Source organism: Chenopodium quinoa, unplaced genomic scaffold (genome assembly GCF_001683475.1).
Source record: "Chenopodium quinoa cultivar QQ74 unplaced genomic scaffold, ASM168347v1, whole genome shotgun sequence".
Lineage (NCBI taxonomy): Eukaryota > Viridiplantae > Streptophyta > Magnoliopsida > Caryophyllales > Amaranthaceae > Chenopodium > Chenopodium quinoa.
The window spans coordinates 280,448-393,066 of NW_018742577.1; the positions used below are offsets into that span (position 1 = coordinate 280,448).

The 112,619-nt window shown below is 37.6% G+C and overlaps 12 protein-coding genes and 1 long non-coding RNA gene across 24 annotated transcripts; 8 read left to right on the forward strand and 5 right to left on the reverse strand.

The window, feature by feature from the left end:
* The first annotated feature begins 17,623 nt into the window (after positions 1-17,623).
* On the forward strand, positions 17,624-23,683 carry LOC110720823 (guanine nucleotide-binding protein alpha-1 subunit-like). 4 transcript variants are annotated; one of them, XM_021899866.1, is made up of 14 exons: positions 17,624-17,992; positions 18,080-18,164; positions 18,250-18,322; positions 18,400-18,437; positions 18,529-18,618; positions 18,759-18,836; positions 18,917-19,024; positions 19,133-19,234; positions 19,626-19,681; positions 19,959-20,093; positions 22,409-22,502; positions 22,603-22,662; positions 22,739-22,818; positions 23,182-23,683. In XM_021899866.1, the coding sequence occupies exons 2-14, from the start codon at positions 18,105-18,107 to the stop codon at positions 23,357-23,359; spliced, it is 1,152 nt and encodes a 383-aa protein (XP_021755558.1). In that variant the 5' UTR covers positions 17,624-17,992; positions 18,080-18,104; the 3' UTR covers positions 23,360-23,683. The 4 variants fall into 4 exon arrangements, with proteins under 4 accessions (XP_021755558.1, XP_021755559.1, XP_021755560.1 ...); XM_021899867.1 differs by having other exon boundaries at positions 18,083-18,164; XM_021899868.1 differs by having other exon boundaries at positions 17,624-17,979.
* Positions 23,684-25,188: 1,505 nt separating this feature from the next.
* On the reverse strand, positions 25,189-27,479 carry LOC110720824 (BTB/POZ domain-containing protein At2g24240-like). Its single transcript, XM_021899872.1, has one exon. The coding sequence runs from the start codon at positions 26,906-26,908 to the stop codon at positions 25,529-25,531; it is 1,380 nt and encodes a 459-aa protein (XP_021755564.1). The 5' UTR covers positions 26,909-27,479; the 3' UTR covers positions 25,189-25,528.
* Positions 27,480-31,041: 3,562 nt separating this feature from the next.
* On the forward strand, positions 31,042-40,473 carry LOC110720826 (fatty-acid-binding protein 2-like). Of its 2 annotated transcripts, none has more exons than XM_021899875.1 (11): positions 31,042-31,505; positions 31,696-32,257; positions 32,340-32,565; positions 33,677-33,752; positions 33,871-33,973; positions 34,827-34,895; positions 38,844-38,880; positions 38,982-39,056; positions 39,134-39,185; positions 39,258-39,302; positions 39,696-40,473. In XM_021899875.1, the coding sequence occupies exons 2-11, from the start codon at positions 31,785-31,787 to the stop codon at positions 39,791-39,793; spliced, it is 1,254 nt and encodes a 417-aa protein (XP_021755567.1). In that variant the 5' UTR covers positions 31,042-31,505; positions 31,696-31,784; the 3' UTR covers positions 39,794-40,473. The 2 variants fall into 2 exon arrangements, with proteins under 2 accessions (XP_021755567.1, XP_021755566.1); XM_021899874.1 differs by having other exon boundaries at positions 31,042-31,422.
* Positions 40,474-40,740: 267 nt separating this feature from the next.
* LOC110720827 (craniofacial development protein 1-like) lies at positions 40,741-43,321 on the forward strand. 5 transcript variants are annotated; one of them, XM_021899876.1, is made up of 6 exons: positions 40,741-40,963; positions 41,502-41,534; positions 41,740-41,845; positions 41,926-42,056; positions 42,139-42,327; positions 42,675-43,321. In XM_021899876.1, exons 3-6 carry the CDS (start codon positions 41,758-41,760, stop codon positions 43,044-43,046), a joined length of 780 nt encoding a protein of 259 aa, XP_021755568.1. In that variant the 5' UTR covers positions 40,741-40,963; positions 41,502-41,534; positions 41,740-41,757; the 3' UTR covers positions 43,047-43,321. The 5 variants fall into 5 exon arrangements, with proteins under 5 accessions (XP_021755568.1, XP_021755569.1, XP_021755570.1 ...); XM_021899877.1 differs by having other exon boundaries at positions 40,742-40,963; positions 41,758-41,845; XM_021899879.1 differs by having other exon boundaries at positions 40,744-40,963; positions 41,767-41,845.
* A 364-nt stretch (positions 43,322-43,685) lies between these two features.
* LOC110720825 (probable galacturonosyltransferase 7) lies at positions 43,686-51,012 on the forward strand. The gene is made up of 10 exons (XM_021899873.1): positions 43,686-44,080; positions 44,153-44,199; positions 44,263-44,322; positions 45,318-45,377; positions 47,675-47,777; positions 47,857-47,903; positions 48,039-48,334; positions 48,511-48,868; positions 48,960-49,481; positions 50,096-51,012. Exons 1-10 carry the CDS (start codon positions 43,912-43,914, stop codon positions 50,372-50,374), a joined length of 1,941 nt encoding a protein of 646 aa, XP_021755565.1. The 5' UTR covers positions 43,686-43,911; the 3' UTR covers positions 50,375-51,012.
* A 2,628-nt stretch (positions 51,013-53,640) lies between these two features.
* Positions 53,641-56,378, forward strand: LOC110720661 (endoglucanase 16-like). The gene is made up of 7 exons (XM_021899714.1): positions 53,641-53,817; positions 54,142-54,555; positions 54,738-54,815; positions 54,902-55,051; positions 55,219-55,327; positions 55,488-55,651; positions 55,752-56,378. The coding sequence occupies exons 1-7, from the start codon at positions 53,641-53,643 to the stop codon at positions 56,073-56,075; spliced, it is 1,416 nt and encodes a 471-aa protein (XP_021755406.1). The 3' UTR covers positions 56,076-56,378.
* A 104-nt stretch (positions 56,379-56,482) lies between these two features.
* Positions 56,483-57,585, reverse strand: LOC110720829 (putative peptidyl-tRNA hydrolase PTRHD1). The gene is made up of 2 exons (XM_021899881.1): positions 57,084-57,585; positions 56,483-56,805 (listed from the first exon to the last, which is right to left on the reverse strand). Exons 1-2 carry the CDS (start codon positions 57,540-57,542, stop codon positions 56,623-56,625), a joined length of 642 nt encoding a protein of 213 aa, XP_021755573.1. The 5' UTR covers positions 57,543-57,585; the 3' UTR covers positions 56,483-56,622.
* A 1,807-nt stretch (positions 57,586-59,392) lies between these two features.
* LOC110720830 (WRKY transcription factor WRKY51-like) lies at positions 59,393-61,084 on the reverse strand. Its single transcript, XM_021899882.1, has 2 exons — positions 59,988-61,084; positions 59,393-59,901 (listed from the first exon to the last, which is right to left on the reverse strand). Exons 1-2 carry the CDS (start codon positions 60,896-60,898, stop codon positions 59,682-59,684), a joined length of 1,131 nt encoding a protein of 376 aa, XP_021755574.1. The 5' UTR covers positions 60,899-61,084; the 3' UTR covers positions 59,393-59,681.
* Positions 61,085-71,694: 10,610 nt separating this feature from the next.
* Positions 71,695-83,758, forward strand: LOC110720831 (golgin subfamily A member 4-like). Of its 3 annotated transcripts, none has more exons than XM_021899883.1 (10): positions 71,695-71,950; positions 72,174-72,276; positions 73,300-73,837; positions 74,037-79,810; positions 80,355-81,234; positions 81,338-82,014; positions 82,124-82,256; positions 82,364-82,445; positions 82,536-82,642; positions 83,172-83,758. In XM_021899883.1, the coding sequence occupies exons 2-9, from the start codon at positions 72,226-72,228 to the stop codon at positions 82,636-82,638; spliced, it is 8,238 nt and encodes a 2,745-aa protein (XP_021755575.1). In that variant the 5' UTR covers positions 71,695-71,950; positions 72,174-72,225; the 3' UTR covers positions 82,639-82,642; positions 83,172-83,758. The 3 variants fall into 3 exon arrangements, with proteins under 3 accessions (XP_021755575.1, XP_021755577.1, XP_021755578.1); XM_021899885.1 differs by having other exon boundaries at positions 73,300-73,824; positions 74,048-79,810; XM_021899886.1 differs by lacking the exons at positions 71,695-71,950; positions 72,174-72,276 and having other exon boundaries at positions 73,713-73,824.
* A 139-nt stretch (positions 83,759-83,897) lies between these two features.
* LOC110720833 (probable sarcosine oxidase) lies at positions 83,898-86,178 on the reverse strand. 2 transcript variants are annotated; one of them, XM_021899888.1, is made up of 2 exons: positions 85,951-86,178; positions 83,898-85,338 (listed from the first exon to the last, which is right to left on the reverse strand). In XM_021899888.1, exon 2 carries the CDS (start codon positions 85,330-85,332, stop codon positions 84,088-84,090), a length of 1,245 nt encoding a protein of 414 aa, XP_021755580.1. In that variant the 5' UTR covers positions 85,333-85,338; positions 85,951-86,178; the 3' UTR covers positions 83,898-84,087. The 2 variants fall into 2 exon arrangements, with proteins under 2 accessions (XP_021755580.1, XP_021755581.1); XM_021899889.1 differs by lacking the exon at positions 85,951-86,178 and adding an exon at positions 85,638-85,944.
* A 608-nt stretch (positions 86,179-86,786) lies between these two features.
* On the forward strand, positions 86,787-90,255 carry LOC110720834 (serine/arginine-rich splicing factor RSZ22A-like). The gene is made up of 6 exons (XM_021899890.1): positions 86,787-86,944; positions 87,176-87,281; positions 87,394-87,482; positions 88,045-88,270; positions 88,429-88,548; positions 88,904-90,255. Exons 2-6 carry the CDS (start codon positions 87,193-87,195, stop codon positions 88,938-88,940), a joined length of 561 nt encoding a protein of 186 aa, XP_021755582.1. The 5' UTR covers positions 86,787-86,944; positions 87,176-87,192; the 3' UTR covers positions 88,941-90,255.
* A 1,425-nt stretch (positions 90,256-91,680) lies between these two features.
* LOC110720832 (probable cyclic nucleotide-gated ion channel 14) lies at positions 91,681-96,430 on the forward strand. The gene is made up of 7 exons (XM_021899887.1): positions 91,681-92,882; positions 92,976-93,609; positions 93,776-93,988; positions 94,090-94,394; positions 94,492-94,603; positions 94,957-95,193; positions 95,410-96,430. The coding sequence occupies exons 1-7, from the start codon at positions 92,854-92,856 to the stop codon at positions 96,157-96,159; spliced, it is 2,280 nt and encodes a 759-aa protein (XP_021755579.1). The 5' UTR covers positions 91,681-92,853; the 3' UTR covers positions 96,160-96,430.
* A 6,329-nt stretch (positions 96,431-102,759) lies between these two features.
* On the reverse strand, positions 102,760-103,758 carry LOC110720736. Its single transcript, XR_002511351.1, has 2 exons — positions 103,199-103,758; positions 102,760-103,010 (listed from the first exon to the last, which is right to left on the reverse strand). It is a non-coding gene; the product is annotated as an uncharacterized LOC110720736 (long non-coding RNA).
* Positions 103,759-112,619: the final 8,861 nt, after the last annotated feature.

The following is a 112,619-nucleotide window of genomic DNA, read 5'->3' on the forward strand; positions in this document are numbered from 1 at the left end:
CAACAACGATTGACCCGTGAAGGTTACACCCTATTCATAATCCATGAGATTACTAACTCCATATGGTTCAGAACCACGAAAGGAGGATCGGGGATGATGGTACGAAGTGAGTCATGGAGTCACATTCGCCCGTATTGGCCTCTACTCGATTCTTATAGTGAAAAGTGATTCCTGCGATCTCAAAGGCATACAAACAAAAATTCAATTTGTTCCAAACTATTATTATGCTAAATTGGTTGAATATTAACGCAACACATAATTCTAAAATATTGTGATCACTTGATTTAATAACAAGATTAAAAAGGAACCTAAGCCGGTTGTCCAAATTATCTTATTAGGCATGATTTTCAATTACATATTCCCTTTAACATGCAATATGGTGATCATAAAAAATATAATAGAATAAACATTAATATTGGAAGCAATTTAACAATAAATTGTTAGTCAAATCAAATAATAATAATAACCCTAATCATGATATTAGAAATAAGAATAAAAATAATAGTAATTAAGTGATTAATTTAATTACTCCAATTCCGCGTTTCCTTGAATTGCTACGTCATGAATAAACTATTAGTAACTTCAATAAAAATATAAATCAAATAGAAATTAAATTAAATTAAAAGTAGAGTTGATTTGGTCCAAACCCTCAGCTATTTATACCTTTCACTCCTTGGTTACAGTATAGAACTTTGGGTATTGTATGAACTCCTTGGAGTGCTTAAGGAAGAAATGATAGAATTAGAAATATAGGTTTAAGGCTTAGAATATGGGAGAGAGAGAAGAGAATGATTTTTGGTGTAAAAGAGAGAAATAGAGAAGGATTTGATGATCAAGCTTGTTTATGAATAAAAAAGGGGAGATATGACCTCTATTTATAAGGGGAAAACAGGGGTCGAATCAAGAAAAGATAAGAATTCGAATCGGATAAAACTCTTGCGATAGACAGCAGTTTTTGCGGTTTTTGTTTTTATCATATCTTTTGAATCAGAAATCGGAATAAGATGAATAATATATGGTTAAAAAGCTCTTGAAGTCTACTTTTTAACCCAATTAGAATCAGATTAAAATATTTTGTAGAACAAAATATATAGCCAAAATAGTGAGACGGTGTCAGTTTTGGATAGAGTTTGACATTTTATTCATATCTTTTCCGTTATAGATCGGAATTGATATTATAATATATAATTGGAAATGTAATTTCAAGGGATATCCAACCATATAAAATTTGGATAAAAACTATGAGGAAAGAAAATAATATCTGTCTATCTTTGAACGTCTTTCAATTCGGATATAAATAGGATTTTCAAAAAGAATAGTTTTATCCAATTTCAAACTCTTTAATCTTATCTTTTCAAAAAGGATAATTAAGATCTTTTAGAAACTTATAGATGCTTCTAATTAATCCTAATTATTTTAGGAATTGGATTAAATAATTTAGACCCTCTACATGATCATTGGGTCGTAGGTAAGGTGGGCTTAGGTTAGGTTTGGGCTCAGTTTAATATTTTGGCCATAACTTATTCGTTATAACTCGGATTTGGGCTTGTAATATATCGTTGGAAATCTCTTTTAAATCCCCATCCAAATATTTAATCATTAGACCCAGATTATGGACCAAAATAAACTGGAATAACCGTTTTTATAAAAAGGACACGAAATGATTGATTTTAAAGGACACGAAATGAATTATTTTGGGTTTTAAGGCACGAAAAGAGGAAAATAAGTTATGGTTTGGGGAAATGGGATAGGAATTGGGTTGGTTTATGAAATGGAAATATGGATTTAAGCACTCCAAAAATTAAATACTCAACCCGACCAATAATGGTGGTGAAAGGTTGTTCATCATCGGGTTTGGTTTTGAGGAGACATTTTTAGGTGTCTACAGAAGCCCCCACTTTGACTGAGTTTGCAGAAATGTTAGTTTCGAAAACGATAGTCAAAGTAGTCGATAGGGACGGAGAATGATTTAAGACGTTCTGCTATCCTAAATCATTCTGTATACGCCGATACCTGCAGAAAAATGTTAGTTAAATAAAAGAGTAAAGGGATACAATGCGTATCTGACACCAGTGTATCGGTGACAAATGAGTTTGGTAGCTTCCTATGCTTGAAGGAATCCACCGGATGACGTATGTTGAAATGCTTTCCATGCTTGAGGAAAGCCGACAGATGAGTTTGGTAGCTTTCTAAGCTTGAAGAAACCTACCGGATGACACTTTCCATGCTTGAGGAAATTCGACGTATGAATTTGGTGTCATTCTATGCTTGAAGAATTCCACCGATAATGCCTTCCATGCTTGAGGAAAGCCGACTACTTGGCGGTTTTCTATACTTGAAGAAAAATCCACCGATAACGCTTTCCATGCTTGAGGAAAGCCGACTTGGCGGTTTTCTATACTTGAAGAAAAATCCACCGATAACGTTTTCCATGCTTGAGGAAAGCCGACTTGGCGGTTTTCTATGCTTGAAGAAATCCACCGAATAATACTTTCCATGCTTGAGGAAAGTCGACAGATAATGAGATTGCAAGTCTCTGTGTATCGAGAACCTTGCGCCGTGAAATGATGGTGGTTCGATTGTCCCCGAACGTGGGCTATAGATGGTCCTCTTGTCCCCGGACGTGGGCTGTAGATGGTCCGCTTGTCCCCGGACGTAGGCTGTAGTTGGTTCGCTTATCCCCGAACGTGGGTTGTAAATGGTTCGCTTGTCCCCGAACGTGGGCTATAGATGGTCCGCTTGTCCCCGGACGTGGGCTGTAGATGGTCCGCTTGTCCCCGGACGTGGGCTGTAGATGGTCCGCTTGTCCCCGGACGTGGGCTGTAGATGGTTCGCTTATCCCCGGACGTGGGCTGTACATGGTCCGCTTGTCCCCGGACGTGGGGTGTAGTTGGTTCGTTTGTCCCTGAACGTGGGTTGTAGTTGGTTCGCTTGTCCCTGAACGTTGGCTGTAGATGAGACCTGCAAAAATAAATTTGCCAATGGACTCGTATATATTGTGATTGACTTGACCGCTGACTTGACCAAGTTTGACTTGATGTGACGTGACATGTGTATGACTTGTGAGTGTGTGTGTGTGTATATGTGTGTGTGCAGACACAAGCAAATTAAACGAAGATGCAAAAGCAAAAATTTTCCGTCAATTTTTGTCATGAGACGAGTGGAGGGTACTGATTTTCTCGTGAAAAAGAAAGACGTGAAAAATGAAATTTTATATTCAAAATTCCCTCGATAAAAATTTTGAAATTTTTCTTAAACTTCCCCAAAAGAAAACAATGAAAAAAGGAAGAAGTTTTGAACTTCCTCCTTGAGCAAGACGAAATGAATCGTATGGATTGAATTGATTGTCTTGGAAATAATGTATGCATGATGCATGTTCTTAGGCCAGGAGGCTAAGGACAATTACATCATGTGACACGATAGATGAATGAACTTAGGTCATGGAGCTAAGCATCATATATGACGTAAAGAAATGATCTTGAACGTCACTTAGGACAAGGAGCCGGTCTACACAATAGCAGGCGGGTTCTCCTGTGGTGGCCCTACCATCCGGGGCACCAAAAGCCATCTTCCAAAGATGGACAAGGATGAGGATGAGCAGGCGTCTGCAAGCACCTCCTTCCCAAACGTCTTGATTACTGAGAAGGATAGGGGAAGCGTCCGCCGTCCGCATGATGACCCGGTTGTCATTGAATGTAACGTTGCCAACCAGCTGGTTGGACGGATCCTTATTGACACCGACAGCTCATCTGACATCATCAGCCTCCGGTGCCTACAAAAGCTGAAATAAAATATCAGCAGCATGCATCCGGTCACCCACCCCTTGGTTGGTTTTGGGGTGGGATGGTCTACCCAGCCGGAAGAATTAACTTGCCCATCCGGCTGGGAGAGAAAGGCCAGGGACGACATATTGTCGTCAGATTCTTGGTCGTTGAGGAGTTGACCGCCTACAACATTATCCTTGGCCGGCCAACCCTCAACGTAGCCAAGGCAGTAATCATCCCGTCTCTGATGCTCATCAAATATGAGAGGGATGACGGCTCTGTTGGTTCCTTGAATGGGGATCAGAAGACGGCCCGGGAGTGCTATCTCTCAGCCGTCAGGGACACTGTGGCCCTGACAGGGTAAAGTCGTATCCCCTAATAAAAAATAATTCCTAAATCACTAACTAAGGTAGATAGGGAAGTAGGGTCGATCTCCACAGGAAAACAAGTCTTTTTACTCCTAATTAAATATTATAATCTAAATTATTTAAGTAACCAATATTTATGAATGAATAAGAAACTAAACTACAAAGAATAGGAATAGGGAGAAAACAATATATAAAAGGATCTAGGTTATAGGTTCACCAATAAATAATACTCCAGGGTAAAACATAGTAATCAATCATTGACATTGCATAAATAACATGATTAACAGACTCTCGCAATTTATTAATCAACATAGATCTAACAGGCTCTCGCAATTTACTAGATCTAAGTTCTTATTGAAAATAGCCTTTAATATCAAATTAACATCTGCTCGATTCATCAATTTAATATTGCTATACTTTTACAAGCCGCAATTGTAAAACATTAAAACAATCCAATAAGAAATTATCATGCAATACCAACAATCAATAATAGTCAATCATCAATGCATCAATTAACCAAATTGTAAAGGGCTCTCGCTACTTATTACAATCACACAATTAATTTATCGGTATTAAACCTCATCTCTCGAATCTTGACTTAACCATTTATAAATTAACTTGCCTATTGAAACTAGACCTAAACATTAATTCTCATCTCTCGATTCTTGAATCAATATTGTCAAACTCATGCATAAAAGATAGGCCTAATCTAGTCACAGAGCATTAAATCAGTCAATAGGAAATTAATCTAGCATTGATAATCAACAACAATAATTTACCCCTTCATATTATTTATTACATCCCCATAAACCCTAGAAATTAAACTATTCACACATAATTAAATATAAACTAAGCAAAGCAATAAAATAAATCATGATCAAAGGAATAAAATAAATAACACAGATTAAGGGAAAAGAAATCGTTACCAAAATAAATCTGAAATTAATCAAAGAAATAATAACAAAGGTTTTGAGAGAGAGTTTAGAGAAAGAAGTCTAAGTAGAGAGAGAAAACTAAGAGAAAGGATTAAGAGAAGAAGAAGAGGTAGTAAAATCGTATTACGGAGGAGTAATTATACTCCGTACAAAAATCCTAAACTAAAACAAATTAAAACGACGCTAATCGTCTCCTAAATATACACGCGCCCGATCGGGCGAGGCACCGCCCGATCGGGCGCGCCTTTTTTCACCTCTAACACTAATCTCGCGCCCGGCCGGGCGCGTCACCGGGCGCTCCTCCCGCCCGGCCGGGCGCGCCTCCGGGCGCCAGCCTTTTTGGCCGGGCGGCTCATTTGGGCCAATATTTGGACTTCGATTGGTCTTCAATCCTTCGGGCCAATCTGGGTTTCCTCTTTGGGTCTTGAATACTCGGTCCAAACGCCCCGATATCACCTATACCGAGCCCTTAATCACCGGTTCGATGACTCTAACCGGCCCTGGGCTATAAAATCTGGTCGTGCTTTTCCAATGCTCGTGATTGCTCCTAAATATCTCGGGAAAATACTCCAAAAGCATAAATCCCTGCAAAAGTCAACCAAACCTACGAAAACACTAGAAAACACCAATTAGTAATAAAAGTGGCTCTAAAGAGCCAAAAACACTACTAATTACGACCAAGGGACGGGGGTAAAATACAATATAAAATAGACACATCAGGCCCCAGGCGATTAGGAACCAATTGACCTTGACAATGTCAAGGATGCTGATCCAGAACCTGCCCCACCAGCAGCCGGAAAGAAAAAAAAGGCACCTCTGCTGGTGGAGGTGAAGAAGGAGAAAAAATAGCAATCACTGACCGGTGAACAGTCAGATGAGCTCCGTTCCCAACCGGCTGGTGAAAGCATTGATCTCGTTCTGGATGACAGCCTTCCAGAACGTATTGTAAAGGTTAGGACGGTCGCTCATGCTACTTTGGGTGCAGACTTGCACCTTCTGCTGAAGGAATTCAAAGACATTTTTGCCTTTGAAGTGGAAGAGATGTCAAGCGTCAGCCCGGATCTTGCTGTCCACAAGCTCGCCGTGGATCCTAAAAAGAAGCCCATCCGGAAAAAGAAAAGAAACCACGGTGAGGAGAGAAGTCAGGCGGCAGCTGCCGAAGTCAAAAAGCTGCTAGACGCCAGGTTCATCCGGCATTGTAATTTTCCCGACTGGGTGGCCAATGTGGTCCTTGTTAAGAAACCGAATGGGACCTGGCGCATGTGTGTTGATTACACAGACCTCAACAAGGCGTGTCCAAAGGACAGTTACCCGCTTCCAAAGATCGACAGTCTGGTCGATTCTACAACCGGTCACGCCTTGATGAGCTTCATGGATGCCTACTCCGGCTTCCATCAGATACCCCTGTGGAAGAAAGATCAAGAGAAGACGGCCTTCGTCACTGATTAGGGGTTATTCTGTTATACTGTGATGCCGTTTGGCTTGAAAAATGCGCCTGCCACTTTCCAACGGATGATTAATACGGTCTTCATTTATAAGATTAGGAGAAATGTGGAGGCGTACATTGATGATATGATAGTCAAATCCAAGCTCTAGACGGATCACCTTGTTGATATCCGAGAAACATTCACCACCATCAAGCGGCATAAGGCTATGTTAAATCCTAAGAAATGCGTCTTTGGTGTTGAGTCTGGGAAGTTTCTCGGATTCCTGATTTATCAAAGGGGGATAGAGGCTAACCCTGAAAAGATACAGGCGGTGATAGACATGAAGTCACCCCGTTCTGTCAAGGAAGTGCAGAGACTCACCGGCTGTCTGGCCGCCCTGGGGAGGTTCCTCAGCCGGTCAGGCGACAAGTGCCTCTACTTCTTCCAAGCAATCAGGAAGAAGACCAGATTTGAATGGGGGGATGATGCTTAGACGGCATTCCAGAGGTTGAAAGAGCATTTACATTCTCTACCTAGGTTGGTCAGTCCTTTACCTAGGGAGACGTTGTACATGTACTTAGTCGTCTCAGATCATGCCCTCAGTGCCGTTCTCCTTGCTGAGCAAGACGGCGTGCAGCTCCCGGTTTACTTCATTAGCCATGTTCTTAAAAATGCTGAACTCCGGTATCCCATGGTTGAAAAATTTGTCCTTGCTCTGTATATGGCTTTCAAAAAATTGAAGCCCTACTTGCTGGCACATCCGGTAGTGATTTACACCGACCAGCCACTCAAGCGGCCAATGTCTACCTTGGACTCATCCGGGAGAATGTTGAAATAGGCTATTGAAATACAAAGTCTTGAAATCACTTACGAACCAAGAAAGGCAGTGAAAGGTCAGGCGTTTTCCGACTTCATTGTTGAAATGACCCGTCCGGTGGCTCCGGATAATCTTGATCAGGTTTGGAAAGTGTATGTAGACGGGAGCTCTACAAAGAACGGCTGTGGTGCAGGCGTAATCTACGAGTCTCCTGAAGGGGACAGATTTGAATATGAACTACGCTTCAAATTTCAGGCCTCTAACAATGAGGCGGAATATGAAGCCCTGCTAGCCGGCATCCGCATGTGTAAGGCGGCAGGGGCCATGAAAATTGACGCCTACTCTGATTCTCAATTGGTTGTTAGCCAGTATGAGGGAAGCTACGAGGCTACTCATCCGGCTATGATTAAATATCTTCGGGCAGTCAAAGAAGAGACCAAGGCACTTGAGGAATTCCGGCTGAATCAGGTGCCTAGGTCGGAAAACAACCAGGCGGATGCATTGTCAAAGCTGACATCTTCCGCCTGCCATGATACGCCTCGGTCAGTCTTCTGGGAAGTTCTTGAAAAGAGAAGCATCTATGAGGATCCCGTTGGAATTCTGGACCGAAGCTCTACCTGGATGGATGCCATCCGGGCCTATCTCTCAGACGGCACACTTCCTAACTCTCCATAGGAAGCAGCCATCCTGAAAAAGCGAGCTGCAAGATTCGAGTTGAAAAATGGAGAACTCTTCAAGGCGGGATTTTTGAAGCCTTTGTTGAAGTGTGTCACCCCAGAAAAGGGGAAAGAAGTTCTCGAAGACTTGCACTCGAGATTCTGCGCCTCTCACATAGGCGGCAAGTCCCTAGCCGTCAAAGCCAGACGGCACTATTTTTGGCCCACACTTGAGGCAGACGCCAAGGAGTTGGTGAAGAAATGTGACAAGTGCCAAAAATTTGGCAAACTCATTCACCGTCCGGCTATTGATCTGACGGCCATCCACAGCCCAATCCCTTTTGCAAAATGGGGCATGGACATTCTAGGTCCTTACACGCCTGCTCCAGGCGGAAAGCGCTACATCTTAGTGGTTGTGGATTATTTAACCAAGTGGGTAGAAGCTGAGGCGGTTAAAAACATCAAAACCTCAGACGTGATTTCCTTCATCTGGAAAAACATTATCACCCGGTATGGGGTACCTATGTCTATGGTGTTTGATAATGGTCCTTAGTTCGAGACGCCTCAGCTAAAAACTTGGTTGGGAGATCAGGGGATCTCAAGCTATTTTACATCCGTTGGCCGACCCCAAGCAAACGGCCAAGTTGAAGCCTTCAATAAACTCATCTCAAACGGCATTAAGAAGAAAATAGAAAGAGCTGGTGGCTTATGGGCAGAAGAGTTAATCCATGTCCTATGGGCCATCCGGACAACAGCAAAAGGGGCAACCGGTGAAACCCCATTTCTCATGGTTTACGGTGCTAAAGCCGTCTTGCCCATCGAACATTACGAGCCGACTCTTAGAGTCATGCTATATGATGAAGAGGCAAACTGGGAAGCAATGTGCCTGGCATTGGATTCACTCCCAGAACGCAGGGGCAATGCCGCCTTGCGTCATGAGATTTACCGTCTGAGAATGACGAGATCCTACAACAAAAAAGTTCACAAGCGTCCTTTGAAAGTTGACGACTTAGTGTTACGAAAAATGGAGGCAACCGGTAGGGCCAATGAGCTGGGAAAGCTAACCCCAAATTGGGAAGGCCCCTACCGGATCTATGAAGAAGTAAGGGACGGCACCTACCGCCTGGAAACTCCAGACGGCAGACACCTGCCTAGAACTTGGAATGTAGACAATCTAAAAAAGTACTACTTATGAGAATGTAAACTTTTTGTAAACAGTGAGTCAGTTAATGAAGATTCAGACTTTGTTTGCAAAATTGAGTTATCGTTTGATTTTCCATCCGGGTAATATCCAGGCGGATTCCCCATTTACCTAACTAAGTTCGATACTAAGTGAAGGATACATTTGTTTGACCGCCTGGGTAATACTCGGATCTCTTGTTTATTTAGATTTGATACTTTGTTTATTCAACTGCTTGATTATCCGCCTGGGTAATACTCAGATGGATTCTCCATTTATCTAACTAAGTTTGATACTTAGTATGATCGAATATTTGCCTGTCCGTCTGGGTGATACCCAGACAGACTCGTTTGTTTAAAAAACTGAGTTCGATACTTAGTGTAAATTCAATACTTTGACTAAAAACTAAGCACAAAAACGTTTAGTGGCTATACAACCGGTCTCAAACAAGACTAGAGGCTAAAATGGCCGGATGGTTGCTCATTTTATAAAATCGCCTATCCCAACATGGACAAAGGCGTCTGGCGACACCCCTCCGGGTGCAATCGTCGCAGAGAACATACTATTTGTCGGTTCTACGTACCCATGGAGACGACAAAGATTGAACGACCTAATTGGTCAACTCATAGCCGTCTGACAAAAATGACCTGTGAAGAATGATCAAGTTGCCGAATACCGGATGCCATGGGGCATCAGTCGGTCACCGGATGAAGGTTTCACTTAGGTTATCTATTCCAAAATTGCACTTCCCACCCCAATTGGGGCAAAAGAGTTGTTCAATGGCTATGAAATCTCTACCTAGACGGACAAACGCCGTCTGTGTAGTGACTTGAACGCCTGCCGGTGTACGACTGTGCACTTGGTTTGGGGCAATCACTATTGTGATTGATCGACTTGCAAACATATCAAGCTCTTTACAACATCAGACGTTTTCAAGTCAATCAACCAACTCCACTTGAAACCAACCACACAGCCGTCCAGGGGCAAGGACAGCCGGACTATTGATTAGTTAGGCAAAAATGAAAAATCGCCGGACGCCTTTGATAAGTTAGGCAAAAATGAAAAATTAAAATTTGCACAAAATAAAAATTCAGATGCAAAATGATCAAAACCGACTCAGTCGGTGCATTTAATAAAGTCCACCCAACCAAACGGTTGTAGTGGATTAAAATGTAACCGGACCCCGTCCGGAAGAAAGAAATTGTTAATTAACACGGCTCCACATCCGGTAAATACAAGGATACTCGGCACGCAGGCCAAAAAAAGCAAGTTTTGGCATACAGCCGCTGAATAAAAGAAAAAATAAAAAAGCAGAGATTGGCATACTACCGCTGAATGGTCACTTCTGGCCTGCAGACGGTGCCTCCTGGCCCTCCTTCTCCTCATCATCTGAGGGTATCTCCTGTGCTTCACCAGGACCAAGAAGCTCAGGCGTGGGCGGCTCGTTGTTGGAGTTGACCCAGGCTTCGAAAGAGTCAGGCTCTGGCTCACCTTGTTCTCTCAAGCACACCACGTCCTCGGCGTACCTGTAAGCCAGTGCCCAGACGCCATAATCCACGTCCGGGTACAGGGCAGCCCAGACGATCTTCATCCGGGCGTCATTGTCAGCGTCACTCTCAGCAACAAGGCGGTTTTGCTCCACCTCCAGGGTTGCTGCAAAGTTTATCTGAGCCTGAGCAGCCTCCTTCTCCAGCCTCTGAACCTTGGTCTTCAGTTTGGTGTTCTCTTCAGAAATACCTTTAAGTGTGCCAAGGTCCGTCTGGGCCTTCTTGAGCGCCTCACCAGCCTTTTTGGCGCTCTCGTCCGCCTTCTTTTGGGCCTCCTCCGCCTCCTTCTTAGCCGTCTCAGCATCCGTCGCCCGCTGATTGGCCGTCTTCAGATCTGACTCCAGCTGCTGGATTCTAGACGCCTGTGTCATAATTATTGCTTTAGTTTCAAGTTCATTTACGATAGTCGAGTGTAAAGCAATATTATCAGCGTCTAGGGCGGACTTCTTGACCCTTTTTACCTCTTCCCGTTTGCAGCAATAAGGACGTTTGAGCCCGTCCACCCGCAGCATGGCCTGCAAAAAGTCAGGCGGTATAAGTATTACAGGCGTGATAAAATACTTGGAAAAAACAAAATTGAATTGACAAGTTTCTAACCTCAGCCAGAAGGGATAGAATGCGTTCAAGATTGAACGTCTCTATCTCAGGGATATTGTCCTTATCCCTATTCCGGACGGCTTTCAGCATGGCCTTGGCATGCTTCTGGACGTTTGGCCAGCGGGGAGATTGATCTGCACCACAATCAATACGTGATGAGTGCGAAACTAAGGCGACACCTATTTGTTGACGGCTGTCTGAAGATGACGTCTGTTGAGAGTGAGATTTCACCCGTAAAGGCCACCCCAGCTCAAGCGGGGATTCAAAAGGGTTCTTACCTTCAGAGCCGGCCAAGCGGGAACTGCTTGCAGGCGTGGTGAACCCCGCGACTGCTGATTAGGGGTTGACAAGATCAAGGCACATGCTGCCGCCTACCTTCTCGAGTCGCCCCGCTATCCGCATCTGCTGATACCCGGATGAGGCACCAGGAGTTGATGTAGAGGTGGATTTTTTTATTTTGTTGAGAACGGCAGGGTTCTCCTCCCTAGCCCGTTTGAGTTGTTTCTCAAACGACTTTCCAACCTCTCCTCCCGGCAAAAATAACCAAAGTTAAGGTTAGCATCCGGAAAAAATGATTTTAAAGGATCAATTTATGAAAGGGTCAGGCGTTTGATACCTTGGCCTTGACCTCAGCCGCAGCTTTCTCCGCAAGATCTTTGCGGATGGTTGCAGAAGACCGCTTGGGAGTTTTCTCTGACTGCAACATGTTTAATGCTTCTTCTGCAAAAAGAAAGAAATTGGTCAATATCATAAATCAATTTCGATAGAAAAATACTACAGACGGATATAAACTCAGGCGCATACGTTTTGTAAACATGTGCCCTAGCCCGCAGGCGGATAAGAAACACTCATCCCTGAACCAGGCGCTCTTAGGGATCCAGTTCTTGGAAACTTTTATTATTTCCCCGGTTGACAGAGTTGCGTCTGTGAGGCCGAAAAAGTCTGCCTCAATTATCTTGTTAAAATCTTCCTCTGGGATCCGGGGAAGAGCGCACTTCCTGCCCAACAAGTCGGGCTTCTTATTGTACAGACGGAATTCATAATTTTCCCGTCTGGTTGGGGCTGACATCAGGTAGATACTGTGCTTCCAGCCATCGAACTTTGAGACCTTGTCCAAGGTCATCATATATTGAGGCTGCGTGGTTAGAGTGTACCACGCCCTCCAGCCGCCTGGGCTTCTGCTAAGATAGTTCATACTAGCAAAAGCCTCCCAGCCGGGGTTAAGCCCCTGAAACTCGCAGGCGGCAACGTACCCCAGAATGTTTGTCCAAGAGTTGGGGGTAAGTTGTCAGATTCCGAGGCCGTAGCCTCTCAAAATTGCCTTCACCGCCTAGTGAAGGGGAAAGCGGAGACCAGTCTTGAACGCCGCCTCATAACAGCCAAAATAACTGTTGGCGTTCTGTTCATCGTTCTCCCAGGCGATGGTGCCATTCTCAGGCGGCACCCGGATTCTATACCCGTCTCCTAGCGGGTGTATTTGGGTGAAATTCTTTAAGTTCTCCTCCATTTGGATCCAATCTTTGGAGGAGACGTGGATGTTGAAGGGATCATCCTTCTCGTTCCACTTTTTCCTTTCTTCCTCCTCGCTATCCGGAAGCGGGGGCAAGTCGTCAATGCTCTCAGAGGTAGGGGCGAAGCTGTCGCTCTCCGTCTCCTCCTCACTTTGATTCAAGGGGAAGAGGCGACCTCGTCGCCGCCTTGGTCGCATTCCTCCAAGAAGGAATCAGCAGGAGTTGAAGGGGCGCGCGGAGGGGATCTCTCTAGAGCCGTCTGGCCTCCCTGACCAGACGTTTCTCCCTCAGGCGTTTGGCCGCCTGAGCCTTCGCTCTTGTAATTTGGATAAGTTGCCGTCTGCTTTATCCGAGCCATTGTGTCCTGCACAGACACGTAACTAGTCGGAATCTGAGGCAAAGGGTGGTCCCAACACCCCGAGACGGCACTCCCAGTCCTAGACTCATCCGTCCCTGGTGACCGGCTGGACTCTAACCTAGGTTGTGCCGTGTGTGTTGGTGATGCAACCATTTATTGCAAGAAATATGTACAAGCGGTGAAAAAAGAAAAAGAGTTGAAAGAGGCAGAGACGGTACCTTTTGAAGAGATATCTGAAACTAGGCGGGTCCAGCTGGGTCTCTAGAAGACGAGCTTTCTTGCTTGCGCCCGACTCAAACGGGTGACATCTACTCTCTCAAAGTTCTCTCTTGAAATTTTTTTGTAAACGTACCAAAATTTATGAGGGTAAACGGTTATATATAGAGGGTAAAAACGAGGGCATTTCCGTAATTTACCCGGAAGGTGAACGGTTACTCTTTAATGGTAAAATTACCGCCAATCGGAGCGTGACACATGTCACAGATGCCATGTGGCGTGCCACGTCACATCTGTGAGGGGCAAATGTTTAGGGTAATTTTACCTCGCCACGTGGTCCAATCAGAGAACGACACGTGTCAGCCTCAGGATGGCCCAAAGTGGACCAATCTCTGCTTGACACGTGTCACTCCAGAAAATAAGGGAAAAAGGGCGGCCTTCAGGCCCAAATCTCGAGAAAGCCGCAAAGCGGCGGAGCCCACCACTGATTAGGGTACAGTGACCTAATCAGGGGCACAAATCCCAAAGACCCTATAAATAGGGAGATGAACCTCTTTTTGGGGACACGTTTTGATCATTTATTACACATTTACTCTTTGATAGAGACATCCTGAGCTAGGAATCCGAGCAGATCAAAACACGGCTCAATTTGGCTCTACTCGAGATGTTAACGAGCACGAGTTGAGCAAGCCCTAACTCGATTCAATAAGCTTGTGAGCAACTTAGTCCAGTTTAGTTTATTTTAGTCCAGTTTAGTTTAAGAAACACCATTTAAAGAAACACCAATTAAACTGGACAGTTGGTGACTTAATGTTGTATTTAAGAAACAACATTCAGTCCAGTCTAGTTAAGTTTAGTCCAATATTCAGTTTAATGATAAAATTCATTCTTTCCAACGATCAGATCGTGAGCTACTTGACTCGAAAGTCAAAACTTTATCGATCGAGCACGAGTTGAGCAGAGGTTTATTGGCTTGAAACTTTAATGAGCATGAGGTGAGCACATGAAAAAAGTTTTTGAGCCGAGTCGAGCACCCCTTAGCTCGTGATCGACTCACTTAATTAACATCCCTAGATCGCACAATCTCTTATCTATTACTTGTTGCCTTGTTGGTGACTTAATGTTTTATTTTAAGAAACACCAATTTATTACTCTAAGAAAATTATTTTTCTCCAGTTGGAAAGAATGAAATTTTATCATATTCCAAAACAAGACTATAATTTTTTTTATTTTTTATTTTGTTTACCACTAACCACATTTTGTGCTCAGATTTGAAACAAAGAAGTCTCATTCATACCTTCTCTTCAAGAGATTCCACTTCCTTCATTTTGCTAACTAGCCTCTTCTCCAGACTCTTAGAAGCCACCTCCTTCAAAATTTCTTAAAACACAATTTCGAAGAGTCAGTCTATCATAACTAAAAAAATGACATGAGTTATCATCAAAGACAATATTAATTTACTCATCAAGTCTACTGATATGCCCATTTTATATAGTGTTTTACCCCCGTCTCTTGGTCGTTATTAGTAGTGTTTTTGGCTCTTTCGTGCCACTTTTATTACTAATTTGTGTGTTCTAGTGTTTTCGTAGTTTTAGTTGTATTTTACAGGAAATTGCACTCTTGGAGAATTTTCCCGGGCTTTATGGATCAACTTCGGAAGCTAGAAGGACGTGACCACTTTTAGAGCCCAGGATCGGTGAGAGCCGGTGATTAAGGGCTCGGTAATTGGGATCCCGAGGCATTTGGACCAAGTATTCGAGACCCGAGAGGAAATCCGGATTGGGCCGAGAAGTCTAGCCCAATCGAAGTCCAAGCCTCAAGGAGAAGCAACCGCCCGATCGGGCTACCTCTAGCACGATCGGGCGCGGCAGGACTATTAGGCTGAGCGTGCTGAGGCGCGCCCGATTGTGCGAGCTTCTAGCATGATCGGGCGAGGTTGCTTGAGAAGAACGCGAAGAAAAAGGCGCGCTCGATCGGGCGGCCCTTCGCCCGATCGGGCGCGCGTTTCTGGTAGACCTGATTAAGTTTAGTTTTAATTCTCATTTTAGAAAACGTTTAAATACGTTTTTGTACGGAATTGTTAGACAATCTTCTTTCTTAGACTTCTCTCTCTACTTAGGATCTTTTCTCTCTCTTAACTCTTCTCTCAACTCTTGTTCTTGATTATTTCCATTAATACAGATTAGTTTGGTAACGATTTCTCTTCTCTTAATCTTATTTCCCTTTATCATGACTTATTTTATTGCTTTGATTAGTTTAATTTCTACTACGTGTGAGTAGTCTATTTCTAGGGTTCATGGGGATCCATAAATAATATGAAGGGGTAATTTATTGTTGTTAATTATCAATGCTAGATTAATTTCCTATTGATTGATTTAATGCTCTGTGACTAGATTTGCGCAGATCTTTTATGCATGAGTTTAACAATATTGATTCGAGATTCGACAGATGAGAATTTATGTTTAGGTCTAGTTTCAATAGGCGAGTTAATTTATAAATGGTTAAGTCGAGATTCGAGAGATGAGATTTAATATCGGTAAATTAATTATGTGATTGTAATACGTAACGAAATCCCTTTACAATCCGGTTGATTGATGCATTGATGATTGACTATTATTGATTATTGGTATTACATGATAATTTCTTATTGAATTGTTTTAACGTTTTACAATTGCGGCTTGTAAAAGTATAGCAATATTAAATTGATGAATCGAGCAGATGTTAATTTGATATTAAATGCTATTTTCAATAAGAACTTAGATCTAGTAAATGTTAGATCTATGTTGATTAATAAAATTGCGAGAGCCTGTTAATCGTGTTCTTTATGCAATGTCAATGATTGATTACTATGTTTTACCCTGGAGTATTATTTATTGGTGAACCTATGCCCTAGATCCTTTTATTCATTGTTTTCTCCCTACTCTTAATCTTCGTAGTTTAGTTTCCTTTAATTACAATATATTGGTTACTTTATAATTTAGATTATAATAATTAATTAGGAGTAAAAAGACTTGTTTCCCTGTGGAGATCGACCCTACTTCCCTATCTACTGTAGTTAGAGGATTTAGATATTTACTTTTGATTAGGGGATACGACTTTACCCTGTCATCTACCACCTTCAACCTTGTTATTATTAGAGTCTTCATTGCAAAAGCCAAGGCTCTCCACTGAGGCATTCTCACAATTCTTTAACAAGGTACATATTCGCAATATTTAAATTGAGGATAACCACCTTTTACTTTTAGCTATCAACTTTGTCCAAATAATTTGGTCCATTCTACGAGAAATTGAGCACATCATCTTCAATATTAGAACTTTTCTTTCTCAGTTTCATTGTTGGAGCATTCACCACATGTATGAAGGGGCGAACAAAGCAAATATACAATATAGCAAATATAGATAATTTTGTTGGCGATAATATGGATATAATTTCTTGTAATAACTATAATTTATTTACCATTTTTTTCCAGATACATTAGGAATTTCCACTGTAAGAAGGGGTTTCCTAATGTTTTTTTCTTATTCTTACCTTTGAAAAACCCACACATGTAAGTATAATATATTTTGCAAGGGTGACAAAATAGTTAACCGTCAAACACTTTAGTTTATAGACAAATAAATCGAAATAAGGTGTTTTTTTTAGTTTAATTTAATTTTGTTATTTAAAAATCATTGTTCCAGCTGACAATGAAAACATAAGATTTTAGCTCACAAAATCGGAGCAAATAATATTTTCAAGAGCGATGTAGTTAAATTTTTCTTCATATCTTTTATTTTATTATTATTAAATAATTAATCGCATACATGAAAATAAGTTCAAAATTTAATTAAAGTAGTAGTTAAGTAGAGCAAAATTTGTACAAAAAAGAGATTATTTCAATCTTAAAAAAAAAGATTATATTATTCACACAAATTTTTACAGGCTAAGGGCCTGTTCTCATATGTTGAAATTCAATTCAGTTCAGTTCAGCTCAGCTCATTTCAGTTCAGTTCAGCTTTTAATTTCTTTCTCTTATAAAATATTCATTCCAATTCAGCTCCTAATTTCCTTCTCTTATAAAATATTCATTTCAGTTTAATTTAGTTCAGTTCAGTCAATAAGAACATTCCCTAACTAGTTGGCCACAGATCATGAAATTAGTTACTTCGTATAAGAGTTATTTGATCAGTGTTACGGAGTAAAATAGTTACTTCATCCGTGACTAGCTTTACATGGCACGGAGTATTTTATGCGAAGTGAACAAAATAAAGTCGGTAGTAATCTACAAGAATTAAGAAATGGGGGGGGATTGGACTTTTGAAGTGTGAAGACGGTAGTAGGCGGTGGTATTGGGTTTGGTGAGAGGGGGGGTTGGATGTGTTGGAAGGAAGTAAACACCAGACTTGAATTTTCAAAAGTATGTAATTAAAAAAAAAAAAAAAAAAAAGGAAAGAAAGAAGCACAAACGAAGGCCTTACGATCTTATAAACAGGAAGAGGAGGGAAAAAGTGGGCAAATTTGCAACTAAGGGTAACTTGTCTTCTTCATTCCAGTCACCCAACACCAGCAGCGCCACTATCCAAGTTCACCGGCAGCGACTGAACCCTAATTTAACATCAAGAGGTTGAATAATTGGGTATTTTACTCATCACTCTCTTTTCAATTCTTACTACCACTTGACTAGATTTGTCATCATTATCTTTTTGGATGTGCAAACCACCAGCAGCAGCAGCACCTGCACCTGCACCATGGGTTTACTTTGCAGCAGGCATCAACATTCCACTAAACCTGATCCTGAAAATGCCCAGGTTCTTATTTTTATTTTTTTTTATCATTATTAAATTAAATTCACTATTGCAATTTCACAATTACAATTTCATCTTACAATTCCAGGCTACTGAGATCGAAAGAAGAATTGAGAGAGAAACTATTGCTGAGAAGCATATACAGAAGCTCCTTCTTCTTGGTATGCTTCTCTTTCTTTTTAATTACTTCATTTATTATTATTAATTACATTCATTTGCTGTTAATTTCCTTTTCAAGGTGCTGGAGAATCTGGTAAATCAACTATTTTCAAGCAGGTATCATTATTCATTACATTTCACTTTGCTAATTCATTACTAATTACCACTTTCCAGTAGTAGTAATGTCTTACACTTGTTTCGCTCGCAGATTAAACTTCTTTTTCAGATGGGATTTGATCATGCTGAGTTGAACAGCTATACACCCGTTATCCATGCCAATGTCTATCAGACTATCAAAGTATGCAATACTTGAACAAGGGTGTGTCGGTTGTTTCCCTTTTTGACATGCCTTTTTACCTTCTCACTATTTTCGTCTTCATTTTCGTTTCACTACGATTGCTGCATTTCTAATCATCTCATGCCTGTTTCTTTTCTTAGTTATTGATTGATGGCTCCAAGGAATTGGCTCTAAATCAAACCGACTCTTCAAAGTATACCTTGTCCCCCGATAACAAGGTTAGACTTTACTCTTCCATAATTTCTGTGGGATGGAACATTATCTTTGTCAACATTTTAAAATATGTTTCTTCTGTTAGGAAATCGGAGACAAGCTTTCAGAAATTGGTGGCAGGTTGGACTATCCACAACTCACTAAAGAGCTCTCTGAGGAAATTGAAAAATTATGGAAAGATCCGGCTATTCAGGTTGTTATTGCATTTGGTTGTTTCAACATTCTGGATTTGTTTACCATATTATCAGTAGATATGATTGTATTCTTCAACAAGTTCTACTAACTTACATATTCTCTGTAGGAAACTCTTGCCCGCAGCAGTGAACTCCAACTTCCAGACTGTACCGATTATTTTATGGAACACCTAAAAAGACTTTCTGATGTAGATTATATCCCTACGAAGGTGCATGATGCTTTTATATTTTCTCCCTTCCATTTCATCACCTTTAATCTTTCTTTTGGTGTTTGATTTAAGCAGAAAACATAATTAAACTTTTATCTTCGAATTTAGAGCACTTTTATGATTTACCCCCAAATGTGTAATCTAGCAACCACTAAAATTAGCTGACAATAGAACAACTGAGAGAAGCATATGAGGGATATCTCTAGTTCTGCATTTTTGCTCTTTACCCCTTATACTTGTAATGTTCCCTAATAACTATTTATTTCACGTCATTTATCTGGTTTTATACTTTTTACTACACCTTTTGATTGATGTATAATTCGTGCATAGCATTTTTAGTACATCATTATGACTGCATTCTATGTGCTTGCCAATGGCATTGTATATCCAGGAAGACGTTCTTTATGCCCGTGTCCGCACAACAGGGGTTGTTGAGATCCAGTTCAGGTAAGCATTGTGCTGAAATAAATTATCTCTAGGTGTTTCTGCATTTTCAGTTCAGTTAATACTGCTTCTTTCTCCTTGTGACACGTCTCTGTTATCTTTCTTCGAGTTTTCTAAAGAAATTGCTTTTAGGTAGTTTTGAACTTTAGTGATATGGAGGTTATCTTTGGTGTCTGCACGAGCTTGTGTCTAACTATTAATTTTTTTTATATGTCCAGAAATTCACAATCTATAACACTTTTTTCTTCTCTCCATTTAATTAAATATTTCAAATTTTCAGCCCAGTTGGAGAGAATAAGAAAAGTGGTGAGGTATACAGACTTTTTGATGTTGGAGGCCAAAGAAATGAGCGAAGGAAGTGGATCCATCTTTTTGAAGGTGTCACGGCTGTAATCTTTTGTGCAGCTATAAGCGAGTAAGATGTTCTTTTCTTGGTTTGTTGGTATTTAATTGTATGTTGTTGATGTTATTTTACTTAAGATGTGTGTCCCATATTTTGGATGTTAGCATCACCTATCGTGATGACATTGTAATTCAAATTTTTAGGAGTTGAAGGTTTCAGAGATCCAACAATTTAACCAAATTTCCTTTCAGTTGAACTCTGTGTTTCTTTAGTGATTCTTGATTGTTGAAAAGACTAATTAACCAGTGAAATGAAAGTGAAACTAATATGAACTTATGTTGGGTAGGATTGAAGGATTCAGAAGATCACCCTGTCCAAAAAAAAAAAAAAAAAGGATACAGAAAACCACAGCCTTAAGTTACTGAAAAACTAGAATTAGTTTTCTTTGGATACATGAATTCCACCAAGGATAATTAACCCTGCTGGAATCCTAATGCTTGCACTGAAGTACAAAATCACCAATGTGAGAAAAACCCTCACATTCACGTGCACCATATTCACCTCAGATTTTCAACTTGGCCCAAATCTGTGCTCTGCTGCTTGTTTTAGATTTTAATGAATTATAAATAATTACCTGTGGTTTCCAAGCAATAAACAATTAGGCCAATTCTTTTTCTATTGGTGCTCATTATAACAGCATATAATTCATCCATTATGCCACTCAACATGTATCTCTTCTGTAATTTTCTATTCTTCAAACTGAAAATGCATGCAGCAATATAAATAAACTTCAAATCCTGAAGTCAGAATTAATCTCCATGATTCAGTCCAGCTTGTTATGTGCGGAATTTTTATCCGAGGTCATGTTTAATACAAAATGATATATATTATTTGTGGTCATGTAATTGCTCAAATTTTTTACAATAAACTCTGAGGTAGAATACAGGCTTCTTCCTGGCAACCATGATGCTGTAGTTATTTGTTGTTTATTTTGGCTTGTCATGCAATTATCTAAGTCATCCATTTTCTCAAGGAAGGTGAAAACCTTAAGATCTGTCTATCTGTTGGGTAAATTCCAGTTCTTCATAGTCCCTATGATATCTCCTTTTAACCCTATTCATCATAAATCTAGACCTTGAGTAAAATCCTGCCCCACCTTTTTTTTACTCTAGGAATTAGCAAATTATGAATTCTCTAGTTCACTTTGTTACACCGTGTTTTTGCTAGGAGGTCACTGCCTGCCTTTAGCAACATGACCCTTCCTTGCATCACTATCTGATGCACAACTTCATAGCCGAAGCACCATCACTACCACCTCATCTACAAGCACCTGCTGCCTCCTCTCCCTGCTGCTGTAACTGCAGTCATTCATCTCCCTGGTGCCTCCGTCTCTCACTCCACCACCATTCCAATGAGTCCACAACTACCCACTACCAAAATTGCTGAACCCCCCCACCCCCCCCCCTCTTCTCCCAATAAAAAATAAAAAATGTGGAAAGTGAAGTACAGAGAATGAACAGAAGATAATACATAGCATTCTCCTTCTCATCGAAAGTTTCTACAAAACCAAATCATCCTAAAACTAGGCAACTAATGCTAAAAGCATGGACTTGTGGAACAAGTGGCTAAGTTAGTGTCCCGCTACTTCTATCCACTTCTAATTTATTGAACACATGCTAAATGACTTAATAAAAACAAATTTGACTAATGACTAAAAATAAGGAAACCAATAACCCACTAACTAAGTTGAAGCATAAGTTCATCACAACCTCCTCTCCCCCCCCCCCCCCCCCGATAACCAGAAAAGTAAATTAAAATTGAAGTACAGAAAATGAACAGAAAAAATAACTTACCTTATTTTCTTTGATCTAGATCATCAATGGAAAGAGTGGTTGTTTTTGGCCAATATTGATCTGGAACTTTAGTGGTCAAATTTGACCCCCAACAACCCCCCCCCTCCGTGTGGCCGGAGAAGAGGGGGATAGGCGGTGCCGCGGTGGATGGAGGTGAAAAGAGAGGAATGGTGGTGTGGAGATAGATCAATGTTGGAGAGGAAAGAACTATGAATTGGATTGACGGATCAACGATGGTGGAGTTTGACCTTTAGAGATTGATTTACCTATGAGCTATGACACTATACTATGAATTGGAGAGATAGATCAGTGATGGTGGAGTTTGACTGTTGATTGATTTATCTATGATACTCTAATCATCATTTCATGCTCTTGAGTGGTTTAAACTTCATATGCTATTTCATTTTCTTGATAGATGTTATATGCTAAGACATGACCTTTACGTTTTTAAATTTTAACATTTTTAACTGATATCTGAGAATTTGTTTTGGGTGGCAAATTATGTACTGAGTTTGTGCTTACTCTATGAATCAGTTACGATCAAATGCTCTATGAGGATGAGAATAAAAATAGGATGGTTGAAACTAAGGAGCTCTTTGAATGGGTCTTGAAGCAGCAATGCTTTGAGGTGTTCCTTGTTCCTCTACTATTCTGGAATTATGGGGTACATAGTGTTTTCCTGGTAAGATTTAACTGTTTGAATCTTTGCCCCCTTTTTTTTTTTGCAGAGAACGTCCATCATGTTGTTCCTGAACAAGTTCGATATATTTGAGAAGAAAGTTCAGAAAGTAAGGTCAATAAGCTCTTTGGCCTTGAGAATTTGTTGAATTAACTCCATATTGAATGTCGTTCTTTGATTAACAGGTTCCACTGAGTACATGTGAATGGTTCAAGGATTATCAATCAGTTACATCTGGAAAACAAGAGATTGAGCATGCCTATGAGTAAGCACTTCATGGCTAGTTGCTACTTTCTGCTTTAGCTGTTTTGGTTGGTGGAATTCATGAAGTTGCTCATCCTTTTTTTTTTTTTTTTTTTTTTTGGTTCCAACTCATATTAGTTTTTCAGTGATTGGCAGAATATATGTTTGTAAAAGCTGTTGTTTGATGTTTGGTGCTTTAAGTAAGCTATTAACAATGAGTTAGCTTTGTAGATCTGTGAATTATTTGATATGTATTATAGGCAGTAGTCTCAACCTTGGATCTATGGTACCTGCTTTTGTAAAATTTGTTGGCTTACATCCACGATGCAAAACAGGCAACTTCATGATTAGATTCATTATTTTGATCACTGTATTATACTGTCAGGTTTGTTAAGAAGAAATTTGAGGAGCTCTATTACCAATGCACTGCCCCTGATCGTGTTGATCGAGTTTTCAAGATTTACAGAACAACCGCTCTAGACCAGAAGCTTGTGAAGAAGACTTTCAAACTGCTAGACGAGACTCTGAGAAGGAGAAACCTTGTTGAGGCAGGTTTGTTGTGATACAAAATGGCATTTCGGTGTGAGTTTGTTAATATACGTAGTATGTGGTTTTGGGGGCAGGGATCATATTTTAAGTGTCAAATTCAATTAATTAAAAGAGGGAGCAGAAAATTTTGACACCAAATTTGACTACTGTGTATTGTCTGTACACCACATTTCTTCTTTAGATTACACTGCCACAAATTGAATTATCTGTTCCATATTAATATTGGCTTTCCTCCACTCTGTCGGAGCGCCAGAATACCTTGTAGCTAAATATTTCAATCAGAAGATTATTTACTGACAGCTAGGAATCTTACTGAAGTAAAATCATATGTTCCTGTATTCCTTTATTGCCAAAAGTTACTATTTTGAAGTAAAGGACCATAGATTACTTCTGCATGCATTCGTTCTGAGTTAAAAACGTAGTCAAGTTTAAATTTCCAATTTTGCTAGCATCATGTGAGGTACAGACCGCTGCATTTGCTCAATGAGGTTAGTAGATTGGAAGGAAGAGGCTGGTTTGTCCTATTCTGTAGCTTCATGTATTCATGTGGTTATGTATAGGTAAAGTGCTTATCGAAAGCAAGGAACACAAGATTCCTAGTTAACAAATTGAACCAAGCAAATATAGTGCTTGAGCAGACATCAGTATCCTCTATCCACAAGCTTGCATTCATCTCTGCAGAAAGAGATGCGTGGGTGTATTTAAAGGCCCTTAAGCTGACTGGGATAGAATGACCTGACCCAAGAACAATCCAACCAAACCCAAAGTGACCTGAACTTGAATTCGAACTGGCACTGAAAAGCTGACCTAGAATGCCAGAGTGACCCGATCTGATATGACCTGACAGCCTATACACCTGATTTCGCAACTCTATATCTGATGTCTTATTTAAGGCTAATGCTGTCTTGTTATACATAAGGAACAATCCTTAAGGTTTAAGGCACCACTACGAAGTTTTACTGGAAAAACCCTTTATATTATATATACCCACATTTTAATGCGCCGTTGCGAAAATTCAATAAAAATAGACCTCAATACCCCCATTTGGCTGGGAAACTACCCAAAATAAAAATACCTTGAATACTAGTGGATGACTATACGGAATAATTACTTTTGATTCATTTAGCCGACTCCACTTATGGGATTAAGGCTTTGATTGATTGATTGACTTTATTTATTTATTTTTTATAAGAGAGCTAAAAAAACAACCTGAGGAGTCTAAAGCCCACTCATCTTAGTGATCTGTGTTTTGTTTCAACTCATTCATGTCTTCAACTTGAATAAAACTAGTTTATTAAGCTTCACCTTGTCTAAATACCATAGCATTATAGCATTAGGCATAAAAATAACAAGCAGATGGATATAGCTACAAATAGAAATGAGTTATCTAAATTGTGGAATCAGGAATCAGGACTCAGGAGGGGTCCATCTTTTGTCGCTTTAACTAACCACCAGGTCCATTTTCTCACTCTACATTAGTCGTAATAGTTAACGTAAAATTGGCTAATGCTAACTACCCCCTTAATATCCGCAATGATTAGATGAGAAAACTAAGGTGTTCGCTTTGAATATAAGCAAAAACTAGAACATCATTAGGAATTGTAATCTAAGGTCCCTTGCCGGATTAGCCAGAAGTTTGCCATTGTTTGCTTATCTTAAAGGCAATTATCAGTTGTAATTACTGTCTATTTGCTACTGGCTTACTGCAGATAATGACAGCTCGGCAACGAACTTGATTTGAAGCACCTAATATGCCGCTTTCAGTCTTTTTTCCCCATTAGGTTGAAACTTAAAAGTAGCATAATCAATAAACATACACTGTTCATGAATGATTGAACAAATGTTAAAAAAAATAGGCTCGTATTTCATTAACAAACTATGTTCAATAGTAGCACATAAGTAGTGTGTGTTTGCTAACAGAACTCTGAAATTGTAGTATGAATTGCTATTGAAATCTTTCTATAAAAAGTCATAATTTGTAGAAACAGGCCTTGTCATATCTTCTAGTTTAGTTTTACCTTAAACTAAACGCAGCGGCTGTATAGACTCAGCAACGGGCTGCTCAATGAAGTTACAGATGTTTGGGAGGACAAACAGAAAGGCACTATAGATCCATACTTTTATATACAGACACAAATCACTTACAATTGTATGTTAGTATAATAATCATGGAGTACTCTGTATTAGAAAGTGGGAGGGGAAGGAGGGGCCTCCCAGACATCGAAGACATTTTCTTCACTGTGAAGAGCAAAGAGTCGGTCCCCTGCGATTGAGAAGTCGCAAATAGGACCCCCATGTCCACGCCTAAGCCTGGAGGTTAACACCCAATCAGGGCCTGAGAATACAGAAATGGAATCATTCATGGAAGAAAATAGCTGGGAGTTGTGAAAGGCGAGCTTAGGGTAGCAAGGCTCATCCTCAGCAAGTTGCATCCTCTTATTAGCTTTCATAACATTAACCAAGCGACTCCTAGAGCTCCACCTGACACTGGAAGCAGAGCTTCTGAGGTCTATAAAGCCCAAATCCTCAAACTCGTTGACAACACATATGGAGCTTGCATCCTCCATGGCTATGGCATCTCTGACACGCTTGTCATCGACCAAAATTGGATTTGGGCCAGAAGCTCCAATGTCGGACCAGGACCAGACCATGGACTTGGCTCTGAAATCCAACAAGCTGATATAACAGTTGTCCTTCCTAGGAAAAAGGGTGGCCACCAGGAGGCAGTTGGAGGCCGGGAGCCACTGCAGCCTGTCTGCATCCCCAAGAGACCATCCTAAAGGCTCGTAGAAGAAATCGACCTGCTGGCCCGTCTCCTGGTCCCACACCCCAACGCCGTACTCATTGCTTCTGCCCTTGCAGCTGGAGTAAATCATTTTGGAGTTAGAGTCAGAAGTGCTGAAAGCCAAGGCACCTGCAGTAAAGCTCTTGACTTGATTATCATGTTGGACTTGGAATTTATGACGTAGCTCTCCGTTAGAGGCGTTGAATAGGCCCATACCACCGTCCCCACGACCGAGCCTCTCACAAGCGCTGACGACGACATGGTTAGCATCCAACCAGCCAACGTCGTTGACAATCTGGTAGTCCAAATGCAGGGGAGGGTGCTCCTGAAGCATCCAATCATAGACATGGACCATGCAGCCATGAGCGACACAGCAGCCACCATCAGGGCCAGCACGAATGGCAGTGCCATCACCGGGAGCACGGCCGGTGACAGAGGTGGTGGGACGGAGGCAGTTACCATCAAAAGGGCCCCACTTAGCGGCGCGGACATGGTCAGAGAGGCCGTAGAATTGGGCTTCCCTGAAAAGAAGGTTCTGAGGGAGATTAGGAGGGATGTGGAGGTCACCGGTGCGGAGAAGGTCGAGGAGGACACGGAAGCATTGGGGGTTCCGATCAATGAAGATGTCGGGTTTGGATTGAGAATTGAGATTGAGATTCCAATGATCATCAAAGAGTGCGCCGAAAAAGGAATTGCGGCCGGCATTAGCAAGCGTAGTAGAGGTTGTTTGGAAGATTTTACCGCCAACGTTGAAGGTAACTGTGTCTTTTGGGACCATTTCTTCTTTCTCTTTCCAATTAATTGCCGATCTGGGCAGGAATGGATGACCACCCTTTTATTTATTTTTTTTTATAAAATGAAGAAATGGATGATAGATGGTGATATGAAGCCAGAAATCTGTTTTGTGAATTTGAAAGAAAAGGCGTTTGGTACTCGTACTTGGTAGGGAAGAGTTGAGGAAAGAATTTTAGACAAGTTGGAAATTTTCAAAATCATGAAATATACTTGTAGAGTAGTTGGGTCAGTACTCAGTAGTCCGTAGCTTAATTAGTTTAGTGTTTGTTTGCTGCGCCTGCGATGCTGCGACCTCTTACCTTTTTCCACGTTCTAGCCGCCTTTCCTTTCCTTTCCTTTCCCCTCTCATAGGACCTTAACTCTCTTTCTCTTTCTTTTTCTTTTTAATCAAATTATATTACTTGGTGATTAGTTAATTCTGTTTGGAGTTTTGCCTTCTAAGCAAGGCTATAATCTGTTTTTTGCTTTCATTTTCTTGTCTTTATTACACTTGTTCTTACATCTTTGGGGAGATTATTTACAAACTACTTCATTTCTTTGTTAAAGATAAGCTTTGTTTACTTTAATAATAAGACTTGTTTGTGATTTTGTCTTTTCGTATATAGGGTTGAATTTAAAGTAGAAAATGATCATGGAATAATATTTATGAAAATGACTCAATGAGGTAATGTTTAATGGATAAACATAAAGAAAATGAGATTTTGAGATATACCTATTCATTTTTTTTTAAAGAGGTTTCATAATATAACAAAATCTTTGAGTACAATAGTGGTCAAAATCAACATGGAGTTATACGACTAAATAATAACACATATAGACCTATGAACAATTGCCAAAACAAGACATAGAAGATGGGAAAAGGGTAACATAATAATGTCAATCTCAATAATTGTAATTATAATTAAGGGATGGATAGTGCTTAAATAGTGGTTGCTCCTAATCCAAGATTATGGTGTGAATAAATAATACTCCATGTAGATTAGTATTGAAGTTGGACCCCTCGAAGGAGGAAGAGCGTGTCTTGTGGGGCGTCTTCATAAAAGAATAGATTTTACATATTCTCCAAGACCAGAAAACGACACCAGCCCACAGACCAAATAATACTTAATTGGTCAAATATTCAAATAAATAAGAGTTTAGAATTTAGTCGACGACTTTCTTCATCTATTTCCACTCATGACTCATTCATCCCTCTTAAGCTACGAATGCTTTGGTCAACTCTTTTACACTAAACAATACAATTACCATTCCAATTTTTCTTCCGTGATAAATGCAACCAATCTTCATCTTTCTACTTCAATTCTTTTACCAATTTGTCAGTTCATACAACTAAGTTTGCAGCAATATAATATAAATGAATACGAACTTCCTTATTACAATAATTTTGACAATAACTACAGCTTCTATATACTTGTATTTTGTGAAGGAATGTGGACCATACCCATAGTAACGTTACTGTAGGCACGTAAATTTTATATAAGTGCCACATTGGATATGATACGATCAAAAGTCAAGTATTGACTTATGTTTATTTGACTTTTAATTGGAATTAATTATTTTGGGTGAAATAACTTAAATTAGCCCATTTTAATTATTGTTATATTATTGTCAAGCCCAACATCCAATGTACATTAAACCCTAACCCTAGGGTGTCCTCAAATATTTTTTTTTCTCTCATAAACAGTTCGGTTCAGTTCAGTAAATCAAAACGGGTTCTTAGTGTAAGTTGCAATGTGTGCTTTGTTGCAAACGATAATTTATACGTGTATTGAGGGTGATGTTATGTTACTCTATCAACTTTTATCTAGTTTCTTAATATGAATTGAATTACAAGTAACTAGTAATTCTGGCTAATAAGATACAAGTATATTATCATCTTCTAATTAAAATTGATTGTTTTGAAGAATTGAGTATTGCCAATTGCCATAATGAATATATTGGCCGGTTCTCCTCTAGAAATAGTTATTAGGAACAAAACTATGTCAATTTAAAAGATAAATATCCAGTGAATATGGGATACAACTTGTTAATAAACACTGATGGTGTCAACATCACGAATAGGAAAACAAACTAAACAAAACTATAATTTGATTATCATTGGTGATACTTATCCTTAGAATGATACTACCTATCTAGAGCAACAAGACAACATGAACAGCAACTAAGATAACTGACTTTTAAGCATGAGTTGAATTTAAAATCCTCGTGGGTAAGTTTAGACTTTAGAGGCCTCCAGAATATTCAAACTGGTCTGTTTGGTTAGAAGTAACTAGTAAGCCTCTAACTACTGGGGATAATTCCTCGTTAAAGGGGAGGGGTTATATCTTATATGCTTGATCACATGAGTAATATCTTTAGAAATTTTGACTATCAAATAAATCTTTGTATGTACGTACTACTACTAAGTACTCCGTATAATACAACATCAAACAATTACGAAATAGCACAACGAGACTGGAGTACAGTTAAGGTTTTTACACACAGGACACAACATACATTGTTTGTTGAAAAACATAAGTTGATGGATGGATAAGTTGAACCATCACACTAACCACCTTTGCAGTTTCATCCGTGCAAGTGAAGCATAGAATGTAAACCAAGTAAACTAGACTAGTCCATTCAAAATTATCAGTGCAGTTCAAACTCAACTGACATAAAATAAACAACAGCAATAGCCGAAATCGAGACTAACTCTACGTAATATAACCATCTCTATTCCTCTCCACTCTGTTCCATTCTTCCAATTAACTCTTTTGGGCTTGGGCTTGGGCTTGAGAATCTAACATGCAGGGCCCACCAAAAAAAAGTCCTTTTGGCCTTGTGGGCTGTCATCGTATGTTAAACAAGAATGAACCACTCTTGGATAAACACAACAAATGCACAAATTGTATGTATACTAGGTCCTTAGACGAAAACACCCAACAATTAAACTAAAAGTCATTTGAATGAGAATATACTCAAAGCAAAGAACTTTAGCTTGAATGTAATGCTACAAACAAATGAAATGCTGTAAGCCTTCAATTGTTTGTTATGATATACCAAGGTAGCTAGCAGCCTAGCACCGCCTGACCAATTAATAATTAAGATAAGCAACATTGTGAATTTGTGTTACGTAACTAGCTTAATTAGCAAAGTGTCATTGATTAAATTGGATACTAGCTCTTTGTCGTTGTTGGTGTTGGGTGTACTGCTGCTGATGTTTTGTTAAAGTTGGAATATGAAAGAGATCGAGAGGGAGAATATGATGAAAAACAACTACGTACTACTTTTTTAATCACTCTATGGAGAAATCTCAAATGATAGTGACTAATGTTGTTGGAAGTTAATTATGCCTTGATAGAAGTCCACATACGTTGCATCTTGAAAAAAATGTCCACGTACGAAACTACTTGATAAACGTCTAAATACATTACGATTCAATTCTTGTCCCAAGTTACAGATATTAAAAATCAATTACCATTTGCTTAAATGATTATCGATGGTGGTGGAAGTCTACACCCATCCTCTAGCAAAATCACCTATTAGCTAGGTTAGCACGTTACAACAAAATATATTTTTTTCCTTTTTTCAAGTAAGACCAATTCTTTTTATTTTACATTTGTGTGTGTCTCCTTGCGTGTTAAATTTCCAACAAGTGCAAGAAAAAAAGAAGTATGAAGTTGTTATTAACTCGGCAAGTGGTGGCAAGCATAGTAGGAACTTGGGGGGTGTCAATTGTCAAACACGCACTCAACCTAGTTGCACGAGTTGGATTTGACTGTTGAGTTAGGTTTAAATGGAATAATATGACTATGTGAACAAGTTAGGTTGGGCGTTTTACAAGCTCCACTTTAAGTTAAAATAATTTAAATTAATAAAACAAGTTTTTTTAAACAAGTTAATATAAGAGAAGCTTAAATTAGTCAAAATAAATACATTGCCCTTCTACTAAAAGTCTAAAAGTGTAGAATTAAGGTCAGAAAACACTTTGTATATACGTTTAATAGTATGCTTGTATAGACTAATAATAATAATTGAAAAAAAAAACTTAAAATTTGAAATAGTGATGATAGTTGGTTATTTCTTAGGTATTAATTGGATCACGAGGAAAATCATTTAGGTCATGGTTGGTTATTTCTTAGGTTGAATTTTGTTCAATTCATATTTACTACATTTTATTGTCTTAGAGTTAGATGTGATTGGGTATGTATTGAGTCTAATATATTAAGATTGATTGTAAGTTAGGCCGATTCAAATAATTGTCTAATACTGGATGAATATTGATTGATCAAAGGTGGTGGCAGGGGTGAGAAAAAAAAAACTTACGTTATTTGTGGGCATTGCAAAAAGAGCCAAATCGGGAAAAGAAAACAAAAGTTCCGTCGAGAAAGAGACGAATAACATAAGAAAGTTGTTGAATTGATATTCTAAATGGTCTCATTGCCTGGCCTCCGGGAGAAGCGACAGCGATTGATATTACTCTTAGGCATATTCTCATTTCGCATCTTCTTCCTCAAGGTTTCTTCTTTCTAATCTCACTCCTTTTTCAGGGTTTTCTTTTCATTTTCCTTTATGTCTCATTCCCCATTACTTTACTTGCGGTACTTAGTTTACGATCATTCTCTTGTTTGTTTTATACTATTCCTTACAAAGAAATACACTTTCTGGGTTTCTTTTATTCTCCCATTTTCAACATTTTATTATATAATTAGCACTTTGTTTATAGTTTCATACTTTGAATTCATTCTGTTTCATTGATGTTATGTGTTTGATTATGCATTTGCTTCCCAGGTTGGAGATTGAACATAAATAAATCAATTAATTATATGTTGGCATTGCTTGGAATTTAATCTAAACACCCTTATTAATTTGATTGGTAAATGGTAATGGTGATGGATCTTGATGGAGGTGGCGACCCTTATAAGATGCTACTGAATGATCCCATTCTTTCAATTGTCGACAACTCTCTTCATCACTCAAAATACCTTTTGGCTCCTGCTTCTGTTGCACTCACTGAAGCCTTCACCTGCTTCTCTAAGTTTGCCGGTTCTATTGTCCTTTTCTTTTCCGGCTCTTCACAAATTCAAACCAAATTTAATTCTGATTCTAATCTTCCCAAACCTTCAAATTCTTTTGGACAATCCAAACACAATGCCCCCTCTACTAAGCCTTATCGCCGTCTGCCTGTTACTGTATCCTGCTTCAGATTCCCACATGAATCTTTTGCCGCGCTATTTGGTCATAAGTTTTCAGCCTTTTCTCTCAGACATTTTCTTAGAGCAGCAGCTGATGATGTTAAACCATTTCCTGTGCTCTCGCTAGCTGCTGCACTCATACCCCCACTTGATCACTTGTAAGTAATTCATTCATTATCTGCCTGTATATTTCAAATTATTGCATTTCTTTTTCACTTGTTACTTGCGTCCTATTTTCAGCACTCCTAGCATGTTAACTATACCACCTGAGGATGCTGATACACAAGTGTTGGCTTCCATGGACAAAAGCCCCTGCAATGTTCAGAGTCATCGAGATTGTGTTGGTCATGCATTTCCTGAATTTAAGTGGTTGAGAGATACAGTTGAACCCAAAACTGGCATTCAGTTTCCTGGTGTTTTAAATAGCATAATAGCCAAGGATACTCAGTCCAATTTGTCATCAGAGGTACTTCTACTTTTAGTCTCAGGATTTTTAGTCTCTACTTTGAAATAGACTGTAGATTTAACATGAAGTTCTATTTTTTACCATAGTATGGGAAAACTTGACTACACGGAATAATAAAATTTGGTTCATGTAGCCAATCCCACTTTATGGGATTAAGGTTTTGATTGATTGATTATGGGAAAACTACTTGCCATGAACACAAGGTTTTTATCTTTTTACTATATATTTGTGTAAATAGCAGGATTGAAACACCTTTGTTAATAATAAACAAAGCTGATGATGTCTTTCCCTTGAGTGCTTTGGAAATTTTGCTCCCTTTTAGCTCCTGCACTAGATTAATTTAGGAAAGAAATCACATTATTTCAGTATATTTTAGGCCTCAGGAATTTCTGATGCATCCTTTTCACCCCTTTAAGGCTTATCTAGTATATCCTTTATAAACCTGCGCTTTAGAATCCTTCGTGTGTGTGTGTTTATTGTCTTTTTCGCTGAGGTGAGATATGGAATTTCTGATGCATCCTTTTCAGTATTTTTTCATGGTTTGGTAATCTTGGACTTGTGGTAATCATGGTTTGGTTATCTTGGATTATAACACATTGCTTTGGTTGTTTATTTTTTAAGAGCAAAAGAAGAATCTTGGTGTTTGTCATTGAACTTATTTAGTTATTTTTTCAAATATACCTGTACTCATGAGCTACACTATTCCAATCGTGTGTCTTGCCCAAACAGACAATGGAATAGGCTGTTACACTTGCTATCCTGTGCAAATTATGTGTCTTCCACAAGCAAAACATATTTGATTCTCCCTTTGACATGATCATGTCAAGTTATGCAAGAAGTATGGCTTTCTTTGTCTCCACTTTTGTGTGCAATAATAACTATGATGATTCAATAGGGTCTGGGGAGGATTCAAGTGTTATCAACTGTATACAGGATCATCTAGAAGGGTCTGCTTTGCCGATCTCTTATTTGTTTCTTTTCTTCTGCTCTTTTGCCTAGTTGGCTCATTCTGTGATTGTATCCAGAAATAAGACTTGATATAGGAACCATATGACAGTTATGTAAATAACTTTGGAGCCCTTGGAACTCACTATCCTGCTATGCCTGATAGGTGCTTGTTGGAATGGGATCTAGGATCATGACTCTCATCAGAATTAAATCGCTGAAGGTCTATGCTTTTGGTTTTTGTAAGTACTCTCGCATCTATGCTGCTTTGTTTATAGTACTGTTGTTTTATTTTTTATTTTTAAAAATGATTGTCTGCTATGATCAAGCTCCATAATTTCCTTTTCTCTTTCATTTTAGATGTCCATCCTTCTTCTCTCTGTCAGAAATTGGGTTCGAAATATGGTTCTGTTCCTGAAGTAGAACTCAAAGAACGCAATGATTTCTATGCAGACCTTCTTAGGTATAAGTATTGTTTTGTTAATGCATATGTGCATGCAAGCTTTTGTTCTTATTTTATAATCCTGAGTTGTTTGTTTATTTTTCTAAAAATTGGGATTACCGCCTCTATGTTGAGGTTTGTGTGCTGACATGTTGGTGTACTTCTTACCCTTATTTGTGTAATCAATACTTCACCCTTTTTTTGTCCACACTTTAGTGCATGAGGCTAGAGTCATAGTAGCACTGTATATATATACATATACATACATATATATATATATATATATATATATATATATATATATATATATATATATATATATATGTATATATATATATATAATGGAAATTTAATGGGTTAATGCTTTTCTTGTAGAAAAACCCAGTTGTGGGTGGGAACTTCATGAGAGGTATTTTATTGAACGGTGTGAATTATGCCAGGAAGTATATTGTTAAATCTTCATATTATTTACCATTAACATTTTTCCTTTTATGAGAAGACATTTTCTTGATTAGGCTCTAGCCGCTCTACTGATTTAAGTTTTCCAATCTAGTAGTAAGAGGGGCTCTATGAGCACTGTAAATGTATATGACTGATAAGATGAAGCAAAGACATAATACATGTATTTAATGTACACTGATAATTTAGAGCAGTTACTATAGAGTACTATATATGGAAGCAAAGGCTCCATTACAGTTGGGGAACACATTCTTTTCTCACCATTTTATTTGTTCTGTTGATTGGCTTGTACATTATTTACTCACTCCCATTCTTAGTTGATGATCATAACTTTATTGTTATTATAATTTGTCCCTTTCTCTTTAATGGCACTCAAATAATCAATTTATGCTAACATAATATGTGTATGATGCAGGGAAGATATTGGAATGACTGTTCGATTTGTAGTTAACTACAGTGGCATGAAAGTTTATACAGTCAAAGAGTAAGATTATTTAATGTCTTATCTTCTAGAACTTATCTTCTCATATTATTTATGTATAAAATTCAAATGTGTTTGAGGTTTGGTCTGTTTCTTTGTTTTTGATGTTGAATTGGGGTTTGGCATCATTGATGCACCAGGGATGTTGAGGCTTTGTTGGGTATGTAGAGATTTGTTTCACGTTGTTGTCTTTTGGGGACCATAAGTAGAATAACATACTAGCGGTCATGTAGATAGTTCTTTGTAAGGTAGCCATAAATGCCTGCATTTAGATTTTATCGCAGGTGTCACGCCAGGAAATGCTATCATTGTTAAGGAGCCAGACTACATCATGATATGAATGTGGCCTATTGAACTTTCTAGGTCTTAATACCTGGGTCAATTTAGTGCTAAGTTGATTTGTCTTAAATGTATTTATCTAGTGACTTACTACTTAAGAATATGTAGCTTGCCTAAAACATGTATTCGATCAAAAAGTCAAAAGAGCTTGATCATGCTTGGTGAGCTGAGTGTTGGTTGACAGGTGTTACCTATATGAGCTAGTTGAAGTTAACACTGGATCCTAGCTAGATGATCAACACTCTTTAGCCAATTGAGTTGGTCTTGAATAGCTCTGAGCAAACTCTCATGGGTTTAGTTGTGGCAGATGGGAGCTTCTTATGATTGTTCAGGTCAGGATTTGTTATTTGCAGTTGTATAATTTGTAAATTAATTAAACAAACTATAATGGGTTGATCTATCATGTGATGGTTGTTCAATACATCATCGTGAATTGAGCCACTTTAGTGGGTCTCTCACAGTGCAAACTCTCCCAGTATTATTGGGCCCAGGTGGATGGGAGACTGTGGGTAATTGGGTATCTCTTTTGTTCTTCCCCTTATTTGTTTAGGTAGACTGAAACTTAGTTTTCTTTCCAAACATGTTTTGAGTTTCTACTCATAAGATTATTGGTTTTTGTAAAGGGTCATAGGTGTTAGACCTATTAGTAGGATGTCATATTGCTTGAGGATTTCATGCAGCTTTCATTATTTAGTGTATTTGGTTGGCGAAGAATAAATGAAGTTCTGAAGAGAAAGCTAGAGTTATGTCTGAAACAAAAGTTGTGAACTTCTTATCGTATAGGTTTTTGATATGGACTGAGCTAGTATGATTGTGAACAACTTGAACTTGGGAATAAATGCTGTGGTGGAATAATGTTGAAATCGTTGGACAAGTCAGCAAAATCTAAGATTGAGGTGCTCATTTATTAATGTTCACGAGTCTCACTTTTTAGTGTTTTACACTTACTAATCATGACCTTTGACATTTCTTTATTTGCACTATTTATAAAGCCCAAGTGTCTATAAGAAATGAAAAGATAGATGGGGCCTCCTTACTTAGTGATTGAAGCTGTCCATGGGTTACTCTAGTACATCAGTTGGAGGATAGGGTATGTTTTATAGAAGCTATCAGTGACCTTTTGACATTTACCTCCTTTCCATGCAGACAATTCAGTTTAATTTGGATGTCTAACCCTAGGATGAGGGTTGGGACCATGTAAGTATGTGTCTTTTGTCTGGTTCACGTTAATCATGGGCTTTGCATTCTGAGGATAGGACTGGCACTAAGAATGAGGTCTAAATTACCTAGCAAAAAGAGAACTTGTTGGAAGCTAGGGTCTTTCACTTTATCATATTTTAGTTTGAACAGGTCTTTTACGTGACTTACTGCTCAAGAAATGAGCTTGAACTTGAATTGGATGGTGCTGCACTGCTGCACTCAGCTAACCTGCTGAAGAATTGGATGTCTAACGAGCTCTTTCCCAAAATAATGTCAAGAAAAACCTCTATTCCCAAATTACAGCCACTTCTTTACATTTTCCCAATTTACCGTCCACGTAAGCATTGGGTAAAAAAACCGGGTTTTTTTTTTTCCGGTCCAGGGAAAACCGCTACTTCAAGTAGCGGTTTCTAAAAACAAAACCGCTACTTCAAGTAGCGGTTTTTGTTGTGAATTGTTTTCACTTAATAAACCGCCACTTGAAGTAGCGGTTTTTATTGAGTATACCGCTACTTCAAGTAGCGGTTTTCTTCAATACATCGCTACTTGAAGTAGCGGTTTTGTAAAAAAACTGGTCAAAAAAAATTCCAACTGAACCGGTGACGTGGACGGTAAAGTGGGAATATATAAAAGAGTGGCTGCATTTAGGGAATTACGCGAATTCCTAACCTTGTTTAGGGAAAGCGCTCATGTCTAACCCTAGGATGAGGGTTTGGGACCATGTAAGTATGTGTCTTTTGCCTGGTTCACATTAATCATGGGATTTGCATTCTGAGGATAGGTCAGACTGGCACTAAGAATGGGGCCTAAATTACCTAGCAAAAAGAGAACTTGTTGGAAGCTAGGGTCAAGCTAGGGTCTTTCACTTTATGATCTTTTAGTTTGAACAGGTCTTTTTTGTGACTTACTGCTCAAAAAATGAGTTTGAACTTGAATTGGATGGTGCTACACTCAGCTAACCTGCTGAAGAATTGAGAACTGGATAATATTTTTGATTTCTTCCATCTTATCCCCTTTGCTATGTGACATCTTTTAACAAGAAGAGCAAAAAAAAAAGGAAACACGATAGTTTGGCTAACAAAAGTATTGAAGTTAAGATTTCCTTCTTGCAATCACTGTCTTGTTAGTGAGAAGACATGGAATTATATGTGTTTGTGTAATAGACTGGCTTTAGGAGGGGTAATTTGGGAAGTCTAGTATTATTATTAGGTTTTGGTCATTAGCTTTGGTATAAATAGAGGGTAGAAAGAAGTTTGGCAGAATTTTGGAGTAATTCCTTAGGAGAGTTGTGACCTCAAGTCACTCATTAGAGAGTTGTGAGCTAAATATAGAGCTTGATAGGCTAAACCTATCGATTGTGTTTACCGTTATTTATGTTAATTAAAGCCTCTATCTTTCTTCTCATTTCTACCATTCTATAGCTTTCTTCTCTGTTATTGGTTGTGTCTGGTCAGTCCATTACAGTTTGGATTGGATTGGATGAGGTAATATGGTTTCATGGGGATACACTGGATTGCCCCTTTTACTCTTAGGGCTTCCCTGGTCAGTAGCAAATAAGAATTCTTTGGCAATAATGAACTTTGGTAGGGAAAAGGGCGTAAGATTTTGTGGCAGGTTCCTTTTTTTTCTCTCTTTTTTTGGTGGATAGGTAAGATCTAATTTTTTCGTGTTCAGGATTCTTCTTTGGTTATCTTATGACAGAGTGATTTATATGGCTTTCTCTTTAGACTCATCATCATGGATTTTTACATACTGTTTATTCTTGATGCATTGAGTCATTATTTTTCCCTTAAATTTATGATGGAATATCTGCCATTTACTTTACATCATTTTTCATTTGTTGATTGAAATATATATATTTTTATTAACAAAGTCTGACTGATAGAAATGGTTGCATACATCTAGATTTCCTTGAACCTTGCATTAGCAAAATAAAATAATGGGTGGGGGGTTAATTTGCACATCTAGTTGCTATACATTCTTCTTCCCATATAACCACTGTCTGCAATGAAAAACAAGTATACTCAAGATATGCTTTTTAAAGATCATAATGCCTGGCCATTGTCCCAGATTTTTATTTGTCATCATGGTCTACTTACCAGATGAGAAAATGGCCTTTTCTCTATCCCTGAGTGGCCCATTTATCTCATTGGTAGCTTGTTGCTAATTCAATCCGCCCATGGTCAAATTTGCTTGACCTAAAATCAGGCTATGCTTGGCTGCTCAAGTCCATCACTTTATTTCTTTATCTTGAAGCAATCATCTTAACCTGTCCTAACTCTCACCCAGCCCATTCTGTTTGACGATTTAATCCAACTTGCTTAGTCTGGCATATGCTTGCCGATGAGGTGAATTAGCTGTTTGTTTAATCTTACCTGGTCTCATTTTACTTCTATATCCTCTGCCTTGCAGTGCTATTGAGAAAGCTCTTCGGGCTCGTTTAGCTAAGGTAATGAATTCATCATTCCTTATGCGTATTCCTTTATACTACCCTTGATACTTAACTGCCTGTGTTGATTTCTGCTTTTTTTTTCTGTCCATGCTTAACAGACAAATCCGGAGACTGATTTCAAATGCCTCTCAACATTTGGTTCTTGTTTCACAAAAGATATTCCATTGCCAGCAGTAAGTAGCCATAAAAGATTGAGATTTTGTATGTTTAGATTTCTTCACATGTCTTATTTTTCCAGTTTATTCCTCAGGGTACTATAATTGACTTCAGAAGAACTGCTGACGGGCATCTGATTACCGAAAGTGAGTAATTGTGTTGGATCCAGCTATGTTGTAAAATATTTTATGACTAATACTGGCAATCTTGTTATGCAGTTGGAGGCAACCAAATTGGTGCAGTGCAAAGTAGGGAGTTGTGTAGTAAGTAGTTTCTTCTGTATCCCTAGCCTTTCCTTTTTGTTAAGTGCAAATAAAATTATATACATATTACATGTGAGTTGAAGTGTTGGGGGGTGCTTACCTCTGTCAATCATGCAAGTCTTCTGTGAAGATTTCATCCTGGTCACATTTGTTTAAAAGACTGGGAACGGAGCTAAAAAAAAAACTAGGTTTATGTCTCTTAAGCCCAGTATGTGGGGTTTGGGTCAGACCATGAAAGATGATTACCAGTACTTGGTGGCTTGGTGCTTGCTTTGACTGAACTAGAACTGGTGCAATATTCCATCTATTAGGCATCACCCCTCGTATTGTTCCCCCAAATCAGAAAGTGTGGCAATCATGTTTGAGGTTCTTACGTGGAGATTTTCTGTGCAGGGGCATTTTTTGACATGTACATTGGAGAAGTTCCTGTCTCAGAGCAAACAAAAGAAGAGATTGGAAGAAATGTTGCTACTCTTATGAGAAGGTGCTAAGCTGATTACTCTTCTGGATTATTAGGAGCCTAAGCCAAGGGTTTCCTGTGCTGCTTGACCCTGCCTATTACAAAGGGTTCTGAAGTGGCTCGTCTTTATATTGATATTATGTTATCAGTCTACCAGAGTTAATCCTCCTGTTCATGAGGCTTCTGGCTTCCATGTTTGGCGTGCGGTCAATTAGTCAGCTGTGCCAAGTGTCAAACATGTGTTATATAGTGGATTTTCCCCCCTAAATTTCAGTTATATACGTAGAGGGGAAACATGATGAAGCTAATATTAGGAAAACTTTTTATTTCTAGTTATAAAATGACAAATTGCATATCTGCTCTTAAGTTATTTAATAGGGAGAAGATTGTGTGTATTTTGTTTCCTCTTCCGGCGTTGCCTGAGCTGGTGGAAGTAATTGGACAGCGGCTGTTATTATTCTTCCAAAAGTTCAACGAAATGAAGATATTCGCCTGTCTACTTACACTTACACACTAGGTGAAGGGGAAAGAGCTCCACGCCTCTCTCTCTCTCGCTCTCTCTCTTCCCCTTGCCCTCTCTTTTTCTCTGTCTTAAAATCCAAACAAATTGTTAATTTTATGCTTAATAATGCATGATAAACATTGGCAGCATGTACTCTTTTACGACTAGTAGTAATGATTAGTAGTAATGTCAAAATTATACTTGGTATATTGATCAACTATTAGCCATAATAGCCCACTAACATGGATAAACACAATTTCAAATGAGAATAAGTCTCAAACTCAAAATATTCAAAGCATGTTTAGTAACTTGAATTTTGCAATGTGAAAGAGTAGGATTCTAATCAAATCTTAACCCTTACGGTATTTTTTTTATCTAGTATTTGTGTTAATACTCTGTAGTATTTATTTTTTGTTACGGTAGTTAGTTGATATTCATGGATAATTAGAATTTTCAAGATATCAAGTAATTAGAATAGCCCTTCAAAAAAAGAAAAGAAAAAAAACATGATACGATTGCTTAAAAAATAAACGGAGTATTAGTTGACGAGTTGACGTTAGAAACGGAGTATTGACAATTAAAAAAAAAAAGTAAAAGAGCAGTACTCCGTATATCGGAGCTTTTGAAGTGGTTCCCTCGGGGCTTCCCTGTGTCTCTCCTCCATTGAAGTGGTTTCTTTCTTTGATTGAATTGAAGCAGGTATTACAATTTTGTTAATCATCGTATTTCACTTTCGCAATCTAGTGTTTATCTTTAAGTTTTCTCAATTTAGGGTTCTTTTATATACAACTATGTACTTGTATTTCTTATAATTTGATTAAGAATTCAGTTTGATAATCCTTGAATGTTACGGGCCTGGGATCAAAATTAAATCTGAGATTTTGAGAGGAAAAAAAGGGGAATATGAGTTGAAATACGGTCTTCCTTTTCTATTATTCACTGAATAACAAGTACTTCGTATTTGTTTTGGTCTGGATTCAGATTCTGCTATTAATCAGTAGTAATCAACAGCTTCTTCATCTTTCTTACTTTGAGTTTTGCATCAATGTTGCTGCTTTTTCTCCATTTCTATTTTTTTATTTTATTTTTATTATTTGGTGTTTTCAAGAGACGCATACTGCATTCCTCATCCTTTTCTTGATTTCCATATTTACTGGATTTTGATTTTTTTATTGCTTTTGTTTTTTTTGTTGTGATGCATAATGTTTATTTGTTGTAATTCTTGTATTTCGAGTAGGGTGCGCAAGGAGCTAAGGATTTGGGTTACATTGTGAGTTACTATTTTATTACAACTATGCATATGTGCATTACATGTATTTTGGAAATAATGTGGCTTCTTCTTAGTCACAGATACCAAAGATGATTAACATTTGGTTAATTCTTGAAATGTATTGTATTGGGCTATCAAACCATTGTTGTGTGCTAATTTGTTGCTTGCATTGGGACATGATGTGAACAACTATGCCGCTGTTCAGATTGATGATGTCCTTTAGATGATGCAGGAAATGGAAGCAATTCCCGTTGAATCAAAAGACCAAACGGCTTCAGTTTCTGCTCCACAAGCTGAGCCTGAAGATCATGGTAACATTATATGCCTGCACCCCTTAGGTTTGTTTTTTTAATTTACTACAGATCTTGATAAACCTATATCATTTTGCTAGAGATCAAAGCTCGAGTGGATGCTGTGTGGCAGAAGATGAATAAAGGAGTATCTACAAATACACTAAACTCCATTGTAAACAAACATACTCCAAATGGAAATAAAGCTCCACAGACAGATAAAGCTTCCAATGTAAGGTGTTTTTGAAAGTGCTTATCTTAAATCTTCAGGGAATAAAGTGATCAATTTCTTATTATTTTGGTCTTCTTTGTAGAATTGGATGTCATTATTGGGTTTGGGACCAAAAAAACCACAAGAGGCTAATGGGGCATCCTCAGAAAGGAAGCACTCCACTACTGCACACAATGGAACCAGTGATGAGGCCAAGAAGCTTGCAGCTACTGCTCTTGCAGCTGCCAGAGATGCTGCTGCTGCCTCTGCATCAAACAGGGGAAAAGTCGAGGTAATTACTAATTACATGATTACTGGTTACCTTTTCTCTTTCTCATGTTTGATTCAGTATTTTGTGTCAATCATTTCTATTGTACTGTATTAGCTCTCCTAGGCCCTTTTCTTTTTCTTATTTTTAAGAGGGGGGGGGGGGAGAGAGCAGGAAAGAGGGACTCTTTCTGGCTATTGTGTTTTCTTTTCATAAAATGCAGACTATTTGTCCTTTATGTTAGAGCACGTTTTTTTTTCTCAGTTGGTCATTGATGGGAAATTAACATTACAGTTAAATGTTTGGAGCATATTTTATTGGTCAATAAGGGTTGTTGAATCTTGAGCTGTGAACTTTTTGTTCTATTTCAGGTCACTGAGTTTCGAGACTTTGCTGGTGAAGAGATTGAGGTGAAGAAGATGGTTGACCCCAGCTCAAAAGAAGCAGCTGAAAGGGCTAAGGCACAAGCAGGGCCATCTTCTGTTGTGGATTCTGTACTGGAACAAATAAAGAAGAAACCAAAGCTTAGTCTTCTTGATAAGACCAAAAAGGACTGGGGAGAATTCAAAGGAGAAAATAAGGATTATGAGGAAGAATTAGATGCCTACAAGAAAAGTTCAAATCAATATTTAGACAAGGTCTCCTTCCTAAGTAGGGCAGATTACCGGGAATTTGAAAGGGAGAGAGATGTTCGACTTGCACAACAGGCAAAGAGGAAGCCAGATATGCGAGAGGGTCCTTAGTTGTTTATATACATGCAATCTATACAATTTTATGCTATTGCAGTTTGTAGATGTCCTCGCTTACTATTGTGGGTGTCATCATGTTTTATTGGAAAGGTTCCTGATCATTAATTAGGCTTTGTACCATTTTCTAATTTTAGGATAGTGCCAATGCAATGAGGCTGAAATTAAACTAGAATGAGCTTTGTGGGATATGTGTGTGATTTGTGATTCTTTGATTGAACAGATGTACCCCAAACTTTCATTCTGATAGGCAATTAGAAAAAGGTTAATTATGTGCACTTGTTATTTGAAGTGTGCACATATCTCTAAAAACTCAATAATTAAAATGAATATGCAATAGGAACTACCTGGATATGTACTTGGTTATTTTATTTTACGACTATGATTAGTTATGTTCATGTGCCTCAGTGCCTGTAAAGAAAGAAGTCACCTATTAATGAGGAAGCTAGTAAGCAACACATGATACATTTGCTCGGGAATTTAATACTAATAGATGTATAGGTAGATACTAAATACTCCACATTGTTTAATGATTAATAGATGTATAAATACCAAATTATGGAATATCTATTTCTTTAATGATTAATAATATCTTGTCAAAGTTAAAATATTATGATGGGGTGGCCTGTTATTCAAATAAAACAACAAAACATAAGTAGTTTGTAGTGTAGAAATGTTAGTAAGTGAGAGAGTGAGTTAGTTAATACTCTCCGTAAAAAGGAAAAAGGGAAAGGAAAACAAGAAAAAGGCAATTGGGGGAAAGTAGAAGCGTGAGGGAGGGTGATATTCCTGCAGTCGGTAATAAATTAAAGAGGAGGGCGAGTGCGGCGGAGGGAATGGGCGTGTTCTGATAACAATTAAGATGAAAGGCGGTGGCGCAAATGGAGTAGCGGCGACAAAGCGAAGATGGAAAGGGTTCGTAATAGCAGTGATGGGGCTTGTGATTCTATCAATGCTCGTTCCACTCGTCTTTCTCCTCGGTTTTCACAATGCTTTCCACTCTCCAGTTACTCTTTCTCTTTCTGGATCCGGTTCGTTTTCCAAACTTAGATCTGTCTTCAATCACTTTAGATCATACCTTTCAATCTTGTTTTTCTTTGCAGATTTTCCGTCTCAACAACAACATGATTCTTCTTCTTCTTCTTCTCAGGTAACTAACTAGTTTTAATTTTATTAATTTGGGGGCTCAGACTGATACTATTGTTGATTGCAGCATGATAGTGATAGTGTTGCTCTTGGAGCTTATCAATCCCACAACCACACCATGGATCAGGTATGCCTGTTTACTTACATATTCCATTCATTTTAATCACGCATTCTTTCAAACACAGATCAATGTCAATCTTTAGACATTACTTATTAACTAGTTTATATTTTAATCACGGTATCATACTATTTCACAATGCTCCAAATGTATGTCATGTCAAATTGAAATATAAAACTTTTCGGCTCTTGTCCTAGAAGTGCAACTTGTGTTTTCTTATAAAATTTACTTGTACCTTGTTTATACTCACTACTCTCAACAACCTCTAGGCCCTAAGGACTTTTCAACACTATAAAAATCCATTCTTGTACTTCTATGTGCACTTCAGATTGTTTGGCAAATGACAAGCTTTATAGCTCACTTGGGGCCTAGTTGTTTCATCAATCTAAGTAACTCTTTTCAGGTATTAGTAAACATTTTTTTATTAGAAGAGCTTTTTGGGTTCAATAACTTCACTTTGGAACAAATCAGATGGCATATGCTCTCAAATTTTACACTTTCTAACATCACTAGCTAGTATCTACAACTCAACTATACCATACACTTCTATTGAATCAAGCTCAGTACAATTGAACTCTAACACCTACTTTGGTTAATCACTCCAGGGACCTAGTTGTATCATGCGTTATTTTTTAACATCCATTTAAGCTACAACATACCATCTCCAATTTTATTTTACCTCTAATTTTGATAGGTTGCTTGCTCAAGTATGATAACCGTTACAATTCGCAATTATCAAGGAGAGCCTTTTTTTAAGTTTCTTTAATTCTAATTTGTAATTTTATTAAGAATGACATATATAGATCTTAGTCTATGGCTTGTCCTCTGGGATCTTCTGATTGAAGTTTACTGCCCTACTGTATGACCTTATAATTATTTTGCCTGTAGCTCTTTTGGCATACTAAGTTTCTCATCATTTGTAATATTATGCTCCTCAATACATTTATGAACACCTGATTTATAATTTTAATAATTTATGCAGTATTTTGTATTACTTTTTGCAGCATGATGAGACAAGGCATATCGAAGATCTTATAGAGAGATTGGCACCTGCACTTCCTAAGGTTCATCACTTCATTACATAATGTTTTAATGGTTAAGACTCATCTTGAATTTTTAAATAGAGATAGCACTTATACCTTTTGGTTTCCATTACAATCTGTGGACTGGATTATTAGGGTCAGTCATCTGCTATGTTTCTTTTGTCTATGTGCTGATTTTGAATTTCAAGCAAGTAGACTGCTTAAAGTTGGGGTGTATCATTTGATAGGTAAAGTTTGTAAGACTTGCCATGTGAAATTGATTGAAGAAATCAAATGTGTTTAGTTATTTTGAAGTCAAGTGAAAACGCCTCTAATGTTCTAAATATGTAGACAAAGTCCAGTTCACGTCTATGTATTTGGACTGGTGTAATGTTTTAATCAATTATTTTGATATAAAATTATACTACTCTGATACTTATTGAACCTCAAAGAAAATCCTTTGACTCTGCATTTATGAAAATCTTTTTTTTGGGGAGTGAGAGTGGAGGAGGGTATTCGGAGTAGGTAAATAAAGCTTTAGAAAAGCATTTTTTGAGAGCTCTTCATGATGGTTTTTTGTAAGTTAACGATGTTTCCTTGTGGACAAGCTTTGTTTCTTTTTTTTTTTTTTTCTTTGGTTTGAAGCCCGGGGTGGGAGTCTGGAGGGGGGATATCAATTACTAAGCAGTGTGTTTTGGCTTAAAAGGATACCTCAATTGTGTGTTTTAGCAATCATATGAGGGAATGTTAACATCTGTATACAAAACGAGTTGGATCCTAAAATTCTACTTACCAGCTCATGATTTTAGCTTGGATTTAATTGCATAAGGGTGGATTCCTAAGAAGTGTTAAATTAGTTGCACCTCTCTCTATCTCTCTCCTGTCACATGGGTCCATTTTTTTTATTCTCTCTATCTTTCTCATCTCCAAATATCGCCTAGTAATTCGCATTTGCAAAGTGATGCAACTAAAAAAACAGAAGGAAAAAAAAAAAAAAATTATGGCCAAAAAAGTAATTTTTTACTTAATTTGAAAGTCATAATCTATTTCTATTGAAATAAGAAAGAAGCTTGTGGTGGGATTCAAACTACTACCTCATTCATGGAATGCAAATATGAGTACCTACTGCACTTGGTTATTAATGATGTATGATAATCAAGCATAATTTGAAACATTTCGTTTTAAAATTTGTCTCTTTCCTATTTTTGGGCCCTCGTTATTTCGGGGCATGTGCAATAGGGCTCTTTGCCAGCCCTATTCAATGCCCAGAGATAAACGTACTACTTTCAAGTTTTATTTGCCTTTTTGGTCCGTGGTTCTCCCAATGGGGGTGGAGGGGTTAGGAAATTCAGTAACTTTGGTGGCTTTGATTCCAGAATATATGGTTATGTTGAGGAGATATATGGTGGGATGTACAGCAACTTTAACTAGTGGCCTTTTTGGCTAGAGAAGTATTTGTCGGGATTTAGGTTGTTTTTGTGGGGATTGGAGTAACTTATCCATCGTAAATGTGTATCAGTGTATAGCCATCTCATAAGAGGAATTACGTTTGCTCAAAAGCTCTGGATGAAGCCAGAGGGTGGTAGTTAAATCTTAGGAATTTACTTTATCCAAATGTTAATTTCAAGTTAAGTCTCGTTTTTAAGTCAAGTAGTTTGCCTGGTGCTGGGAATGCGCCACAGTTGCTCAAGGATATGTCACTTTCTTGCATTTTCAAAAATTGCCAAATTGCTGATCTTTGATTATTTTGGAGGACTCTTATCTACTTCATTTGTAATCTTTTATGAAGTATCAGCATCTTTCTTCAAGAATGTGCTCTGTGGACATCGTTTGTTTGTACTTGAACTCGTTATAGTTTTTGCCTAGGGCGTTGTTTATCATTTGTCAAGCTGAACTTTTCATTACCTCTGCTGAGTCCTTGGTGTGAGTGATGCAAGTCTCTGGGCGAAATTTAAATGAAATTTGTCTGAGAATGCTAATGTAGGTTGTCTGAAACTACAAATTCCACTTATTAGTTGAAGTACTGCATCCTGCATTCAATCAATCAACTTGATCTAGGTGCATTTTTTAGTGGGCTGTGGGCTAATATCAATGAAGCTTAACTAAGAGAATCTAACTGCTAATGCCACTTGCTAGTCAAAGTGAATCAGTCTTGTATGAATAGCTGACTTGAGTTTGGTGCTTTTAATTGCCAATATGTGAATTCTTGATCTGGATATGGGTTTTGGTGTGTATCTTAATGTGAAGCAATCTACTAGTCTAAGACAGTATAAATATCCTGTTGTGTTTGTGGTTAGTGTTTAATCTATGTCACTTACAATATACTTTTCGAGTATCAGGAGCGTGTTGGAAAACAAGATCATGAAATATTTGCCCAAGATGGATTAAATCGATCCATGACCAAAGCTCCTATGCATGTTTATCAGCCTAAAGGAAGCCCTGGTATATAAATATTTTAGTATGATTTCAAAGTCCTTAATTCTTTTGAAAAAAGATTATGTACCCTTTTGTTTATCTACAGGGCATCGTGTGGAGACTAATGTCCGTGAAGCCTCTCCAGAAAGAAAAGTATGCCAATATCTGTATATACTTTCCATAATTTGTATTAATTTAGTTAGTTTTTTTTTTCCTTGTAGAATTTTTTTCAATGGTTAGTAGTAGTCCCGTAGCCGCCATCAATATTAATTAAAAAAATCCTAGCAGAATGTCAACATCAGCAAACCCATTGAAGTGCGCCAGCTAGCAAAAGGTGATGAAAGTGAAATTCCATGTGAATTGAGGTTTGGGAGCTATTGCATTTGGCGTCGTGAACATAAGGAAGATATGATGGACTCTATGGTGAAAAAGTTAAAGGATCGGCTATTTGTTGCTCGCGCATACTTCCCGAGCATTGCCAAGCTTCCTGTGCATGAGAACTTGTCAAGGGAGTTGAAGCAAAATATACAAGATTTTGAGCGTATTTTTAGTGAAGCTTCAACGGATGCTGATCTTCCCCCACAGTGAGTATTTGACCATCTTAAATTACCTTTACTTCCCTTCACACAACCCCCCTTCAGCTGTTGCCTGCAATGATTGTTCAAAATATTTTTTCTGCTCTTTTGTATGCTTATGATAGCATTTTTATAAAAGATTAAATGTACGAAATACATTTAATTTTGCTGTATGTGTCAATCAGTGTTGAGGATAAGCTGCGAAAAATGGAAACTGCAATAGCTAGAGCCAAATCAGTTCCTGTGGATTGCAACAATGTGGACAAGAAATTTAGGCAACTTGTTGATCTGACTGAAGATGAAGCTAATTTCCACACGAAGCAAAGTGCCTTTCTTTATCAACTTGCTGTCCAGACAATGCCAAAATCTCTACATTGCCTGTCCATGAGATTAACTGTTGAGTATTTCCACACTTCCTCTGAGGTTCTGGAAGATTCAGTGACAGAGAAATATGTAGATCCAAAATTGTATCATTATGTTATCTTCTCCAACAACATTTTAGCATCTTCTGTTGCAATTAATTCCACAGTTGTACATGCTAAAGTAATTTCTCTTCTCTTATGTTTATTTTATTCATTTCAAATCGTACTATCTTTTTTATTTGTTTTGATGTTTACAACTGACTTCTTTTCAGGAGAGTTCGAAGCTGGTTTTTCATGTCCTGACAGACAGACAGAATTTTTATGCTATGAAGCTATGGTTTGTCAGAAATATGTTCAAGAAAGCCTCAATTCAAGTATTGAATATTGAAGAGTACAATATAATACCCGGTTCCTCATTGCCTGAGGAATCTCGTATTACCTTTCAATCTCACAAGTTTCCAAAGATGCATTATGAGACACAATATGTTTCCCTATTTTCTCATGCACACTATTTCCTTCCGGAAATATTCAAAATTTTGGACAAAATTGTTGTTCTGGATGATGATGTTGTTGTTCAGCAAGACTTGTCAGCATTATGGAGAATCAACATGGGAGGGATGGTCAATGGTGCTGCTGAGAATTGTGCAGTAAGGTTGGGTCAGCTGGAGAATTATCTAGGTAGAACCAATTTCAATAGAAATTCTTGTGCCTGGATGTCTGGATTGAACGTGATTGACTTGGCTAGGTGGAGGGACCTTAATCTTACTGGAATATTCAGAAGAATGGTAGAAGAGGTGAGTTTATTTTCTTTTACCTGAACACTTTCTTTTGTTATGGTTGAGCATTGTCGGATATAGGGGTCTTCTGATCTGAAATTGATATTTGTATGTATTAGAGCATGAACGAAGCATGTGTGCTGGTGTGCTTGCCCCTCTTCCTTTTTTGTGTGGGTCCGAAATGAAGGGGGTGTGCTTGCCCCTCTTCCTTTTTTGTGTGGGTCTGAAATGAAGGGGATTTTAGGTTTTCATTTTGAGTTTCCCTGAAGTGATTTATCTAATCATCTTTCTTGTCTGATCATCCTTGTTTAACTGAAAAAAATTCTACTCTTTCTTTTTTTTTTCTTTATGTATGTATGTATGATTTTTCTACTTGCCATTCCATATTTCCGTGGGGTAGGCAGTAGGCTCCTTTGTAGTGCACTGGAATCTGGATTGGGTTGAATTCTTTTTCCAGTTTTCCTCTCTATGCCTGGAAATATTTCCTCGCTTCCATTGTTTTTGTTCAACCTTTTTGGCTTCCATGTTCCATAGTAGGAAAGCTTTATTAAAAAAGAGGTAGCATCATATCTGCAGCTATATACTTCTGTTTGTGTGCCGGTAATTACTTATTGACCCTTTCCAATTTACAGCTTACAATGAAAAGTAGACAGCATGAAGCTACTGCATCCAAGGCTAGCTTGCTTACATTTCAGGACCAGGTTTATGCGCTTGATGATACGTGGGTTTTGTCAGGTTTGGGTCATGATTATGGCCTCAATCTACAATTTATCAAAAATTTTGCAGTGTTGCATTACAATGGGAACATGAAACCTTGGCTTGAGCTAGGCATTCCTAAATACAGAAGTTTATGGTTTAAGTTTTTGAACCGAGAAGATCAATTTTTAAGTGATTGCAATGTCATTCCTTGAAAGGTTACAGTATTCTTTTGCCTCAGTTGAGGATTTAGAAGAATCCTTCGCTGCTATGACTTCCAATTTCCAACATGCAGCTGCTACTCTAGTGATGGGCTTGTTGGCATGCTATATTCTTTCATAGTTGAAAAGACATGAAATATCAATGATTCTTTCAAGCAACAGAAGAGCTCCTTGTTGATCAAAGAGAGACAGAAAAGCTTTGTATCAACAAAAATTGCCAGGATTAATGACTTGGGACATGCATAGCCTATGATTTCAGGGATCCTGGGTACATCAAGGGAATAGGTATATATCTTGTTTTTAGGCAGGTTTCGATTTATAGAAGGTAAATCACATCCAATCCAATGGATTGCTATCCTGAGCAGATGTGTCCTGTGTGTATGTCTTAGTGTTATTTAAGTGATGGGTGGACTGAGATAACCCCTTTGTTCACTGTCGTTTTTATCTGTTTGGATTTTGAATGTTGCTCGCCTGATTCATTCTCCATTGTTTGACTTGTTATCAATTAATTTTTCAGTTGGCATTCTTTAGAAACCAGAGTTGGATTGTTATTAATAGTTTGTAAAATTTGTAAATTACTACCTTGAAAGGGGTCTTTGTGCTACTCCTAAAAAAAAGGTTGTTAATTATTACCCCTAAAGCTCATTAATTCTAGTAACCTCTACCTTTTTTCCTAGTCAGCCTACTAAAGCTCTTAATGACATCATTATTCATGTAAACTGTAATTAGTAACTTTTAAATCTTACTTGAATATATAAACTTTTGCACCACCAGCCAACCACCATTGCACAACCTCCGGCACCCCCTTACCACCTCCAACAACTCCCCATTGTGAAACCCACTCCCCACGGTCGATCCCCCACCATGAAACCCACCCCCCTCCCATTACCCCACCCACGATTCCCACCTCCCTCCCACTTCCCCGACGCAATTCCCACCCCTCCCCTTCTCCCACCACGAAACTTATCCCCACCCTTCCTTCCACCCCCACCCTACCCCCCCCCCAAAAAACACCCCCCTTTCCCCTTCCCCCCACCGAAATCCGCCCCTCAGCCCCGTTCCCTCACCGAAATTGACCCCCCTCCCCTTCCCCCTACCCTTTTCGGCCTTCCCTAACATTAAACCACCATAAGCGAAACTCTAAATTCGTTTAGGGTGGTGGTTTAGTGCTAGGGAAGGCCGAAAAGGGTAGGGAAGGGGAGGGGGGTCGATTTAGGTGGGGGAACGAGGCTGGAGGCAGATTCCGGTGGGGGAAGGGGAAAGGTGGGTGGTTTTGGTTCGAGGTGGGGGTCGGGGCTGCATTGGGGGTAGGGGAGCAGCGTAGGGTGGAAAGGGAGGGGGGTGGGTTCGTGCCGGTAGGGGAGGGATGGCAGTGAGGGTGGGGGAGGGTGGCAGTTGAAGGGAGGGGTGGCAGTGAGGTTGAGGGGTGGCTAAACCCAACTAACGAAAATAGTAACGGTGTAAGTCAGTTGGTAGTGAAATAAATATTTTAGAGATTTGGGTGGTAGCAAAATAATTAAACGGGTAGCAAATGTAACACAAGTTACTTTCGCCGGTAGCAAATGTCAATTTTTCCTTTTTCTAATTTAAACTACGTATTTCAATAGGATTACTCTTAATAAGTTAAAGAATATCATTATTAATCAGATACTTCTAATAGAGTTTACTTGTTATCTCTCAGGTAGGGATGGCAACGGTCGGACTCGGAGCGGATTATGTTAAATCCGACTCCGACCCGACAGGAAGTCGAAGGTTAAATCCGACTCCGACATCTGACATCCGACTCCGATCTGACCCGACTCTGAGTTTTTTTTTCATTATTCAATATACTTTGAGATGTTGGGCTATTTGGGCCTTTACAACCCACGCCCAATGACCCAATGCCACCATGACCCACACAAAAAACCACTATATATTGGAGTCGGAGTCGGATAATCCGTTAAAGTCGGACATTTGTCGGAGTCGGATTTTTTTCTCGGATTTTTTGTAGGATCTGACTCCGACCCTCCTCGGGTCGGAGTCGGATTATTTTAACGAAGTCGAACTCGGATTACTTTTTTCTCGGACTCAGAGCGGATATTTTAACTCGGATCGGGGCGGAGTAGGGTCGGATCCGGGCTAGATTATTGTGCCTTGTGCCCCAAGTGGTTCAGATTATGTATTTATCCTTTACGGCTTCTAAAGTATTAATTTATACATTATACTTTTCTGTTGTAATTAAAAAAAAATTAAAAAAAAAAAAAAAAAAAAAAAAAAAAAAAAAAAAAACCCTCTTAACCCATAGCTCGGAATTGTTAGATCTTATTTCCGTGATGTCGTTATTTCAAGCAAAACTAGGTTTTTGTATCGATATTTGAAGCAAACCCATATATACCGCAAACATCAAACATTTCAGATTAAGTCTTACTTTATTTGATTCAAAAACTATAGTGAGTTCAACTTATGATGACATCATCGTCGTCTCCTGAAAACATGAATTAAGCATTGAGTCTTACAGTGCATTAATGAATAAATTAATTACTACGGATGTAATATTTAATGACAAATCTAACATTTTTTTTAATAAGTGGATTCATATATATATATATATAATAAATAAATAAAAAATCATAAATTAACAAATTACGTGAAATTACAAACATATATATACATATATTATTATACATTATTGACACATATGAAATTATGTGTATTGATACACATATGACATATATTATTGCATATCGTTGATTTTGTTGGCATGAGTATATGAGTGTTGTAACGCATGTAAGTGAGTGGTATTTGACTTTTTTTTATTTATATGGCCCAAAATGGAAAAAGATAGTTGTGTACTAGATTATAGACATGGTTGTAATTGTAGGATTGCCCTTTATGTAGATACCTCAAAAATAAAGGAAACAAATAGATAAATCTCTATTTATAACATAATCATTAAGAAAATTTAGGATTCCGTTATTAGTGGGTTGGCTCTCCTTGTAACTTTCCCTCCATATCTTTCCAATGTTTTTCCATTCCTTCCAAAAAAATCTCATTTTTATTCTTTATTATTATATTCTTCAAATTAATTCTTCATTAATAATAGTCATTCCCTTCATAAAGAAAATTTGAATAAAAAAAATAAAACAATTATCAACATATGCTTACACTTAATATGCTTATTGATTGAGGAGACATCGGAATTTGATTTACAAGCCCAAATAAGCAGCTAGGGGGATTAAATGAAGATTATGTCTAAAGTTATAGCGCCATGGATGGCAACAATGGTGTTGTTGTTGTGTGTGTTAAACAAGAAGGCGGTAGGACAAGGATTCAACTACAAAGAAGCATTAAGCAAGTCCATCATTTTCTTAGAATGTCAAAGATCAGGAAAGCTGCCTCCTACTAACAGGGTCCCCTGGCGCGGTGATTCTGGCCTCGAAGATGGCAAGCTTGCCAATGTATGTATATCATTATCGCCATATGTTCTCTTTCTAACCGTCCTCCCCTAGCCCTTAAACAATTACATTCACACACTTAAAATATCAACTCTTGAATCATGAAACTCTCATAAACAATGAAACATATATGCAAATGCAACAATGAAAAATATAAGCAACAATGAAATTCAATAGCTATGTATATTTCCCTAAAAATTAAAAGGATGAAATTATCAAGAAGAAGATGGTTTTCATTGGACCATAATTTATTCACAAGTTATTCTTTTTTCATAATAAATTCAATGATTCGTCTTTAACATTAGTACATTACATTAATAAATGTAGGTGGACCTGGTAGGGGGATACTACGATGCAGGAGACAATGTAAAGTATGGGTTACCAATGGCATTCACAGTAACAACACTGGCATGGGGAGCCATCTTTTATGAACCTCAGCTGCAGGCTGCAGGGGAGCTCCAACATGTCCGAGATGCCATCAGATGGGGAACTGATTATTTCCTGAAATGTAGCTCCAGACGCAACCGCTTGTACGTGCAAGTTGGAGATCCCCTGGTGGATCATCAGTGTTGGATTCGCCCTGAGAACATGCAATCTGAACGTCCAGTCTTGCAGATTGACGAACATAAACCTGGCACTGAGATTGCTGCTGAAACTGCTGCCGCCATGGCTGCTGCTTCCATGGTCTTTCGCAAAACTGATCAGCCATATTCTCACCGACTCCTCAACAAGGCCAAATCAGTAATTTTCCTGCTTCTCTGATGCATAGCAATATGGCATGAAAATGTCACATATTCCCTAAGTCACCAAAATCATCAATTCATACCCCATGATAATATAGCGAGTAATGCATGCATGATATAAAATATTAATAATCAACCTAGTGCATCAATGTCTCATACACCACTTGTCCCTTTGTGCAGCTCTTTAGATTTGCTGGAAGCTATAAAGGAACCTTCGATGGAGAATGCCCCTTCTATTGCTCGTTCTCCGGCTCTAATGTAAACTCCTATCTCTCTGTCTAGACTACGCATTTCTCTATTCCAGATAATTAGGCTTTGTAAAGCAGCCAACTTTGTACATGCAGGACGAGATGCAATGGGCAGCAACATGGCTGTACAAGGCCACCAAGAACCAAACCTACTACCATTATATTGAGGATCAGTCAATTGATGCTACCATAAGCGAATTTAATTGGGACCTCAAATATGCCGGAAGCCAGATTCTTCTCACAGAAGTAAGTTCTCACTGCAGATAAAAGGCTGTCTTGCAATTTTCCTCCCTTTATAGGTTGCAAAGCAACATACATCTATATATAATCAGTAATTGCATTATAATTAAAATGAAAGCTTGACTGCTTTTCAAAAAAAAAAAATCATCACCATGTTGATCCTCTGTTGTCAGCTGTATTTTCAAGGGCAGCAGACCTTGGATGAGTACAAGAAGATGGCTGATAGTTACATATGTTCAGTACTCCCCGGAAGCCCTTATGCCCAAGCTCCCTTCACTCCTGGTACCCATAATTACTACTATATTCACTAAGACATAGCTCATATCCTGTTAATCCTTGCATAACAGCATATGTTTCATGTAATATACCCAACATTATATCAGCATTCTGATGTTAGTCCTTGCTGCTGTTTTTCATAATTGGTGGTGATGGTGACCATCAGGAGGACTGCTTTACATGAGAGATGGAGCCAACTTGCAATATGCTACAGCTGCCGCTTTTGCATTCAGTGTTTATGGTGATTTGCTTGCAAGATACAAACAACAGGTTATTTGTGGTGGCAAGCAATTTGGTTCTGCTGACCTCCTAGCTTTTGCTAAGAAACAGGTACTCATATCAATTATCTTGTATCTAAAATTGACTACCTTCATTATAGCCCAAGAGTTACTGTCATACTAACATATCAAGTGATGGGTGGGGCATGCAGATGGATTATATACTGGGAGCAAATCCACAGCAGAGGTCATACATGGTAGGATTTGGAAAGAATTTTCCACAACAGCCACATCACAGGGGAGCATCAAATCCTATTTTATCAAAGTCTGATGTGGTGACTTGTGCTAAAACTTTTATGGACTATTTCACCAAAAATGCTCCAAACCCAAACGAGCTCACTGGTGCCATTGTCGGTGGTCCAGACAAGAGTGACAATTTTGAAGACCGGCGTCACATTGGGAACATGGAAGAACCCTGTACCTATATTAACTCTCTTGCTATTGGCGCCTTGGCTAGATTAACATCCTCATCCTAAGATAACAAGTACATTACCTAGCTCACATTTCTCAGTACATAATGCATTTCTATCAGTCTGTTAATATCTAACTAAGTCGCCACGTGTGATCTGTGCAGCACTTACATGGTTGAATAGAACTTAGTGGCATGCAACACATTCTCCACATCATATGAAGACCAGGGATAAGATGATTCCGTGATGTCATCTCTTAGGTGGATGTTAAGTAATTATGGTTATAACTAATAAGCACAGAGTTTTATTTTGCATGTAAACAAACTCTGCAAAAGACTACAGCCAGATTAAATATCTATATACACAGAGTAATATATTTATGTATATGCGGACATGCCAAACAATTGTGTGCAATTAATTTCAAAAAACACATTCAATTTTTGTCACTTGACCATACTCCTTCATTCAGTGGATTTGTAAAACCTCAAGAAATGTTATTTATGAATGTAATAAGCCAAACAATTGTTTGCAGTAACGTAGCTAGAAATTGTATGACTCAAAGTTGAGCTGAGAAGTTAGAACAGGTAACCATATCCTATAAGATTAACAACAATCACTTACAAAGTTTCAACTTTCTAAAAAAAGGCGATACCACGGATTTAGGATATGGCTTAGTGGCTAGGCATGTTGGATAATTCTCAGGCTGCTCGATCCATAGTTTGTGTAAAATCCCAGCAGACTTGAGCTTTTCTGAAAGATTCACAATTTGAGTTTCCCCTTTAACTTCCAGTGTAACCTGCCCATCATCCAAGTATACCACTCATTAACATTCCCTCCTCATAAATCTTATTACACCAACACTAAGCTAATGTAAACATTTTATTAACAAATTTATAATCACAAATTTCCATGTCATAAAAACCCTACACGATAGATCATAGATTCAAATCTCCTTACCTCTTTTGTAATTTGTAATGCCCTTGCGACTCATTCGGACCAAAACATTTCAATTGAACATACATTATAATATATGATGAAGCAATTCGTAATAAAGTAATGACAATTGAGAAATACCTTGTGCATAGAATCGAGAGCAGGAGGGGAGCAATAGAGGAGAGTAGAAGGGTCATCTTTGTGCTCCCAAATAGCAGCAACAGAAGCATGGCATCCTTGTGTCACCACACTCCCAAGAGGCCACGTGTCAATCAGGTCTCTCCTTAACACCACGTATTGGACCACAACATCTTCCGCCGCCGCCGTCTCCGACGAATCTACAGTTGCATCTGCGCTCATCCTCCGCCGTGTTGCGGTGGCGGTCAGTTGAGTGTTTTGTAAACCAGATTTGCAGAAGCACTGAGCTTTTTCTCTGTCAGACAACAAATTCAATCTTGCTGGTAATGGTATTGATGCCTTTAACCTTACCAATGAAGGCAGTGTCAATATTCCCATCTTTTTTTTTTTTTTTTTTTTTTTTTTTAATTTGACAATTTTATCCTCAAGTCTTGGGTTTTGATGAGTTGGGTTCAATTTCATTTATTGGGCCTTTGATTTGTTCCACCCAAATGCTAAATGTTTTGCCATTGGACAAATAGCATATCTAAAACAAGTATAGTATCAATTACATAATACTACAAGCGAATCTAACATCACACTTGTCATGTTCTGATTAAAAAATTTCCCGCCACTTTTTTCTTTCCATTTTTTTTCTTTTTTGGGACAAAATCTTCATTAATATTATTTTATATATCATATAATATTTAACTTTCAATTTGGCAACTATATACGAAATATATTCTATATGCATATCTTTCATGTTTTTATAATAGGTATTTTTCTATAATAAACAAACACATAATAAGGTAATATATTAGAATGATAAAATGTACTACTCCCGTACTTCGTATCATTCTACAACATATTTTTTCTTTGAAAGTTTTTTTGCTCTAACTAGGATTTGATACTTTAGCTATTATTATATATTTATTGATTTTTTTTTATAATACGGAGTAATAACATTACAATTCAATAACTATAAACATAAATATAAAACAAAATTAAAAAAATCATGATTATTAATTTTCATTAAAAATAGTCAATTAAATTTGTAAAACATTGTGCAAGTTATAGTATGCTATAAAATATTGTGCCGGTCAAAACATGCCAACAAAATAGGGACATATGGGTATATAATTTACATTGCACGGGTTATAATTATAAATTGCATTCTCATATAAAACACTATAATCATTAAATTTTTGTGTTTTTTTTTAATGTTTAATAATCAATAACTTATGATAACAATATAATATTAATTCAAGTGTTTTTTTTTTTTTTTGGAAAAGAAATTCAAGTATTTTTTTCAATTAAAAATAATTGTTGTATTAAATTATAATTCACTAATTCATAATTTGATTAAGTAAAAACCGTGCGTTGCACAGGGTTTAAACTAGTTTATACAAAAATCAATTAAAAACTTTTAAAAATTGTGCTAACAATCAAAAAACAATTGTAGAATTGATAATAGTGTATAAAAATAGGACAATTTGAGGAATATGTCATTAGAGTTTATAAGTTACTAAAGTATTAGAATTTGAATACTACTAACTAATTGATTTCCGTATTTAAAAAAGTGAAATGTTTTAACTGTTCATTTTAGTTGTCGTATTTAAATTGTGGTACTTGTTGGAATTATCTCAATAGTAATTTATTTAATATTTAATTACAGTTATTTTACTTATTGATATTAAAGATATAATCCGTCAAAATTTTATATTGACATAACACTTATTTAATTGTGAAGGGAGTACAACATTGCAGATTTGCACTAATGGTTGTAAGGTACAAGTATATAGTTTTGGTCTACCCTTTGAATTCATCAACCACCAAATGTGATATTGACTTTGCAAAAGGCCAATAAATATCAATATCATATTCCGTATCATAGTTGGAAGAAGAATGGAATGGAGAGAAGAGCATTTAATTGTATTTATTAGAGTTGAGTCAATGGAATGATGTCCATTCATTTCGTGAATTGGCGTATTCCACGGGTTACGAATCTTGTCTTTGTATCAAAGAAAAATCCACCCCCTTATAAATAATTATCCACCATCTCAAAAAAATTACCCATTTAATTTTAAGATACAAACTACTGTAATTTACATACATAATTATAAAAATTATATTACATCCATTTTATAGTCTATATTATTTACAACAATTAAATACTTTTACTCACATTTTATGTTTAATTGATTCAAAGAAATCAATTGTTTAAGACTCAAATGAAAGAACGTGAAAAGTCAAATAGAGTAATTGATTCCGGAAGGTTATAAAATTAAAAAACAATGACAATTCAACGCATATGAATATGACACATGGAAAAATGAAGATGAGAACAAAAAAGTCAAACTTAGCATTTAATAACATCCCCCACCATTACAATTACAATTACTGAGAATCAATTGACCAATTTCCACCTACTAACCTAACCCCACCACATAGACTCCTCATTTCACGTCTCTCTTTTTTGTCTTTTACCAAATTTACATCGATACCCTCACATTGCCCTTTTCCCATTTTACCCCTACACTACTAAGCCTATCTCAGAACCTAACCTGATTGAGTCATTGGTCATAGCAGTAATTTACACACCCACTACTACAACAGTTTTAATCAATCAGACAAAGTCAAAATAGGGTGATGATGAGGCTGAAACCATGCCGGTGCAGCGGTGGTGGGGACCACTTGCAAGTTGTGATCCTGTGTTGCGGGTGCAGGAGAATGACGGTGTTCTCCTTCGTAAGTTACAATCAACATCGTCGGATCATCTGTTGCCCTTTCTACATGCTTCCTCGCCGGACATCCTCTTACTGTACTGCACTTGTAATATCCCCTGTTGATCCATTTTCCATCATTAGTAACCACATTATTTTTAAACCAAAATATCTAATTTTTAATTAGTTAATAAAGAAATAATACCTTGGGTAAGGAGATCCTTTGATGGGTTTCTGCCCGTATTTCCTCCAGGAGTAATCATCGGAAGGAATATCCGCGGTTTTAGCACTGATCGCCGGAACTCTCATTGTCTTCTTGACCCTCAACTTTTTACGCTTTGACGAGCAGTGACACCGAGTTGACCCGCACGCTTTACCGGAAATATCATCGGAAAATTCATTGTGTTGGTGGCGATGATGATTGCAGCTCTTGTTATGATGAGAGGACGATGACGTGGAAAGTGGAGGCTTTCCAGATGATGAAGGTGGTACAAACATAGATCGAGCACCGCTTCCGAACTGCTTACCATTTGACACGGTTTCTTCTCCGGTAATTGAAGACAAAAACGATGACGAATTCGCCGATGATGATATGCTAAACGACGCCGATTTCGAAACCGATCCACACTGTTTCGGGTTGGGGTTAGGATTAGGTTTGGAGAAATCTAGAGTGACAGGGTGGTGACGAATAGCCCTCAAGGGGATGGGTTTTTCTGGCTGTTGTTGTTGTAGTTGACAAACAGGTGGTGGAGTGGGAGTGGGAGTGGGAGTAGGGGTAGGAGTAAGAGTAGGTGTTGGAGTAGAAGGTTTGGTGAATTGGAAGGTAGAAGGAGAAGGAGAGTCAGAGGAGTTGGAGGAGTCAGAGGAGAGAGAAAGAGTAGGAGCACGCCGAAAACGAGCATGACCAGTTCGATTAAGGACAGAGATGAGTCTCTTAAACTTACCAACGGTAGCTTCGGTAGCTTCTCTGCACTCAAATTCCTGTTGATGTTGTTGTTGTTGAGGTTGTGATAAGAGGCGTAAGAAATGTTCCATGGATTTCACCCCAGCTGATGCCGCCTCTTCGATTGCTACTTCTTCTTCCATCTTTCTGGATCTATAATTATAGCCTTCCATTTTAATTTGTATTTATGATTTAGAAGGTATCTAGTTTCTGGGCTGCTAAAAAGGAAGGGAAATAAGGAGAGAGAAAGAGAGGGAGTAAGGAATGAAGAAGAAGGGGGAAAGAGGAGAAATCACAGATATAGAGGGAGGAACAAAGGGTGTGACCGGGTGAGCCGGTAATACACACACCCCGACATATGATAAAAAGCCGTGTGCTGGGCCCCACATTGCTATTACTCTACTTTATTTCTTTTGTAAGTCAAATTGTTGAGATTGCCATTTTGATTTTTTTCTCTTTTTTAAAGTAGATGCGACTTTGCTTCGCTATTTCACTTATTGACTATTCTTTTTTTCTTTTTTTTATTCTTTATTCAACAATTTTTCAATATGTTTTTTTACTCGGAACAGTTAATTTCACAAATTACAGCATGTTCTCGAACCTTTATTTTATTCATTCATATGGAAGTCTTCTCGAAGTTTTGAAGAATTTTTTCCCTTTAATTTGTTTTTTTTTTTTTTCATTTGAAGATACATATTATCGAACTTCGGCTTAATTTCAATTCAGTTTAGTTAAGTATCTAATTTACTTCTCTCATAAACAGTTCAGGTCAGTTCAGCTCATTTCAGTAAATCAGAACAGGCCCTACGTTATTAATATTTTTAATGATCGATAACCAATAATTTAAAAGGTTAATATTTTAAAATATGTATCATGTCGAATCAAATAAGATTTCACTAAGCCTGTATTTTTCATTACATATAAATCACAAAACCTGTCAAAGCAAAGTGCGTGAATAATTTTGAATCAAAATATGTCAACTAAAAAAACATAGGAAGTATTTCTCTAATGAAACTTGAGTTAAAAATGTAGTATTCAATCATGCGAAACCTATACATTAAGTAGTTTATGCATATTGAATTGGGAAAAGGAAAATTTACTTCTTTTACTTTTGAATTAGGAAAAATTGAAAAGAATAATCCCACCTTTCGCCCATCTGCTCAAAATAATCCCACCTTTTCGAATTCCAGAAATAATCCCACCTTGTAACCCCATCTTCCCAGAATAAACCTTTTTACCTACAATCGTTTCAACAGGTAATTTTATTTTTTTTGTACAAATAATAAAACAAAGGCAAAAAAAAAAAAAAAAAAAAAAAAATCCCCTAACACCGTAACCCAGCCCCACCATTGGCACCGCCGTCACCACCACCATCACTATAACCCATCCCCGCCCCATCCCATCGGTGGTTGTTCAGAAAGCTGGTGGTATTGTAACGATTCTCGCTAACGGAGCATCTAACGGTGTGGGATTAGTAGGTGACGCGCATTTGATCCCAGCTGTTGGTGTTGGATCCGACGAAGGAGATTTAATCAAAGCTTACGCTGCAACACAATCACCGAAAGCAACAATCAACTTTAATGGAGTCGTCGTCAGAATCAAACCGGCGCCGGTGGTTGCGTCATTTTCCGGTAGAGGACCAAACGGTTTTAACCCAGAGATATGAAAACCCGATTTGATTGCACCCAGAGTTTACATTCTCGCGGGTTGGACCGAAGCCGTGGGTCCCACCAGGTTAGACGTGGATACCGGAGATCAGAGTTCAACATTTTGTACGGCACTTCAATGGCGGATCCGGATTATGTTAACTTCTTGTGTGCGATTGGTTACGGGTCGAAGACGATTCAAGTGATTGGTGGCAATTTGGTGTGTGTGGGTTCGGTGGTGGTGGGTTGTGATAGTGGTAAGGCGCAGCGACTGGTTGTGATGGGGTTTAGGATTTGTTGTGATGGTGGTAAGGGAGAAGGGGCTATGGCAGAGTGGCAGGGGAAGGAAGAAGAGGGTTTTTTTTTAATTTTTTTTTATTTTAATTTTTTAAATAATTCTTTAATTTTTTAAAAACCAATTAAAAGGTGACATGTGTCAGATTACTTTTTAAAACAAGTTACCAATGCAAACAACCGGTCATTAAATGAAAAAGATTCATTTTGAGAAGATGGGGTTACAAGGTGGGATTATTTTTGGAATTCGAAAAGGTGGGATTATTTTGAGCAGATGAGCGAAAGGTGGGATTATCCTTTTCAAATTTTCCTTTGAATTATGGAGTAGTTAATCCTTTATTCCACATTTGATAACACAATTTGAATTTAATTATTCACAAAATGTGTAATTTCGTGTTAAAAAAATTAAGTCATGTAGGGCCTTGTTATATCATCTCAACTTTTAATCTTTGAATATCAAATTTTTGCTAATATGTACGGGATATTAGCGTTATATAATTATATTATATACATTGGCATTTGTTCAAAAAAAAAAAAAGAGTATACATTGGCAAGTGTGTCCAAATGAGATGCGTCATCTAATATGAAAAATTGAGGAAATATTACAAGTATGTACATGTATTAATTTAGATAAAAGATATTATAAACGGGGAAAAAAAGTAAACAATTTTTATAATTTAGGGCCTGTTCATATTTACTGAACTGAGCTGAACTGAACTGAACTGATTAGAGCTGAACTGATTGGAGCTGAACTGATTGGAGCTGAACTGAACTGAACTGATTGGAGCTGAACTGAACTGAAAAATTAAAATGCATAAAAATATATGAAAATGTTTATGAAAATTAACAACTGAGTTGAACTGAACTGAACTGAACTGATTAGAGCCGAACTGAACTGAACTGAACTGATTGGAGCTGAACTGAAAATAAGTAAATATGAACAGGCCCTTAGTTGAATTTATGAATGTAGCTAGTGTAAATAATTTGCCAAAAATAAAAGCGAGAAAATGTATTAACTTAAATAAGTAACTAAACAAAAAGGAAAGTGACATACTCCGATGAATGTAAGGAGCGTGTACTTTTTTGTAAAATCAATTTACAACGCTTGACAGACACACATACTGGGAGTCTGAGACATTTTTTTTGTATTTTACCATTAATATCTATAATTGTCTATTAGTAGAATATAATAATTTTTTAAAAAAATAAATTAAATTATAAAAATAGAAAATTGTTACAGAGACAAACTAGCCAACTACTCTAGCTTCCTATCTCCACTTATTAAGCAACTAGTTTTTTGCCTGAGCAACGGTCGGATGTTCACGAGAAAAAAAATTATAATTATATAAGCTTGTATTTATTATAGATTTTGTATACTTTTAATATTTTATTAAAGTTGTTATTGTTCTATTATGTATGCTTTATATTTTTTTTATTAATTATCTTATTATTTTTTAAGGAAAAAAAAAGGTTTTTGGCTGGAAATTTTTTAATATAATCGCAACACGTGTACTTCTAGAATAATTTTGGTGATTACTTTAGTAGATAGTATATAAATAGATAGATGTAAATTATAAGACGGATAAATTACCAAAAATTAAGCTTTAAAAAAGGTTAACTAAGTTTGGGTTAACACAATTCTTAGGGCCGGACCCTTTTTTTTTTTTTTTTTTTTGAAGGGCTTAGGGCTAGGCCTTGAAAGATCTTTCCCTGGCCTAAACTATATGCACAAAAGGAAATAAAAATACTCCGTACTTGTAAATAAAAGGTTAAAAAAAAAAACAGTAAAATAATTAAAGTAAGCTGACCAGAAAAAAGTGGCGTTCACGTTGAGTCATTAATTTTCTATTCTCCAAAACTGTTGACCAACTTTAAAAAACTTTGGGTCATGCATTCAGGAGACCTGTATAATCGGTAGCTCTTCACTCAATCGTTGGATCACCCTAATGTAATCCTACGGTTATCATGTAGTGGACATGGTTGACTATGCTTTTTATTTTTTATGCAGAATCTCAATGTGGTAGGGCCCACGTATTCGCTGCCACTCTTGGCATGACCTGGTTCCCAATATTAATTAACCATTAATTAATAAGTAATTAATCACTAACTCTTCTCTCTTTGGGAACTTTATAAAATGACAGTATCAACAAGATGATTCTTTAGTTTTACAAATACCAAGCACAGCTCTACACTATTATGAGTAGTATACTAGTATCATCTCTCGCATTTATCTTGTAATGGAATTAAGAATATTGTGTTAATAATTGGAAGCTTTATGTTTATAGTATTTTTTTCATAACAAAAATGTTTGCAAAGAAAATTTGTATAAGTTTTATTTTTATGTCTTTTTTTTTTTTTTTTTTTTTTGCGAGTCAAACAAATATGTGATCATATGCCTCTCTTATTCTCTACGGAGCACATTAGCAATATCCATAGTAATTATAAATTTATAACTTTGATATAAATTATTAAAACTATAATTTGACCTTGTTTTAGTTAGTTGTTTATACAAGTTGATTTGCCTATAATAATAGTAGTAATTTAAAAACTTGCATATCCACTATTTGTTAAGAAAAAAAACAAGGTAAGATTTGTGGTTAAAAATATTCTTATATGGTACGCATTGCGTATTACCATGATATCAAATGCAAAATGCAAAATGTGTTGGTGTTGGTAAAGATGAGCTATTATCTAAGCACAGTTTTATATCAACGAAGATTATTAGAGCTATTAATGATGACTCAAATTATTATAGGCATTCCTAAACAAGAGTGTATAAATAAATCCATAATACTCTCTATTTTTTTCACCTTATATTTGCTGGATTAGAATTTCGATGAACTAAAATTAGTTATGCTGAAATTAATTATTTTTTACTGAAGTTAAATTATTTTTATTGATTCTTTATTATTTTTAATTTATATTTGAAGTTGCCAATTTTTATTGATTAAAATTTATTTCTACAAAAGTAAAATTAAATTAAATTATTTTGGAAAATTCTCAATGGTAACGCTAAACTTTTTAATTTTCTCAATGGTAAATTGCAAAAAAAATTTATTATCCTTGGTAAACTTTAATTTATTATAATTTTCAATAGTGAACTTAATAAAGCAATTTAGTTAATATTAAACCATGGTTAACATCTTTTTAGTTAAAATCATTAACCACAATTAGTTTTATTATTTTTTAAATAATTAACTTAAATTTAAAAATAAAAAATAAAAAAAAAACCCCACCCTCCCCACCGAACCAGCAACCCATCCAGCCCCTCCCTTTGCCGGCGCCGGCGTCGCCGCCACCCAGACCCCTCCCCCTTTTTGGCGTCGGCGACCAACCGTTCCCCTCCCCCTTCGATTTCTACCTCTATTCCCTTGAAATCACCTCACCTCCCCCATCCCCGAAACCACCTGGAAACCTCCCCCACCCCCAAAATCCCCAGCCCACTACTCTCAACAAACCCTAATCGGCCCTCCTACACCCTAACAAACCCTTGGCGACCTCTCCCACACCCCCGAAAACCCTAGCCACCCAGCCCACCCTCCTCGAAAAACCATAATCGACCCTTTCCCCGCCCACAAAAAACCCTCGTCGAGGGTTCTTAAGGGTGGGGGGAGGGCAGATTAGGATTTTTCGAGGGTGGCGGCTGGGTGGCTGAGGGTTCGAGGGTGGGGGAGGTGGGTTTCGAGGAATAGGGAGAGAAGGGTTTCGTGGGGTGGGTTTGGGGGAGGGGGATGGGCTTGGTGCCGGCGCCGGCACCGTCGAGGGGGAGGGAGGGAGGCTGGCGCCGGTCGGCCTGATGGTGGAGGAGTGGGGAGGGTGGCTGTTGGGGGAGGAGGGTTTTTTTAAATTTTATTATTTTATTTATATAATATAATTAATTAAACATTAAAAAAATATAAAATCCTAACCATAGTTAATTATTTATTAAAAAAGGCATCATTAATGATTTAATGTCATTAGTAATAATTATAAATAGTTTAGGTTTACCAAAGATAATAAATTTTTTTGCAATTCACCACTGAGAAAACTAAAAATTATAATGTTACCATTGAGAATTTCCCAATTATTTTTATTGAATATTTTTCATGTAAGAAAAAAAATACTACAAGGCTTAAATAGTGTAAGGCTTTGCTCTCTTCAACTTAATTACTATTGTTGAATTGAGATTATTTTCATGGAACTTAAACTAATTTTACTGATTAAACTCATTTTTGCAGATTCTATATTTTACTCCCTACCAATTTCATTTTTATATTTTTACCTTATTTCCTCCCCACAATAGCCCACTAAAGTTTTATCTTGTTTATTTACTTAATGCATATAACTCTTTCTCCTACAATTTCATTTACTTAATGCATATAACTCTTTCTCCTACAATTTCATGAAAGTTAAAAAATAGTGGGATTATTTTATCTTTGAAATCATTGATTAAAAATTATTTTAACTAGATTAAAATTATTTTTATTGAAATAAACCGAAGAAAATCTAGCCCAAAATTATAATATATTTCAATATTGAGGGAAGAAATGGTACTCTTCCAAAAAATTTAGCATTGGGACAATATTTCGCACGATTAGGTCAAATGCTTAACCCTTCTTCGTGCCCACTTGGGTCATATCGAATAATGTTATTGGGCCTTCAGCCTTCATTTGTACTCTAATTGTTGTATATAAGGGACTGCTTTGCTTTGCTCTGCTCTGCTGAAATCTACTCTGCTTTGCTGAAATCTGCTATGCTCTGCTTCAATCTGCTCTGCCCTGCTTAAAAATAGTACTTAAAAATAGATGCTTCAATCTGCTGTGGTCTGCCCTGCTCTGCTTCAATTTGCTCTGCTCTGCTCCTCTGAAATCTGCTTTGCTCTGCTCTGCTCTGCCTAAAAGCTCAAAAGAACAAAGCCTTAAGAGTGTTAAAATCTTATTTCAAATTCATTTAAAAAACTTTAGTAGGTTCACAATACATAAACCTAGTTGCTTTCATTGATTTGTTACGATTGACGCGTAAAGCATTTAGCAACGTGTAAAATTATAATTACTAGTAAATTTACATGTGTTATCCCCACACTTTTTAGGTGAGAACATAGTCTTAAACATGTGCATTTTAAGAAATAGATTTAGAAACCTAAATGAAAAAATTCATTAAAATAATCTGCACACATAGTCACATAGTACCTAAGGGCTTGTTCTCATTGACTGAATTCAGCTAAACTGAGCTGAGCTGAGCTGAACTGAACTAAATTGAATTAAACTAAACTGAACTGAAATAAATATTTTATAAGATAAGGAAATTAGGAACTGAGCTGAACTGAAAATAAACGTATGAGAACAGACCCTAACCCTTCATTTTTTTCAATATTAAAATTATTTTTGATAAAGTTGTCTGTTTATGTTCTCCAAGCACATCCTAAAATTACTGCCTCAAAAGTTTTCAAAACCCAAATATTTAAATTTTAGTTACCTAGCATCCATTAAAAAATAAGATGTTTTGGAAAAATAGAATATGATAGAGTAAAACATATTAGTATTAATGATTAGCCATAAAGATTTGTAACCAGTATTTTAAGACACACCTTATAATTTTTTTTTTTTTTTTTGCAAAGGCACACCTTAATCAATTTTTTTTTTTTTTGCAAAACCATACCTTTATGCCGGAAAATAGAGTCAAACTGTATTTTCCAGCGTTGACTATGCCATTTACACCCACGAAACTGACAATGGAGGGGAGAAGGGTGGCTAGGGTTAGAGGAGGGTTTAGTGTAATCCCCCGTATTTTTAAATATTTTATAAATGAAATTTTATTTTATTTATAATATTTATTTGTACTTTTCCAGAATTTAATTACAAAAGTTTCAAATTGTTAATATTGGTCAAAAATTATTTTAGCACAAACTATTTTATGAACCTATGTTCTACAATTCATGATCATACAAACAAAGCCTAGTCCATTTCATTTACCTAATTGGCCCAATAATTTTATGAGGCCCAATCTTCTTACTTACCTTACGACATTCTCTCCTATAAATACCCCATTAATCCCCAAAAATTTCCCACACAAAAAAGTTAGTCTTATTTTCTCTCTCCGATCCTTTGTTTAATTTTATTAATTTGTATAATTATAATTATTGATTTATGGATTTTGATTTTTTTATTTGAAAGTAATTTAATTAGTATCAAGTTGTATTTTGATGATTAAACTTTATAATTTCAGATTTTATAATGTCATAATTTTCAGATTTTGTAAATTTTATAACCTAGGGTTTTTAATTATTGAAAATCATAATTTTAGGGTTTTTATGAACAATTGATTTAGGGCTTTTATAGTAATGATGTTTTGAAATTTTGGTGATTATAACTATGATTAGTTTAACTTAATTCCAGATTATTTTGAACATGTAAATTCGTGTTTTAATTTTTAGATTTACGTTCGTTAATATTAATCCCGTTTTAATCCCGATCAGGTACTAAACTCATCTGATTTTGACAAAAAAGTAGTGGTTTCCATGTGAAAACAACGTTTTAAGAAAGACTCACTACCTTTGGTAATGTGAACCACCCTCTCGTGGCCAAATTCAGCCTCTAAATATGATTTTCGGGCAGTTTTTTTATTTTATCGAAGCTTTTTTTATAATTAAAATATTATCCTTGAGTTTGATTGATAAAATTAATTATGTTTAAAGTTAATTAAGCATAAATATATGTTTTTAATTGAATTTAAGTGTTAGAAATAGTTTCTAAGTACTACTTTTGATGTTTTATAAAGAGGGTTTAATCACCCATTAAAAAGGGAGATTATTAGGGGTTTTTAAATAATTTAAAGATTTTTATTAAACTTTAAACTTGCTGTAATTTCATGTATAAGAGTGTATTTTAAGGTTTTTATGAAGAAAATTTAAAGAACTATATATAAGCCTTTAATTTTAACTAAAGGGAAGGTTTTAAAGTGTTGTTTGATTTGGATTTTGAAGGTTTTAAAGTAGGTTAGTATTGCTGTAAATTTGATTGATTGAGATGTTATTGTTTGGTTTAGGAGAGGAGTTTATTGAAGGTGATTTCTAGATAGTAAAGTGGCATACCAATTCGTTTATTATTCAAGGTACGTACGAGTTACGAAACCTTTCTTTTAGGTGCATGTTTAAGGACGAATCGAGAACTTAGTATCATGTATAGGATTGACTGGGTTAAATTGTCTGGTTATACATTGTGAATTTCAAATGATGTGCACTAGTTTATAATGCAAGTATTATTTGTGCTTTAATTATGCAAGGTGCGCTTAAAGGCAAAGGTATGTGATTGGTGTAAAGTTCAAATTATTACTCATTCATGATTATGTAAACAGGATGAGTAAAGGAGAAACTCAAGTCTTGTATGACGAGGTTAAGGTTAAGGGGTGCCTTGTGCACTCAAGGTGTTTATACACCGAGGTAGTAATGGAATAATTAATAAATGTTGTTTATCACTAATAAATCAAGAATCTAAAATGAGAAATTGCCATGTTTAATTGAATTGTACGTTTTGGGATGTTTGTATTGAAATGTATATGAGTCATCACCAAGTCTAAACCTGTAAATCACGTAAAGTGCAAGATGGATGAGCAATAAAACTCTAGAATGGTGCACATCTGGAGTAATGACAATCAGGGGTTGGGGTACATGGGGTATTAGCCGTGTACTTTTATCAAGGCCGTTTGATGTACGAGTCTCCTATTTCAAATATTATTTTTCTAAAGCTAGGAGTTAGGTGAGATCTCATACTAACTACGGCCACGGAGTTGCGCCCGTGGTCGTTGGATGGTTATTGATGTTTCCGAAAGGTGGCATGGGGTTTTTCTTTTATTGATGTTCCAAATGGAGCATGGGTTGGACAACCTTGTCTATTGCGTAATCCAATGAATAAAATTAATGCTTTACCTATTATTAATTAATGGAGTCATAAAAATAATGGGTCGATTAAGTAAATAAATGGGTTAGGCTTGTGTGATTGGACATAAATTGTAGAATAAAGGTGCATAAAATAATTTTCGACCCAGATTAATAATTTGAAACTTTTGAAATTAAATTCCGAAAAATGACAAATAAATATTATAAATAAAATAAAATTCCATTTATAAAATATTTAAAAAATACGGGGGATTACAGAGGTGGTTTTGTGGGTGGGGCTGGGGAGAGAGGTGGTTTCGTGGGTAGATTGGGGTAGTCAACACCAGAAAATGGGGTCAAACCTCATTTTCCGACATAAAGGTATTGATTTGCAAAAAAAAATTTTGATTAAGGTGTGTCATTGCAAAAAAAATTATAAGGTAGCTTCTTGCAAAAAATTTGCTTATAAAAGGTGGTTTTTTTGCAAAATTTCCTAATAAAAATAATAATAATAATAATAAAAGTTTTCTGCATTCTAGACCTATCTTATCTATCCAAAATTTTTACATGACACATGTCATTACAAGTCACTCATTACTCCATATGCTACATGTCACCTCTCTTAATATTTTTGTTTAAGTCTTTATGTATTCTTTAACTTGCAAATTCAACTATTCAAGGAAGAAAATGAAGTGTTTCATTTCCAGCATAATTAGTACACATTACATAAACATATGAATTATAATAAAAATTGTCTTTTCATCTCTTAGACTTAAAATATAACATAAACTAATATAACATTTCATATCCCACAATCTTCATGTATATACAGTATACCTAACCAAATTCCTTCGTCTTCTTTCACAGTTCTATTATGACTGTTTTTTTTTTCTTTAAAGTTTTAGCAATAAAACAATTATTTCGTATAATATATCAAATGTTTTAACTTTTGAAAAACATACTTATATATAAAAATAATTAACCTAAATAACTAGCCGTGCATCAAATGGGTCAAAATACTAGTTAATGTGAAAGTGTGAACACCGATCCGATGTAGTTGAAAATGAAAGAAAGTGGATTAGGAATTTCTTTAAACGGTTGACATTGAGTTGGGCACTTGGGCTAGCGTTGCATAAATTATATTGTCATTTAACATTAGTATTAGCCCAATAGATCTGGGCCAAAACAAGCAAGTAATGCAAGCAAATCAAATCCTCGTTTTTCATGTTGAGCAACTAACAACATTTTACACATAATTTTTCGATCTTTCGTCCTCGTCTTCTTCTTCCTTGTTGTGATTGTATACCAGAATTTGTTCATTTGCGTCAGATCTAAGACACACACCATAAGCAACCGACATCCAACACCAACCTTACAACTCATTCATCTTTATTTCTACACTAGATCTCTCTTATTTCTTCAATTCAATCCAGGTTTTTTTTTCTACTTTCTCTCTCTTCAATTTTTTTTTTTTTTTTTTGCAATTTTAGGTTTTTCATCTTCAATTTTTCACTTTCCCCAATTCAACTACTTACTATGTACATTTTGTTTATTAATTTGTTGAATTAGATTGCAAGGAATTATTCGATGACTGATTGCATTTGAGTTTGAGTTTGACTATTCAATTGAAATTGATTTTGAATTTTTGATTGCTAGTGATTGGATGTTGCTGATTGAGCCCTCTTCTTAGACCTAAGCCCGGTTCGGAATGGACAAAAAGCCGAACCGGACTGATCTTCTTACTGCTGGCCGCAAAAAGGTTCCATTTCCTTTTCTTTCTCTCTTTTTACTTGCGTAATTTCTGTTTATTTCAGCTTATTTAAGCAATTTGGCTGGAAATTCTATGTAATTTTCAAATCTCGATATTTGTTGTTCCTAATATTTGATAGTATAACCCTACAATTAAATCAATTATACTGCTTAAACCAAATCAAAGAACTTGGAAGACAGGATGCGAAATCTGTGCAGAGAGAACCAACTAGCTCAGCTCATGGAAATGTATGATTCAACAAAACAACATTTATCTATATCGAAAATGAGCGTTGCCGGAATTAGCATTTGAAGCTTAATGACCATAATAAGCTTGTCTAAGAATGTGATTATATGCTAATTGATTCTAGTCATGAGAGGGAGATCTTGTGCTATTTATAAGACACTACTTTTTTTTTTTTTTAGAAAATAGTTGTTATCTTTGAAAGTCATCCAACTATTTGAGATATTTATTCTTAGCCAATGGTTGAATTAATGTCCAATTCCAAGGATCATGAGTTTACCATCATATTGATTGTTATATCAGAAACCATATAGGAATTTCCGACTTATATATATATTTTTTTATTTAATGTTATATTTTTTAAGGAGTTTCAATAATATCAACACAAATAGAAAAATATGGTTATTTAGGATATTTTATCCCTTAATTATTTTTAATATACATCAGCTAGTTGTTTGATGACAAAGTTTGCCATGTAGCTGAGTTTACCGGTGTGAGAACACATAAATTGAAGACTTGAACGTTTATTTCTCTCTGCGTGGTTTCTTAAATTTGATTCATGACATCTCTTAAACTGACCTAAGTGTTTATTCTTATAACTCAGTAAGTCAGTAGTGGTATATTAGGTTTACTTCCTCTGCACTTTCCTGGAAACCTAACAGTTTTCTCTTTTTTTTTTTGTGGAAACTAATACTCCTTTGTCATCTTAACAAGTATACTTAAGCACATGCTACTTAACTTTTGTCTTGGGGATATTAATTGGATTTTGTTTTGTATGGAATTTTCCAGCTACAACAATACCGTCAGAAAAAGGATAATAAAGGGAAAGATGGAAAAGGAAAAGATGGAAAAACCAGTAGTAGGTCCACCAGTAAAGCTGATAAGTCTGAACAAAGTAATGTTGATGCCAACTTGAATACTGTTGCTGATACAACAGAAGCAGAATCATCACAAGTTGCTGGAGCAGAAGTGGAATCTTCAGCGCATTCTTTAGACTCTACCAATGATACTCAGAAGCCTTTGAAGAAATCACAGGATACATCTCCTGATTCCCAGAATTATGCAGACTCACCAGGCTTGGTGTCAGCAGAGACTGCATTAAATCATGAACTTGGATTTAATACTTCAAATGAAGGAGAGGTAGAGATAACTTGTGGGGCTGAAGGGGCTGGGACATCAGTTTCTTCTGAATCCAACACTGTGCATGTTGATGGTTTGGCTCCCAGTTCTGATTCTGCCCCTGTAGCAGCATCTGATGCTAAAATGGTTGCTGTTGGTTCTATTGAAGTGAAGGGCATGCATGAGGGAGATCAGGTATCAGTTTTAGGTTGTGCCTTCTCTCTTATTTTTCCTGTTGGATTTCATTATTCCCATCTTCGTTATTCTATCATAGTTTTATTATGATTATCGCTGTCAATCTGTCATCATCGTTATCATTATGCCCCTTCACTTTTCTGATAATTTGTTGACACATTGATATCTTCCAAATTTGATGTATAATTTTATGCTCGTTTGTTCCTGGGTAGGGGCAATGCAGGATGCTGAGAATTTTGATCTGAAGCATTGTGATAAAAATGTTGAGCTGAAGCCAGATGAGTTTCCACCAGCATCAAATGCCATCACAGAAAAGTTGATTACTCCTAATCCTGAAGCGGAGCTTGGTATTTCTACTGCTGCAGTCAGTGGGTTCAGAGGAGATCTTGAAACTGTTGAAGTTTCTGTTCCTGCTGAGACAATCCCTACGCATGCTGAACTAGCAAGTCCGAAGGAACTCAATTCACAATCTGCAAGTGATTCAAGACATTTTGGAAGCAAAGAAAATCAAGCTCATTTTGATCAGATATCTGTCGAAGGGTGTGATGAGACCAACTCACTAGAAGGATCTAGTGTGATTGATGGTAAAAGTCACAAAGATGTTGAGAACAGCCTTGTAGACTCTTCTGGGGACCAATCTTTGTGCTCAGGTGTACAAGGCAACTTCTTGGACCTGGTTCAACTTGCTGAGGTGCTGAAGGGGCTCTCTGAAGGTGATTTTAGGTACTTGATCAAGTCAAGAGAAATAACACATCTTGACAATCTAGCTGTGCCCAAAAATGAGATGGTTGCTCTTTCTGAGACAATCCAGGAGCAGCTTTACCTAGCAAACATTTCAAAAGACTTATTATATTTGCAATTTCTTGAGAAGAATGAACAACAAACTGATCGTGATCATGAAGCACCTGCTCTTACTGCATTGCTTACAGATGTTCAAGAATGCAATAAAAGCCTCAGTCTGGAGCTTGCTCAGTGCAGATCTGAACTGGAGGTTGCTATCAGTGAGAAACTGAGCTTTCAGAACGTGTATCATCATGCCAAAGAAGAGAGAGTGAAATTTTCTGCCAAAGTTGATGAACTGGAGATTAAATTGGACGAGTCTATCATGCAAATCTCCAGTCTTTCTGCAGACTTGGCCAATTCTAAGGTTTTATTGGAAGCTTCGCAGGTAGAGAATGAAAAGCTATTGAAAAGTTTAGAATTAGTGTCTGAGCAACGTAATAAATTTGAGGAGGCGATGGAACAATATTCCCATGAAAATCAAAAGCTCTCACTGGATATTTCTAGTAGTAGCACTCAATTGGATGTACTGGAGCAGGAAATTACCAACTTGAAAATCACCCTTGCTTCTGTGACTGATGAGAGGAAGAAGTTTGAGGAAGAAAAGGAAGTTCTTTTTCATGAGAAGGAGATGCTTTCAGGAGATTTGGCAGATTGTAGGGGAATGATTGCGACTTTGCAGCATGAAAATTCTGGTTTGAATTCAAGCCTTGCAGTCTTGATTGAAGAAAACAAGGAGCTAAAAGATCACGGCGATTTCCTTGTCCAGGAGTTTGGAAAACTCTCTATTGAACTTGTTGTTTACCAAGAAACGGTGTCAATGCAACATCAGGAACATGTGCAGCTTGAGGCTGAACTGAGAGAAGCAGTTTCACGTCTCGAACTAATGGCTGAAGAAAACATTGCTCTCCATAGCAGCTTGAACATTCATAAAGCAAGAATACATGAGACTGATACCAGGGAAATTCATTCTTCTGTGGGGATTGGATCCAGGACTCATTTCCGAACAGCTGACACTGATAGTTCTGCTGAAAATTTTGCAAAAGAGGACCCTGAAGCTGCATCACTGTCAGTTGCCTCTGCAGCTGGAGACGTGTCTGATGCATCTCTTTGTAATATACAATCTGGTTCCTGTGAGGGTGCTTTAACTATTAAGGGATATCTAGAGGAGGCTGAGAAAATGATGCAAAAACTTGAAAAGGAAGTTGACAGCATGCATTCTCACTCAGTATCTCTTAGTCGATCATCTGGTAAAAATACAGCTCCTGGAGTTTCAAAATTGATTCAAGCTTTTGAGACCAAAGCTAGTGTTGATGACCAAGGGCCCGAGGAAAGCTCCTTAACTGAAAGTATAGGGCTTCTTGATCCCTATTTTGCTGCAAAGAAGCAAATAAGTTCTTTGGCAGGTATACTTCAGGCCCTTGCTCAGAATGTTGAACATGTGGATGCTCTGTTCATGGAAGAAAGTATTCGATGTAAAGCTGCTGTTGTAGCCTGTGGTGAGCTTGAGGACGAAGTTGAAGCTCTGAAGGGTGTCAGTAATAATCTTGAAGCAAGAAACATTGAGCTGGAAGTATTTTGCGAAGTTATGAATCAACATGCACATGATACTGAAGCAAAGAAAACTCAGCTTGAAGATTTATGTGAAGTTCTGGAAAGACAATATGCAGATTCCCAGATGCAGAATGTCGAACTTGATAAGAAGTTGACCGACACTCAATCTACAATCAATGTATTGCAGGTTCAACTAAAGGAGCTGCGAAAAAGCTCAGTTGAGGTGACTTCTATGTTTCTCAATGAAGTTGAAACCATGAAGAGGGAAATGAGAGAGAATATATTATCAGTTGAGAGGGAATGGAATTCTGCCTTTGCCGAGCTTGTTCCGATGGTTCAGAAGCTAGACACAGTTGTTAGATCTGCAGCTGCTTACCCTCTTCTGTGTGAGGTGAGCCATGACATGAACGTTTTTGACCGATTCTCTATATCTCTAAACGCTGCCTGTGAAGTGATTCAGAACTGCAAGTCGAGGCTTGATGCTCATGATAAACTTTCTAGCTCATATGTAGAAGTAGAGGAAAAGTTGCATGCTGTTAATGAAGAACACAGTTTGGCTATTGGTCTATTACAGAAATTTTCTGCTGATGTGGCGAATTTGCTACATGTCAGTGTTGAACAATGTGAAGATAGTAAAGTACTTCACAATGAGAACAACCAACAGGGTCTGTTGGATGTTAGTTATTATGAGGCCATTGTAGCTAAATTGGGAAATTTGCTTGGTGACGTACTGCAGCTTAAGGAGTCAAACAACAAATTGTCCTCAGACCTGTTGAAGAAAGTGCATGAAATTGAGGAACTGAATGAAAGATGTTTGAACACAGAAGCATTACCGAAGCTTATTTTGGATGTCAAGGAATTGCTAAAGATTCATGATACAGAGGTGAACTTAGATGAATCACCTGCTTTAAGCCTGCAGTCTTTAGTTTTGTTGCTTATTCAGAAATTTAAGGAGCTAGAAAAGCAGGCCAGCTTATCAACTAATGAAGCCAACTTTAGGGCAGTAGAGCTTGATGAGCTGCAGAGCTATGTAGAGTCGTTAAATTCTTTGATTATTCAGCAGCAGAATGACGTCCTTGTCCTCAGGGCGAGCTTGGTTCAGGCAAAAGACGGCTTTGATGTTATGCAAGCTGAGTTACTGCAGAAAGTGAAGGAGCTTGAGCAATCGGAGCAGCGGGTTGCTTCTGTTAGAGAAAAGCTTAGCATTGCTGTTGCAAAGGGAAAAGGCTTGGTTGTGCAGCGTGACAGTCTTAAACAGTCTCTGGTAGAAATGTCAAGTGAACTTGATAAGTACTCGCAGGAGTTGCAGTTGAAAGATTCTAGGATTCTTGAGGTCGAAGAGAAACTAAAGGACTATTCAGAGGCTGGTGAACGTATGGAAGCTCTGGAATCTGAGCTGACATACATTCGTAACTCGGCAACGGCACTAAGAGAGTCTTTTCTTCTAAAAGATTCTACCCTTCAGAGGATCGAGGAGATTTTAGAAGATCTTGAGCTGCCAGACCATTTTCACTCAAAAGACATCTTAGAGAAGGTTGAATGGCTGGGTAAGACAGTTGCTGGCAATTCATTGCCACCGGCTGAGTGGGACCAAAGGAGCTCTGTTGGAGGAGGGTCATACTCAGATACTGGCTTTGTTGTTACAGATGGAAGCAAGGATGATGTGCAACCTACCTCAAATCTGGATGATGATTTGAGAAGGAAATATGAGGAGTTGCAGGCAAAGTATTATGAATTGGCTGAACAAAATGACATGCTGGAGCAATCATTGATGGAAAGAAATATTTTGGTGCAAAGATGGGAGGAGGTTTTGGATAGGATAAATACACCTACTCAGATAAGATCTATGGAACCCGAAGAAAGGATTCACTGGTTAGGGACTGCTGTGTCAGAGGCCGACCACCACATGAGGTCTCTTCAGCAGAAAATTGAAAACCTTGAGAATTATTGTGAATCACTGTCATCTGATCTTGAAGAATCACAGAGAAGAGCATATGAACTCGAAACGATTCTTCATGAGAAGGAAAGTGCATTGTCTGAAGCTGATGTCCACACAAAATCTCTTCAGCAGAAGATTGATAAGTTCGAAAGTTATCGTGTTTCACTGTTAACTGACCTAGAAGAATCTCAAAGAAGAATATCCGAGCTTGAATCCTCTCTGCAATCAGTCATTCAAGACAAGGAGACTCTTTCAAGTAGCTTGGTGACTTCGACTTCTGATCGTGAAATAGCTTTGCATACCATTGAGCAATATGAGCTTGAGCTGGATAGTTTAAGGAAAGAAGCTAGCGTTTTGCAGGGGAACTTGGCAAAGAACCTTGAAAATGTGGATCAGATGAATCAGATTGATAGTGCCTTAAAGAGACTACAGGACTTGATTCTTGATGCGCTTCAGGATTCTGGAACTGAAGACGAGTCTTCTGATGTCAGTAATATTCAGGTCTTGGAAAGATTGATTGTAAAACTTTTGAATCATGATAGAGAAGTTGATGTAGAAGGTCACGATCATAAAGTAGGGGTACAAGAACACACTTTGGCGCATACTGCAAAAGCATTAATGGTGACAAATACGGAGAATGAGCATCTCTATGAAAAGGATGTCATTGATTTGGATGATTCCATGTCCAGGAGCAGAGTCCATGAGGGGCAGAATGTTGCAGATCTGAATCGAGAGCTTGCTGAGGCTTTAGATGAAATTGTAAGGCTCAGGGAGGAGAGTAATTTATACATGCAGAAGAATCAATCTGTGGTGAGTGAACTGGAAGAAGTAAATAAGAGACAGAAGGAACTTGTGGAGCTTGTTAATCAGGAAGAGCAGAAGTCAGCCTCTCTTCGTGAGAAGCTAAATCTTGCTGTTAGAAAAGGTAAGTCACTAGTCCAGCAAAGAGATGGTCTGAAACAGAACATTGAGGAGATGACTGCCGAAATAAATCGATTGAAATCTACAATCAACAGCCATGAATCTTCTCTCGCAGAGTCTAGTCAGAAGATAAGTGACTTGTGTCTCCAAATAGAAACTTTCAAAGCATTTGAAGCTGAAAATTTATCTTTGAAAGACCGTCTCTTAGAAGCTGAGCAACATTTACAGCAAAATCGCAATACTTTAAGCTTGGTGCTTAGCAAACTAGGTGAGATCAGTGCTTTTGGAGGAAATATTTTTGATGATCCACTACAAAAGTTGGAAGAAATTGTAAAATCGTTCTCTGATCTACAAAACTCCACTGCTTCTTTTGAGCTGGAGGCAAAGAAATCCAAAAGATCAGCTGAGCTTCTGTTGGCTGAGTTGAATGAAGTTCAGGAAAGGAATGATGGTCTGCAAGAAGAATTGGAAAGAGCTCAGGTTGAGATTATAAATCTCTCAAAGGAAAGGGATCTTGCAAATTCGGCCAAAGTTGAAGCTCTTTCTCATGTAGATAAATTGTCTGATGAGAGAGAGAAGCAACTTGCTGAACTGGAGAGGTTAAACTCCAGCGTCAATGGAGTGAAGAAAGTCTTCTTTGATATATCTACGCTCAGTGATGATGTGTTCGCAAAGGATTTAGAGCTCTTGCACAATGTGAGGGCTCAAATGGAGTCTAACGTGGATGTTGGCACAAATTCAGTGTCTGCTAAAGATCAAGTTGGCCTGGTCTCTGTTAATTCCAGATTCAAGGTACTACATTTCAAGCATTTATTGTTGTCTACTGATGTAAATTATAGGCGTTTGTTCTTGTTTATTATTTCTTTCCTTGGATAATAACTTGTGTTATAGTAGCTTTTATTTTTAGAGAAGTAGTAAGGTCTGCCCCTTTTTCTCTCTCTGCATTTCCTGCTTGATTGGTTATTGGAATGTTGACAACTTGACATAGGTTAATGCAGCTTTGCTGGAATCTAAATTCCGGCTATCTCATGACATATGATCTCATATTTTCAATAATTTAGAATTGCAGTATATATATAGCTGCATTGCATGCTTCAACCAAGGAAGCGAAAAACTTTTTAGAATAGAGTATAGGAAGATACCTTATGTTTTAGACTCTGTATCTTTACTTATTGGTGTGACTCTTTCTGGCAGTAGACAAATTATTTAATTCACTTAAGTTTTAATTTGTTATTTGCTGGAACTACTAATCAATTGAGCAAAGATTGATACTTGTGGTGTTGGTATTGGTGTGTTCGTCTCTTTTAATTTCTAAGTTGAGGCTTTCCTGTTACAGGATTTCTGGTCAAGAACTTCGTGGGGCAATAAGATCCCTGATTCTTTGGATGAGAGTGCTGGCTTTGAAGTCTGTGAGGTTATTGAACAGCATCTTCAGCAGCTAACAGAAACTATTGGTGATTTTAAGGAGAGATTACAAAGTCATTCAATGTCGTTGAGAACAGAGGCTGAGTGGTTATCTGCTGTCGTTGGCACCATGCTAAGAGAAATTGCTTCTCAAAGAAACTCCTTGGAATCCATCAAGGGTGACAACATCCGTTTAGAATCAGTCGGGAAAGAAAAAGACATGGAGGGAGTTGTATTCCGTAGAATCTTATCTCTTCTATATGAAGCATGCATTAGCTCCATCATGGAGATTGAAAATAGAAAAGCCCAATTGATTGGAGAAAATTTTTCTGCTGAGGAGCTTAGAATCAACTTGCCGGCTTTGCCTACAGCTGATGGTGTTAACTTTAGCGGGGTTGCGGTTTCGTCTTCTGAGGAATCTGTAAAACTTCTGGCTGATAAGCTTTTGGGGTCTGTAAAAGATTTTGTTGATTTTGGAATCAAGGGTATTGAAGGTCAAAGCAAAGAGATGAAATCTACAATATTTGATTTGCAAAAGGAGCTTCAAGAGAAGGATGTCCAAAGGGAACGGATATGCATGGAGCTTGTAAGCCAAATTAAGGAAGCCGAAGCTACTGCTGCACATTGTTCCCGGGATCTGAAATCAATGACGGATTATGCTCATGATTTGGAGAACAAGCTGGATGCTTTAGGTAAAGACAGGAGCTTGTTGGAACAAAGTGTGGCTGAACTACAGGAGGACTGTCTCAGTTCAACTGAGTTAGGGGAAAAGTTTAAGTCACTGACTGGTGTGGTGGCTGCCAAAGAACAAGGTTTAGCATTTTATCATTCAATCTTGATATATTTTCTGTAATTAATAACTCTGCCGAATTTGACCATGAGTTTCCCTGTAAATGTGTTGTTTTTTTTTGGCAGAAATTGAGGCTCTGATGCAAGCACTAGAGGAGGAAGAGAATCAGATGGAAGCCCTGAGAAGTGAGATTGAAAAGCTGGAAAAAGCATTAGAACAGAAGAATATAGATTTGGAGAATGTAGAAGCTTCTCGTGCTAAGGCCCTTAAAAAGCTCTCTGTGACTGTGAACAAGTTTGATGAGCTGCACCATATGTCTGAAGGTCTTCTCTCTGAAATTGAAAATCTTCAAACGCAGTTGCAGGATCGAGATGCAGAAGTTTCTTTCTTAAGGCAAGAGGTCACTAGATGCACTAATGACGTCTTAGAAGTGACAAAGATGACAAAAGAACGATCTTCTAGCGAGCTTCATGATTTTCTAACATGGTTGAATTCTAGCTTTTCTGGTGTTCTGAAGCACAATGTCCATGCTGTTGATGGCAATGTTAGTCCTCAGGATGAGTACAAGGAACATGTTCAGAGGGACATAACATCAATTATATCTGAATTGGAAGACTTGAGGCTTGCAGCACAAAGTAAGGATACACTTCTACAAGCAGAACGAAATAAGATGGAAGAATTGTTACACACAAAAGCAGCTCTTGAAGCTTCACTGCATGAGAAAGAGCTACATCTAAAATCACTCCAGGGTGTTGGGGTCTCTGGTTTAGGAACCTCTGAAATCGTTGAGGTTGAACCAGCGGTATGTGTCTTCTATTTTTATTTATGTCAATATCTTGTAGTTTTGCAAGAGAGCAACTAGTATGCTGTGTCTATCTGTTTAAGTTTCTTCTGTGATACATGTCTTGCAGGTAAACAAATGGACATCACCAGCTCCTTCTCAAGTTCGGAGTTTACGCAAAGTGAACAATGACCAAGTTTCTATAGCTATTGATGCAGATGCTGAAAATTCTGGTAGAATTGAGGATGAAGATGATGATAAAGGTACTAATTTTCCTTTTTTTGTGCTTCTTATTTCTGAAGTATTGGATTGCCTCTTCCCCTTGCTGAGAGCACATGCGTTTTTCTTCTTCGTCGATTCTTTTCTTCAGTCCATGGCTTCAAATCACTTACAACGTCAAGATTCGTCCCAAGGTTCACAAGGCCTGTCAGCGATATGATTGATGGTCTATGGTAGGTTGCTTGGTATTTTCTCCTGCAATGTTATTTCACCAATTTGTATTCTCTTAATGTTTGATTGTTTTCCTCTTTGCTTCTTGCCAGGGTATCTTGTGACCGAACACTAATGCGTCAACCTGCGTTTCGCCTTGGCATCATGATTTATTGGGCTGTATTGCATGCATTATTAGCCTCACTCATAGTTTGAAAAGGTAGCTTCTTTATGTATGGTAATTACTCTTTTGTTACGAATACTTTTTAGATTTTATAAAAATTTGCTAGAGCTAGTATGACACTATTGCCATCATCTAGATTGCTTCACTGTGAATATGCCTCAAGTTAACTTGCGTTCCTTATTGGGGAGTATAATATTCTGTATCCAAGCATATGCCACAATGCGAGTTTTGATTGGCAAGGGAGATATAGTGTTAGTTACAGGTCAATAATTTGTTTGGAGTAAATTGAGTACTGTTGATGAACTCAAATCAATTCGTGATGCCATTCACTTAATATGGCTCCTAAGTGGCCTGCTTTTATTTGATTCTTTGAGCTTTGTCCATTCTTGTTAGATCTTAAATGTAAGGCGAACTAGTTATCCTTTTTTCCTTTTACATGAATATTGGCATTGTTGATATTCATTTACCTGCTTCACCTTGATGTATGTACTTTTTTTTTCTTTTTCTTTCTAACTTTAGTAAGCCACTGAGCTGTGCTTATGCTTGTCTTGTTGATGAAATGCAGTATCAGAATTAATGTGAAGTGAACAAGTTAAGGGATGCTCTAGCTGTAATGATGATTCTTATTAGACTGCAGCCTAACTTCATAATGCTCGTTAAGATTTCTCCCAGCATACTGAGGTTATACTGCTTTAATATGTTTAACTCAATGCTAGACTGGGGAAACTGAGATTTGCTGCTGTTTTTAGTTCTGGTGAATCTCAGTCAGCTTTACATTCAGTAAGAAGCCGGGGGTTTACCGTAGAATGGATATGATGGTTAAAGATATAGCATTTTTGTTACATGGAGTACAGCTAAAAATTTGTGGGTTTTGCACACTTACAACTTAAAAGGGTTTCTGTAGGCTTGGAGCCGTGTACAATGTACAAATGTATCTAGTTAGCGCATGCGGTTCATGTTTTTTTTTGGTGGAATTTTAATTGTTTGATACACCAATTACATTTGGAATAGAAAAATACTGACGTTTATATTTGTCAAGGAGTTCTTTCTAGTCCTGAATACTAGTTTGTAGCGACAATGTATGTCGGGAAGTCCTTCCGAGTCCTCAATACTGAGTTTGTTTTGTATAGAAAATGGGAATGTTTTGGAGTATCCCCTTGTGGCTTTCTGTCCATAATTTTATGTTATCGTTTTGAAAATTAGAACTAAAAAAAGCTTGAAATTTACTACGTATGCTATCAGTTTAAACTGATGGTTTTTCAGTTTTATGTATCTGTAGGATTCTTTGATATTTTACATAGAAAAGATACTTCATTTGCCCACAAAGCCACAACAAATAGACAAGTACTCGAAGGCTAAGACAATACATTCAACTATTCAAGCAACTGTTTGCTGCTTACTACTATACTAGTCACAAACACACGCACACTTTAAGCCTAGCACAAGGGTCTAAAGTAAATGAAATCAAATACATCATCAAGTCATAGCTTGGAAGTGCCCACTTGTACTGCAAACTCCTTGATGTTACCTTTAGGATTCTCGTCGAACCTGGCTAGCTTGAAGTGCTCCATCTCTACCCCTTTGGCTTCTCCTAGGAGCACCAAGTCTGCCACCACCCTCCCTATTACCGGACCCATCTTGAATCCATGTCCGGAAAACCCCCCCGCAATGACCACATTTTTCCCAAACTCGCCTCCTAAGAAGTCTATCACATAATCTTCGTCTGGGGTCATTGAATACATGCAGGATTGTGATGAGACTGGACGGTCATGCTCAACCCGACCCCCAAATCTCTCTTTGACCCACAACTTCAGAAGGTCCATTAACTCTGGATCTGGGATCCATGTTCGTTTATCTGGGTCGCAGAATCGCCCTCCATGTACACCGACCTTGATTAAACTAGGATACTCCAAAGAAGGGGTACCATAGATATAAGGGCTCCCATATCCAGCAAAGGAAGGAAACCTCCCATCTATTGAAAAGTCCCTTTCATACTCTTCCTTAATCCTCCAGTAGCATATGGTAGTTTCCAAAGGCTGAATGGGAACCTCACGCCCCGTAACTGCCTTCACTAACTTGTTCATCCATGCACCTGCAGCGACGACACATTTTCTGCCATAAAATTTCTCCCCTGTGGCTGTGGAAACCACTATGCAACCACTTCCCATGTCTCTGCTTATGTCAACGACCTTCATGTTGTCTTTGAGAATGGCACCGTTTAGGAGGGCAAGGGTTTGAAACATACACACAGCTTTGGTTGGCTTGATCACACCCGCACCTCTACTAACAACCCCAATCCAATCCTCAGGCACAGTCACCCCTCCAGAGAACTCTTGAGTGACTTGGTTGTGGTCAAGCACCCGAAAATCAACTGAGTTGGACTGACAGCTACGAATGACAGCCTGAAGAGAGCGATCATTGGCTTTACCGATGTCAAGCTGATTAGTAGGGTAAAGGACCCTGTATCCAACCTGTGATTGAGCCTCCTCCCAGAGCTTGGAAGACTCGAGGACCATGGAAGAGTAATAAGGCTCAGGGTAGGTGACCCGAATGGTTCGGGACTCACCATGGGAGGAACCCCTGTTGTGCAGGAAGTCGAACTGGTCTAGCAGTAGTGTGGAGTAGCCCCTCATTGAAGTTTGGTATGCAGTGCAGCTCCCCATAATCCCTCCTCCCACAACAATCACGTCCAGAACATGCTCAATTCCTGTTGTTCTGCTATCCATTTCACTCTATACAAATAGGCAAATTGATCACCACTTGATTGAAATGTAATTAACAAGACAAATTTATATCATAAGGTTAATTCAAACAGAACAAAAATTAATTTGCTTCCCAATTTTAAATAAAAATATCACCTTGATTAAGTAAGGGTAGTTTTGTGATTAAAGTAACAAAAATACATGTAAAATGTATTCAACTCGAAATATTAGTAGTAAAATCAACAACTAAACAATAAAACCAGGAATTAGTCTATACAATAGAAAAACACAAGGAATACATAATAAAAACCAATGAACTATGAACATACCCATCAACATTCAGGTTTTGTTATTGACTTATTCCAACCATTTATTTACACTTTAATCACCTGATTTATGGCTGGTTAATCTAGATGATGATAAAAATGAGGATTTGCTCTTTTCATTTATAATTCTTCCAAAATCAATGAACATGAATAAAATAAATCATTGATGGGCGAAAATAACAGAAACAAATTGACAAAGAGGGAGTAGTATGTAGTATAATATTCTGAAAACCGAAAACATAAAACAATACCAGAAACAAGAAAACTCAATTTTTAAGGTGAGAAAAGGATAGGAGAGTAGTTGGTTTAATCTTACCAGAGTAACAAGGGTGGATTGTAAGACGAAAAAAGGAGCACCGTCCAGTTGGATTATATGAAGCTCAAATCTGGAGAATGAAGAATGAAGAATGAAATAGAGGAGACAACTAAGTTTGATATTGACAATTGTATGAGTCAGTCAATCATTTGATATCCTATATTCAATATTCATAAGATTCCCTTGTTTGGATTCATATAAATTACTGTACAATAATAGTCCCTCCTTTTTCACGAGCTAAACTTATACTCACTATTACATACATCCCACGTCACATCCAGCTATGATATTATTCATAGGTTTTATCCACCACCATCATATTACATGTTTTGGATTTCGATTTTGCTTTCTTTCCTGTCATTTGGATTAGATATTTAGATTTGGAGACCACTACAATCTCCTTTTCACTCGCCTAACCTCATCATACATTATCATGTGAGATTTTATATTTATCCTTCCGTATATAATTTAAATAAATATACGTAGTATATAATTTCAATGGCTTAATAGCAACACAAAACATCATAACATATTACTTTGTGAATCTAAGTTTGGTAGAATTGAGTAGTAAATATATCGTCAGTTATATCGGGATAGGCCCTTATTCCTTACAACTAGTTAGGCTCATTATATGATTAAGCCTACTCGATACATGTTGTGTTAAAACATTAGAATGGGCGGTTTAAGGCTTTAAGCTCCCAGTGGCCAATCCCTCTCGCCACCATGCTTAAGTTAGATTTAACTTATCTTAGCATGATATGTCGGGGTTAAAGAATAGGGAGTAACGATTAGCTAGGGTCTAGGGGTAGAAAGGAGGGTATAAACGTAAATACAGAAGGCAAAAGGACTTGGACTGAAAATACTAGTAGATAGAATCCTCGAATACTAAAACCCTAAAAACTGTAGGTTTCATTCTCTTCTGGGTTTCAAATTTCCTTCGGAGAAAAGAACACAGGGACCCTTTGCTTTCGCCTCAGAATCTCTCTTCATTCAGGTACCCCTCTCTCTCTCTCTCTCTCTCTCTCTCTCTCTCTCTCTCTCTCTCTCTCTCTCTCTCTCTCTCCTTTGCTTCATTTTCGTTGAATTTCATCTTTCCGCCAGATCCAATTCCAAGGTTTTCTTCATCGTTTTCTCAAACCCTAATTCATCGTTTTCTCATAATTTTGCTGAATTCTTAATCTTTGCTATTCAATTGATCTGAATTTGTCTAACATGTTGCTGTTAGGTGTTTAATTCTGCACAATGTCGCGTGTATATGTTGGAAACTTGGATCCACGGGTCACTGAGCGAGAACTCGAAGACGAGTTTCGCGTTTTCGGAGTTATTCGAAGGTCAGCCTTCTTCAATTGGATCTTTAGTAACGATTCAGCTTTTTATTCGGATTTCTTTGAGTAATATCAGCTAGTTGTTTCCTAATTTCTTGAAAATTGGGTTGATTTGCAGTGTTTGGGTTGCTCGGAGACCTCCAGGCTATGCTTTCATTGATTTCGATGATACCAGGGACGCCAAAGATGCCATTCATTCTCTGGATGGTATTTTCTTTTCATTTTTATTAAGAGTCTATGATTTTTTTGTTTAATGTATGGTTTTTCCGTGCACTCGAGTATGGTGTTGTTGATCTTTCTTGTTAGCCTTCTTTCGTGTTGCCGTCCTCTGTCCTTCATTGCTTCAATAGATGTGTGTCATTATTTGTTGTAATTGTATTCCCAATTTCTTTGCAGCAATTATGAGATGGAATATGCCAATGAAATTTAAAAGATAGTGACTTTTTACCCTCTCTAGAAAGAATCAACAGATTTAAGTGCTATACAGTATTGATCATTTTAGTGGAGTGTGTATGAATCTTTATGTAAATACTTGTGGAGGCCTTTTAGCTTGTTGATGAAGTAAATGTTAACCTTTTCTGAATGAAATTGTCTGGTGTCTTTGTATTGAGCACTGGGGCATTGGTTTATACTTTGCGGACAGTTTTTATTCTACGGTTTGTTTTAAACGTTGTAGTTAAATTAATTTAGCTTAGTGATTTAGTTGCTATTACTATAGCATATTCTCTTCTTTTCTTATCTTGCTCTTTTTCCTCCCTCTTTCCTCCAGGTAAAAATGGCTGGAGAGTTGAGCTTTCTCATAATTCTAGAGGTGGGGGTGGAGGTCGTGGTGGTGGGAGAGGCGGTGGAAGAGGTGGATCTGATTTGAAGTGCTATGAGTGTGGTGAGCCTGGTCACTTTGCTCGTGAATGTCGTTTACGTGTTGGTGGTGGAGGAGGGGGGAGGCGTCGCAGCCGCAGTCCAAGATACAGGAGGAGCCCAAGTTATGGCAGAAGGTATGGTCATCAAATTTACCAGTATCAATGTCTAAGCTGCCCTCCATCTTCTGCAATGATATTTATTTAATTATGTCTTTATTTTTGGGATGGGGATCAGCACTTTATTAGATTGACATATAATTGCCGGTTACAAATTGTACTTTTTTCCCCCGCAGGAGCTTCAGTCCACGTGGTAGGTCTCCACCTCCACGCCGTCGTAGCCCCTCACCCCGTGGAAGAAGCTACAGCAGGTCACCTCCATATCGTGCTCGTGAAGAACTGCCTTACGCAAATGGGTATAAAATTTACTTGTTTCGAAGAGTTGTCTTCTTTCTGCTTTTGTATGCTGGCTAACTGCTACTTTTTTGTCTTTAGAATTCAGACCTTTCACCTATCTCATTCTGTCGTGCAATGTTTTAAATATTATTGGACATACTCTTTTTTTTTTTTTTTACCTTCATACCCTGTTATTAAGAAACAGATTGTGTATACGTTTTAGGTTAACCCTTGTTGTCTTGGCCTGTGATGTGTTGTGGCATGCCATATTGGTTTTGGTGGATCATGTTTAAGAGCGAAGTTGTGCACATTTCACTCAATATAAAAGATTAAGGCGAAATTTATGTCTACTTAAACCTTGTATCTTTCATGCAGAAATGGTGTCAGGGAGCGACGTCGGAGCAGGAGCTGATTGGGGTGGTTTACTATGAAAATACTGATATTAAGTCTTTAGTATGCTTGGACATCATTCAACTCTGTTTAAAGCTGGGTGCTGCCTGCAACCACAAATCTTGGATTTGGTTAAGTTCTTATCTTTCTGTGTTGATTAGTATTTTTTATGTTGCGTATAGAAGCAATCTGTTTCAAACTCAATGAATTGGTGCTTGTTAGTGTTAACAATTTGCTCTTTAGTACATTGCAAAATTGGCTAAGTTTTGTACTGTTTTCTTGTGTCGAGGTTGTCTTCATGGTTCTGCTACATTGGTAGTGTGCCTCTTCTGCTTCTGCGTCATTGGTTTTCTGCTTCTACACTTCCCTGTGGTTTTGTTGCTCGCTGCCTTCCCCAGGATCTTCAATTTTGAATTATTGTGGATCCCGGCTGGCTTCATCACTTGGAAAAGCCTGCTTAATTGAATCTCGGCAGCATGATGCATCTCCCTCCCCTCTGGTTTTGTGCCTTGCTGTCTTCCCTAGGATCTTCAATTTTGATTAGTTGTGGATCCCAGCTGCCTTCATCAAAGCTTACTTGATTGAATCTCACCAGCATGATGCATCTCCCTCATACGTTATTACAACTTTTTTTTTGTTTTTGCCTGGATAGACAAGCTGCTTGTTACTCTTCTGGCAGGTACAAGCATATAAGAAGTTGAGGTTTTTCAAGACCTAATTGTTTCAGTTGTTCTTATTAATTGGGTTTCCATGCGTAGGTTATTTAAAGTACGACGACTAAGTTGTGGAGCAAGTGGCAACTTTGGGGGTTCTGTTGCTTCGTAGGCTCATTGCTTCAGTTTTTTTTCCCTATGCTTGGGTTGGGTATAGAGAGGTGGGGGGGGGGGGGTTGCTGTAGTTATTGAATGTGAGTTTCTTTTTCCACTTCACAAAAGTGTACTGCCTCCCATAGTGTGCACAATATCGATATTGTGCTATGAAAAGAAGTGACTGCAAGAATTAGTGAACAATAACTATTTTTTCAAAGATTTGATGCGTGAATTTCCTACAGAGTTTAGTGATTTTCCTGGACCTTTTCTATCGTTTTAGTTTGGTGCCATGGCGTTGGTGGTTAGTTTAAGGGTATGTTTGGGTCAGAAATTATGTTGTTGATGGACTTCACCTGGAGCTGGTTAGTGGTTTTGCTTTGAAAGAACTCTTATTGCATTTTGGTTTTGTTTCCATGTCTAATTCTTGGAAAAAACTCCAAAATGTAGCTATTAACTAATTTTCAGTTGTATATCTCAGATTTTATTTGGACATGCTTTTAATTGATATTCTGGGAACAATATTCACTATTTGATGATCATAGTGTTTGAAATGGTTAGCAATGTTGATGGTTTACCATTAGTTCCTCATGAGATGCTAAGGGGGTATGTGCAGTGTCCATAAGGTTTTATGTTTTAGTGTATTTTGGATGTGGGTCGCGTCTTGGGTGGTGTTCAATAATCATTATACATAATTCCCAGCAGCTTAATTGTTGTACTACCTCTGTTAAATGTTATGTGCAACTTTGAGGTATTATTTGTGAGGTATAAAATATTTCAAAGTTGCACATAACATTTAACGGAGGTAGTATGTGGTTTACATGGCAATCAAAGACAATTGCTGCTGTACTCTTTTATTATTAGTTTTTTTTAAATTTTTTTTTTTTTTTTAATTTTTGGCAATGGTGCTTCTGACCCAGAAGCTGCTTTTATTAGTGTGATCCAAAATATGTGAAAAGGGTAGGGAAGGGTAGACATTTTGGATCTTGTGAAGGGTAGGGAAATGCCCTGTATCATGCGAGGCTGAGACTGTGTAGGTTATATCTTGTGCTCTCCATAAGTTGAAATCTGATTTTTGGGGAACTTTTATAAGCAGCAATGTCCTGTTGGTTGTAATGTCTTGCTCAAAGCTCTGCTTTTGGTGGTCCTGGTCCTATCTTGGCTGAATGCTCGATTACCATATTAGGTGTTTCACAATTCGTACTCTATGTTGTGATACTTTGACAAGCTGGTTTGAGCATGACACCAAATGTCTTCTTCTGGGATTGGGGCAACTGGTGGCTTAGTTTGTTCAATACGTGTACTTATTGCCAATTACGATTTGTAATCTGGTTTCCGTTACATCTTTGGATTATTACATAGTGTAATTATTCCATTATATATTCTATTTTTCTAAATCTTACATTACTCGATCTTTTCATTTCTAGAATGTGAATTTACCCATCCTTTAAAAGAAAAAAAAAATAAAATTGATTTGTCATGAACTCATGATTATGTAGGTGTGTGTGTTCAGCGGTGGGTCATCGTTATATTAACTTGGTGAGTTGTAAGGGTATTCTAATGAACAAGTGCTGGATATGGTTACTACAAATATTTTTTTTTTTTTTTTTTAAAAAATAACCTTTTTGGGACAAATCTTCAAATACTACTAAAGCCTCTACAAGTGCTGTCTTTTTATCACTAGACTAAATTTTAATGACATGATAGAAATAATAGTTACAAGTATAAACCGTTACTATAGGGATATTACATCTTTCATATTTTAAACACATCTTATAATAGTATTTGTGATTATTAAACTTAAGATGAAGTATGAGTTCTATATTAAAACACATCTTTTTATTTATTTATTTTTTTGACGAATTAAAACAATAATTTTAATATCCAATGTAGAACTTAAAATGGTTTATTATACATGAGAAACCCAATACAATGAGCTGTGTTGGTATTATGAGCACGTGATTACATTGAATTCCAATAATGTCAAGTGATATATTTATTTATCAAATCATCGTACTCTGAAATTAGATATTTAGGGAATTCATGTGTATAATGTATTGTATATTTACTGCCTTATCTCGTTGGACACATTCAATCACTTCATTAATTCTTTTCAAGCTTTTGTTTGTTGTGACCCTAGTACAAGTACTAATCATCGTTAATCCTTTATCACAAATATTGAATAAAAGAAGCCGTGTACATCTTGTTAGTGTGAGTGACTAAGTTTAATTTATTGACTATATTTTATTTATAAAGTCACAATTAAGTTCGGGATAATATAATTTTTACAAGCTTGATTTGCGTAATCAACCCTTATGGCACATGTGCTAGCTGGGTACTCAAAACCAAATAACACAATACTATTATGCTCTCAGATTTCTCTTTAGAGTCTAAAGTAGAATCCATCCATCTGGACCACGCCTTACCTAGTCCTCACGTTCATTATCATAATATTATAGACTAGTAATTAATATTTTTAATTTTTGTATTGAAATAGTCAATTACTAACTCATCAAATTTTAAAAATATCGGCAGTAATAAAATACTCCGTATTTTAAATTTATTTTACCAGTATACATCAAAGGTTATTACGGAGTACAATCAAAGTAGAGTAGCACATTGAATACCGTAGAGTAACAAATTATGCAACTACGAGTAATTAATCAGGGATGAATAATAACACTATTATTGGTGTTCACGTCTTCAACCAATAGTTCCCCACCTTTCTTTCAACAACTAACAAAGAACAGGTAACAGCCATCTGAGCTGTACTCAGTCTCTTCTTTGTTTCGTGTGTGTGAATGTGTTTTTTTTTTTTTTTTTTTTTTTTAATTAAAATTTTAATTATTCTTCTGACTTAGTTGCCAGCTTTCCCCTAAGCTGATTGTAGTCATAAACTCATACCATTGTTCCTTGGAAAAACTTTGGTGTTTTTTTGTTTTGTTGAGGAAAGTCAACTAATGCAAAATCTCAAATCAAAAACAAATACTCCTAATCTTGTTTCATTTCATCCCTTTTTTTTTTGTTTGGCCTTTTCTACAAGAATTTTTACAAGAAGAAGTTAATTTTGATTTAATCCTGTTTGAGTTTCCATGAATTTGACTCATATAATCATCTCAAGTTATAAGCATGGATTCCAAAAGGCATAAGCAAGTAAGGTAATCGACTGATGCTTCTATCTAATTTATGTCAAATCAATGTAGTTTAATCTGTGTCAGTTACCTTATAGATTGATTTCATGTTTTTGGCAGTTTTTATGAAAATGGAAAGCAGAGTTTCAACAATAGTTATTCTTCATGGGGAAGAAATGACTCATTCAGATCAGAAAAATCATCAAATACAGAAGCTTCATCAACATACATACAGACTACTCCTTTACTTAGCAGCCGTGTCGGGTTTGGAAGCATTAACAGAATAGGGAGTGGCATTAACAGAATAGGGGGAGCTTTCAAGCTGCCTACATTCAGAGCTTTTTCGAGAAATGGCGGTGATGGACCTTGGAAACAAGATGAATCATGGTGGAACAGGACTTTGGATCCCTCAAGTGAGGTGGTCTTAATATGGAACCGAATTTTCCTGGTTGCGTGTCTTGTGGCACTCTTTGTTGATCCCTTGTTCTTTTACCTTCCCGAAGTAGATAAACCCAATGGTTCTTTCTGTATGTCAAGGAATGTGCCCTTGGGTGCTGTTGTCACCTTTGTTCGTACTGTCGCCGACATTCTATACATGTTACATGTGGTTGTGAGGTTCCGCACAGCTTTTGTAGCACCTAGCTCTCGGGTCTTTGGAAGAGGGGAACTTGTAAGAGATAGAAAGGAAATTTCAAGGAGGTATATCAGATCAGGTTTCTTCATCGATCTCATTGCAGCATTGCCTCTTCCACAGGTATTGTTTCTTTGATTAGTTCGATTTTTTGTCTGTCTAGTTAATACTGAAAGGATGGTGGAATGGTAAGAGGCTTTGTGTGAAATTATGCGAGTTTTTAGATATCTTAATGTAAGAGCTTGTTTGAGGAAAACTGTTTTTTTTTTTTTTTTTTTTTTTCCTGCAGATTGTGATATGGTTTGTTATACCAGCAATTAAGCTCTCTAAATCAAGAAGCACCTATAATGCGCTTCAATTGATTGTTTTCATCCAATATATCCCGCGATTTTATCTGATTTTTCCACTGAGTGCTGAGATTATCAAGTCTGCTGGTGATGTCACCAAAACAGCTTGGGCTGGAGCTGCTTATAATCTGATGTTCTACATGTTGGCTAGTCATGTAAGAAACTGATCCCTTTAAGCGAAAGACAAGTTATAGTCTCAAATCTTATAGAAATGCTTATGTTGATAGTTTTGAAATGGTTGGTTTCTTTCCTGTAGATCCTTGGGGCAGCTTGGTATCTTGTGTCTGTAGAAAGGTATTCAGCATGTTGGAAATCAGCCTGTAGACATGAAAAATCTCCTGCTGAATGCCGTCTCAAATACTTGGATTGCAGTACTAAAGATGATAGAGATCGTATCGTTTGGGCAAATAGCACACAAGTATTTTCTCTGTGTGATCCTAACAACGAGAATAGCACTTTTGAATATGGGATATTCATTAATGCAATGCTAAAAGATGTTGTCTCTGATAATTTCATGGACAAGTATTTCTATTGTTTATGGTGGGGCTTACAACAGTTGAGGTAACTAAATTGCTTCATTCATGTTAAGGTTTTAGTTTCCTTGAATGTAAGAGTGCAGCTTTTTTTAACATGGATATGTAATATCTATGTTTTGCAGTTCATATGGCCAGAATTTGGAAACAAGCACATTTGCCTGGGAAACCACATTTTGCATATTTATTTCCATTGTTGGTCTGGTTCTGTTTTCTCTCTTAATCGGTAACATGCAGGTAAGGAACCTTGGTTTACCAGTCATATAAGAAGCTATCTTCCTTGCATTGTAGGCATGTCCCCTTGCAATTGTTGCATGGAACACTGTAGGGGAATTCACAGCCTTGGGCATGGGAAATGACTATTAAGTGCTTCTCGTTTACAGTAGAAAATTTGATGCTTAAAAATGTTGTAGAAATAAATCAAGATCAATTTCATACAGTTACTGGTTTTTAAGCATTTCTTTTCTTACCCTTAATTTATCCATCTACTCCTTTTAGTGAATAACATGGAATTACTCTGATATATATGATATGTGTGATCTTTGACTTCCATTCACTTATGCTTGGGAAACTGCAATTTTAATATGTAGACTTATCTGCAATCCATCACCTTGAGGCTTGAGGAATGGAGGCTTAAGAGGCGTGACACTGAGGAGTGGATGAAACATCGACAGCTCCCTCAGCACCTGCGAGTTAGAGTGAGGCGGTTTGTTCAGTACAAGTGGATGGCAACCCGAGGGGTCAATGAAGAAGCAATTCTGACTTCCTTGCCAATAGATCTACGACGTGATATCCAAAGCCATCTGTGCTTGGATCTTGTTCGACGAGTAAGTTTATCTGTTTCTTCTCAATTATCTGTGCAACATAATTCTCCAAAAACTTATATATTTCGGATCATTTATAGAGAAGTGAAAAATTCTGTTTGAACCTGCAAGCCAATGCAGGGACATTATAGCTTAGAATTGACCCTTTAACATTCATACTGGAAACTACTGTTTCAAAATCCAAAACTAGTCATGTACTAAAATTTCCCTGCTTTTCAGGTCCCTTTTTTTGCTTCAATGGATCATCAACTACTGGATGCTATATGTGAGAGACTGAGATCTTCTCTAAATACAGCAGGCACTTTCATTGTTCGCGAGGGTGATCCTGTTACAGAAATGCTCTTTATTATAAGAGGGAAACTAGACAGCTCAACTACAAATGGAGGGCGTTCGGGGTTTTTCAATTCCATCTTATTAAGACCAGGGGACTTCTGTGGTGAAGAGCTTCTTGCTTGGGCCTTACTTCCAAATGCTTCTAATTTTCCGTCTTCCACTAGAACTGTTAAAGCACTAGAGGAAGTAGAAGCTTTTTCATTGCAAGCAGAAGACCTCAAATTCGTGGCAAACCAGTTTAGGCGTCTGCATAGTAAAAAGCTTCAGCACACTTTCCGTTACTATTCTCATCACTGGCGAACATGGGGAGCCTGCTTTATTCAAGCTGCTTGGAGACGGTTTAAGAAGAGAAAGCTAGCTCAAAGCTTAAGCTCAAGGGAGTCATTCTCAGGTTCTTTAACTGCATCGAGCTCATTTTCCCAATATGATAATGTTGAGTTTGAAAGCCAAGAACAAGCTCCTGATGACAATAGTGGTGAAACAGCAACGCCATCTCAGGCTATACAACAGCTTGGAGTCACTCTTTTGGCAAAGAGATTCGCAGGCAATGCACGAAAAGGTGCACAAAGAAACAGGGATATTGATTTACCTAAGATGATGAAGCCTCAAGATCCTGACTTCTTTTCTGAGCCCTGAATACCAGCAATCAGATGTAATATAGGTCATGCAATCATTGCTCCTTAGTCCTTGCTGTCCAAAACCAGAAATATGTAGATGAACTTTACTTTTACCCCTCCTTTTTTGGGTGATATGTTACTTGACTACAGCTGTACATTTACATGTATTGTCCTAGTAAACCAAATTCGTAATTTTGACAGAATTTTCATTGAAGCAATCATTCTGCTCATTGACAACATGTACACAGAAGATGACGTTTTGTGCAATTGAATACTGAATTACACATTAACCAAAGTTCTAAAATTTGCAGTCTAATTTCCTGTATTTCTCTTGTGTTCTTTTACATGTTTTAATTCTTTGTTGGAACTAACATGCTGGCTTTTGTAAAATTATGCTGGAGCACAATTGATCTTTGCCATCCAAGTAGTCCTACATGGAGGTTTTTCCAAATCTCTTGTTTCTAGAGAAACTAAAAAACATATACCGTTGATACATTGATTTTTCATGATAGCAAAGTGATTCATACTGTTGATCCAACACCTTTCAGACCTCCAACAATAGTGGTCATCAGAGTGGAGTTGACTATCGTACAAAGGAACATGGTGAAGTTGAGAGCAATCAGCAATGCCCATGATTAGAGCAGCAAGGATCACCAAAAATGGCAGGGAGGAACTCTGATTCACAGTACAGATATAACCAAGGATTAGGCAGTCAGATGCACTCAGCCTTTCCCCATGCAGAAACACACAGTGTCCAAGTTGAGCACTGATTAACTAACTAAAAAAGGTCCTGCATATACACCTAGCTCTATCTTTTAAGACTAACTCATATCATAATGCAGAGACATTTGGGGCTTGACATCTTCACACACCAAAACTGCGACAAATACTTTATTCTTAAACAAATATTATCAAATATATCCTGTACGAAGGCTTTAAAAGACATGCTGCAGCAAGTTCACATTTGGCACCATAACATAGTTTCATTTCCAGTTTGTTCATACAGTGGCATTAAATCCAAGCTTTTTGCAAATTGCAACTCTGACTAAATATGAATTCTTTTAGAATGGACTCATTTTTCAGCTATTGCCTTAGCACCTGTCCATTAACATCAGAATATCAGAGTAGCCTACAAAAAAAAAAAAACTTAGACAAGAAGAATAGGTAGTGGACATTCCAAATGAAGAGGAGGAAAATTGTTATATTCGTAGTGGCATGTATCATCTGTAAACTCGAGCTTTTAGGCCTTAGCAGCTTCTGCAGGAGTTGCAAACCTGTTGGCAACAATCTGCTTGAACAGGTCTCTGATCTTCAATCCAATGATTGTTTGGAAGAAATCAGTTCCATTGTTATTTCCAGGAAAATCTTGGTGATTCAACATTAGTCAACATTTTCAATTATAATTAGAATATATACAAAGAAGTCTTTTTTTGTTCCCTCATAAAATAATTGTATGCTAATATGCAATTTTGATTTGTCATAAAATAATTGTATGCTAATATGCTATTTTTGTACAGTGAAATATTAGTGGAATACTAATACATGTAACTAATATACCCTATTTGTCTATCCACTTTATACGGAATACATTCTATTTAATATTACTTAGATTATAGATGCCAAATAGTAACACTAATACTATTCCAAAAAAATAAAATAAATTGTAACACTAATAAACATTTTGAATATTTGTTACATGGCTTACATCCTAGCAAATCGATCAACCAAGATATGCGACAATATTAGGCTTGTTGCTTCATAGTTCATATATTACTTCCCTTACAATAAATTACAAATTCTTCTTTATAATTGCCAAATTAAATGTTGAACACCCTCCCTTACAACTTGGTCTCGCGTGCAGTTTCCTAATTTAATAAAAAAAGTACTAAAATTTAAACATCTTAAAAAAAAATTAGAAAAAGACAAACGCGTATATACACAAAATAGTGCAAAGAATTAAATCAGGAAACATAGTAAGAGTAGACATTAATATTGCATAAAAGCAGATTCCATATTTAAGGCAAAAAACCGAAAGATAAAAAAAATTTACTTGTAAAAAGATGTTTCTTGGAGAAGGAGATATTCAGACTTTCAGAGTCAAATAAAAAAGAAAAAAGAAAAAAGAAAAAGAAAAAGGAAGGTTAAGAGCTTATATATACCAGTAAACAGAATGAAATCAGTGTATTAACCTAACAAAAAAAAAAAAAAAACTAAAAGCTGAGTCTTTGGAGCCGACAAGCATGTCGTCGTCGTCGTCATCGTATATTATTATTATTATTATTGTTATTATTATTAATACACCTTCTAATTTTTAAAAAAGTATTTCATGATACTCCGTATAAATTTGTGAATTTTTCTATCATAGTCAGACTTAGCCTTGTGACCCTTCTGACGACATGGCTCTTTAATTTTTTTTTTCTTGACCCTTACATGCATCTTTCTCTATTCAACTTCTATTTATGCAATTTATTGCCACAGTAAAAATAAATTTTAAAAACAATGGATGACGACATTGGCTATCCTTGGAATCAACCATTACTACTATGAAATAATTATTACTATGAGAAAAAACTATTGAACTTGCAGCCTTCCAAGTGAGTACTATGTATAGATGATCACATATAGCCCGGCCCAGTTTTGGCGGGTTTCAGACAGCCTTTTCAAGCCCGAAATTGGGTTGAGCTCGATCTGGCTTGATTTAAAAAAAAAAAACAGAGAAAAAGCATTTTTATGTAAATTTAGTTGTTTTTTTAGATTGGCCAAAAATGACCCGAAAAGCTACATGGCCCAACCATTTTGGACACGAACAATATTTTTAAAAAAACATTTCATGTATAAATTTGTGAATTTCTTTATCATGGTCAGACTTAGCCTTGTGACCCTTCTGACAACATGGCTCTGTAATTTTTTTTTTCTTGACCCTTACATGCATCTTTCTCTATTCAACTTCTATTTATGCATTTTATTGCCACAGTAAAATAAAAAAAATGGATGACGACATTGGCTATCCTTGGAATCAACTAATACTACCATGAAATAATTGTTACTATGAGAAAATTTATTGAACTTGAAGCCTTGCAGGTGACTACTATGTAGAGCTGATCATATGTAGCCCGGCCCAATTTTGGCGGGTTTTGGACAGCCTTTTCAGGCCCGAAATTGGGTTGGGCACGGTCCGGCTTTTTTTTTAAAAAAAAAAAATAGAAAGGGAAAAACATTTTTATGTAAATTTAGTTGTTTTTTTAGCCCAGTCCAAAAATGACCCGAAAAGCCTACATGGCCCAACAATTTTGGACACTAACATTATTTTTAAAAAAACGTTTTCATGATACTCCATATAAATTTGTGAATTTCTCTATCATGGTCAGACTTAGCCTTGTGACCCTCCTGACAACATGGCACTGTAAAAACATTTTTTTTTTTTTTAACGTAGTACTTCACACTCACATGCATCTATTCAGTTCTCTTTTTAGTGTAACTTCTATTTATGCATTTTATTACCACAGTAAAAAAAATAAAACCTACTAAAACAAGATTAGTAAAAGAAAAAAAAAAAATATGGCCATATGGGTGACGACATTGGCGATCACTGGAATCAACTACTACTACTATGACATAATTGTTACTAATTTGTGGTTTTAAAAAAGAAAAAAAATTGTTACTAATATGGCCAATGTTCAGGGTGAAGTCCCTATATTTTTTGCGCAAGTAGTTTTATTGAGATAAATAAATGTACTCGTACTTCGTAGTATATTACGGATTAAATCTTTGAAGCATGTTTAGCTTTATCCAACACATTATACAGTATTTGAATTATTATTACAAATAAAAAAAATATGAACAAATCACAATAATATACTGAAAGATAATAATTGTTTTTCATAGGTTGGCAAGGTATGTACAGCAAATATTTATACAACACGAGAGAATAACAAACTAGCTAAAAGATAAGAACTATGCTAAACTCTAGGTTATAAACAAGGAGAAGATAAATACAATATTGTTATTATACATAATTATCCATAATTATCCAATCTTATGCTTATCATGCCCCCGCAAGATGGACGGCGAGTCAGTGAGTCCAATCTTGGTTAGAAGAGTATCCAGACGTGGTCTAGACAATGGTTTAGTTAGGAAGTCCGCTAATTGATCACCAGTTGGCACATGTACAACCCGTAGTAGCCCCTTTTGAACATTTTCTCGGATGAAGTGATAGGCTACGGCAAGGTGCTTCATTTTTGATTCAAACACTGGATTTGCGCTGAGATATGTTGCACTTAAGTTATCACAAAATATTGTAGGAGTGCAAGGCAGCTTGATACCCATTTCAAGGAGTAGATTTCGGACCCATAATAGCTCATCAGTTGTTGTAGCCACTGACTTATATTCAGCTTCTGTGGATGATCGAGCAAGAGAGCGTTGCTTCTTTGAACACCATGTGATTGGAGTTCGACCAAGGAAAATGATGTGACCCATTGTTGATGTAAAATCATCACGATTTCCAGCCCAGTCTGCATCCGAAAAACCATGCAAATTTGGTGTAGACTCTCGGTATATTGTGAAACCTTTGTCTAGGGTGCCACTCAAGTAACGTAGTAATCGTTTGAGGGCTGTCCAATGAGAAGTGGTTGGGCAATGCATGAATTGGGATAGCTTGTTGACAGCAAAGGCAACATCCGGTCTTGTGAGAGTGAGGTATTGTAGACTTCCAACTGCCATGCGATAATCTTTAGGGACGGCTAGTGGAGTACCTGAAGAAGCTGTTAAGTGTTCTGTCAAAATCATGGGGGTTGATGCTGGTTTGGAGTCTTGCATGCCGAGCTTTTCTAACAAGTCCAGAATATACCTTCGTTGATTTAGAAAGAGACCAAGAGGTGTTGGCATGACTTCAACTCCGAGAAAGTAAGATAGATCACCTAAGTCCTTCAAAGAGAAGCGGTTAGAAAAGCTTTTGATAAACTCATTAAGAAAGGTGGTATTAGGGCATGTAGCAATGATATCATCGACATAGACAATAAGATATATTGGGGTGGTGGAGTGATGATAAATAAATAATGAGGCATCCGAAAAACATCGCCGAAAGCCAAACCCAATAAGGTAGTTTGCTAATTCGGTGTACCATGCCCTAGGGGCTTGTTTAAGGCCATATATAGCCTTCCGGAGCTTGCATACATGTGTGGGGTGTGTAGGGTCAGTGAACCCTGGAGGTTGGGTCATACAGACCTCTTCCGATAAGTTGCCCTGTAAGAAAGCATTATTTATGTCTAATTGACGAAGATGCCAACCGTTTGAGACTGCAAGACTCAAGAGGGTTCGAATTGTGGCAGGTTTTACAACTGGGCTAAAGGTGGCTGAGTAATCAATGCCGGGACGCTGTTGAAAACCTTTTGCTACTAGCCTAGATTTGTAGCGTTCAATAGTACCATCCTTATGGTATTTGATGCGAAAAACCCATTTGCATTTAATTATGTTGGTGGCAGCATTCGGTGGTGAGAGCACCCACGTGCCAAGACGGTGGAGTGCTGCTAGTTCCTCTTCCATGGCTTGCTTCCACTGAGGTTCTTTAAGGGCTTGTGTAATGTTGCGTGGTATAAAGGGTTTTGGTTGGATGGTGGTGTGGTGAGCATATTTTGGGTTGGGTTTGAATATGTTGTTTTGGGATCTAGTGATGATGCCAGGGGGCTGGTTTGTTGGAGTGGTGCGTGAGGGTGCTGGGTTACGGCTGCTGGGTGCTTCTTGGGGCTGGTCATGGGTACAGACAGTGGGTGGTGGGTCTGTTGTGGCGGTAGAGGATGGTGTGGCTGTTGGGGTTGGATTACTCGGGGCTTGAAGGAGTGGCAAGGAGAGCTGGCACCAAGCCGTGGCTGTTGGGATTGGGTTGGATGGTTGTGTGTTTTGTAATGTGAGGCCTGGGGACACGGTTTCAACAAATTGTACATGCCGAGAAGTGTAGACACGGTTTGAGCTAGGGTCTAAACAGTGATATGCACTTTGTGTTTTGGAGTAACCAATGAAGATGCAAGGTTTGGACTTGGGTTGTAGTTTATGGGTGGAGTAGGGTCGTAGCCAAGGATAGCATAAACAACCAAAACACCGCAACTTGAGGTAGTTCGGGGGTGCGCCAAAGAGACAATGGTAAGGGGATTTCATGGATAGAGTTGGAGTGGGTAGTCGATTAATAAGGTAGGATGCGGTAGTAAAGGCATAGGACCAGTAGGACAATGGAAGGTGTGCATGAGAAAGAAGAGATAAGCCGGTTTCAACAATATGTCTATGCCGGCGTTCTGCAAAACCATTGTGTTCAGGGGTGTGGGGGGGTGAGGTGAGGTGGGATACTCCATCAATTGTGAGAAAGGAGGCAAGAGCTTCATACTCTCCACCATTGTCGGAGTAAAGAATCTTGATTGGCCTAGAGAAGTATTTTTCAACTAAAGCTTTGTAGCGAATAAAAAATTGTTTAGTATCAGATTTGAATTTGAGAGGATAAAACCAAACATATTTGGTGTAATGATCAACAAAAATGACATAGTACTTAAAACCATCAAGTGAATGTAAGGGAGAAGACCATAAATCTGTGTAAACAACATCAAGAGGTGCATTAGAGACTAAAGTAGATTGAGCAAACGGGAGTTTGTGACTTTTATTACACTGGCAAGCGTTACAATTAAAATTAAACGAGCTTGATACTGAAAGATTGAAATCAGACACAATGTGTTTGAAAATTGAAATAGAGGGATGGCCCAATCTGTGATGCCAATTTATTGCGGGAGCTTTGATGGAAGAGAGTGCAAGAATGGCCAAAGATGGAGGTAGCTCATAGAGTCCCTGCTTAGCCGGCCCTTTCAGGAGTGGTGCCCCCGTGAGGCGATCCTTCAAGGTAAAATAATCAGAAGAAAATTCAATGAGAAGGTTATTATCAGAGCAAAGTTTGGAAATCGAAATAAGATTGCGAGACATATTAGGAGCACATAGAATATTAGATAATAGCAGCGATTTAGAGGGAGATAAAGGAAGAGAAAGAGAGCCAGTGTGGGTGATAGAAACACCCAAACCGTTACCTATAATTACTTCTTCAGAGCCATCATATGGATGATGCAAGGAGAGAGTAGAGAGATCATGGGTAACGTGGTGAGAAGCACCGGTATCCAGCAACCAAGGTGAGGAGGCAGAGACATTAGGTGCGACGGTAAGGTTGGCTTGGGGGGAAGGCGTGGGCTGCTGGGGTGGTAGAGTGGGCCTAGCATCGGGAAGCGTTGGCGAAAAGCTGTGCAACGGTAAAGAGAATGGCCGAGGGTGTGACACCACTGGCATTTACCCTTATATCCAGTGGCTTTGTCAGTAGGAGATGGAGTAGGGGAGTTGTGCTTGCGGGTAGACTGTGATGGGGGAGTGGTAGTGTTGTGCTTGCGTGGATAGGGGGCAGTGGGGCGGGTGCTAGTGGCGTGGGCTGTGATGGGCAGTGGAGTGGGGGAAGGTGTGTTACGAATTTGAACTTCCTTTAGAAGGAGTTTTTCATGAAGCTCATCAAAGGTAATAAGAGTATCCCGGTTGTTTGCAGCATCAATAACGGATTGGTAAGCAGGATCCTGAATGCCCTCTAAAACACGTTCAATAAGATCGTCAGGTTTGTAGGGGTCTCCTAGAACAGCTAGTTGGTTGGCAAAAACGCGGATGGCATTCATATATTCAGTAATGGATTGGGTTCCTTTGGTTATAGACCGAAGGTTGGTTTTTAGGAGTTTGGCATGGCCACGTGTGTGACGAGCAAAGGTATGGGCTAGAATGTCCCAAGCTTCCTTGGTGGTGGTTGCGCGTGATACTAGTGGGGAGACGGTGGTTTCTAAGGTGCCTAGAAAAGCTCCAAAAAGTAGTTTATCTTGTCGGAACCAGGTGGTGTAGGCAGGGTTAGGAGTAGTTTTATCATCCAATGTGACGGTGGGCGAAGGAGGAGTAATGGAGCCATCAACAAAATGGAATAAGCCATGGCCAACTAGGATAGCTTCGAGTTGTAGGCGCCAGGATAAATAGTTAAGGTTGGTAAGCTTGACCACATTAGTGAGGTTGACTATAATAAGGGGAGAAGAGGGAAGAGCATCGTTGGGGATTGTAGATGGAGTGGAAGCCATGGAGAAAAAGTGGAGCACGGTGAGGAAAAAAAAAATTTGGAGGTGTTTGGATCTTCCTGCTTTGATACCATGAAAGATAATAATTGTTTTTCATAGGTTGGCAAGGTATGTACAGCAAATATTTATACAACACGAGAGAATAACAAACTAGCTAAAAGATAAGAACTATGCTAAACTCTAGGTTATAAACAAGGAGAAGATAAATACAATATTGTTATTATACATAATTATCCATAATTATCCAATCTTATGCTTATCATATACTGACCAGAATTTGAAGTGCAATAATTTTTATTCCAAGCTATGACTCATTCCTAGTAGGGTATAAGTCATTTTTTTTTACGTAGCATTAATTTTTGGGTACACACCCTTCTGTTTTATACGTCTCTTGTACTTTATTTGCCTTTTTTCTTCTAAACATTCAGCTTCCCTCTTCAATTATAGAAGCAAAAGTATACACGGTACGCGAGTTCAAGATTTCTATATGGAGGGAGTATGTAAGATTGTTATTATGACTACACCTTCTAATGTTGCTATTATACCATATACCTACGGTTGGCATCTTATACTTACTGTGGCCCTGTTTGGTAGAAAACTGATTAGGGGTATATTAGCTTATTTGACTAACTTTAACTGATTGACTAGTCAAACAAGCTAATACAAGTGTTTGATAGAAGCTTTTTCAATTAGCTTATTCATTAATTATTGTGAAATGACACTTATAACCTCATTTAATTTAAAATCCTATCTAAACTACCTACCCCACAATTAGCTTATTGGTCATTTCACATACTCAATCACCTTTAAGCTATCAACTATTTACCAAAAACTTTTATACAATCAGCTAATAAAGTAAGTTAGTCAAATCAATTAATACAATCAGCTAGTCAAATTCAGCTAACTTAATCATTTTCAGCTTTCAGCCAAACAGGGCCTGTATGAAACTATTTTTAAAAAACTCGATATAATTTTTTCATACAAATATATGATGATAAATTTGTGTTTGTAAAAAGAAAAAAAAAATACAGGATATTATTGCTAAGCTTTTTCTCTAGTATAGTATTATTATGGCCAAAATTATCAATGACTTCACTAGCCTTGTGACCCTTCTGAGTTCTGACAAACACGGCTCTTTAATTGTCCAATAAATTATTATTGCATTTTCTCTTTCTTTTTCTCTCCACCAGCCCTTGATCCTGAGATTCCTGACCTTGAGCATACCATTATTACACATGGATCTTTCTCTTTCTACCTTCTACTTATGCTATCAAATTTAAATCTCTAATTTTCCATTTATTTTTTATTGTCGTATAAAAACTTTAAAAGAAATAAAATAAAATAAAATAATGACTGAATGAGGGTGTTGGGCTTACAGAATTTAATGGATGAAACCATGTGTGAAAAGTGGTTATATTTTTATACTTGTGATAGGTTGTCGTACACCTGTCAAAAATAAATCCTAACGAATCCAACTAACAATGTAGTAGGGTAAGTAGGGTCGAATCCACAGAGAGATGGTATTCAATCTAACCTCTAAGAAATTGGAGAAACTAAACAAGTCACGAAATTCAGATAGAAAAGTAGTCTAAATTAAAATAGGAATAAAACAAATAATTAAAAGACCTAGGGTTATGGTTCACCATGTTTATAGTTCTAAATCTATCAAAAAATCAATAACAATTCAATCAATCAAGTATCTACAGCAATTGTTAAGCCTACGGTCGGGTCTTAACGCTCTCAATTCAACATATGTAGTTCGGTCGCTAACATAATCAGAATTGCTAATTGTAGGTAGGCCTCTAAAAGTAAGATATTTCGATTCAAACTCTTATTAACATGAATTAATCATACAATTGATCAGGTTGCAAGATTATCAATAAAAACACTATCAATTAGAGATATGAATAATCAAAATATTGAAATTATCAATCAAGATTTATAATATAAACATGGATTCCCAAATCCTAGAAATAAAACTACTCTAGCATGAAATAAATAAATAAAACTAGATCTAAGGAATAAAACTAATAGAAAGCAAGAAAATAGAAATAAAATACCTCAATGAATTAAAATAGTAAACCCAAGAATCTTCCATGGAAGAATCCATGGAGATGCCATGAGAAAATAGGGTTCAAGAGAGAAAACTAAAAAGAATGTAAAAATTAAAAAGTATAAAAAAGCATAAGGGAAAATAATAATCCCTTGAAGTATTTATATTATCCTAAAACTAATCTAAAGAAATAATTAAAGAAAAGAAATAAGAAAATATAAATTACACAAGTTGCAATGTTATTGGGCGATAGATGATGACATGGCAAAAATCGTAAGCGAGGTCATAGGACGTGAATCAACGAAGCCTTGTAGGCTGCCACTCGACCAAACCCGCGGCCGCAGGGTGGTTCCCGCGCCCTGGCAGAAGCGGCAGCAGCCTTCGAGGGGACGCGGGACAGAGGCGCAGCCAGCCCTGCGGTGGCTGATTGCATTGCTTAAATTCAAATGCTCATAACTTCTGTTCTAGGAATCTTCTCGAGGCGTGTGACCTATCATTGGAAATCTCTTCAAGTCTAGTTTCCAACTCAACTTGAATCTCATAAATCCAATATGTAGAACTCAAGATATGATCAAAATAGTGAGCAAAGGTCTTTTTTGCCACTTTGTAAACCATTGTTTTTCTTCGTTTCTAACTCAAATTCATTTCCGAAAGATGCATAGCGACCCTTGTGAATGCTATATTCATTCCTCATGCATATAAACCTCAAAATCAACATTCACGAACATGGTATTTTCGATTAATAAAACTGATTCATCGGCTTCCATCTAAATATCATCCGAATCAACTCCAAACACTTCGAAAGCGTCCAAATGACTATAAAATCATCTAAACATTAAGAAAAACACAAACGAGGCGTAATAGAGTACAAAACAAACAACTTATGCATTTGCGTCCTAAAAAGCAACAAAAATACCTAAAAAGCTACTATAAACTTAACATAAACGTGCCTATAAATCCTATATAAATGTGATTCATCAACTTGTAATTGTAATTGTTAACTTTTGAAGAATTTTGATAAAATGTTGTTGATAGGTGATAACTTTTATATGAAACAATCTACAAAATTGTCCACTTTGCTTTAATTTGTTGGAAAAAATTGATACTAATAATCCCATCTTTGGCCCATCGATCTACTCAAAATAATCCCATCATTGCGTATTCTGGAAATAATCCCACCTTTATACCCCATGTTCTCAAAATTAGCCTTTGACCGGTTTGTGAAATTGATAACCTGTTTAAGAAGGTAACATGACACGTGTCACCTTTTAATTGGGTTTTATTTATAGTTTTTAAAAAAAATAAAGAAATAAACAAAAATATATTAACAATTATGGCCTTCTTCTTCCTTCCCCCTGCCGGAGTAAATGCCTCGCAGGAGAAGCTGCCCGCTGACCAATCGAACCTTGCCATCGTAGGATCGGTCGAACCCAACCTTTCGCCGGAACAGCCGGACCCAACAACTGTCTTCCCCGATTCCCTCCTTGTTGGACCCTCTTTTTCCCGTCAAAATTCCCCTTCCTCCTCCCCTTTGCTTATACCCTTTCCTGCCATACGCTGGCTTCACCAAAACCACCCTCCTCGCCACTATCACTAATTTTCCACCATTTCTCACCTCCAATACCATTGCAAAGCCATTCACCAGTTCTCACTGTCGTAAAACACTCAACTCCATATGCAACCAATCACCAAAAACCGACAACAAACCTCATCAGCGGCGCCGCTCCACCATTCATTCAGCCCAACAACCACCCTGACAGCTTCCAATTCAAATAAAAACAGCGCCCAAAATGGTCATTCAAACTAATATGTCTATTTTATATAGTGTTATACCCCCGTCCCTTGGTCATAATTGGTAGTGTTTTTGGCTCTTTAGAGCCACTTTTATTATTAATTAGTGTTTTCTAGTGTTTTTGTAGTTTTGGTTCAGTTTTGTAGGGAATTACACTTTTGGAGCATTTTCCCGGATTATTTAGAGCAACTACAAGCATTGGAGGAGTACGACCACTCTTCATAGCCCAAGGCCGGTTAGAGTCATCAAACCGGTGATCAAGGGCTCGATATATGAGATACCGAGGCATTTGGACCAAGTGTTAAAGCCCCAAAGAGGAAATCCGGATTGGGCCGAAGAATCGGAGCCCAATCGATGTCCAAGAGCCGCCCATGAGCCACGCCCAATCAGGTTGCCCTCGCCATGAGGCGCGCCTGACCGGGCGGGGCGGAAGAAGAACGAAGTATTGCCTCACCCGAGCTAGAAGCTTCGAGGTTCAAAAAGGCAGGCCCGATCGGGGGGTGGAGGATGATTTTCGACGATTTACGTAGTTTCTAATTACGATTTTTAGAAGCTTTGTATAAATACGTTTTTAGTTGTTTTGATATGATTACTCTTTCTTTTACCTCTTCTCTTAGATTTTCTCTCCACTTAGTTTTCTAGTTTAAACTTCTCTCTTGTTTTCTCTCTCTACAACTCTACAACTTTGTTCTTAATTCAACTCTTTATTTCCGTTAACTTTGGTAACGATTTATTCTCTATTATTTTCAGTAATTTATTCTCTTTATTTCATTATGACTTATTTAATTGTTTTGATTAGTGTAGATTTAATTATGCGTGAGTAGTTTTCTTTCTAGAGTTTGTGGGGATCCATAAATAATATGAAGGGGTAATTTATTATTGTTGAATGACAATGCTTGATTAATTTTCTATTAATTGATTTAATGTTATGCAATTAGATTTGCGCAGATTTAATATGTATGAGTTTAGCAATATTGGTTCGAGATTCGAGAGATAAGTTTAGCAATATTTTCGACGATTTTCTATTTCTTTTTCTCTCCACCAGCCCTTGATCCTGACCTTGAGCATACCTTTATTACACATGGATCTTTCTCTATAAAAAAAAAAATTAAAAAAAAAATTGCAAAATTGCAAAAAAGAATAAGAAAAAGAAATGGATGAAAAATTGACAATCAGTCATTGGCGTCAACTACTACAATCAAGTTATTTTTTTTTAAAAAGAAATTGATATTACTCGAAAATAGTTTATTGGAATCATTAATAATTGTTATTGTTTCTATTTTTAATACTCTCTCCGTTTCATAATGTTATTCCCATATACTAATTTTGGGCGTTTCAAAAAGTTCTACCCATATTGAATATATTTCATTTATGACTTGATTTTTTTTTTAATTAATTTATTGTGGATTGATGGCATGACTCTAATTAAGGAAATGTTTATCTTAAATTATGCAATTATGATTTGTGTTTTCCTAATGAAAAAAAAAAGTTAAATGAGGTAAACTAATTATGAAATCTGTTGTATTTTAATGTTAGATTCCAAATATAATTATTTTTTTATTTTATGTGATTGATTCCATATGAGACTAACATTATGAAACGGAGGGAGTAGTATGTAAATACCATTATATCCTCACTAGGGCTGTCAATGGATCGGAGATGGATCGGGTGGAGCTTAATCCACTTCCATCCGCCAATGATCCGATCCATCCGTCATCCAACCCATCCATCACCATTTAATCTTCATCTAGATTCAATTCATCCATCATCTGCGGATCGATGAATCGAGTGGATCGGTTGAAATAAAATACACCATCCTTTAGTCATAATACTAATATAAATAAACTAATAATTTGATATATAATTGACAAAATCCTTAAATTTTCCAAAATTCACACTATTATATGAAGTTTAACTTATATTATTAGTATATATGAAGTATATACTTATGTAGTATTACAAATAGGTAAAATAAATATTTGAAATTTTGTAAAAAAATATAAGCGGATGGATGGATGGGTCGGGTGACGGATGGATGAAGCTCCACCCGATCCATCCATCATCCATATAAAATCTGTGTTTTGTCGGGCTTTCATCCATTTTATCGGATCGGGTGGTTCGGTTATCCATGGGTTCGGGTGAAATTGCTCGCCCTAACCCTCACTTTTTAACTTTATACATTGTACTTCTGAAATTACCCTTGAATTTTGCACATGCCTTGTGCTTTTTTTCCACTTTCTCTCTCTAACTTTTGTCTACAATTGCACTTTTCACTTTTATTAATGTACTTTATCCACGTTTTCTTCTATTTCTTAAATACTGTGAAAAAATTAGAACTATATTATGGGACGGAGGGAATGTATCCAAGTATCCAATACATACATATTATTACTACATATGAGTTTTGATTAGGGGATTTTGCTCCCACCAATCGGAATGCGCCACGTGGGCCAATCAGGTCCTGCCAAGTGTCCCCCAGTTGGAACTGTCAGGGCTTGCCACGTGGCACACGCTTATTCGTCCACCTTGGACCTATTATGTCATGACACTTGGCATACTCCATGCCTAATGGAGAAACCGGCCACCTAGGCCCAACTTCCGAGGGAAGCCCAACCAGCCCAAGGTTTAACCTAAACCTAGGATTGGCACATTTCCCAAGGTTATAAATACCTCCCTTAAACCTCATTAAGGGAGATTACGCACATTAAACACTCTCACCTAGAGAGACCCAATCACTTTTATTTCTGCATTAATTACTCCTTAATCAAGTACTAACTTAACCGTCGGAGGCGGATCTCCAATCATCCGGAGCATCCGTTTGTTTTGCAGGTACAGGCGTCCGGTTCCAGTCTCGGAATTGTAACTCTCCCGCAGGACATCAGAAAACCCCGAAACATTTTGGCGCCGTCTGTGGGGAGAGTACTTCTGAGATGGCATCCACGTCTGTACCGACTCCTGAAGAGAGGCGTCCCCTAGACGATCCTCAAGTTCAGTCGGACCATGACACTGAGAATGAATTTGAAGTTGAAACTCACACAGCTTCAGACGGGACCCTAAGGGCCCGACGCACCCGTCATACCGAAAGGAGGGAACGGGAACATCTTCAAACTGGACTCAGTGATCCAGCCGGCGCACCGCCTGTTCAGCAGCAGCCGACTGATGGGTCTGCTCCCATTACAAGGAACGAACTCATGACCTTCATGAGGGGCTTCAAGGGAGAGATTCAAGAGTTGCTCAACAAGAAGCCTGCTCTGGCCAAGGAACAGTCGGCTAAGAAACCTTCCACTTCAGGGAAGAGGAAGCCAGTTCAGGGGCGAGAGGCGACCCCTCATCCTAACTCTAGGAAGTGGGAGCCTCCTGCCCTTAATTTCACAAAGTACCGCTTTCCAACTCCAGGAAAGAGGAAACCTGTTCGTCATATTCAGGCGGACTGGTCGAAGAAAACATACACGGATGCTCGGCTATTGCTAGAGCAGAAAAAGAATGACCGATTGTCAGAGTCGGCCTCTACTTCAAACTTCCAAGACAGTCTACGCACCTCGATGAGGCATACTCAGTCGCATCATGAGAGTCAGTCAGGCGGTACCTCCCGTCAGTCAGGCTTTAATAGTGACCAGGCGGTACCAAACTTACCATTTGTACCGCAACAACAATATTTTTTGCAGCCACCTCTGTTTGGTGGGCATGCAGCAAAGAATGTCCAACCTATGGACTGGCAGCTACGGTTGCTTAGACTTGGGGAACAGCCGTCGGCCTTCTCCAAGGAAATTGCTGAAGCCGCTCAGCCGGCCAAAGTGAAAAATGTATTAGTAGGCGCCTATGACGGCACTACTAACCCAGAAGACCATTTGATGGCATTCACCAACCTGATGTACCTTCAAGGGTTGGATGATCCCACTTGGTGCAAGTGTTTCCCAGCGACTCTCAAAGGAATCGCACAACAATGGTTCGGCAACCTGCCGACTGGTTGTGTGAATAACTTCAGGATGCTTGCTTACTTATTCACCTCCAACTTTGCCATGAACATCCCTGCGAAGAAGACGACCCTTGATTTAGGAACGATTCAGCAGGGCGAGAAGGAGGGGCTTCGTTCTTACATCAGGCGGTTTAACCTGATGAGAATACAGATTCAAGGGTTACCGGATGAGGTAGCCTATACTGACTTTTTCAGAGGCCTCAAAGACGGATCGACATTCAAATTTGATTTGGTCTGAAAGAGGGTGGCGACTCTTCAAGAGGCCTTGATTGAAGCAGAAGCCTATATACAGGTGACTGATCTTTGTAGTACAAAACAGTCGGACGAGAAACGATTCGACAAAAAAGAAGGGCGAAAGAAACAGTTTTCGAACAAAGATGAGAAGAAAAGAAAAGAGGTCTGGGCGACTGATTCCTCTAAACAGCCGGCCCAGAAGAAGAAAAAAGAATTCAAACCATACTCCCCAAAGTATGCGTTTAACAAGGATAGCCAAACTATCCTAAAGGAAATCAAGGGACGGATCTCAATTGAGAAG

Excerpts from the sequence above, each read along its gene's own strand:
- LOC110720823 (XM_021899866.1), top strand. The coding sequence starts at position 18,105 with ATGGGTTTACTTTGCAGCAGGCATCAACATTCCACTAAACCTGATCCT. Across the intron at positions 19,682-19,958 it reads GTTGTTGAGATCCAGTTCAG|CCCAGTTGGAGAGAATAAGA; the intron begins GTAAGCATTGTG and ends TCAAATTTTCAG. Across the intron at positions 22,503-22,602 it reads TGAAGCAGCAATGCTTTGAG|AGAACGTCCATCATGTTGTT; the intron begins GTGTTCCTTGTT and ends TTTTTTTTGCAG.
- LOC110720824 (XM_021899872.1), bottom strand. The coding sequence starts at position 26,908 with ATGGTCCCAAAAGACACAGTTACCTTCAACGTTGGCGGTAAAATCTTC.
- LOC110720826 (XM_021899875.1), top strand. The coding sequence starts at position 31,785 with ATGGTAATGGTGATGGATCTTGATGGAGGTGGCGACCCTTATAAGATG. Across the intron at positions 33,974-34,826 it reads TTCTATGCAGACCTTCTTAG|GGAAGATATTGGAATGACTG; the intron begins GTATAAGTATTG and ends TGTATGATGCAG. Across the intron at positions 39,303-39,695 it reads GCAAAGTAGGGAGTTGTGTA|GGGCATTTTTTGACATGTAC; the intron begins GTAAGTAGTTTC and ends TTTTCTGTGCAG.
- LOC110720827 (XM_021899876.1), top strand. The coding sequence starts at position 41,758 with ATGATGCAGGAAATGGAAGCAATTCCCGTTGAATCAAAAGACCAAACG. Across the intron at positions 42,057-42,138 it reads AGACAGATAAAGCTTCCAAT|AATTGGATGTCATTATTGGG; the intron begins GTAAGGTGTTTT and ends TCTTCTTTGTAG. Across the intron at positions 42,328-42,674 it reads CAAACAGGGGAAAAGTCGAG|GTCACTGAGTTTCGAGACTT; the intron begins GTAATTACTAAT and ends GTTCTATTTCAG.
- LOC110720825 (XM_021899873.1), top strand. The coding sequence starts at position 43,912 with ATGAAAGGCGGTGGCGCAAATGGAGTAGCGGCGACAAAGCGAAGATGG. Across the intron at positions 45,378-47,674 it reads TGGCACCTGCACTTCCTAAG|GAGCGTGTTGGAAAACAAGA; the intron begins GTTCATCACTTC and ends TTCGAGTATCAG. Across the intron at positions 48,335-48,510 it reads GATGCTGATCTTCCCCCACA|TGTTGAGGATAAGCTGCGAA; the intron begins GTGAGTATTTGA and ends TGTGTCAATCAG.
- LOC110720661 (XM_021899714.1), top strand. The coding sequence starts at position 53,641 with ATGGTGTTGTTGTTGTGTGTGTTAAACAAGAAGGCGGTAGGACAAGGA. Across the intron at positions 54,816-54,901 it reads GCTCGTTCTCCGGCTCTAAT|GACGAGATGCAATGGGCAGC; the intron begins GTAAACTCCTAT and ends TTGTACATGCAG. Across the intron at positions 55,652-55,751 it reads TAGCTTTTGCTAAGAAACAG|ATGGATTATATACTGGGAGC; the intron begins GTACTCATATCA and ends TGGGGCATGCAG.
- LOC110720829 (XM_021899881.1), bottom strand. The coding sequence starts at position 57,542 with ATGAAATTGAACCCAACTCATCAAAACCCAAGACTTGAGGATAAAATT. Across the intron at positions 56,806-57,083 it reads CTCTCGATTCTATGCACAAG|GTTACACTGGAAGTTAAAGG; the intron begins GTATTTCTCAAT and ends GATGATGGGCAG.
- LOC110720830 (XM_021899882.1), bottom strand. The coding sequence starts at position 60,898 with ATGGAAGGCTATAATTATAGATCCAGAAAGATGGAAGAAGAAGTAGCA. Across the intron at positions 59,902-59,987 it reads AAAGGATCTCCTTACCCAAG|GGGATATTACAAGTGCAGTA; the intron begins GTATTATTTCTT and ends ATGGATCAACAG.
- LOC110720831 (XM_021899883.1), top strand. The coding sequence starts at position 72,226 with ATGGACAAAAAGCCGAACCGGACTGATCTTCTTACTGCTGGCCGCAAA. Across the intron at positions 73,838-74,036 it reads AGATCAGGTATCAGTTTTAG|GGGCAATGCAGGATGCTGAG; the intron begins GTTGTGCCTTCT and ends GTTCCTGGGTAG. Across the intron at positions 81,235-81,337 it reads GGTGGCTGCCAAAGAACAAG|AAATTGAGGCTCTGATGCAA; the intron begins GTTTAGCATTTT and ends TTTTTTTGGCAG.
- LOC110720833 (XM_021899888.1), bottom strand. The coding sequence starts at position 85,332 with ATGGATAGCAGAACAACAGGAATTGAGCATGTTCTGGACGTGATTGTT.
- LOC110720834 (XM_021899890.1), top strand. The coding sequence starts at position 87,193 with ATGTCGCGTGTATATGTTGGAAACTTGGATCCACGGGTCACTGAGCGA. Across the intron at positions 87,282-87,393 it reads GTTTTCGGAGTTATTCGAAG|TGTTTGGGTTGCTCGGAGAC; the intron begins GTCAGCCTTCTT and ends GTTGATTTGCAG. Across the intron at positions 88,549-88,903 it reads GAACTGCCTTACGCAAATGG|AAATGGTGTCAGGGAGCGAC; the intron begins GTATAAAATTTA and ends TCTTTCATGCAG.
- LOC110720832 (XM_021899887.1), top strand. The coding sequence starts at position 92,854 with ATGGATTCCAAAAGGCATAAGCAAGTAAG. Across the intron at positions 92,883-92,975 it reads AAAAGGCATAAGCAAGTAAG|TTTTTATGAAAATGGAAAGC; the intron begins GTAATCGACTGA and ends TGTTTTTGGCAG. Across the intron at positions 94,395-94,491 it reads TGGGGCTTACAACAGTTGAG|TTCATATGGCCAGAATTTGG; the intron begins GTAACTAAATTG and ends TATGTTTTGCAG.